The 144,179-nt window shown below is 41.0% G+C and overlaps 3 protein-coding genes across 4 annotated transcripts in view; 2 read left to right on the plus strand and 1 right to left on the minus strand.

The window, feature by feature from the left end:
- Positions 1 to 2,175: 2,175 nt before the first annotated feature.
- shtn1 (shootin 1) lies at positions 2,176 to 53,794 on the plus strand. Its single transcript, XM_078273563.1, is given in 17 exon segments — positions 2,176 to 2,433; positions 7,448 to 7,500; positions 10,814 to 10,874; positions 16,751 to 16,845; positions 29,552 to 29,723; positions 31,798 to 31,880; positions 34,843 to 34,924; positions 35,377 to 35,471; positions 35,610 to 35,756; positions 40,213 to 40,366; positions 41,877 to 41,926; positions 41,928 to 41,995; positions 43,128 to 43,210; positions 47,922 to 48,025; positions 50,447 to 50,497; positions 51,327 to 51,447; positions 53,092 to 53,794. Coding segments are annotated over 17 exon segments (1,506 nt in total). The 5' UTR covers positions 2,176 to 2,378; the 3' UTR covers positions 53,124 to 53,794.
- Positions 53,795 to 60,269: 6,475 nt separating this feature from the next.
- eno4 (enolase 4) lies at positions 60,270 to 89,393 on the minus strand. Its single transcript, XM_078273215.1, has 13 exons — positions 89,154 to 89,393; positions 87,105 to 87,233; positions 83,940 to 84,124; positions 79,935 to 80,077; positions 75,167 to 75,336; positions 74,952 to 75,080; positions 74,686 to 74,754; positions 74,038 to 74,202; positions 73,227 to 73,352; positions 70,800 to 70,974; positions 65,058 to 65,119; positions 60,977 to 61,094; positions 60,270 to 60,464 (listed from the first exon to the last, which is right to left on the minus strand). The coding sequence occupies exons 1-13, from the start codon at positions 89,391 to 89,393 to the stop codon at positions 60,370 to 60,372; spliced, it is 1,806 nt and encodes a 601-aa protein (XP_078129341.1). The 3' UTR covers positions 60,270 to 60,369.
- Positions 89,394 to 116,137: 26,744 nt separating this feature from the next.
- hspa12a (heat shock protein 12A) overlaps positions 116,138 to 144,179 on the plus strand; it is a 52,240-nt gene continuing 24,198 nt past the window's right edge. For both annotated transcript variants that reach the window (XM_078273138.1, XM_078273139.1), the window contains exons 1-4: positions 116,138 to 116,549; positions 137,069 to 137,145; positions 140,438 to 140,565; positions 143,501 to 143,687. In XM_078273138.1, coding sequence (XP_078129264.1) covers positions 116,507 to 116,549; positions 137,069 to 137,145; positions 140,438 to 140,565; positions 143,501 to 143,687 — 435 coding nt within the window. In that variant the 5' untranslated portion in view covers positions 116,138 to 116,506. The remainder of the gene's footprint in view (positions 116,550 to 137,068; positions 137,146 to 140,437; positions 140,566 to 143,500; positions 143,688 to 144,179) is intronic.

Here is a 144,179-nt window from a genome sequence, read left to right on the forward strand (position 1 = left end):
CTTCAATATTCAATGGAAAATAATCTCAGAATGAAATGGAACAATTTAGTGTCAACATAGAACACTGAGCTCTCAAGCCGGAGAACAGAGTTCACCCAGGAAACGCTCGCTCGTTCCTCGGGAGTGTTTGAACCATGATCTTTTTTCCTAAACTTAACTGTCATCGCCACATGACGCTCACTTTTTCTGGCTTCCTGCTGCAGGTGTCTCCAGGACAGCGTTTTGACTCACACGGTGAAAACTCTACCTGCGTCGCTGTCGCACCTGGTAGAAATGTAAAATGTCTACAGTCATTTTAAAGGAATTGAATATCCATATGAATACATAGTTATTCAATCGAGCTTTATATTGACAGATTCCGAGAGTGTTGGGCCAAGTGTTTTCACATTATCTGCTGATTAATGTTGGAACTGCAGAAAAGGTGCGTCTGGTGTTACTAGGCAATTACTTTTTTGTATATTTTGCTAAAAAAGTGTAAAAGTTTGTGCTGGTCACAGCTACAATAAGCAGCTCAGAAAGTCTGATACAAAACTTTTTTTTTTAACATTATTTGCTAGAATAGTTCATGTTAATTATTCATTTAAAGTCAGTAAAATGTCTTGTTTTTTCCAAAAGAAATGTCATTGGTCCCTTCAAGAGCTGCTATCTTTAAATAATGTTTTTTTGTTTCTGAGGTTTTAACACCCTGGTATGAGTAGGAGTGAATATGTTGTTCTGTTCAGTTTTTGGAATGATCCACCTTAATGGCAGAAGGATGACTAGAGCTCTACAGAAACATAATGGTTACAGATACCATTATCAGCTTCTGTTATCTGTGAAGCTGAAGTTCCAATCAGCAGTGTTTGATACCAGACTGAAATCTATCCTGTGTTGAATGTGTGGTTAACAGTTGACAGCAGTGTGTTAGCATTTGAACAAAGTGCTGTAAATCCACAGTGTTGTACAGCAGGCACGTGCACACATAGACAACAAAGGGGGCTTGAGCATCTGCCCTTTTTCATCTTTATTTTAATTTTTTTTAAATAAATTAATATATATATTCCTGTTTGCGCACAGCTTTCCTGTCAAAATGAATAAAAAATTGAAATATCCGGTCGGGAGATTAGACTTTGTTGACTTCCAATTAAAATAGATCAGTAAGGAAGTCAAACAGGCCGAGCAAAACAGCAGCAGCAAGAAATCTGCACAGGACACACCATCTGTAGCCATCATTAGGAATGTCCTGTACATTAATAACGCTTCATTCATTTATTCTATAATAGTTGCACTTCTCCATGTTTGGCAAGAGCATTGATCCATTCAAAGATGCATGCTGCCGACTGTCTGTCATCGACCATTAGAAGAGTTGTGTTAATATATTTAATGTTTTTTTTAAATAAATAATTATGAGATTTGCAATTTTTTCACAAAATGTCTTTTCACGTCCCTGTTGTGCAGGTTGTGTAAAGCCATGGGCCTGGTGGCTGTTTTGTATTGCAATCTTCACATTCTTGATATAGTCTGACTGATTATTTGATATCCATAATGTATCTCACTCCTCATAGATTCTCCCTGTGTCTCTGATGTTAAACTATTTTTTGTAAGCTTACATTAGAAGCATGTATTGATTATTTCTTTCAAAACTCTACAGTAGGCTACCTAAATGTGTCACATGATCACATGACAAATGATCATGCTAATAGCCTAGTATTACTGCCTCTAGTAGGCTACCAAAGTGGGCTATTTATTATTATTATTTTTTGTATGTATGTATTATCATTTACCTACCGTGGTAGGCCTATATACACGATGACATTTCACCTTAAATTATAATTTATATAAACTTTAGTAGAAGCTTTCTGATGGTGAATGTACTACTGTACTACTCTGTGTGTGGCTCGATGATGATGAAGGTGAACGTGCTCTGTTACTACTGTACTACTCTATGTGTGGCTCGATGATGATGATGATGAAGGTGAACGTGCTCTGTTACTACTGTACTACTCTATCCTGCTGGAGGCTATGCGTGTGGCTCGATGATGATGAAGGTGAACGTGCTCTGTTACTACTGTACTACTCTATGTGTGGCTCGATGATGATGAAGGTGAACGTGCTCTGTTACTACTGTACTACTCTATCCTGCTGGAGGCTATGCGTGTGGCTCGATGATGATGATGATGAAGGTGAACGTGCTCTGTTACTACTGTACTACTCTATGTGTGGCTCGATGATGATGATGATGATGATGATGATGATGATGATGAAGGTGAACGTGCTCTGTTACTACTGTACTACTCTATCCTGCTGGAGGCTATGCGTGTGGCTGTATGCTATCTTCCAGGTGTGTCGCGAGGCGAGCCAGCACTTCCTGTTGAAGTCCGGTTAAAGGTTGTCTCGCTATGGCTGCCGAAGAGCTCCATAAAATACATGTCATTGAAAAGTTGTCAAACCAAGGTAAGTCCCATGTTACTACGTAGTGGCACTCCGTACAGCAGCGGGCACCTCTGGGACACTCACTGAGGAACTCGCGCTTTAACTCAAACTAACCAGAGATTGTTGAGCATGACGTGTAGTTGCTAGGTGGTAAAGGTAGGCTACACAGCTCGTGGAGCAGTTGTTTTGAACGGATGTTTGATTCTGAAAATAAATGACAAAGCAGGATCAGTGTTTGGTGTCAGGTGTATCATATGATTTAGAAGCAGTGTTGATAATGTTGTTAACTGTCGGCTGGGGAGAACTTTGACTGAGACTCGCTACTACAATGTGTCCTGGTTGATCAATCACTTCACGGCTGTTTGTATTCATGGCCAAAGTCCATGTCCAGTAGGAGGACTGGGCTCCACTCCTCCTACAGCAGGACTGGCTGGAAACTGCTATGGGGTCCCCTCTCGTCCCATGCTATGTCAACACTAGTCCTCTGTTGAGGTCAAACATGGCCTACAGTTTGCTGTGTGGTCATTTGATGAAACACAATAGAACTTGTGTGGCAGGGGGGTGCAGTCCTTACTGTAGTGACATTACTTACTGTGTGTAATAGGGCTGCCGATACATGGGCTGCCCATTGGATTTGTATTGTGATTCTAGAAGTATTGTGAGTTGATAGTATTGAGTATTGTGATTTTCTTTTCTTTCTTTAACAAAAACGAAAGTTGAATAATCCACTTCTAGAGAAAATATATTATGAGACATTTCTAAAAACTGACAGTTTTCTAAGAAGGATGACATCACATGTCAGTCAGTCAGTCTGACATTTATTTACTTCGTAAAGAAGAACATAAGATGGACTTTCTGCATTTTCTGCTTTGGCTCTGTTTTGAATAAATAGAATAATAAAAGATTAAAAAAGATTCTAGTGAGAAGAATCCATTTTAAAGCTCCATTATGTAATTTTTTGAGTTGATTCTTAGCAAAAAACCCTTTGTTCTTTCACAAGTATGTACTCATTCATGTGTAATTACTTCCACCAACTAATCAAAGTATTCTCGTAAGTGTAGAATCTGTCATTCAGAATCATTCAGAATACATAAGAGCAGGGCCTGAAATCAACACCCGCCCACCCGACAAATGCGGGTGAATTTTGCAATTGGCGGGTAACACTGTCAATCTCCCTGCCACATTGGCAGGTAGCCAATGAGAATTGAGTGATTCAGACGCATAACTATCAGTTAGCAGGGTACGCAGTTGCTTACGGGCCTGGACCAATCAGGGGCCCGCATCACTGGAAGACATTGATTGACAGCCGGGGCCCCCTATCACATTTTCATTATTCGCGACAATCCCAGCAGTCCCACGTGCAGCCACTGACCAAGCGGGAGTGAGAACGGGTTGATCATTTCCTCGTTTCTGATATGAAGACGAGACGTGTGTGACTCCAACATCTCACATTTACCAACCAAACGTTCAGCTAAACACAGTGCAGAACATTTCAGACCGTCCTGCCAACATGTAGACATTTTAACATCAATGGACGCTGGAACGATTTTTCACTCTAAAGTCGCTGAAAGCTGTTTACATCTGTCGGCTCTCTGCAGCGGGCGGGGCTGCTGCTCAGTTCCCCCCGCGACTGACGCGCGCACACACACACACACGCACGCATGCACGCACACACACACACACACAGTTTTTTCATGTGTTATGGTGCACATTCACCAGTGTTGTTGTTGTTGTGGTGGCGTAGGCTACATCTCTTATATTCAGTGGCGTAACGAGCCAACACCAGGCCGCTATGCAGGATTATCAAGGTGGGCCCCCTACTACAGCACGTGATGACGGCGCAATGTCCACGAGTAGGCTACCATCAATAGGACAGGATAGGATCATAGAGACACAGCAATTCCTGTTTTTAACCTTTATGTGGCAAAAAAAAAACTGGCTGGTAAAAAGTCACTGTGGCAGGTGGTTGAAGAAGTTAACTTCAGGCCCTGCATACGAGTGAGTTGCTCGAATGACAGCCGCCATGTTGCACCTCCATCTTTAAAGTACAGTTTAGCCAAAGAGGGACATACCTCCATCTTTAAAGTACAGTTTAGCCAAAGAGGGACATACCTCCATCTTTATAATACATTAACCAAAGAGGGACATACCTCCATCTTTAAAATACATTAGCCAAAGAGGGACATACCTCCACCTTTAAAATACATTAGCCAAAGAGGGACATACCTCCATCTTTAAAATACATTAGCCAAAGAGAGACATACCTCCATCTTTAAAATACATTAGCCAAAGAGGGACATACCTCCATCTTTAAAATACATTAGCCAAAGAGAGACATACCTCCACCTTTAAAATACATTAACCAAAGAGAGACATACCTCCACCTTTAAAATACATTAACCAAAGAGAGACATACCTCCACCTTTAAAATACATTAACCAAAGAGAGACATACCTCCATCTTTAAAATACATTAGCCAAAGAGGGACATACCTCCACCTTTAAAATACATTAGCCAAAGAGGGACATACCTCCACCTTTAAAATACATTAACCAAAGAGAGACATACCTCCACCTTTAAAATACATTAGCCAAAGAGGGACATACCTCCACCTTTAAAATACATTAACCAAAGAGGGCCATACCTCCACCTTTAAAATACATTAGCCAAAGAGGGACATACCTCCATCTTTAAAATACATTAGCCAAAGAGGGACATACCTCCACCTTTAAAATATATTAGCCAAAGAGAGACATACCTCCACCTTTAAAATACATTAGCCAAAGAGAGACATACCTCCATCTTTAAAATACATTAACCAAAGAGGGACATACCTCCATCTTTATAATACATTAGCCAAAGAGAGACATACCTCCACCTTTAAAATACATTAACCAAAGAGGGCCATACCTCCACCTTTAAAATACATTAGCCAAAGAGAGACATACCTCCACCTTTAAAATACATTAGCCAAAGAGGGACATACCTCCATCTTTATAATACATTAGCCAAAGAGAGACCGCCACCTTTCGCGCTTTTACACTCAGTGGCACCGTGACGAATGCCAGGGAGGTGGAGAAGATAACGGAGTCACCAAGGAAGTTAAAAGAGAATTAAAACAACAACACGACAGGCAAAGCTACAAGACCAAAGTTAATATTGGAGTGGCTTTTCCAAGATGGAAAGAGCTCATAAGGAGCAAGGATTTTAAAAGGGACACTGAAGTTTCCTGCTTTCTTCTCCAGAGGTAATTCTGCCTATTTGTGTAAATTCAAAGTTTTATAGTTGCTACTTGCTTGGCTAACTATAGCATGGTTGTTCATAACGCTAGAACGACGTCTAGGATACTTTTCCTGGCGTCAATGATGAAAAAGCATTGTCTACCTTGTAACATAAAGGTAATCATATGTCGTGATTTCCCTGGCAGACAACTCATGTAATGCAGTTGTAACACAGACTAGCTACAGCTAGAACAGCTGCGTGGAAACGACAGAGATACTAAGAGCTCATTTCAGTTTCATTAACATATTGTTCATACTGCTCACAGAAATATATTTAAAACACAAACCTCCGTTGCTTCTCTCCTACGCTGTAAACATTACCATACACTATTAATCTCGTACAATATACAGAATAACGATAGCACTGATACTTTACATATGTTTGGGAACCTGATAGCTGATGTTAGCAATGAAATGGTACCAAAATAACGTAAAACTATTATTACAGACGAAGTCGTACTTCTTGGAATAATACGGCCACTGTAGGAGTTAGAACACGCTCGGAATGGGGGGGGTTAGAAAGTCAGTTGGTTGTCATATTCAAATTTAACCGCTAGATGGGAGAAATTCTTACACAATGTAGCTTTAAAAATCATCACAAAACAAATCCCGATACATATGATTTTGGATTATTTTTCCAACCCCTAGTAGGTTATAATCGTTAACGAAAATAAACGATATAACGAAAAAACATTGTTAACTGAAATTAAAATAAAAACGAGGCATTACAAAAAAAAATAACTAACTAAAACTGTACTGTCTAACAAGCATACTGTATATCCCAAAATGTCAGACTGTTCCTTTAAAAAGCCATTGATTCAGAGCTCAGTATACCTTAACTGCAGGAAAATATCATCCTTAGTCAGCTTCCTGTTCTGTAGTTCCTGAATGTCTCGAGGAGCAGTACAGGGTGAATTTGGTTACTGATTAACACGTTGTTCCATGGGTTAAAAATAACGTAGCTCTTTACAGACGTCTGTTCTCACTGCATTGTACAGTATGCATCATGACACATTCAACACAGCGCTGCGGAGGACACACAGCATTCCTGGATCGGAGAAAAACGTGCTCTGGTTTATTGGCATTTACTTTAAACCAATCACAATCGTGTTGGGCGGTGCTAAGCTCCGGACGGAGCCACGGTGCCTCTGTTAAATAGCTTCAGGAAGGAACTTGTTTTGGTGGAACATGTGGACGTTCAAAAGTAGTTTTAGTCGTACAACAGAAAACTCAGATTGGACAGATAGTCTAGCTAGCTGTCTGGATTTACCCTGCAGAGATCTGAGGAGCAGTTAACCATAGTCCTCACAAATCCACCAGAGGTTAGAACGCCAACACAGAGACAGAGGAAGGTATGGACATCCGGCCGAAATGAGTGAAATCCGGCGGACTTTCCAGCGGCACCGGAGTAATCCCGGAAGTGAAACTTCGTGGATATAGACTTGGCAGTGACCATCCAGAATATCTGTTAGTATAAATGTATGACAGATGGCAGTTCCCCTTACTATTGTAGCTACACCCAAGGCAAATATTCAGTCAACCAGAGTGTTACTATATTCATCATCCCCTGCTGTAATAGTCAGGTGACACAGGCTGCACTAGTCACTGAATGATGAGTTATCACATGCTGGAGAAGTTCCCACTTGTTGACTTATTTTGAACAGGATAATGTGAGTTCTGTTGTCTTGGCTGACATTTGCTGTATGGTGATGTACTGATGAACATGGCTTACTGGTATCCTTTGCTCCCTACAGCCCTGCAGGAGTATGAGGGCCTGCAGAAGAGGCACGAGACAGCAGCCATGGAGGTAAGGGTTAATATCAGTCAGGGAAAATATATAGACCTGATCCCTGGTTCTGTTTTGACCATCTCTGTTAGTAGAGCTGCACCATATTGGAAAGAATGATATTGCTGTATTTATTTTTTTCTGCAATATAGGCTGGTATACTGTATATTGCAATGTGAAAAGATAAACTAGATGACTAGATGACTTAAATAGCTCGATTTGAAATGAATGAATCATTCTAGAAATATTGGGGTGATTTTGCATGGGAGTGCGCATTCATAGAAAATAATAATCCAATTTGCAAATAGCAAAGTAGTTAACATCTTTTAAAAAATAGAAACAAAAGAGCAGCTATACATCAGCAGCTGAAATTGAACTTGTAATAAATAACAAATAACACAGGACCGTTTTGTTTCACAAACTTTTTCAAATCAACTTTCCTTGGCAGCAGTAAAGTAAAACTAAGTGTCGGTCCTCATCATCCTGCCTAAAGGATATTTACAGCAGACACTGAAAGAAAGAGACTCAGAGAATCATTAAAGATCCAAAGCCTCCAGGTAACAGTCTTGTGTCCCTGCTGGGGTCGGGAGGCAGGTCCTGGATCCACCAGGCAGCACTGAGAGGCTCAGGAGGACACCAGGATAGAAGGGCCAGTTAGTTCAAATCAAGTTGATTGATTGATCATGGCTAAACAAGCAAAGATTATGTTTTGATTGTATAAAATCTGTTTTACCTAGCAGATACACAAATCACAAATCTTAACATTTCTTCAACTGCTGCTTAGTTAAATATAATTCTTACATTTTGTAAGCCTCTGTGAGCATTGCTCAGTCAAGCTTAAAGGTTTTTGGCCAAGAATTACCAGTCTGACCCCTAGAGGTGGGAAAGAAAATCATAGAAGCAGCTGTATTAACGAAGGAGCCAAAGGTCTTTCTTTTTTGTGAACTAGTTTTTGATTAGACTTTTGAAATAACGAGCATGTAACAAAATGTGTGAGGCGTGCGTGCGTGCATGTGTGCGTGCGTTTGGACTGAAAAAGGTGGTAAATGATCTTGGTAAGCAATTTGACAACATTGTAGTAAATATTTTCAAATAGCGTGCTCGTTAAGATACCAGCAGACAAGTTAATCCAGCACAAATTAGTGCATAAAATGTCTCCAGAATGAAGTATGTCAACCTCATAATTAAATACAAAATGAGAAAGAAATTGCAAAAAGGTCCACTTTTTGAAAAAGAGAGCGACTAGGTTGGCTATGGGCCTGGAGCAGCAGAGGCGGCTAGAGCACAAATAGTGTAAGGGCGCTGACACACCAATCTGATTATCAGCCGGTGGACAGTCTGGTGAGGTCGGTGACTCGAGTCTGTTCGGTGTGTTCCGTGCCGTCGTCCGTTGGAGGAGCTGTCGACCTTCATTTTGGCCAACCTGACATGTTCAGTCAGAGACAGGGCAGTCGGGACTCACCTGGAAATGACGAGCGGGATGAGCCTCTCAAAATCTGACTAAAATCTTTTAAACTGACCTTTGTTGATCTGAAATGAAGACAGATTCAGCAGCTGCACGGCCTATTTCTCTCTTACAGTGTTTTCAGAAACATGTTTCGGTGAACTATTTTAGTCCAATATGAGATCATATTCTGAATGAGCTGCCATGACAGTCTGGCTTTGACTTTCCGGAGAAAAAAGACCCACGTGACGCGTTCGTCCAATCAGCTGCCGGTTTTCATTTTCTGGGAAACAATCCAGATTAGCGCCGCCTGCTGCTATGGAGACATATTACGTGCAGAGCGTACGCTCAAGTCGGTGCCGCCTCAGTGTGTTTTGAGGCATTTTTTTGGACCTCGGGGACCCGACTGATCAGTCCGACTGGCTTTACTGCCGACGGTCGGCCGCCTGGTTGGTGTGTAACAGCTTTAAGAAGTGGTAGTAGCTTCCTGAGGCTTCTATGAAAGAGACCGTCCACTAGAAAAATAACAGCATTTATTTTTAGTTTGTTCAAAACCAAGCTACTGTATGCCTCCATGACCCTGACATGGACCTGTGGCGGCTGACGCTGTAACTAAGGTAAATGGAGTGTCACACTGTTGCTACAGTGCAGGGAGGGGGTTGGGCAGTATGGCTCCACGTAATGACTTTGACATGGGAGCCTGCTGTTTGCTTCTCCTACCAATAGTCAGTTGTCGTTTTTTGTGCTAATGTAGGAGCCAAAACAGCAGTTTTTGTTTATATTTAAAGAACACTAGTTATTATTTCAAGACTTCCCATATTTTGGTTATAGTTCTGATCCACTGATTTTGATTGACAGCTAGGCCACTGATAGGCAAATCGGCCACACCACAGTACTTGTGGGTGTGGTATTATTAATAAAGGGAAGTTGGAAACACGAGTGGAAATGTTTTGGAGTCCTATGAGACCAAACTGTTTGTTAACCATCTAGTCATACTGTTCTGTCTTATTTGATGGAATTTAAGAATCCATCAGTATTATTTATTTCCCCTACTTCACACCCATGCTACATTAGCCTCAAACGTTTTAGTAGGATCATAAAGGTGTATTTCTATAGGTAGGATATTTGAGTATTTTTATTATTTTCAGGCAACAAGTGCAGTGCTTGGATCGACAACATCGACAAGGAGCTTGCTAGGACAGTGGCTATCAATAGCCTCTACAGTACACCAAACAACACCTAACCATAGGTGTGGCAGATCAGAAAACAGCCTTTTACCTATTGTGGAGTGGACTTCCTGAGAAATGTTTCTAACTCTGAAAAGACCAGACTTTTTAAAGGTGTAGAAGATGTCAGATGTGTACTCTTATTTACTTACTCTTTGATTAAATATTTGCTCATTTAAATCATCCTTTTGGACTGTATTTCAATTAGGTACATTTCTTTTGGTAAATAGAGAAAAGGTTTTGTAGAAAAACAAGTTTATATTCTTTGAAAAATGTTCATAGTCTTATGGGTCGGTGGGCACTGGTTTTTCAAACAACAAAATATATATACAGTATATATATATATATATATGCCTGTAATAAAAGTTGACAATTACATAATTTAATTGCTAACATTAGCTAAGGTCTTAAGGCGTATGACTGGTAATCATTGATTTTGTTTAGATATGCCAAATTGTAATTATATAAGTGATTATTGGTCGGACTATATATGTTTTATTATTATTTCAATTGTTAGTTGTTGGCACTTGACCCTATACACATTCATAGCAACAAAAATGACAAGGGGGTATGCAAAATATGGACATTTTCTCTCTCTCTCTATATTTATATATATATCTCTAAAAGTGTGTTAAAGTTTCTCTGTCTGTCTCTCTTACATAAGTGCAAGAGGCTGGAGGAGGAGAGAGACGAGGCCATCAAGAAGCTCAATGAGTTCCAGCAAGGTCAGTTTATCTCTGCTGTTCAGGAAGTGAGATCGAGGCAGACATGTTTTTTATTCTACAAACAAGCTTTAACTCTTGAATGTATTCATATAAATGGATTAGGGCTGTCAAAATAAACACGATAATAACGAGTTAACGCAAATTCCTTTTCTCATTGTCTTGACTCACAATTAACCCACACGCGTTCTGTTCGGGCCGCTCCGTAGTTTGAGAAATCAGGAAGCGATGCAGCAGTAACGTTGTGGATGGCTAGCAGAAACAAAGCTCTGTGAGCAGAAACAGATAAAGAAAAGGGTCATTTCAATGGCAAGTTAAGTTTCACAGCCCTTCCCTATGGTTCTCTCAACAAGACTAAAATGATGTGCACATACTGTCGATGTGAATTGAGTTTCAAGTCTGTAATACCACTGGCTGAACAGTTGCAGCATTGACTTTGCACGTCCTGTGATGTGACTACTGTATATTTTGCAAAAGGACATATCTACAAAAAATCATCTAAATGTAATGTCTATGGGATTAACACTGGAGAGGCCGTGGATAGGGACAATAGGCGAGATTAGGTGCACACCGCAATGTCCATGCTGAAACGATATATTGTGCAGCCCTAATCTCTGGTATCTTGGTGATCTTCCTTTCGCACGCACGCATGCACACACACACACACACACACACACACACACACACACACATAAATAAATTCAGCTGTGTGAGGGACTTGGCCAGCAGTTTTTTTTATTTGTTCTTGCCCTCTTGTAACATAATCAAAATTAGAATAATTAGCAGATTATGTGTTTTCAAGCAATGAACAATTTCCATGTGAAGTGAATCAACCTTTGATGCCAACACAAGGACACTGAGACATTTTATGAAGGAACATACAGCACATTCTCAGAAAGGTGTATCAGATTTAACACATGTGCCTACCAATACCTATGTGATCTCATTTGTGGCAGCATCTGGATTGGTAAGAGAACCTGTGTTCTGTTGCAACAAACGTTTGTTCTTTTGAAAATGATCACAGCTGTACAAATATGTGAACCAGCACACAGATGATGGCATAGGAATATGTCTTGGCTTCAGCTTTCATCACGAGTGTCATTCCAAACGCTACAAATTTAAAATGTTTTGGCCCATCTTCAATTTTTTTAAATGATTTTCCTTACAGTTGAATGCTTTGTTATGACCACTTTAGTGAAGACAGAATTTAAAATAGGGCTCCACATGTCAAAAGCAATAGTTTGTCTTTGTAACGGTGACAGTTGTGTGGATTTTCATCTGAATAAATCTGGCCCGTGCTCGTGTATTCAGCGGTTCTCCAGCCAAAACACATATTGTGTTTGACTTTGTCGTTAATAGAGGCTGCCTCACTGTGCCAAGCAGCTGCATATTAGGACCTATTACGTGATTTCATAGCTCTTAGAAAATTGCTCCTATTCACAATGAAACGGCTGGGGGTGGGGCAGCAGGGTTGGTGGGGGGGTAGTGGGAGGATGGGAGGAAAAAGCCCCCAACACACAATCATGCCTTTTCAATTGCCGATGGCAAGGTTGATGACAACATGACCATTGTGTTATAATGATAACACCACAAAGGCATCTGCCCCCCTCATCAAAGCTTCACAGAGGCTGCAGATACAATTTAATTCACTGCTCCGTTGGCGGCGCTGATAACATTATGCAGCTCGTCGGCACAGGGGTAATCACTGTCTTTCCTGAGAGGAGGATGAAAAAAAGCAGGCACAAAAAAGAGGGCAGAAAAAAGATGGAGTGGTGATGATGGGGAGGCCGAAACTTACAATTAAGACTGCCAATTCTGACGTGTCAGAGCCCCCCATCGACTGGTGCTCATACACTTTCAACACTTCCACCGCTGTTTATTTACCATGGCTACCAGTAATTATAATTAACATGTCATTTAGTTCAAGGCATCCTTTCGTAGGTTGCTTAGTGTGGCCACGGCATTATGGAGACAGGCAGAGAGGAACGGAGAAGAGGCCGAGGAGGAAAACTGTCAGCTAAGTGCTATTGACTGACTGATGTGGAGGGCGCCGGAGGAACGTGAATATCGCCCGCCGCTGGCGTTCATCAACTTCCTAATTAGGTGTCACTGGGGGAAGGAATTGCCCACAGCAATGCCACTAATGCTTAATTTCTTCCTCGCTCAACCACAATGTTTAATTAGCTAAGTGGTAGGGCATTTTTCAGGGGCGTTCTTTTGGTACTGAGGTGTGATTGCAGCTTAAACAACATTACGGTTTGTGATTTGGAATTTTACCTGATTCTTTTCAACTACCCAGGTTTAGTTAAAGCTGCAATAATCAATATTTTTTTTATATCAACAATAAATCAAATGACTGTGTAACGTGAAAGGTGTCACTCACCAACCCTGCAGTTCACCTAAGCTCTACCAAGCTTTTTAGCCTCTTCAGTTCAGTGTTTGTTCATTGTTTCGATTCGATTTGATTATGATTATCCTGTCAACGATTCAAAATGCGTCACCTCCTCAATATTATTATATATTGCTACACATGGTTTTCATCAACAAATATAGATCTGATATAGTCAGATATACAGTATATGAACTCCCCTTTTTATTGTATCTGCTCTTAAAACACCTGGAGACACCTCCTGAATGTAGCGGAGTCTGAACACAACAGACAAAAGGCAAAAACATCAGTAGGCAATAATCGATTATGGTCTGTCACTGCATCGCTGCAGAAACGTTTAGGTTCGCATCGTGATGCATCGATGCAATGATTCATTTCAACGCCCCTATCTCACACCGCCTACAAGTGCCTACATACATTCTAAACTATTATTTATAATCACATTTTCTAAAGTTGTTTTCTGCATGTACCCTATTTAGTCTATAGTCAATACACATTGGTGCTGACTGATGGAAATGAAAAGGTAGGGGAACTTATCTGAATAAAAGATTTTGTTCACTTTCTTTTTAATTCAAATCATAATGATGTACATAGGTCACTCACTATCGAGGCTACTCAGATGGCAGCCACACAAAGCATTCATATACAATATACTTCAGTGTCAAGTGTTGTGCCACTCTTACTGTATCTCAATTAACTGCACAATGAAATGATAAATCACTCATTTACGAAATCCTAAATGGAGTGGCAATGAGATGACTTTTTTAGTTTATATTGACATGAATGCAGCCATACAGTAACTTTGTATTGCTGCTTTTCATATTTCATTGACTTTGTCACATCAACCAAGGCTACTGACTTAGCCTTAACCTTTTTTAACCTAACTTTTCTTTGACCTTAGCAAGGACAACATTGTAAGATCAGCGTCATTTTCTTGTGTCTGTGTATGTTTGCCAAACTGACCATGGATTGATTTCAAAATGTTAATGTGTTGCTTTGTCCATTGGTTAACAGTGTTTTGATTGGCCAAATGTGAAACTAACTTAATGGGTACGTTTGTTACTGGTTGGGCAGAAAGGCTTCTGTGCTTAAAGTTAATGTCCATAAGATTTTCACAATCTTCAAGTACACAAAGTACTTATCTATCAAACAGTAAAACAATAGTGATCGAGCATATGACCCACTGCTGAAAGTGCTTGTATTTGCTGCTTTGTCAAGTAATAGGATCTGAGTGTCTTTGGCGACTTTCCCGCCCTAAATTTAAATGGAGTGCACAGTTAGAAGGGTTGGGTACCAAAACCCGGTGCTAAATGGCACCGGTGCCTAACAACCGGTATCTACCGGACCAAATAGCAATGCAGATTTAGGTGCCTCATTTCGGTACCACTTTAATGTCTGCGCTGCTCTTCAAAGCTCCGAAACAGATGTTAGAGGCAACAGAAACATTGCTGTGTGTGACGCTAGTTAACAGTACACTTGACAGCAGGTAACGTTAGCCTACCGTTAGCTAGCAGCTGGATTAAACACGGTTAAAATGCTGACAGCTAACCGCTGTAAAGTGTGACAGTATTTCACTGTAGAGGATTCCAACACCGGGACGGTAACAGTCTGTAGCTGTCGTTGTCGGAAAAACAACACAGATGATGCGTTTACTTCAAACTGGTAGCCTAAGTCTCGTGGTGCATTCAGAGTTATTGTAAAATACCCTTTTCCCATCTGGTGGTTGTTTTTGTCGTTAAACAGCAATATACTGGTGAAATAAGTTATTGTTATATGTTATTGTTATTACATTATTAATAAATCATTTAATTTGGACCATATGGCCTGAGTCATAAACATACAACATAATGTCGTTCTGTGCTCTTTTTTTTCCTTCTTTCGGTTCAGGCTCCGTTTCACTCCCATCTCGTAAAATATGGACGCATGGTCAGTGTCTCTCAGCGTCAGATAGCAACACAAAAATCCCCCTTCAGCGTCTGTATGGAACGCACTGGGCAGAGCAGCAGCTCCGCGGCGCTGTAAGATGACGTAGTATTTATAGCGACAGCAAGTAGGCGAAAGCGTGGAATTCCGCATAGAGAGGTTGGTTGGGGGGGGTTGGATGAGTCAAACAACACAGGACTATCACCCAGGAGACCGGGGTTCATGTCCTGTCGTCCCGCGTGTCACGGAAAAATACATTTAATAACCCCACCCACCATCTTTTCCAGAACCTAACTGTCCCGTTCTTGTCCTGCATGTCAGTTACACGTACGTCCTGACCCAGAGCGTCAAAAGTCTGCAAATAGTCCCGACCAAGCGCGTTTAGATAAAGCGCGTTTAGATATGACACTAAAGGAGACTTTTAGCGTCAATAACAACGCCAAAGGCACCTGACCAAATGTCCGTATTTCATGCTATTTGAGTGAGAATGTGTTGCCAGATCACACAATAACAGCCGTTACAGCTGAAAAGAACCTCTGAACTTGCTTTTTGGTGAATGATGAAGGTAATTTCACAGAATAACACAGATTGTAAATTTGTAAATGTAAACGTAAGGTTATTTAGTGATGGAACATTCTGTTTGCACCTAATTCTATGTTGAAAATGAATGTTTCTGATATCCAAATATGATTTTGAAAACACACACACACACACACACACATCACATGTCAGTCAGTCAGTCTGACATGTATTTCATTTGTAAAGAAGAACATAACATGGATTTATTGCATTTTCTGCTTTTACTCTGTTTTGCTGGAAACGTATATGATGTAGTCGTCGTCGGCGTTACAGTATAAACAGAAAATATTTAGCTCAATCATTGGTAAAGAAAATGTTATGGGAAATAATCGATTTTAAAAATTGTCACACAAAAAATCCCAAGGCATACAGTTTTTGATTTTTTAATTAACCACGTAATATTACCTATGTATTTGTATCAGTTCCCTGACAAAGGAAATAAGTAGCCTACGAGAGTTCACCCGTTTCCAGCGTTGTTAAGGTAATAAGCTTGATGTTAGGCTGGCTCTATTGAGATTGTAGTTTCATTTCACAACAGTGACAGACAATGCTGAGGCTTCCAACGGGCGCAGCTGCGGCAGATTCATGGCCACTCTCGACAATCTTTGTGATTTCACAGATGTGCCGCAGCGCGTTTCAGAAGCAGCTCCGCTCTGCACCTGGGGGAAAACTTACCTGCCGGCTGTCACTAATGGAGGCCGGTCAGGGCGCTCCATTTGCGGAACTGTGGTGGCTGTGAGAGGCTCAAATTCTGTCTCGCAAAATCACAACTCAAATGCAGTTGTTGAGCATTACAGCATGCTTCTAATTGAGAATTGATGTCATGGGCCAAATAAAAAAACTAACCTAAATATAAAATTAGAAATAGAACGAAAGAGGCCAAAGGGGCAGGTGCTTGAGCAGTAGCTGGGCTTTATCTGTCCACGTGCCTGAATATGGTTAGGGTATGGTGTATTTTCCTTTGTCTTTAATTCTCTTTTTTTCTTAGTTTCTCAGATGGTAATTGAAGAGGTCAGTGCCATTCAGGAGGACCTGGTGATCGAGAGGACATGTAGAGAGAGTGCTGAAGCCCTGGCCACCAAGGTACACTTCATATTCATACAAATACTTCCGACAATACTGCTCAAAGACAATGAACCAGGGGTCCGTCATACCATGTGTGTCATTTCTGTGATTCTATAAAACACGCTCACAACCAAGAAAATGTTACCAATAAATTAAGGCTACATCTCCAGCGCTACGTTTTGGTTTTTAAGTGTTTGAGTTTTGAGCCAAAAGTGATCTCGGTGCACCGAGTGTTTTTATCTCCAGTAGAAGAACTAATCTCTGTTTAAACTAACACGCCCAAACCTCATATCTCATCAACATTCTGGTATATTGGACATAAACAGGAGGCAGCGGGGAGACTGCGCCCGCTGCTGGTAGTTGTCATGGTAACGTTAGTAGCAGAGATGGGAGTAAGTCACACATGGGCAAGTCTCAAGCAAGTTCTAGTCATTTTTTGTGACAATTAAGCAAGTCAAGTTTCCATTTTTAAAGAAGCTAAAGACAGTGGTTATGAACTGCTGGAGTTTCATTTGCATTTTTTCCTACTCAATATTCAAAAGACACATACATCTCAACACATACATCTGAACAGTTTACATTTATACAGATTAAAGCATAGCCTAAAACTGATATTAACAATAACTCAACAATAAATCAACATACATATTTGTTCAATATGCCTCAAACATGACATCAAATCATGAAATCCATTCAAACAATTCAAGTATAATGGTTTCTAGTCAAATAATATTCTTCAAACATGCCTCACTTTTATGGGACAGAAACACATCCTTTAACCTTTCCTTCTCTTAAAGAGTTTAAGAGGCGCTGAATCCCACCCCCTCTGTGTAATTTGGAGAGCATATGTTAATATTTGTCAGTGTATTTGTGAGTGAATGTGTGCGTGTGTGAGAGAGTGAGTGAGTGAAAAGTTATTACTATTGGTGAGTGAATGTGTGCATGTGCGTGTGTGTGTGTGTGTGTGTGTGAGAGTGCAGAGTGTGTTGTGTGTGTATGCGTGCCTAGCTTTATTCACATACTTACGTCTGCGTGTGTGTGTGTGTGTGTGTGTGTGTGTGGGTGTGGGTGTGTGTGTGTGTGTGTGTGTGTGAGAGAGAGAGAGAGAGAGAGAGTGACGTTTGTCAGTTACTGTAACTGTTGTTAGCTAAAAAGATTAGGCTGACTTCATAACTTACCTTTCCTTGTGGGTTTGAAGTGTCTGATGAAATCCGACGTGGTGGTGGTTGTGGGGGAGATGTTTGCACTGCAGACCTTGCAAACTGCCGTTCGTTTCTTCTTTGCCTGGTCAGTGGTGTAATCCTTATAGCCAAACTTTATTATTTTCGGTGCAGAGGGATCCATGCCGTTAAGTTACTACTCGTTTACTGCAGGTCTGCCGCGTCACTTTGTAATATTATCAACGGGTTCCTGGCCGCGCATGCAACAGCACCCAATCAGATCACCTAATCAGATTTTCTAAAATCGTAGTTAACTCCTCCTCAAAATCAGAAATAAACAGAAAGTCAAGTCATTTGACTCAAGTCTAAGTCAAGTCTCAAGTCATGAATATCAAGTCAAAGTCAAGTCGAGTCTTTTATGAATGTTTATCAAGCAAGTCTCAAGTCCTAAAATTTGTGACTCGAGTCCCCCATGTCTGGTTAGTAGCTTTAGTCTCAGAGAACGAGACGTCGTGACTGATAAGACCCAATCAGGAGGAGAAACGTTGGAGAAAGTGTCAGTGTTGCCAAAGGTCTCAGTTTGCGGCCGTTGAGACTGAAACACAACCCCGCAGACTCCAAACCAAAACAGGTCAGAAGTGTTTCCTAATGTCTCCGGTTTAGGGGCTCGGAAACGCCAGAGCAGGGGGAATGAGAGGGGGAAACACCAGAGCAGGGGGAATGAGAGGGGAAACGCCAGAGCAGGGGGAATGAGAGAGGGAAACACCAGAGCAGGGGGAATGAGAGGGGGAAACACCAGAGCAGGAGGAATGAGATGTGAAACGCCAGAGCAGGGGGAATGAGAGAGGGAAACGCCAGAGCAGGGGGAATGAGAGGGGGAAACACCAGAGCAGGAGGAATGAGATGTGAAACGCCAGAGCAGGGGGAATGAGAGGGGAAACGCCAGAGCAGGGGGAATGAGAGGGGGAAACGCCAGAGCAGGGGGAATGAGAGGGGGAAACACCAGAGCAGGAGGAATGAGATGTGAAACGCCAGAGCAGGGGGAATGAGAGGGGGAAACACCAGAGCAGGGGGAATGAGAGGGGGAAACACCTGAGCAGGGGGAATGAGAGGGGGAAACACCTGAGCAGGGGGAATGAGAGGGGAAACACCTGAGCAGGGGGAATGAGAGGGGGGAACACCTGAGCAGGGGGAATGAGGGGAAACACCAGAGCAGGGGGAATGAGAGAGGGGGAACACCAGAGCAGGGGGAATGAGGGGGGGAAACGCCTGAGCAGGGGGAATGAGAGAGGGGAAACATAGCAGAAGATATTCCTTTTTAAACCAAAACATAGCAGGGTAAATGTAGCCTAAAACAAGAGAACATTAATGTGATCAGAATTGTAGGGTATGTTGATTAGGAACAAATTTGACTAAATAAATATTACAGCATCACATTAGCTGTGAAGACACTCTGTTCAGTGTATTCCAGTAACCGTCACTTTGACCTGTTCAATTTGTATGTTGCAATCAAAAGCACTCTTCCAGTTCTGCTGCTGTCCCCATATCTTAGTGTTCAAAATGGCATTGAATTCTTTTGATTCAGAGCCCAATTTGCTGGATTCCTTGCTAAAATGTGAGTTGTGATTGGGAGTGGGGGAGCCTGGCACATAGTGATTTTGCAGACCACTGGTGTTGAGCTTATCACTGTAATCATTTCTCATTCAATTTCTGGACAAAAGCCCTCACATTGCACCTGGTTGGACCATGTTTTGGGCAGTGGGAGGCTGAGGGATTATTATGGTGAAGGTCGACTTTCAGGCCTTTTTTCCCACCGCTCCTTGTCCTTCAGTCCTCCTTTCCTTTGGGTTGTTTGTCGTCCTCATCTTAACAGGGGTGACAAGTAAGATTTTTACTGCCACAAATGACCACAGCGTATCTGGGTGAGTTGACTTGTTGATCAATGCTATTGGATCGATGCGTACTTTGCTTGTTGCTGCGATTTTATGCATTGCAAAACTATATCTTTTGACTCTCAAGACACTACCAACAGCCGTCGCTCATCTACTGACCTTAGGGACGGAATGGTAAAAAAGTAAAAAATCCCAAACATTCAGTCCCCTAGTCACAGTTCGGGGTATGTATGTATTGTTCGGTTCATTTTAGTCTCGCAGATTTCAGTCAGAAAGGCAGTACAATTATCACATTAGGAGGCAGAGGAATAGCTAAACATTTGACATGCTGATCAACAGAATTTGGAGAGTGAAAGAGAGAAGCCATCGCTAACTGCTAAACTAAAGTAGCTAACAGAGCTAACAGCGTGTAAACAACTGTGGGATTATCGAGAAAGTCGCTGAAAGAAGGAGAGCTACGAGTGCTTCAGTGAACTAGTGTAGGTTTAAAGAGCCCCTATTATGCATTTTTGGATTCTTCCCATCTTTTAGTGTGTTATATTGTTTTTTTGTGTAATAGATGTATGTTTTTCTCCAAATGGAGCTTTCTCTCCCACAGACAGCACTTGTTCTCAACTGCCTGAAAACAGCTCGCCCACATTCCTGTTTGAAATTCCTCCATTAGTGATGTCGCTGATTGAGAAAGCCAGCCCAGTTTTTCATATGTGCTGCCCATAGGTGCTGCCTGAGCAAGCACAGCCTGCCCAGTGGTTGGTTTGATTTTGGTTGACCAATCACAAACAGAGTGGGCCAGCCGACCAATCAGAGCAGACTGTGCTTTTCAGGAAGGCGGGCCAAGAGCTCAGAGTGTTTCAGGTGGAGGAGCTGCAGCGATGGGCAGTATGAAAAACATCATATGTTTTTATGTTTGTGTTTAATATGTTTGATTAAAGTGGAAGCCGTTCCGCATATGCATAATATGTTATGTCCAATTACGTATTCAATGTTGCCAGACTGGCGATCAGATCGCATAAGTAACCACGATTGGATGATGTGAAAATATAAGCGACCACCCAGGCCTACTGCATGTTTGGGTTATGCTGCACTTAATGTGTTTCATTTTTTAATAACACAGTGGCACTTATAGGCTACTGTCATTTTAAAAAAAACATCTACTGCTGATTGAACTTATATGCTTCACTTGATGGCCTTACATAAAAAATAACAAAGCTGCGCTTTCTTTTTGCATTAATTAGAAAACCCATTCTCTGAATAACAATTTGACAATGTTTATGGTTTATGTTCTTAGTCGGAATTTTGTTAAGGCAAACTTTTTTGCCATATAAATAAATGAAAAATCATTTTGAATAGAGATGTTCCGATACCGATACCAGTATCGGCTCCGATACTGCCTAAAACGCTGGTATCGGTATTGGGAAGTACTGGAGTTTATGCACCGATCCGATACCACGTAATAAAGCCCTAAAGAAAATCTACGTTAAAGTAGTTTATTTATGTTCTTTTTCCGTTATAACTGACTGTCAAACTGGAGAATAACAGAAAGTTCTGGGGCATTCATGTTTCACAAAGTGTTTAACCTGAGCCAGACTGACAACAAAGATAGAAATCATATCACAGCCATACAGGGATAGTAGTATACAGCTGTTATACATCATATCATCTATACAGAGATAGTAGTATACAGCTGTTATACATCATATCATCTATACAGGGATAGTAGTATACAGCTGTTATACATCATATCATCTATACAGAGATAGTAGTATACAGCTGTTATACATCATATCATCTATACAGAGATAGTAGTATACAGCTGTTATACATCATATTATCTATACAGAGATAGTAGTATACAGCTGTTATACATCATATCATCTATACAGAGATAGTAGTATACAGCTGTTATACATCATATCATCCATACAGAGATAGTAGTATACAGCTGTTATACATCATATCATCTATACAGGGATAGTAGTATACAGCTGTTATACATCATATCATCTATACAGAGATAGTAGTATACAGCTGTTATACATCATATCATCTATACAGAGATAGTAGTATACAGCTGTTATACATCATATCATCTATACAGAGATAGTAGTATACAGCTGTTATACATCATATCATCTATACAGGGATAGTAGTATACAGCTGTTATACATCATATCATCTATACAGAGATAGTAGTATACAGCTGTTATACATCATATCATCTATACAGAGATAGTAGTATACAGCTGTTATACATCATATCATCTATACAGAGATAGTAGTATACAGCTGTTATACATCATATCATCTATACAGAGGTAGTAGTATACAGCTGTTATACATCATATCATCTATACAGAGATAGTAGTATACAGCTGTTATACATCATATCATCTATACAGGGATAGTAGTATACAGCTGTTATACATCATATCATCTATACAGGGATAGTAGTATACAGCTGTTAAAACATAATAAAATATATGACACACTGGCATCAGATCAGTACTCGGTATCGGCCGATACGCAAGTTCAGGAATCAGAATCGGTATCGGGAAGTAAAAAATGGTATCAGACCATCTCTAATTTTGAAACAGGTAATGCCCCTCCTCTGTGCCAAAAACATTCTGAACCAAACCAGGAACTTTGTGAACCCTTTCACCCCTAAATACCATTGTCTACTGCTCATTGCAATCCATGTGACATTTTAGGTAGGGATGTCCTGATCAGCTTTTTTGACTCCCGATCCGATCCCGATTTTTTAAAATATTGAATATCTGCCGATACCGAGTCCCGATCCAATTCTTGAATTTGCTCAGATAATAGAGCTGCACGCCATTTTTTTGTTTTACAAAAATAACGAAGTAAACAAAGTAACTAAATATATGTCTTAAGCTTAATACATTTAACTTACTGCAGCAAATGAGTCTCTCTTTAGGATCCCAGCAAAGCCCCAACCAAAGAACAAACAAGTTCCCCGCTGAACAACGAAAACTAAACTTAGTGACCCCTCTTGTGCTTAATAGTCAATCCTTGATTTTCTTCTCATGTTTACTGACGTTGGCTCCAGGGAATAACAGCCTGTAATTGGAGTAATCCACTTCTGTAAAAAACGGGTGACTAATAAACACAAACTTTATTACTTGTTGCCAAAGGCTGGCAAGCTACGAGACACTCTGGACAGACACTGGTGAGTTGCTGTGCGCCATGTTGGTTAGAAAGTGGCGGCATCTAGGCGGTCTGGCAGTGTGTCTGTGGCGCACTGTGTGTATGATTAAAGGCAGCGATCAATACAAGCTGATGTACATGATCGGAGATAGGTAGTTAATTAACAGTAACAGTTAAAAAATGCCAAAATGGGCTCTGATCCCATACTGTAATCGGGACATCCCTAATTTTAGGTTAGAAGCTTAACCTTTAAACTAACAAATAACAAATGACAGCACTTTCAATATGGTGCTATTCAAGATGTGCCTGTTGAACCTCTGCTGTAGTTTGTTATCTGCATTAAAGAAATGTAAATGTAAATAGACTGCACTTTTCAAATCTTAATGAGTACTCAAAGCACTTTTACATAGTACTAACCATTCACACATTTATACACTGGTGGCTGAGGTTGCCATACAAGGTGCCACCTGCTCATCAGATAAACATTCATACACATTTACACTCCGATGGCTCAGCATCGGGAGCAATTCAGAGTTTAATGTCTTGTCCAAGGACATTTCGACATATAGACTGCAGGGGCAAGGGGATTGAACCACCGTCCTTCTGATTGGTAGATGACCGCTCTACCACCTGAGCCACAGCCTTCATTTGTTTAGTATCATTTACAGACTACTGTTAATGAACCATTACCATCACCTAATAATGGCACACACAGACCCACACACACACACACACACACACACACACACACACACACACACACACACACACACACACACACACACACACACACACCATGATTTCCTGTGGTGTTAAGCTGTGTGCGAGGATACAGGGCTTTAGGCTTATACATTTTTATGTTGTCATATTGACCAAAATTAATTTGATTCCTAACTGGTCTAGATTGCGAGGCTATATGACTGCCAGAAACAAAAACTTTAAAATGATTGCAATATTATAAGAGTACATTACAGGCATATAACATCTCCTTTGGGCTGGAGTCCCAAATATATTCCTGACAAATCGCAAACAACACTTTAAAAATACTTTATTATTTCTTCTTGCCTTTGAAACATGACTATTGAAATTATTGTTGCAACCACTGACTTGAGTCACACAAAAGAATATTAGAGGTTGGCCCAGCAGCCAACCTACTGTATGTCTGAAAAAGAACAGAAAATATAATGGCATTGATGGATGCTAATGTATGTATTTGGAAATATAATACTAATAATAACAGACATGAGTTATAAGTATAAACTATGGTTTAAACACCTGCCATACCATCCCCATCCGACCACATATCCAAGAGCAGCTGCACTTATACTGTTGTTGTAAAGACTAGAGGTAACTAATCATGGATGTATGAAGAGAACTGGATACAGTGTTTGGCACAAAGCCCCGTTCATTCCAATGAGAGTTGCTCAAAAGGGCAGAAAGCATAAAGCAGTCATGGAGCTCGAAAAATACCCAGATCTTCCGCGTTGATATAATGTATAATAAGATAATACACATGATGAATTACAGCTGTATAGCCATTATTACAGCTATATGAATTTAGGAGAACCCTCATATGAGCCTTCAGTACAGGGCGACGTGGGCGCAGTACCGTGGGTTTGCTCGCATTCATTATGTCTGCTCATCATGCCTAGTTAAATAATTCTGGATTTGGCGATTAGTGCATGTTAAACATTTTTAAACATGACGGTTTAAACAAGGACCATTTAAATGTATGGACTGGTAAGTTGATTTACCCCAAAAAAAGATTGCCACTGAAATATAGAAGTTTCTTTCGCCATGCAAAGTCTATGGGCAGTTCCACCGCTGGCCGCTAAGCCCATGGTCGCTTTCAGACATGGCGCTGTTCCTGGGGGCTTGTAACTAACAAACTGATTTGGTTTTAGTTGACTTCCTTCTCGCTCTCTTTCTTTCTTCTAACATTTAATTTCTGTTGCTCCCTTATTGCTGCAGAAGGTAGGGTGCAAAAAGACGCCAGAATTTGAAGTAGTGAGACCTCTTCCTGCCAATAGGAACGCCCTCTCTCTCTGAAATGACCTGTGATTGGCCAACGTCTCCCGTCACGGCTAGATAATTTAAAACCTAAAAAAAACTGATCGAAGAGAAGGTGCAGAAGTCGAGTTTTCTCTCAGAAGACTTGAATTACAATATGCTGAAAGATTATTATGGAATGTTTGCCCAACGACGCAAAAAATAAAGTGCCTACCGCAGCTTTAAATCCAGTCCAGTTTGGACCAAGTTAAACACAATGATTGCCTTGCAGTATGATGTTACCAAGATCAAGATCTCACTGCCAATATCATGTCTGAAGCATTTATTTGCGATAACATTAACTTACTATAGGAGAGAAATAAAACTTCCCTTAGGAAGCCAGTCTGGTAGAATACTTTGACTCTCATTGAAATATTCAATACAGTCATTCTTTTGTCAATAACTCGTGACTCCGAGGAGATCAAGTTATATGGGTATGACAGTTTATTAACATATCCATTCCAGAAACTTGGATAAGGTTTATGCCTCAGTATCCTAGTTTCTCCAACCAAACCCAGGTAAGGCATGCAGAAATGATGTTTGCACCTCCTGCTTCACCTGAATGGTTAATCTATCGGACTCATCTTGTACGTGCTGCATTTGTGGCCATTGTTCCAAAAATAAATATTCCAAGAATGAACATAAACACAGACCTTGTTTTTCAAGAAAGCCCACCAAATATGCAACACATTTTTGTCATTGTACTATATGGATGCAAATATGCAGGTTTGGAAGTTTCAGGGTTTGCAAAGTGAATATTTAGCAACTGATGACAACGAATCAAATGTGATGAATTGCCATTGCCTTGAAATGTGGGACAGATACTATTTTGTGTCACTTTTCTTTTCCTACTGAAAAGACATAATGTATGAGGCTATGTCCACTGGGCAGGGCGGCTTAGAGGCAGCAATAAACTAGCCCACTCCTGGTCTTACAGCAGGAATTAATCTATTTGTTCGTAAGAATATACTGGCTAAAAGCTTGCTTCGGGGCAGTCTAAGTGACTACTCTCTTTCAAGCTTTATTTGATTTCTTTGGTCTCTTCTTTATGTGCTCATTGCTTCTTTTCTCCTCTTCCTTCTTGATTTAAAACATTGTCCATACCTAGTCACTCCCTGTACCTGCCTTGCTAATACAGCAGGGTGTCACTGTGGGGGGGGCGGCACCCAGACTGATAGTCCTTGAGTAGCCATATTCAAGAATTATCCATACATCAACTGTTCAACACTTACTTTAGTTGAAAGCAACACATTCATTCGCCATGAATGAATAAGGCTGGAGTAAGTGACATTACCTTTTGAACAGTGTTGACCTTTCAATAGCATTTCAGCAATATTGTAAAGCAACAATTCCTGCACTCTGAGGATGTTAACATCACTTTGTTACTCATTTACTATTTCAACCAGGAGAGACTTCGTTGCAGATATGCAAAGATTTATACATATGTACATATGCATGATTTGAAATGTACCGTCTTTGGAGATTAGACTCCATCGTTATTTAAAAAATCTACATTTTTTAAAGGGGTAGAAAGCCGAAAGTTAATCCCCTGATGGAGTCTAGACACTGATGGCGCGAGGAACCTGGAAACCAAAACCGAAGAGCCGTCGGTAGTGGCCTGCCGGATGAGGACCCAGGAGCCGTGGGTGATGAAGACCGGAGGAGCAAGGGGAGGAGGAGGGTTGTGCTCTTATCCTGAAATGACAACTGAGCAGCAGAGAGAGACAGGGATGTCATGCAGTGATTGGCCCGTGATTTTCATGGCCGCTTCTGATTGGTTAAGATAAAAGTGAAGACGTCTACAGCTGATCCGTTTAGAGGAGAGAGAAAGTGATTATGTTTTAGAAGTCTTCCTGAAAGAATTTGCGCTGAGCTCCATAAAATCAAACCCAAAATACATAAGGAAGTGTTCCCAGCGGAGGACAGACAGATTGAAGTCTGTATTCATTTCTTTGTACCTAATGATGGTAATTTTGCATACCAAACATTCCCAAGCCCACTCTGAAAGAAGCTAAATTTCAGGGCAATTCAAACCTCATCAAACATTTTGAATTAAAAAGGCATTTTACCACCAGTCAAATCCAAACATGTTTTTGATGCTTTAAGTTTTTGTGTTGATGCTAGCCTGATGCTAAATCAGCCTTGATTTATCTATGTCATTTTATATGTACTTCTCTTGTGAATTGTAGATTATTATCAGAAGAATGAGATTGCATGTTATGTATTGTTGATTGCATTTCAGAAAAAAAAGTAGAAGCAGTCTGAAGGGCATCATCAAAAGATGGAAATGCTGAAATCTGCTCCCACCAGGATGCCATTAAACATGTTTATTTCATGGCTTGCTTTTTCTGATTCTCTGCTTTTCTCAGGACATTTTTTCTTCCTTCAGATGCCATCAAGAAACATGCATAATTGGCATCCATCTCCTTCCCATAGGCTTCATTCACGTGTTACTTAATGACGGTCTCCTTATTTTCTGTTAGAAATGGATTGGCCATAGTGGCAGTTTAGTATGTATGCTTCATGTAGAACTGATCAATTTGCAAATAATTTCAAAAGGAAATGCCACATAAGAATACACATTAGAAGTTATAATCACACAGAAAAACACGATGCACAGAAATGCAAGATGCAAATACACGTCACATCAAAAACCTGTGATTACATCTAAAAGGAGAGATATTCACTGCCTTTTCCCGGCCTGCCTGTGCTTCTCTAACGATGTGTGTTTTTTCACACCTTATCATTGCCTTTGCATGCGTCCTGCTATTATGACTGATTGCAGAGCCAAAGAAAAGAGGAAATCAACAACATCTCATCTGCCCTGTCTGTCGCTCAGCTACCTCATTTCTTTGCCTGTTTTCCACTAGCTTAATACATAGCACGCTTGTCAATCTATGCAGATATGAGAATGAAGGCGCTGCAGGATGCAGGCTCTGTCAGTTTTTGTTAGATTCATGACATCTTTTAGGGAATAGGTGCTGAATATGCCATACATTGTGCATGCAGAGTTTGTTCATGTGGCTGCACAATGCAATCTGGTATTGAGGTATGGTGAGTGTATTCATCCTCTTAAGTGAAACTAATTATACTAAAGTGTTATTTCCGTGGCCGTGTTGTTGAAAAACTAGCTACAGTTGAACAAGTTATTTTCCATTTTATGGAGTTTATAATTTAAAAAGTTGAATGTTGCTGCTTTTCTGTACCACCTTTGCTGCTTTATCATGTCCAACAGATTTTAGATGGCAGGTATAGCAGAAGAAAGCTGTTGTTCCCTGTTTTTAAGTGATTCATTCAAACCATCGTTTTTTTTCATATCACCTCCATGTCATTTCAAGATTCAAAATGTCTGATCCAACCTACAGTGTATTAAATACTATATTTTAAATATATACAATACAAAAGTGACGCTTGGTCAGGTGCCTTTGGTGTTTGTTATTGACACAAAAAGTCTCCTTTAGTGTCATATTTAGACGCGCTTGGTCGGAACTCTTGGCGTTTCTTTTAGACGCTCTGGGTCAGGACGATGTTATGAGGCACAAGAACGGGACAGTTAGGTTTAGGAATAGATGGTGGGTGGGGTTACAAAATGTAGGTTTCAGTGACACGCTGACAATAACGGGACATGAACCCCGGTCTCCTGGGTGAAGGTCATGTGTTGTTGACCCATCCAGCCCCCCCCCCCAACCAACCAATTTTTTTTTTTTTGCACAGCAGCACATTTGTGCACATTTGTTTGAGCAGGAACACAACCCTGTGTACTTGCATGTATTAGAAAGTGGCAGTACTCAGTTGGACAGAATTGCATGTGCACATGCTGTGTACTCGAGCTCTTAAAAATATTTTAAGGGGGATGCCTTCTTTTTGTCCGGTCATAATTGTAAGATGATTGTGGGGCCAATGGCCAGGATATAGAAGTTACTTATACTTAAATATTAGCATATTTAAGTTTACATTTATAACTATTTAGATAGAGTTCATTCTGTCTAAAGTACTTAATGCCACAATTGAACACCTTTATTTGATTATGTTTGTATAATTAAACTTAGAAATGAATGGGATCGTTGCCCCAAAATTAGATTGTCAGAGCCAATTTAGACATAACATAAAGTCTGCTGGACAAAAGATTAAACATTTTATTTTGCAGGTAATGTGCACAGTGCAAAGAACACTAGAAAAAGTGTCTTTATTCTATATTATATAATATCTTCATATTCCGTCTTTTATTTCACAAATCAATGCTAGTGGTCACCCTTTACAGCTGTCTGTGGGTTTTACTAATATTTAAATAATGAAATGCTAAATTAGCCTTTTTTTATATTTCCTAAAAAACAGTTTTAGGCTTTAGGAAGGTTTTCAACCAGCAGGGACGATTTTCATCATATTGTTGAATATATTCAGCATCGACAGTCACATGTGCTTATACGGTATGTTTGTGGCTGTGCCTCCTCGCTGTAGTTGAACCGTCAGAACCGCTCTCTGAAGAGGAAGAGCATGATGCTGCTGCCCCTCCTCGGCCCAGAGGCCATCACTGAGATCAGCCTGGACGATGAAGAGGAGAACGAGAGTGAAGAGCTACATGCAGCTAGCATGGTCTGCCTCTCTGCCCAGTGCCAGACCACCATCTCAGGTGTGTAAAGTGCCAAAAAGTGTAAACTAGTCATTTGTTAATCTCGCATTGCCAGAGCTTCCTCCACTGCGCTGCGGAGGAGGGTCTGGCTAGTCCACAGAGCATTCCTGGATGGGAGTGCTCTGGTTTATTGGCATTTCTTTAAACCAATCACAATCGTCGAACATGTGTACGAGAAAACTCCGATTGGACAGATAGTCTAGCTAGCTGTCTGGATTTACCCTGCAGAGATCTGAGGAGCAGTTAACCATAGTCCTCACAAATCCACCAGAGGTTAGAACGCCAACACAGAGACAGAGGAAGGGGACGGACATCCGGGGGAAAAGAGTATGATCCGGCGGAATTTCCAGCGGCAGAAGTGGAATGTCGTGGATATAGACTAGTCATTTGTTAAGTGCTAAACTGAGCATTGCATATTCATGAAGTAACAATAACTACATACACTATGTTCAGTGAGTGAGGCTGGTGAAGCAGCACTCATTCACCTACTTCCCTACCAATCCAGCTGTCTCTGGGAAACGTCATGGTCACTTCCTTAAGTCAGTAGGTAATTATAGCTGAGGTGATAATGGATGATGCTTTTCCCATCATGTTGTTGAAGGCTGTTGGCATTATAAGGGACAGACAATCATACCATTTGGAAATGATACACTCTGATGCAGAAGATGATTGAATACATTAATAAGTTGACTTGCTCAAAGATTATGGGCTTATTTTGTTACATAATTGCACGTTAATGGACAGTGCCAGGGTTGGGCAATATGTTAAAATTGTCGACATATTGTCAGTCCAACCCCCCTTAATTCACACAGGGTTAAAAGTGAAAATATGCTGGCTCTGCACGCTGTCTCTCTCTGCCGTTGCTGAGTGTGTCGCTGAGTAGTCTTGCATAGCCAGACACACACTGTTTTAGAGCTGTGCAGCGGCTCTGACTCGTTCTGCGAGACCATTAAATTAGCAAAATAAAATGACAAAAATCGGCCAAAACAACAAGCGGTGATGTACTCAGCCAACGGGCCAGTAGCCGATATGTTCTTCCAATCGTCCAATCCCAATGGGCAGCTAGTCAAAGCACTTCCTGCCAGGGAACACATCATTTTCATTTAATGTGAGAGTTTTATCCATCAGAATACTTGTCCTACTTAACAAAGGGCATTCCACCCCTCCCCAAAAACAATTCAAGGAGTTGGCGACCTTTTTCTGCTTAAGGACCCTCATAAATGTCTCAGCCTGGTCCTGCTGTGAGCTGCGTTGTAGTAACAGGTGTAATCTCTGTGTCATTTCAAAGATTTCAGAACTAAAGTGTTCCTTGAATTTCCTTGGCAAACAAATTTGAACAATTTATACAGTTTACACATAAAGCAGATGACTGACGTTCCCACAAAAACAATAGTCTGTTGGTGCTGCTATTGTTTTTTATTAAATGCCACACTATATTCTTTTGCATTATATTTATTTCTATCACATAAAGTATAACAAAGAAATAAATGAATGGTGGGTGCAGTATATTCTCCCGTGTTCTCAGCTTTTCACTACTGCTCCGGGGTAAACATATACTAAATATTCAATATTCATATCTAAAAGCAACACAAATCTTGTATTTGATCACATGCTGTGTACTGTGATATTAGTATATAGGTCAGTCACACTAACCTTGGCTGTAGCAACAGATTCATACAGCCAAGGGTTACCGTTAACTTTGATGGATTTGGTCAGGTGACAACAATGTCACCCAAACTCTGTCACCCGAGTTTTTATTTAGTATTTTTAAGTATTTATTTATTCTCAGGTATGATTATTATTGGCTATGGACTGTTGTATGTTGTGTCTAAATGTGCCTGACCACAAATGAAATTCTTTTGATATATACATATAAATATATATATATATATATATATATATATATATATATATATTTTTTTTTTTCAAACATCCAAGGTGACAAAAACAATCACAAAGAACGACTCCTCTACCAAGAGACTATAATGCATTCACCCAATATGAGCAACTAATGGCCATTGACGTGTGTAGAAAAGAACACTGTTTAAAACGGCTTTGATTTGCTTTGTTTCAGAGCTACAAAATAAGTTGGAGAAACATCCAGCTGTCACTGATCTTGAAGCAGTGAGACAACAACTGAGGGAAACCAGGAAAGAAGTGAGTGCACTGTTTCTGTCACTTGGATTCTATACACAATACATGTTTGCTCATAATAAATCTATGTCAACGGCAAGGCTACCAAATTGTTGAGAGCTTGTGACTAAGAGGAGCTCTCTCCTCTTCCTTTGTTGTTGGAAGTCGTGCACCCAGCTGGGCTTGGATGTGTACACTGTCCACCTGTTTTACTGAACCAGCAGCAAAATTCAGATTAATTGCAATTATTGCTGGTAAATGTAACGTTTCTATCACTCGACACATGATTTTAGCCTTGCATCACTGTGACTCATCAGCAACAACAACAGAGTTACATGTAAGTAACAAATAAGCTAACAGTCTCCGTTAGAGGATGTTTATCTGGGTCGCATCAATTTAGCGCTGGCTAAATGTTGTGTTGTGTTGTGTCTATCCTGTTGCTAAACCAAAATCAGTGTGCTGCCAATTAAGATCTGGATCCAAGGATATCACGAAACATGTATCTTTGTCATGGCTGTTGATATGTGTAATTGTTGTCTAGCTCTGTGTGTACTTTTCTTTTTATTTCTTCTTTTGAGCGGAGCTGCTCGGGAACACAAAATGAATTTCAATGTTAACTGACAATAAAGTTGTATTGTATCGTATTTGCCAACAGTAGCTAGCATACCCAGCTGCTGATTCTGAGAAGAATCCACTTTCTGGACACGACTTTGGCATGGTGTAAGAGGGCAATGGGTGCAGTGCACACGTGTGCTTTGTTTCCAAATTGTTGTCAGTGTTCAGCTCTGTGTCTCGCATCTTGGATGAGAAGAGAAATAGACTGAGCTGCAACAAGTCAGAGATGCTTATCTTTGTGAAGAGAAACATAAGCAGAAGTAGTAGGCTGTGAGGTGATTTTCTTTTCCTTTTATCATTAATATTCAGTAGAGGAGGCCCACTATATGGGAAGGCTTTTTACCTAAGTAGAGAGACCCATGTTCCAGCCGACTGTTAGTTTGTGCTTAATGGAAACACAAAGGGTGAAAGATATTTATATTTGATTTATTAATTATTTTTTAATATATATATATATATATATATATATATATGTATATCTTTTTTAATTGCTTTACATTTAATTGAATGACCTAAAAACAATTCAAGTTATTGTTTTATAATGATGGCACAAAAGGGGGAATAAATACCAAAAAAGGTTGTTATTTTAAACATCGGTATCGGCCCAACATTTCACAATCATCCCTACTTTTTGTGCTATTTTCCTCACTTTAGCTAGCAGTATCTGGCTCTGTTAATGCTAGTTTTGCCACAGAAAGGTCGCAATGGAGAAAGGATTTGTTGTAAGGTCTCTGGGAGTTAATTAACACAAAGCCGTGCAGCTGTACCAGCCACTAAAAGGCCACAACATATAATATACATAACCAAAAAAGGATGTAGGCCTACCTGAAGCCCAGTGAACTTTTGGTGGTGCTTCTCTCGGCTCCTGCACTGTCCACTCACTACGTGGTTATCTGGTCTAGTTTCCCTTTTGCGTCGCCAACCGCTCACCGACGGCTCACAGCTCTGCGTTGCTTTCAGTTCATGTAGGTTAACAAATAGATGGAGACAGAGACTAAACCAAACTACTCTTTCTCACATTTCCTTTCTCCTCTCTCTCTCGTCCTCCTCTCACTTCCTTCTTGACATTAGCAACCAATCAGAAAGACAAAAGACCATGGTAGTTTTCTCTCTGAAGAGGTTTGTCTGGACTCTGCACTTCATTGCCAGACTGTCAGTATGTTAGGATGGATCAGCACCACTAATGTGTGACAGTGGATTCTTCCTAATCTCTCCCGGTTTCCATGTGCTGCCTCAACAAGGCTGCATTTCAGATGCTATTCGCCCAGCTTTTTAAACGACCATACCAGTTAGATATCATTTTTTTTCTTCCCAATACTGATTCCAATACCTGAACTTGCATATCAGCCAATACTGAGTACCGATCCGATACCAGTGTGTTAAAAAAACATATATTTTATCATGTTTTAACAGCTGTACTATCCCTGTATGGATGTGATAGGATTGCTAGCATTGTTGAACAGTCTGGCTCAGGTTAAACTTTTTGTGAAACATCAACAAACACAAACAATGAATGCCATAGAACCTTCTTTTTGTTGTTCTTCGTTTGACAGTAAGTCATGACGGAGGCATATCCGAACATCTCTAATACCAGTCTCCTTAAAATTAAGTAATAATACTGTAGAGAAATACATTTAAAAACAATGGCTGCCTGGAGTGTCTTTAGTTGCCAGTAATGTCTGTTTTCCATGACACATTTTGGGCCAGTTGCCTCAGATATCTGGTATAAGAAAAGTCTTGCTCTTTGGTTGCACTTAGTGACAAGAGTGACTGTAAATGGATGTAAAAATCGTCGGTAACACTTTAGGTAACACTTTACAATAAGGTACACAAAATGTAGGTAGTTACTGAGGAACGAATGAGGAATGAATGAGGTACGAATGGTTAGTTAATGAGTAGTTACTGATTGACTGTGATTCAAGCACTAATGATTAGTTACTGGTAAACCGACTGGTAGCTACTGTTAAATCAACGAGTATTGAATGGTTAGCTAATGTTAACTAGTGCTTGAATCAATCAGTAACTACTCATTAACTAGCCATTCGTTACTCATTCATTTAACAGTAGCTACCAGTCTGTTTACCAGTAACTAATCATTAGTACATGAATTGAACAATGCCAACTTTGCATTAAAAGTGTCATAATTTACTGAATGACATCTAATAATGACAACAGTCAGAAACCTTCATAAAGACCTTTTAATGACGTGTCATGTCATGGTTATGACGGTGTCATGTCAGTCTTATGCACACCCCTTCAAATAAAGTGTTACCAAATTGTCTTTGTCATCTCCATTTTAACAATGTCAGTGATTACTATAAAACAGAACTGGTAACATTATCTGTATTGTTTCTCTACTTTACATTTGCAGCTGCTGAAAGAGAAACACGATAACACTGTTTTAATTGCTGAGACGGTGCGGCAAAAGAAGCTCCTGGGGAAATATAACAGAGGTTGGTGGGGGGGTCTTCATATTTTAGAAACACTATCACCAATATAATGTAAAAAACATGGATACTTCTCATGATCATGGTGCAGCTGTGGCTCAGGTGGTAGAGCGGTCACATACCAATCGGAAGGTTTGTCCTTGGGCAAGGCACTGAACCCTGAATTGCTCCCGAGGCTGCGCCATCAGAGTGTAAATGTGTATGAATGTTTATCTGATGAGCAGGTGGCACCTTGTATGGCAGCCTCAGCCACCAGTTTATGAATGTGTGTGAATGGTGAATGGTTCATAGACTATGTGAAAGCGCTTTGAGTAGTCGTTAAGACTAGAAAAGCGCTATATTAATACAATCTATCTTATTTCCTTATACCAGGGTATCACATTCATTGATTGTTAGATTTCATGTTGCATTTTTCTGGTAAAAATCATGAAAGACCCAACGTGGAAATCTTTGTCCAGTGTCTCAGTTTGCTGTGGAGGAATATGAGGCCTTACAGGACACCTTGAACCTGGAGAGGGACCTGAGGACAGAGGCAGAGAGCTTTGCCAGAGAGGTAAGTAAGCCCTGCATGTTCCTCTTTTATTCCCTGTATGATGATTTCCATTATGCTGTTTTGTCCCTTGCAACAATGTGTCCTGACTGTCTTCCATAAGGGGAAATAACCCTTTTTTTCTTGTGGTCCTTTCTTCAGATGGTGGTCGAGCAAACAAAGCTGAAGAGACAGAGTCAGATCCTGATGCAAAGCTCCTCGCCTAGTCAAGCTCTACAGGAAGCCCTCAGCCAGGTCACCGGACTGACCCAAGAACTGGAGGCACAGAGGCTGAAGCACCAGAGCCAGGTCCGTGTACACAACCATGCACAAACTAGACTAATGTATGGATGTCACATCACACAAATAGTTGCGGTTCTTAAGTTCTTGGTTGGGTATGATGGACATGGGCGAGTGAGGAAATAAAACTGTACAGAATGCAAGCTCTTCAAGCATGTGGAAGTTAGGCCTCACGATGGGACGTCCACATTTGTCTCCTCATAAAAATCTCATAAGCATTTCTATTTTGGGGACTTTTCCTTTTTCATTTCAATTACATTCTCAATGTGCAGTTCTAAAAACAACACACAAACCCAAATTTGAGGCAGTGGAGGAGCCAAACAGTTCTTGTTAGGAAAATTGAAAACAACGTCGTGGTGTGGCCCAACAGGCCAAAATGTCCGGTCTCTGGGTCGTTCACCACTTACTGCTGAATAAGCACCAAGCTTACAAGTACGACAGGCACTTCATTCAGAATCATACATAGTGGGCATTTGGTCTTTATGAAACAATTTCTGATAGTGTTCTTAAAGTTATCAATCAGCAGAATTTAGGGGATGGTTGCTTGTTACTAATATGTGGCCATATAATCTAAAATAAGCCTCTAATGGTCTTGTGAGAAGAAATGCTGTTCATGAATTTCCCTGTTTAAAACAAACTTGGAATAGAAAAGCAACAGGGAACAGCAAATTAAAATACTACTACTAACATTAATAGTAGTGTATTCTAGCATGTGCAAAAACAAGTAGTGGAACAAAAAGGTCAGGCTTTAGTCTGTGACCATGATTTTAGCCATCTCAGTTTGGATATTTTGGTGTTGTTCTCAACTGGTAAAACGAATCAATGTGAGGAAGAAAACTCACCAGTTCAGAGGAAACTGTTCAGGACAATCTTTTAGTGAAAACATGTTGAGACTCTGGATCACACAACGTCTTCATGACTTCTGAGTCATTCTGCAGTTCAAACATGTCTGACGAGATGTGTAAGAAGAGTATACATTTTTTCGTCTTTTGAACTGGAAATAACACATATGCAAAACAAACATACACAGAATAAAAGAAGTTGGAAGTTGCTAAGTCTTACTGAGGTTTCCTGAAGATATCTTGGTTAAAGACCCAGGATCTGGTAACATGACAAACTTCAGCACCAGATTACGGTGACAGTAAATGACGAAATCAGTTGTTGTTATTCATTAATGCTTAACTCAATACAACACAAAAACAAAAGCTATTACATATATTATTACATATATTACCCATTCCTGTGCTATATACGTGTATTAGGGGTGTGCGTACCTCTGCACCTCACAATTCGATTCCGATTCCGAGGGTTGTGATGCAACTATAAAATGATTATCAATGCATCTTCATGCATCAATATTTTTGATTTCTATAAATGATTTATTTTTTCTCACGGTGTGACTCCTTGCTACTTTAAAAACATGGCGTATTTGTAATGATCCATGAATAAAATAAACAGGTGAATTTACTGCTAAAACTACTTATCTTTTATTAATACAATAGTAGTAACAAATGGAAGAGATGGTTACATTTGCCAACATATTTTCCAGCATTGCAAAGCACCAACAAGAAAAGAAACAAACGTTCCCCAGAGGATTTATTCCAGAAGTGTTACAACGCCCCCCCAATAATCTAAACTGGCCAGTGTAACCCCCCCCAAAAACCTATTATAATTTCCATTTCATAAATAAAGACATTTTCATCATAAATTGATGCAGAAAAGGCACACATTTTTGCAGAAAAAAATCACCAGAATGCAGAAAATGAAGTGTTTGACATTAAAAATTTTAATTTTGCTCAAACCCCCCTCCCCCTCCCCTCCCAATGTTGAAGCCAAAGTTACGCCCTTGGATACATTGGTTGCCCACGCTCAGGCATTCTCACCAAAACTCAAGAAGTAGCCTAGCTTAGAACGTTAACATGTTGATGTTCCTTAGGTTTCGCCGTACAGTTGGTTCAGCCGTAAGGAATGTACAGCCCGGGATAACAAAATCGTTGCAAGAGATTATAATTTTGAGAATTGGGTTTTACATTTCCAATTATTTACTTTTCCACATCAAGACATAATCTTTTAAGAGAGAATCAATGCCTCTAAGAAATGGATCATAAAGATGTCATAAAGTTTGATTTCACTCTCAAATGCTTTTATAACGGTGTCATAGTGGACACATTTGGAATTATCATTAAGATGTCCAGTTTGACCAGTGTGGCGACAGTGAATGCAGTGCCGAGGTGATTCACGGAGTTTTGGACAGATAACGTTAGCTTTAGGCTAACGTTACTTGTTTCTAAAGAAACCGCTAACTGTGGTCAGCTGCAATTAGCTAGTTAGCTCGGTTAGCAGTAGAGCTGACTCAGCCACGGGGAGCAGGAGCCAAACCTGGAAAGAAAACCATCTCGGTAGTGTCTTAAACCTGGCTCCAGCTCCACGGTAAGTCTCGGAGGCTGTGTTTGGTCCCGGTCCGGCGACTTCGACCGTGTTGACTGGAAGCTCCCAGTCCCGGCAGCGAAATTACGAATCCCACTATGGCCACGCCCAGACCCACCCTACGAAGCAGGTCGATTGGTTGGGGTTAGGCATTTCACCACGAGTGATTAAGGTTAGGATAGCCGATTGGTCAGGGGATAGGACCTGTACAAATGGGGTTACGTTACCTTGCATTCTCATGGATGCCAATATATGGTATTGAAGGGCGGGTCTTGGCGTGGCCATAGTGGGATTCGTAATACCGCAACCCGGCAGAGTCAGCTAACCTACTAGCATGGTGGCTCAATGCAGCGCAATGGGCTACTGTAAATGCTAATCAATATCCGCTTTGGGTGTCAGAATATAATCCAATAATTAACTTTTCCACATCAAGACACATACTTTCAAGAGAGAATCTGAATTATTTTTTCCCCACCTCTAACCTGTAGTGCCTCTAATTCATATGCATCAAACGCTAATTATTTAGCTGGTTAATTACACATGGGGGAAATGCCTGCTGAGTTATCACAGGCCATGACAGTAAAATCTAGTGGCCGTGACCTGCCAGATTAATAATTAAAAGCATTGGCGTAGCCTCCAGCTTCCTCCCACCTCCTCTGGCACTGATGGATACAGTTAGAGCTGAGTGGGATCACTGATCTCTCCTGGTGCCGGGGTGGAGGTTAGCCATACCCTTCATTTGAGGAACAATTAAAACCCTGGTTAAGATACTGGGGTTGGGGAGCAGATGACTGAATGTCAATTGGCAGCGACCCAATGCTACTTATCAGAAATCACCACCACAGGAGCTGCTGCTGCCACAGCCAACACAATACTGCAGAGCTTTTTCTGCAACGTTTAGCTTATTATTGTACATGAACATTTATGACATTTTAGCTCCTTATAGTTATATTCCTTTTAATCATATATTCAGGGTGCGATTTTCCTGGGGGGGATGCGTGGGATTTCCCCCTTTCCGGTCTATATATCCCTGCCTCTGCTGAATTATTTTTATCCTCCGCTAGGGACAAAATGTACCCCCCCCCCCTCAAAGTTATCAGTGCTACTTCACCAATACTGTAGACTATATATTATATACCTAAAATAGAAGTATATTAAACTAAGTACAGTGCAATAACATGAACAGTCTATTGTGCCATAGAAGGATCAAAGCTGAGCAGCAGTTGCTGGTTGTATTTAGCTGCTACAGAGCTCCAGGACGCCGGCTACCAGCGGCTGTTGTTTAGCCACCAAAAGGTGACTGTGAGCCGGCTACAGGCACCGTTTTTAGCGTGTTTATCAACGCCGTTCGGCCTCCATTGACTTACATTACCTTGCGATTGCGTGTCATTTTACGCCGTAGCGAGTTGTATGAAAGGCCAAAGATCCGCGTAGGGAGGCTGGTCGGGGGGGTGGATGGGTCAAACAACAGGACTTTCACCCAGGAGACCGGGGATTGTGTCCCGCGTGTCATGTTTCCTAAACCCAACCGTTGCTTTCTTCTTTTCCTAAATCCAACCCGAGCTCCAAATGCAACGTCCCGTTCTTCTGCGTAGACATACACGCGGATAGCTCATAATGCATACAGATAACACGTTCCACTTGGCTTTAGAAAGTGGCGTGTATGTTTACTCAGTCATGATATCACGTTGCATTTTGAGATTATTTTCCATTGGATATTGAAGTTCATACATAATTGTGGCTATATTCAATTAAATTAAATTAAATTTTATTTATAGTATCAAATCATAACAGGAGTTATCTCGAGACACTTTACAGAGAGAGTAGGTCTAGACCACACTCTATAATTTACAAAGACCCAACAATTCCAGCAATTCCCACAAGAGCAAGCATTTAGTGCGACAGTGGCATGTTTTGTTTAGTTGTGCATATATTCATGCTGAGGGGAAGTTTGTTACGTTAACAATAAGCTAGCTGAGGATCCATACGGTACAAGCCATTTGTGGTAAACATTGAGTGTGTGTCCATCCATTGTCAGATGAAGCAGATGGAGGACAGGCTGCGGAGCTGTGAGGCTCAGAGGGAGCTGACGGCATTGAGGCGTAAACTGGAGCTCGTGGAGGAGGAAAAGAGAGAGTACAGTAACAAATGCTCCAAGGCTGAAGTGGAGGTCAAGGATCTGCGGAGTACAGGTGAAGACATGTTTGAAACTGTAAGCATATGACACACTGTGGGATATTACAGAATAGAACCGTATAGGGGAGAGATCTTCAACCTCAGAGTTACTGGAGGGGGGCCCCAAGTTATTGTTTATTCACTTAAAGGTCCCATGGCATGACATTTTCACTTTATGAGGTTTTTTAACATTAATATGAGTTCCCCCAGCCTGCCTATGGCCCCCCAGTGGCTAGAAATGGTGATAGGTGTAAACCGAGCCCTGGGTATCCTGCTCTGCCTTTGAGAAAATGAAAGCTCAGATGGGCCGATCTGGAATCTTCCCTTTATGATGTCATAAGGGGAAAGGTTACCTCCCCTTTCTCTGCTTTGCCCGCCCAGATAATTTAGCCCCCCCATGAGAGAGAGAGACATCATGGCTTTCAAACAAGCAAAGTGGCAGTTGGTCAAGGCCACACCCCCACCCTCCACCTTGCCCCCCCCTCTCTCCTCCTCAATAGCATTTAAAGCTACAGATACAGAAATTGCACATCTTAAGGAAAGCTCATTGTGGGACTGGCTCTAGTGGCTGTAATTCTGGACCAAGGCTGAATTTAGGGAAAGAGACTTCAGATACAGTATTAGGGGACCACTGAGGTCTATATAAAAGAGACTTCAGATACAGTATTAGGGGACCACTAAGGTCTATATAAAAGAGACTTCAGATACAGTATTAGGGGACCACTAAGGCCTATATAAAGAGACTTCAGATACAGTATTAGGGGACCACTAAGGTCTATATAAAAGAGACTTCAGATACAGTATTAGGGGACCACTAAGGCCTATATAAAAGAGACTTCAGATACAGTATTAGGGGACCACTAAGGCCTATATAAAAGAGACTTCAGATACAGTATTAGGGGACCACTAAGGCCTATATAAAAGCATCGAAAGAGCACCATGTTATGGGACCTTTAAAAACAAGTTAAAAAGTTAATGTCTGAGAATATACATAAACATGAGTCTGACATATTATTAGCAAAGATAAATTGGCCTATTTGTGATTTGTTTTTAAATGTACACAACGTTGATGACAGGCTTATCAGCCTGTAGGTAAGGTAGCCACCCACAGATACAGTTAAGCTTAAGGATTCACTGTGCTACATGTATGTTTAACATTAAATCATGATGTATAAATATATGAATGTCAATAAATATTTGAATACCTTTGTGTTGTATGCACCACAAAAAGGCTGCCCTACACGTTACTGTATGCCCAGTTTAATATACAATTCAATTTCATACAATATGTAGTGTGTGTGTGTGTGTGTGTGTGTGTGTGTGTGTGTGGGAGGGGTCCCTGCGCCGTCTCTTTTTCAGCTAAGGGGCCCTTAACCTAAAAAACGTTGAAGACCCCTGGTATGGGGGGGCCCCATTTGGTGTAACGCAAGATTCAGGAAGACCATTGGTTGTTCCTCAGAGTTCCCTTCTCTGTTCTCGGTTCTGTTGTTGTGTGTCTACTGTAACTGGATGGGTTTCCCTGGCCAGTTGAGGAGCTCCAGAAGAAGCTGCAGGCAGCTACCAACCCGCCCCCCAGCTCCAGCACCTCCCCCTCCCCCACCACCTCCACCCCCTCCAGCCCCAGCTCCAGCCTCCAACCCGCTCAGGTTTGATCACACACAATATGCTCTGTACATAACAGTCACAATCAGGAAAGGCTTAATTGCCAAGTTAGTAACACAAGGAATTTGTCTTGGTGGTTGGTACACACATAGACAAACAAGCATATTGAACATTAATATTAAATAAACAACAAATACTGAAAATTCATCAATCAGTCAACTACATCATCAATCAGGGAAATCATTTTTACTTTGATGCATATGTGATGCACCTTTCAAACTACAATATGAGTATAATAAGTAATGTGTGTAAACCAGGGACGCGCCAACTCATACACGCATATGGTACTAATACTACACTGTAAAAAATGGGAGTTCTCTTGAAGTGATGTTAATGTGTAGTGAGCATGGAAATATTGCCAACCCTTGATGAGGAGGAGGTCTTTTTAGTGTCGGGGGGGGGTAGAGTATAAGGCGCACTGGTTCTGAGGCTGTGTTGGAATCTTTTTTTGCTGTTATGATACAAAAGTGAGAAAATAAGTTTGAAATAAGGACATTCTGGTGTGCATGCAATAGGGCTGGGCAATAATTCAATATGATCATGTATCGTCTTTCAATGGAATGATATCATGATGAAATCATATATTGAGATATTGTGACATACAATTACGTTGTCTAAATTGATAAATACAAGCACACATTAACTCAATGTTCTCAGAAAATCTGTTGTCAAACATTTTGAGGGAATATCGTTTGAAGAATTGTGGATTTGTTTTAACATCAGACTATTTTTGTGCATGCATGTCAACATAGTCAGTATATAGCTGTAATATACATAATTTCACTTGAAACTGTTTACCACATTTTGGATGGATATTTAAAATCTCATTGTAAAAAATATTTTGTGAAAGCACCAATGGTCAACCCGACAATATCGTCGCAATATCGATGTATTTGGTCAAAAATATCGTGATATCGTTTCTCCACATAGCCCAGCCCTAGCATGCAAAACAAAAAGCTAATGTATGATTAAAACCTTTATTTGTTGCTGAAAACCTTACAAGAACGTTGGTTAATTACACTGACCAAATCAATACCAGTAAGCACTTTGGGGATCCTGTGACAGCAGCTGCTTAAATATCAACCAAGTGATCTTCATGTGTGCCTCCCCATGCAGCGCGCTGTTGTCATTGATCCGAAAGAGAACAGACATCAGTACTGACATCCCACTGGTGGTCCAGGACTCATCCAAGACACCAGGTACACATCAAGCATCCACAACATGTGCATTATATACTGTATATTATCTGATGCAGGTCTTTGTTTGATGTGCTAAAGTAATGCAGCAGTATAATTACAGTATACACAGTAAAGGCTTTAGCACTGTTGTTTTATAGTCAGTGTTGGGAAGGATACTTTCAAAATGTATTCCGTTACAGAGTACAGAATACATGCCCAAAAATGTAATTTGTAACGTATTCTGTTACGTTACTCAATCTGAGTAACGTATTCTGAATACTTGGATTACTTGAACTGCATGTTATAAGTAGGAATGCGGCCATCACATCCAGCTTACTGAACAGGCCTGTTCTGGTGTGTTCTTCTGTTCCAACTGGCTGAACAAGCAGATAGATTTTTGTATTTGTAGTCCCAAACTGCATACTACAAAAATGTAACCGCAGTCTAAGCTACCACGAGCTAATTTTAGCTAACGTTAGCTAACATGTCAAACGGGGCTAGTCTTTCAACGGCTCTGGGGCTAGTAAATCAGCACGTAGGAGAATGTAAAGTCACACGTCAACTATAAAATAGCAAGGTGAGCAGTAAAACTACAGCAGACGACTGCTCCTGGCTAATTAAATAATAACTTACTTTAAGATGCTTCTTCAGGTTGGAGGTGGAGTCATTTGGACGCTGAAAGGAGGTCGGTTGCTGGCAAGCAGAGGTTGCACTGCACAGTTATATTTCCTTCTCCCTGTTCTTTCTTTAATGTGAAATGCTGTTTGAATTTCCAAGATTGAAACCATTCCTGCCCTGGCTCTGTTGCTCCATCTCTACCTCTATCAGTGATCACGCAAATTTTTTCGTTTTCATATTGGGGCTTCTGGGAAATGCATGGAGTTGCGAGAGTGAATAAACCCGTGAAACGGAGAAGTATCGTCATGTAATCCATTGATTTCAACAATGTAACTGTAATCTAAATACCAACTATTTAAATTTGTATTCTGAATACGTAACGGCGGTACATGTATTCCGTTACTCCCCAACACTGTTTATAGTTTCTACAACTATTTCTACAACAGCACAAACACAAAGCAGATTCTGAAATAACAAAGAAACAAAAATCAATGCTTCATAACCTGTCTGGCAAGTTTTGAACATGATAATGACATTGAGCAAGAAATGGAAGAAAGCAAGAAGTCAAAGGAGAAAGAATTAACAGAAGAAGAGCCCAATAAAATAGAGACCTGCTCAGCTGAAAAAGTGACTCCCCCCCTCGCTGGGAGACTTACATGAAGAAGAAGCAGCGTTCACTTTTTAGTCACCACATATCTTGAACAAACCTTGCTGTACTCTCAGTTCTTTTAAATCAAGGCTGGTGACTTTTCGGGCATTTTTTGGGGCATTTTTGGCCTTTATTTTGATAGGACAGCTGAAGACATGAAAGGGGAAAGAGGGGGGAATGACATGCAGCAAAAGGCCGCAGGTCGGAGTTGAACCTGGGCCACTGCGATGAGGAATAAACCTCTATATATGGGCGCCCGCTCTACTAACTGAGCTATCCGGGCGCCCCTTCATCCCTGTTTTACCTGTTTTTATATTCTCTTTAATGGATGTTTGAACTGCTCTTTAATGTTTTTATGTAATGCATGAATTACCTTGTTGCTGTAATGTGCTATACAAATAAAGCTGCCTTGCCTTGCCAGTGGAGGGCAGGGGGCAGCTCCGGGGCAGCTCCAGGGCAGACCGGAGACCTTCATGTAGTAGCGGGCTGGGGGCTAGCTGTGGCTGTGTCCCCGGGGCTGTTGTCCACTCTCGTCCAGAGAGGCAGGGAATGAGGCTAAGTGTGGCGAGTTTAATCGTGGGTTAGCCCAGTGCTGTTAACCGTGGTCAAAACAATCATACTAAAAAGAACTTTAGGAGCGTGTTGAACGTTGTTGTAACCTTATGACGTTACAGTACGGTTTATCCACCAAGCATTAGCATGCGCCAGCACAAGTGACCTGGATCGGTCAATTAATGAGGTCTCTGCTGTATTATTGTGTTCCAAAATGGCATGTTATTAATGAAAACATAATGTGTGGCAGAAAAAATCTGTTAAACTGTTACTGAGTATAATCTTTTGACATTATATGATTTCCAGTTACTCTCGAACAGATCATCAGATGTTTCCTGTGTTTTGCCAGTTTGTTAGAGCAACTAGAGGAGTCAAAGGTTATATGACACTATTGACAGGCGACCAAACGACACAGCTCATGTCATTCAATCAAAATGACAGTGATGAAAACATTTGGCATATTGTAAGTAAACAACTCAAAATATTTATAATGTAGGTATAGTCGTTGTTAGACTTCTTAATGCAGAAATACTACATATTATATATTTAAGTAAGGTGTAAGAATATCATTAAAAGTATGCAAGAACATCACACAAAACGTAAAATATAGTCATTTGTTTGATGTGTCGTAACAATCATTTTTGGATGATGAGCAACATTTCAATAATGTAACGTTTCTCCAAAAAAACGTACTCTAAAGACTCAATTTACTCAAATTGTAGATACCTGGAACCCTGTCTACTTTACCTGTAGCTGTATTTAACGGGTGGTAACAGTCCTTGGAGACAGCACTGTAGGACCCAGTCACTCCATCACACGCCTGGTACAAGCTGGAACAGCATCACCAAAACCACCCAGCGTATACATGGTGCGTGGCAGGGGTTCTCCAACGTACTACTCAAAGGACTGCATGGGATTCAATAACAAAATAACATATCAACTCAATTATAACTTTTAGGCAACATGCATCCGAGTTAAATACTCGGTTTTCCTGGTCAACTTTTGTACCGATACCAGAACCTGGAACAGTACCATTTCTTTCGGTAGCCTACTTTCCTTTTTGTTATTTTATTTCAGCTGTAAAAATGAGTCCAAACCTATTTATCCTATTTACATTTTGTTATTTATTTAGAACATTTTACACACCAAAAAACATAACTACATAAAACCCCTCCCTCTCCCCTCCCAAACCCATCCCTCCAGCCTGTCAGTCTGTGTGCAGGGCATACTGTACAGACAGCTGTTGTCTCAGAAGTGTAACCACGCCACGGCCGCTTTCTGATCACCATTACCGTATATTATATGGCTGTGAATGTTGTCTGCGTGGCGTTGAAAAGTGTAACCACACTTGCGATCCTGCTTAATCAGCATTGCACTGACTCGCTGTGACTTCAACAAGCAGCGGAGGCGACGTAGATTCGCTCCGGCTCCACCTCAGCTCTGCTGCACCCATTCACACATCACGACAAACCACTACTACTATGACGTGAATTTCACTTTGTGTGTGTAAGACGATGTCAGTCAGTTGCTGTGCAACAAACGTGCTTTCTAAAGGTCACCCTAAGGCACCTTCATTTCTGTGTCAGAAACATTCACTCCTGTTGTTGCCATGATTCACCGTAAAGAACCATTGATAGCAGGCCAGTTTCTTTGCATCAACATTCACGAAGGGCTTTGCATTGACTATTAATGGTTGAATGAGGCTGATCAATATGCGCATATTTCCAGGTGGACTGTGATTGATAAAGGGAACATTGCCTGCAGTTGGTCCATTTTTGGCTTTTGTGCACATGTACACTTTCAGTATGGATTCTACACACTTGAATCCTATTTGTGCCTTTCAGATTTGATCCTTTTGGCTCTTTCCTTTGCAAATCAAAGTCACTTTTGTGTAGAAGGACAAATGTTGAAGCAAGTGGTGCATGAGAAATTCAATCTTAAATCATCATTGGCCTATTAGGTCAAACTGGTGATTTCCTTAATTTGTGCAAACAAAGGGAAGCCTTGACTTGATGGAGCAGGTAAGACATCCATGTTGACTGAACGGGTTGTACTGTGTCATCATTCTGTGAAACAGTTTTTGAATATATGAGGCCTGAATTGTAGGCTACGCACTGGGTATTTGTTGGAATTACATACAGGGCTGAATAGGTACCAGCCAAGGATCCACCACTCTGACACCTGAATAATAGTCTCTTTGGAGGAAAATATTTTACTATTACTTTAACACGAAATAGTTTTTGTGTGACATTTGGAAGACATCTTACTGACAATAGTTCCATTGCGTATGCCATTGAATGTTCTACTTCGGAAATTAAATATTCACATTCTTTGCCAATGGGCTGCATTATTGCCCATCTTTTGTGAACTTGAGAAACACTTATCCTCACAGAATTTTTTGATGAAAAATTGCTGAATAGTCTGTGTTTTTACACAGTGAGTCTAAATTAATTCCAGACTTATTTTGGTAACCTCACACACTACAAAGGCTCTAAACTCTACAGGTGTACCTTATTTACTACAAAATCAGTAACAACGACAATAATTATTCATTTTTCCATGACTACTGCCAAATCCACCCTGAAACAGGCATGTATGCAATTCAGTTAATACTCATGGCATAATTAAAAAGCTGGAGGTTCTCCAACAAAAACTTCATTGATTGGTCCTGGGGGCTGGTGTCATTTTCAAGCTTTTACATCCAAATGAGCTATATTTCAAGTGCAGCGCTAATGATGCCTATGAATTGCACAGTGCCTTGTACTTCTCCAAATCATTTAAACTCACTTTGGTTCTTGGCAGTCTCCCACTGAGGCAGACTCTTGTTTAGTGTTGCAGTGAAGCTGCTAAATACGACATGTCTGTTAAAAAGGACCGTTGTCTCTGTTGCTTGTGTGTTTCCGTCTCTCCCAGAAGTGGACATCAGGCAGCAGGCAGTGGAGGAAATGATGCACAGGATTAAGAAAGGTGTTCAGCTTCGACCTGTCAGCCAGTCACCTAACCGAACCAGGAGACAGGTACCTTCAATAATTGTCTTAAATGATGTAACAATATCTGTGACCTGCTGTGGTTTTGACATTTAAAGCCAGTTCATGAAAGCTTTAACTGTAACCTGTAGTTTGATAGTAAACTGTCAGTAATGGCCAATAACGCTGCAGCGCTGTGTTTGTGTGCACTTTCTCTGGCACACACCTCCGTGCACTGGGTGTGGTGACCTGTGTGTGGTCGTGTTATGAATATTCCACCTACTCTCCACTATGGCTCTCACATTTTCAAAAATCAATGATTATTATGTTTTTTTCTTTGAATTCATGTGAACGCAACCCATGTAGAATAGTCCTAAACTACGTTTATTTATGGTGCCTCACTTGAGTGACAAGCTAATGATACGGTAAGGCTAATCCAACCATCCATCAATCCATCCATGCATCCATCCATCCAGCCATCCATCAATGCATCCATTCATTCATCCATTCATCCATCCAGCCATCCATCTATCGATCCAGCCATCCATCCATGCATCCATTCATCCATTCATCCATCCATCCATCCATCTATCCATCCATCAATGCATCCATTCATTCATCCATTCATCCATCCATCAATGCATCCATTCATTCATCCATTCATCCATCCATCCATCCATTCATTCATCCATCCATCCATCCATCCATCCTTCCATCCATTTTCCACTTATTTGGGGCTGGTTCAGTTCAGAGTTCTTTAGTTTCCTTCAAGGGGAAATTTGATCTGCAGTTGGCGGTACAAAAAAACAACAAAACAATGTAAAAAATAACACTATATGACTCCTTCAGCGTCATATTTAAATGCGCTTGGTCGGGACTATTGTGTCACTTTTGACGCTCTGGGTTCGGGACGTACGTCTAACTGACATGTGGCACCAGAACGGGACAGTTAGGTTTAGGCGTACATTTAATAATATGGGTGGGGTTATTAAATGTACGTTTCCATGACACGCCAGACAAGAACGGGACATGAACCCCGGTCTCCTGGGTGAAAGTCCTGTGTTGTTTGACCCATCCACCCCCCAACCAACCTCCTTACGCGGATTTTCGGTCTTTCATACTACTCTCTACCATTGTTTTTCTTAATACTACGTCATCTTACAGCGCTGTGTAGCTGCTGCTCTGCCCGCTGCGTTCCATACAGACGCTGAAGGAGGATTTTTGCACCGTATCTGATGCTAAGAGACACTCACCAAGTGTCAAGATTTCACAAGTTGGGAGTGAGAACGGGTTGGGGGGGCCGGGATCAAGTTAAGAAAGGGCTAAAATCGCCCCTGACTGTCACCAAAGCAGAATCCCCAGATGACTTGTTTTTTAACAAGATAAACGCTGGAATAAAACTGAGGCATATCAAAACTTTCACAAACTTTAGCTTCTGTGATAAATGTTCTGTTTGACTGTTCAATGTTCCATGCTTGGAAGTTCATATCTACAGTATGTTCTCATCCGTGTATGAGATCATAGAGCACTTTCGATGGTGTCTCATGTTATAATGCTCCATGACATGTTTTATCTGTCACACTGTGAATATTGAAAATTGCAAATTTGAATTGTAATCGCAATATCTGGCCGAAAAATCGCTATTCAATTTTTTTACCCAAATCGTTCAGCCCTACTTTCCATGTCTACTGTTCGAGGCCGCGTCTAAGATGATTTTCTTTCATGACAGACAATAAAGTTTTCTGAATGTGAATCTGCTGCCACCGTCAAACTACCGGCCTTTATGTCGTGTGTCCCACTCACTGCTTGTTTGGACTAAACAGACAAATGTGTCAGTCAGACAAAGAAAAGAGTGCCACCTGCAGAAAGTTGGTAGAAAAGTCCAGTACAAACTGCAGAGACGTCTCACGGTGAATACTAAACATTGAAGACAGAGAGAGAACATATGAAAACATGAAACTGGAGAGTTATTATAGGAAGTGCATGTGTGTGATTTGTTTTGCCGTGATTGTGACAGGAAATGTGTTGTCATCTTTGTTGAAAAATCCCCAAAGGAAAACCAAGTTGTACATTGTTGAGCGTCCATTGTTTAGTGCTCTTAAACCCATCAGCGTGTGGGATTATCTAAGAGCTGCTTGTTTTGATAAAACATGACATGGCCAAGACATCTTTTAGTCTGCGTGTTCCTCTGCCACAACAACTCTGCCAAATTAGATAGCATTAGGACCTGCTCTGTGAGGTAATTATAAATAATGAGGATGGGAAAATTGACATGACTCAAAATGATTGTGTGTTTACACATTTGCTTCTTGTGGAAAGCATACGTCGCCGTGCTTGCCTACAGTGTCTCGTCTTGGTGGTAAGAGGGGCAGTTAAGCCTCTAAGTGCTGAATGTGGAAAAATAAGTATAATGTGTCAGACTGCTGTTTATTTACCAAACCCATCTTTTTCCTCCTATTTTCCTTTTATCAGATGGAGAGGCTGCCCTCCAATTCTGCCATTCAGGAACTTAAAGGAATCATGGTAATGGGACTTTAAAACAACCCAATGTCCTCACAAGACATCTTTCACTGCTTGAACTTTGACTGTTTACACTGTTTACAGGAGGCGAGGCTCTGTTCTCCTCACTGAGCATGCAGGTGTTCACACCACAATTTAACGTTAAAGTATAATCAAATTCAACAAAGGCTGGGAAAGTAGTCAGGTGTTTTACCTAAGAGAAAATGCTACTGCAACATTTAAAGAGCTGCAGACAATATTTCTATACTACACATACAAGATGAAGAAATGAGCACGTTCTTTTTCTGTGGTGCTGTTGATTATGCGTCCCATCCAGCTGAAGTCAGACACGTAGCAGCTCAAACTGCTGGAGTTTCTTTGAGATCAGTTTTGTGTGCAAAGGTTCTCTATGTTTGAAACTGGTAAAGTGAGGACTGATGTAAAATATAGATGTGTTTCAGTTATGGGGGTTAAATTATGGAACGATGAGTAGAAAATAGGTTTGTCTCTGTTGAGTTTCAAAAGCTTTAAAGTCTAAAATAATTAAGGGTTATGAAGTTATTTGATTAAAATGTAAAATGACTACTTTGTTGTCCTCAAGTATTTAGTTTCATTTTGTTGGATTTCTGGGTGATTCTATGGGTATTATGGGATAGGCAATAGCCTGTTCCATTTTCAGTTAGCTATGGTGGCAAATTGTGGGAAATTGTTTATTTCATGTATGTTAACCGAAATAAAATGATTCATCATCATCATCATCATCATCATCATCATCAGAGTAGTTGCAGCTCCGTTGTTACTGAACAGGCTGTCTCTCTGTTTGACTGTGTGTGTTTTTGTTGAAACTGTCAAGGAGAACTTCAGTAGCGCCTCCCCCCAACCGAAGGCAGCGTCTCCGTCAACGAGCGGCGACGAGCAGCTGCAGAGGATCCTGCTGAGACGCCGCGGTGCCCTGGAGTCCCAACACCCTGCCAGTAAGTCCATCCCCTTCACTTTAAACTGTCTGCGGGCCATCATGCATCTACCAGGTCTTCCTGAATCTGTCTGTTTAGTAGGGCTGCACAATTAATCACAAAAGTATTTGTTAAAGGCAAAATATGTGTCAAACCATTCAGAATGAAGTATTGTGGTGCTGCAGAGATGTACACATCCTGTCCTACATACTACAGAAAAAGCAAAACACAATAATTATTTTACATTTTTTTACTGTAATATTTTTCAATGAAAATGAGAAAAATGATACAAAAGTGGTCATTCCCTCCAGTATCGGGAATCATATCACAATATCAGTCAAAATAATCTCAATTGGATGTTTTCTTCATACAGTTTGGTCCTTCAATGGTTTCTGTTGGTATGTGTTGGTTTCATCACCGCTTTCTTAATCTCGTTAGTCCAAAGAAACACATCCAGTACAGAATATGAATCGCTCTGAACAATAGAACTAACAAAAACTAACATACGTTAGAATTGTATTATGGCTTCTCTGTGTTTGCGTGTGATTTTGTGACAGAGGTTAAAGTGAATATAACCAGCTTTGTAGACAGAGTTCACACCGAAGCCAGACTGGGCTTCAGTATGAGCTCATTCTATGGAGTATGGCCCTGTAGACACACAGCATTCCCCTCTGCTTCTACTAGCAACCAGCGCTGGAAGAAGTATTCACATTCTTTACTTCAAGCTTTAGTGTGTTACTTTTTAATAATAATGAACGTCCGTTCCATTCAAGCCATCGCCAAATGAGTTGCTACAAAGCTAATTAAGACTATGAGCTCCACACAACTCTCTCTGGATTTCTCAGTGTGACTATGTTCAGAAGATTGTGGCGTCAGGAGACTTTAGAAGATAATGACCTCTTCTGAAGAGTCCATCATGTTTTTTAATCCTCCGTGTCCTCCTTGGCTACTAGTAACTGGGTGGAGTACAAGTACCTCAACATTTGGACTCAAGTACAGTACTTAGTTACATTCCACCACTGCTGGCAACACATCTAAACTCCCTGTATCAACCTGTGTCCTCTGTGACTAAGTCATCACGTTTATTTGTCACATACACAATCATACACAGTACGTGTAACTGTCAAATAGAAACAGAATAAAATAAGTCAAATATTTTACAAAGAAGTAATCAAACAATATAACAGTATGTTTCAGAAATGAAACTGACTGCTCAAAAACAAAAACTAAAGAATATGGCAGTATCACATGTACAGAGCAATGGCACCTCCAGCAAAGCCACGATATGAATAAATACAAAAATTGCACCTCTGCTATCACCCTCCAAGACACGCCTCAGTCCTTTCCTCTTCTGGGGTTCACCACTTATTTTAATTTAAGGTCTCCTGTCCCGCATCATCCCTCTAGAGAAACTACCCTATGTCTCCTTTTTTATAAACTGGTCAAATGTTTTCCAGATTTTCTCATACTCTTAATTAGTTAATCTCTCTCATGGACATACATTGTGCCACATGAGAGCTATAGTTCTTTTTGCCTGTAGTATAGCAAAATCAATACATTTATATTCTTGGGGTTTCAGATTTACATTTGTTGGATCAGCAGTCATTCTTACAAGGTAAGAAATGACAACAGATTGTTTCAATGAGTGTTTGTCTCTTTGTGCAGGTCTCCATCCCATCCTCTCCCCCGCTGTGTGAAGGGGCCCCAGGCTGAGCTCGGCCTTGACATCAGCATCCACCCATAGAGACATGACACAAGATCAGTGTCTAGCATTTAATTTGACTGTGTGATAAATGATCAAAGTGTATTATGAGGAGTCAGTGATACGGTCAGATGGTCCTGAGGGCATTTCCACATCAGGAAAAAGAAAAATCAGTCGCACCTGAACTAAGATCACAAGTGTGTCAGTGATTTACATTGAAGCCTCTGACGTGTATCTCACATTCAGCTCTCTTTCTAAAACTGAAGGTAAAGTCCACTTTATAGTTTGCACTGTGAGGAACAGGGGAGCGGCTTGTCCCCTCACCCACTCACACCCCCCCAACTTTCTTACCTGGATTTTTGCACCAGGCACGTCTGCGCTGTGTTCCTGCTGCGCTGCGGTTTTGTTCCATCCACATACTCAGCCGCGCGCCATACTCAGCCGCATAACATACTCCGCCGCGCGCCACACTCCGCCGCGCGCCACACTCCGCCGCGCGCCACACTCAGCCGCGCGCCATACTCCGCCGCGCGCCATACTCAGCCACGTAACATACTCCGCCGCGTAACATACTCCGCCGCGTGCCATACTCAGCCGCGCGCCATACTCAGCCGCGTAACATACTCCGCCGCGTGCCATACTCCGCCGCGTAACATACTCAGCCGCGCGGCAGCCATACTCAGCCGCGTAACATACTCCGCTGCGTGCCATACTCAGCCGCGTAACATACTCCGCCGCGTAACATACTCCGCCGCGTGCCATACTCAGCCGCGCGCCATGGCATATCTTTAATGGAGCAGAGAGTTGCTTCACGGATGCTTTTGGGACGCGCCGTGACGCGGCTGGTGGAATATCAAGCATCGACTTGAATGGCTGCGATTGCTCGCGTGGGCCTCGACGCCTCCAGAACGCAGCGCAGACACGCCCGGTGGAGAATAGGTGTTAGGCTACCAGTTCATGTAGGGCACTGCCTCCTCTTTGCTGCAACCAGCCTGCAGTTTGAACTAGCTGCTACACGGACTTAAGAATTTCCAGACACCAAATTGTTTAGGAAAAAGTCAGGAGCAACACAACTCATTTCACATAATTTACGTGAAGAAGATTCGGGAGACCTTGATGACTTCCACAGGAGCATTTAATGGACTCTCAATTGAGGAGAGATTAAGGTAGACAGTATGGTATAACCACAATATGTTATTGTGTCATGTCGTCCCAACTCTCTGAAGTTCCTGTCTTCCTGGAGGTGTATTTAAACTCAGCTGGAGGCGTTACGTTTAGCCTGTCCTTCAATAAAATCAAAGATATCGTGGGCGCCGTAAACACAGATGGCTAAGCCTAGTTTCCACCGACCTCCAAAAGGAGACAGTCCTGAAACAAAACATTCCCTTATCATGCAGCTGTCTAGATTCCCTGAATCTGTAGAGATATACATAATTATACATGGACAGCTTTGGTTATTAGAGACCGGCTGAATATTCTCGTCCCCTGACCTGTGACCTATGAATGACCTGATGTTGTCTAAGTTTTCCCTTTGTCTCATCATACCACAACATGGTGGTTCTGGAACTTCCACCACATAAATCACTGCAAAGTTTTAAACTGTGTTAACTGACAATGGTTTACTGATCCCATGTGGTAATATCCTTTACATAATGCAGTGCCGCCTGAGGGATCGAAGGTCACGGCCATCCAATGTTGGTAAAAAAAGATTTGTAACTAATTAACCTGTTCACCTGTGGAATGTTCCAAACAGGTGTGTTTTGAGCATTCCTCAACTTTCCCAGACTTTTGTTGCCCCTGTCCCAGCTTTTTAGGAATGTGTTGCAGGCATCAGATTCAAAATGCAAAAAAAAAAACATTGACTTAATCAGTTTGAACATTAAATATCTTGTCTTTGTAGTGTATTCAATTATACAGGTTGAAAAGGATTTGCAAATCATTGAGTTCTGTTTTTATTCCTTCATTGGAATTGGGGTTTGTATCTTTACTAATAATATGTTGGACTCATGTAAATGTATATTTTCAGAAATATTAAATGAAAAAATGTAAACCATCAAACAATAATTTGCCCCCCCCCCTCCCCCTGCGACCATGTAAAGGATAAGCGGTTACAGATGACAGATGGATGCTTCTGTTTAGGCAACAGAAAAGCTCTTGGTTAGGATTCAGGAAAGATAACAGTATGTGTTTACTTTATTAATGTTTAAATAAATCCACAATATCTCCCTTACCTTAGCCACATGTCTGTTAGGGTTAGGGTTAGGCCTCACAATGTGGTGTGTCAGATTGTGGCCTCACAACCAGATAATCGGCCGTCTGACAGTCTGGTGAGGTCGGTGACTCGAGTCTGTTCGGTGTGTTCCGTGCCGTCGTCCGTTGGAGGAGCTGTCGACCTTCATTTTGGCTGACCCTGACATGTTCAGTCAGAGACAGGGCAGTCGGGACTCACCTGGAAATGACGAGCGGGATGAGCCTCTCAAAATCTGACTAAAATCTTTTAAACTGACCTTTGTTGATCTGAAATGAAGACAGATTCAGCAACTGCACGGCCTGTTTCTCTCTTCAAATGTTTTCAGAAACACGTTTCGGTGAACTATTTTAGTCCAATATGAGATCGTATTCTGAATGAGCCGCCATGACAGTCTGGTTGTGAATTTCCGGAGAAAAAAGACCCACGTGACGCGTTCGTCCAATCAGCTGCCGGTTTTCATTTTCTGGGAAACAATCCAGATTAGCGCCGCCTGCTGCTATGGAGACGTATTACGTGCAGAGCGTACGCTCAAGTCGGTGCCGCCTCAGTGTGTTTTGAGGCATTTTTTTGGACCTCGGGGACCCGACTGATCAGTCCGACTGGCTTTACTGCCGACGGTCGACCGCCTGGTTGGTGTGTAACAGTAGACCCAAACCCCAGTCTCTGTTGTAGATCCACCCTGACCCCTCCTTGTGTGTGGTAGCACCTCCTAACTCCAAAAATGTTGTGACTGCTTGGAACAAAATCCAAGCAGCAGTTACGTTCCCTTCAAAATGCATTTGGCAAAACAAGCTGGTACAGTATGTCATTTAGTAGAATAGTAGAATAGTGGACAGGGTTGGAATCAGTCACTTTAGACCCAAAGTCTCTGCTTGTCTGTCATTATGGATTGCAGACATATATGTCCAATAGTTGAGTTAGTTTGAATGATTTTGCTCAAAAATGTACCAAACATGTGTCATAGCTGCAATGCATTCTGGTCTACTGAGGCTACTGTTGGTGGAGAAATCTCTATAATAGATTTCTCCCTATATGTGGAGGTTAAACATTTGTTTCATTCTGAGTAAATAATAAAATGTGATTTTAAAACAAATGATAATGATATGATGAGGAAAGTCGCACCAGTGGGCATTTCAATGAGTCCAGAAATGCAAAACACTTCACCCCTAGCTGTTTTGTAACAGTGTTAAAGGGTCTTAGGGTGGATTTCCCCTTTAAGCCTCAGTCAGTGGTGGGTGTTAGTCAGGTATGGAGCAGAGGATCAGCCTGTGCCCTTTGAAAATCACAATGACTGCGCTGCTGATTTAACCACAATGGTGGGCTGCTCGCGTGTTGTTTTGTTTCCCCTCGACACCTGCCCACATTTCCCAGACACTTCCTCGAGCGAGGGATTGAAACGTGAGAGCTGTGAACTGTGGGCGATGTCCGTCACCTATTGTGTTGCGCTGTTAATTAAAGCTCAGGCTTCATTTAGCACTGAGGTGCAATTTCCAGCGTCAACCTCCCCCGACAGAGTGTTGAGGAAATGTCATTGCTGCTCATCTCTAACCAGATTCATCAGCAGCAGGCTTCAAAGACTCCACTCCATCTTCCACACGCTCATTCATCCCTCGCTGCAGGAAGTCACACTCTAATTTTATTTAACAGCTCATTTGGTCACAACAGTGGAGCTGGTAGAAACAGGAAATGGCCTGTGAGGAGATTCTATAAACTAATCAGTTGTGCAGAGAGCATATTTGGTTTTCCCTGCTCTATTTTCTCATGACACAAGCAGCATGAGGATGTGTGAATTATCTTGGAGGACATCTTGGAGGATAGAGTGTCGGAGTAAATGGGAAGGAGAAGGCCTTTGTATTGATTTATGTCCCGTCCTCATATCCTCCCTACCGCGGCGAGGTTCTTCTAGTTTCTGTGTCCCAGCCGCCCCACCAAGAGTCAAGAAGTTTTTCCTCGCCACTGTTGCTCCAAATGCCTGCTCGTGGGAAATTGTTGGGTCTCTGTAAATGATAGTGTGGTCTAGACCTACTCTATCTGTAAAGTGTCCTGAGAGAACTCCTGCTGTGATTTGACACTATAAATAAAATGTCATTGAATTCTAGTGGATGCCGTCTTGGCACATCTCAATAGTACGCCAACATGCACTATAGTCTCTGATTCAGAGAGGATCTGTTGTCTCCGTCTTCCTTCCCTCAGCAGAGACACAGTCAATGACTGTCTCAGTTCTTTACTCCGCCATCTGCTCCAGCCGCCCAACTCGCTGATGTTGATTGACGGACGGTACACACACCGCTGATCGAGGCAAAACATGTAATTACACAAACCATGCTGTGTCCTTTTCTTCTCCCGCAGCCCATTCTCAGCTCTCCGTCTCTTCCCTCGTCATCGGCCGATACAATTTAATGTTTTGTTGTTTTTGTGTTCTTGTCCCTTCAGGGACCAGCAATTAGGGAGGTCCTTTTTAGTGTGTCTGGGAAACACTTAATTTGACCTATTTTGTTAGTCATTTCATTTATTTTCCCAAACATTGTAATTGCCTGCCGGGGAGCTTCAGTGGAGACGCTGCCGTGCGTCCAGCCTCAGTTTGTGTATGCATGTTTCATTGATTAGAGGTTGTCAGTTACAGCTAACCAAGAAACCATATAGAATGAAACTGGAAGAATTATCAGTTTGAGAACATTTATTTCATTTATAGTCATTAAAGTAAAATGGAGCAATTGTATGACCTAGAAAAAACCCAGATGAATTCAGAGAAACTGAAATGTGTCAACTGGACCATACTATCAACATCTCCAGTGGAAATTTTCATTTCCAGCCTTAACAAGTGAAGCAGAACTATGTTAGTGTGAGCAGGGCCATGTCAGCCACACGTTTAATGGAAGAGAGCTGTGAATAAGGGAAAACTCACTTGACAGGCCCATTGATGCAGCTGTATGCGGCTGGTACACAAAGCATTTGTGAAGCTCCTCCATTTCCCACTGTATACAAGCAGCCTTTTTTCATCATTCAATCATTTCCTCCAGGAACTGAGGATCCATGAGAGGGGGCAGCAAGGGTGCTGACCAGTTATGAAGAGGCCTTTACCTCACACGTCCCAAACACACAGGAGGCAGGCTTTGTTGGACAACACTGACACAGTTGTTTGTGTGTGTGTGTGTGTGTGTTCTCTGACAGCTACTTACAGCCTTTTCTTACCCAGCTCTGTTAAAGCACGGACCTTCCACTGGCCAAATGAACACAATGAATCAAGAAGTATTTAGTCTACTCTTGTATCAATTGGCTAATATATTGTTTGAGTATTGGTCTTTATCAGTGTATGATATGAAGCCACAATCATTCAACTGTGAAATAAGGTTAGAGGATTTTATTTATTCACTTATTTCACAATGGTCTATATTAGTCAATATGAATCTATTATTTATTATTTTAATTAGTGTGATCGGTGAGCCTGCCTTTTAAAGCTGCGAATATTGAAATAATTTCATTTGGTGGAGAGTTTTATAGTATTCTAGATTAACGGTTCCCAACATGGGGGGGTCGAGACACACCTAAGAGGTCTCAGGATACATCTGAGGATTCGTGTGATGATTTACAAAATAGGAGAGCACAAAAAAAATTGGGCTCTGCAATTAATCAAATTTTAATCCCAATTTCAATTTTTGGCTCCTAACGATCACAAAAACAATCTAATAGAGAAAAATAGGAACGGGAAAAGTATTAAAGGGAATGTCACAGTTGAAGGTGTTTTCACGGTTTGTTTGTTTTTTTTAATTTAATAAATTCATCATCTTTCCAAAAGTCAATGAGGAATCTTGTTAAATAATCGTGATTTTCAATATTGACCAAAATAATTGTGATTATAAGTTTTTTCATAATGGAGCAGCCCTACAAAAAACCCATTTCTGCTAAACTTAAAAAGGCATTATTCTTGTGACTGAGGTGGATAATATGATTTCTGGTCTTAGTGTAACGGGACGCAGCCTGTTGGCATGTGCTAACTGACAAAGCTTTGTTTTAAAGTGGTGGGAGTCACTGATCTCCATGCTGTTTCAGAGGACTTTTCTTAGTGACACAACGATGAGCGCCAGTGACCAACACACTGTAACATGTTAAAAACATATGTAGTGGATGAATATTAGGGGTGGGCCTGAAATAATACCACGATACCTCAGACTGTATCTGCGATAATGATATTCTTCAGGATAGACAAATAACTCAATATTTTGTAATTTCAAGAACATACAATTGCAACAAAACAGATGTTATAGTTTCTATGTCAGCATAAACGTTAACAGTTGGCCTTCAAATATTAAGTAAAAAACTGAAACAAAAAATGATCTCTCAGCTCTTCAGTTTGCAAACAAAAGATTCTGTATAAAATACAAATAATACAACAAAGGTCACATCTAAACAGTTGCCAAATATTGCCATTATCATGATAGGATTTTTTAAATACTACATTATATTAAAAATGATTACCGATATATGGCACATCCCTAGTTAATATATTGTTTTTCTACCTGAAACTGAATCTCTCTTTTTATACTACAAACCTTATTCATAAGAAATGTACTATAGCAGAAGTGGTCACATGAAATAATGCCCTTCACCAGTGGATCTCTTCTGTTTGCCTTGTATTGTGTACTGATGAGGTCCAGTGAACAGCACCTGCTAATGTGGCGTGTACTGTATACAGTACTGAAGTAGCAACGAGATGTCTGGGGGTTGTATAAACTGTTTTTATTGAAGGTTATGTTCACCCACTTAGCCTCTCTCTGAACATTTTTTCTGTCTTTTTACTGCAGGTTTTAAATAAACCACAACGGTAGATGAATGCACTTAGTTGATAATCAACCCAGCCGGGTTTATAAATGAAATCCTGACATGCAAGTAAGCAATAACAGCAGGATTAAAGTATGAAAGTAAAATATAATGTGGTTGCACTGACACAGATTTTAAATCAGTCCTACTTTCTGGATAAGAACAGAAACTGTTAGCAGGCTGTGTCAGACAGAGTATTCTCTGCAGTAGCGGACTGCTCCTGTGGTTTTTCAGTGAACAATGGAGGGGGGTGCTTCTCTTCGGAGACTGTGGACGAGACAAAATAATGAAATGAAGTGAACAGACAAAAGCTAGACCGCAGATGTCTCAGATAACTGGACTGGAATGGTGTTTCTGCCGCTGCAGCTGAAGCACGCTGAACCTTTCCCTCTGGGCTCCAGCATGCACGATCAACACAAACATTAAACACCAATAAACATGTTAACTCAACTTTGTTTGATGGGAATTGAGTACACACAGACATGTACTCATCTCTCATTAACCCTCCTGTGTCCCTGCATGCTTTTTGGAAATGACTGGGGCTGGGAAAGTATTTGTCCCCGTGTGTAATTAGGGGGCCAATTAACAGGTCTACTCACACACACACACACACACATACACATTTGTATGATCCCTCACACACAGTTTCCTTTCACATCGAACACAGAGAGGGAGCGGTGTGTTCTCAAGCCTAGGGATTCCTACCTCTCTCGCTGGCTTTGTCTGGCCTCCTTTTTCTCTGTCCGGCTAAAGACAAGGGAGGAGTATGAAAAACGTACCTAGGATTCCCTGTTGGGCCAGTTCTTCCTCTATAGAAATCAGCCGGTTGAATTTAGTCATGGTCTCAGCACTCCTTAGACCTCCCAGTTTGATATAGTCCAGGCCCAGGCCCACAGCCTGAGGGAGGAGAAGAAGAGCAACACTCTGTGAGAGACAAACTGGTGCTGAGGAAAGGAGTGCCCTGCCACCAAGGGGAGGATAGTCTCGCATTACCAGACCTTCCTCCACAGCGCTGCTGAGGAAGGTCTGGTCCAAGGAGTCAGTGGAGGTCCAGGGCCTTGTTGGTGAGGTTGACTGCAGAGTCAAGTCAAGTCAAGTGAAGTACTACTTCATTGGCAATAGGGTTGGGTACCTTTCGCATCTGAACCAATACCACTACTGATACCGGTACCTGGAATTCGGTGCCCGGTACTTTCTCTAAATTACAAAAAAAAAAAAAATTCAGTTGTAAAAATAATTCCAAACCTATTTACTTTACATTATGTTATTGATTTAGAATATTTTACACTGACAGAAATTAAACAAAAACAATTATAAAACCCCTGTCACGATTCACAAGGACAGGAACCCAAAAGCAGACAAGGACAAGCTAAGTAGAATGAAAAAAAGGTAAGTATTTATTTGGCTTTGTACATGGAAGCAGGTGAGTCCAGCAAAACGCTCTGTTGCTTGAAGTCAGGGCAGTTAACGGAGCGGCCACCCGACTGTAGTCACGGATGAATCGCCGGTAGAAGTTGGCAAACCCCAGAAATCTCTGGAGCTGTAACCGAGTACCGGGCTGAGGCCAATCAATAACCGCCCTAACCTTCTCTTGATCCATCTTCACTTGACCCTCAGAGATGATGTAACCGAGGAAGGAAGTGGTATGGTGTGAAAGTCACACTTCTCGGCCTGAACAAAACGGCGGTTCTCCAATAGTCATTGTAGGACCTGTTTGACATGCTGGACATGGCTGGAAAGATCCTTGGAAAAAACGAGAATATCATCCAGGTAGACAAACACAAACTGACCGATCATATCTCTCAGAACATCGTTTACCACACTTTGGAATACCGCAGGGGCATTGGTGAGTCCAAAAGGCATGACCAGATACTCAAAATGACCCATGGGGGTATTGAATCACGTCAGCCATTCGTCCCCCTCTCTGATCCGGACGAGATGATACGCATTGCGTAAGTCGAGCTTAGTGAACACAATAGAGCCCTGCAGAGAGTCAAAAGCTCTCAAGTTCATCAAAGGCAGAGGATACTTGTTCTTGATTGTAATATCATTTAACCCACGGTAATCAATACATGGCCAAAGGGACCCGTCTTTCTTACCAACCAAAGAAGAACCCCGCTCCCAGGGGTGAAAAGGAGGGACGAATGAGGCCAGCAGCAAGAGAATCCTTTAAGTAGGACTCCATAGCCTCGCGTTCAGGTCGAGAGATGCTGTAGAGGCGTCCCAGGTTTATGGCACAGTCATATGGTCTGTGAGGGGGAAGGGAAAGAGCCCTTTGCTTGCTGAAGACCTCACCCAGACCGTGATAGACTTCAGGAACTTGGAACAAATCCTGGGGGGCATGGTTAGATACCTGACTGGACACAGAATGGGAACAAGCAGACTTAAGGCAATTAGCATGGCAATCAATACTCCATCTGGTTATCCTTCCTGTCACCCAGTCGAACGTAGGGTTGTGTTCTCTCAACCAGGGATAACCCAGAACCAGTGAAGCGCGAGGAGATGGCAAAATGAAAAAGGACATGACCTCCGAGTGGTTACCAGACAACAGCATCTTCACAGGTTCAGTCCTCATGGTTATACGTGCAAGAAGTCTGCTGTTAAGAGTGGTAGCTTCAATGGCCTCCGGGAGTTGTTCCTTGGAGAGCCCAAGCTGTTCCACCAGGTCAGTATCCATAAAACTGTCATCTGCCCCTGAATCGACCAAAGCATTAATCTCAACAGACTGGTTATTGCTAATGAGTGTGACAGGAAAACTGGGTCTGACAGGATTCTTGGGGGACTGATGTTGGCTCGCTAAGAAGCCTCCCACACTTAGCGAGCCTAGGAGTTTAACGGGCGCTGTGGACATGAGGAGATGTAATGGCCCATTTTACCGCAGTAAAGACAGCTGTTGGACTCACGTCTACGCTGGCGCTCCTCCACAGACAACCCGTAACGTCCCACCTGCATGGGTTCCGGATCAGATGACTGACACTCTCCTTGAATCTCGTGGGATGTCGAACGGCTGGTAAAATCCCATCTGTGTCTGAACCTGGATGGCAACAGAACCGGTGAATGGTAGGCAGAGCCTCCTCGTTTCTCCCTCCTTCTCTCCCGGCATCGGTTATCCACCCGAATGGACAACGCCACCAGTTCGTCAAGGTCCTTAGGCTCGGGATAAGAAATTAGTTCATCCTTGAGTTGTTCAGTTAATCCCTGATGAAAAGCAGCCTTTAATGACTCCTCATTCCACCCACTTTCCACTGCCAATGTCCTGAATTCATCAATACGCTGCGGGCTCTCTGGCGGAGTGAATACAGTCTTTTAGATGCGTCCTTACCTCGGACAGGGTGGTCAAAAAGCTTCCTCATCTCAGCCGTGAATCTCTGGTATGAACAAATGCAGGAATCCTGTCGCTCCCAAAGGGCCGAAGCCCACTCCAGAGCCCTCCCACGCAGCAGTTCAATCACAAAGGCTATCCTAGCCTTGTCTGTGGCATAGGAATTGGGCTGCAAGTCAAAAACCAGTCCACACTGCATGAGGAAATCTCCTTCATACTTATCTGGTGTTGGTACTTTGGGCTCACAGAATGAAACAGGAATAGCAGGCATAGGGAGATCTGCAGGAACCCCGAGCTGAGCCTTCATTTCCGTCAGACAGGCAGATAGGTTACTCTGGTGGAGAGGTGATGATCAGGACCAGGTGTGCAGATTGCAGATGAGACACAGGTGTGGGTGGTTGCAGATTCTCCCGCCTTGCTTCGTCGCCAGGCAACCAGACAGGGTGCGTTCAAGAACTCCCAGAAAACACAGAATCACAGGCGAAAAACAGGAACTGAGGCAGAAAATGAACTCAGGAGGCGGAATTCATGACAACCCCTCCCTCTCTCCTCCCAAACCCGTCCCTACAACCTATTAAATTGAATAATTATTCAACTTTTATTCTTGTATTTGTATATTATTCTTTTTTAGCCTGTTTTATTTTCATCATGACCATTTTTAATTGCTTTTTAATGTTTCATGTAACGCACTTTGAATTGCCTTGCTGCTGAAAGCCGCTGTAGAAATGTTGCCTTACAACCTCAGCCTGTCAGTCAGTCCCCAGGGCATAGAAACCACCATTGTGGCTGCTCGTCTCACAGGAAGTGTAATGTCAACAGCGCAGTGAAAGGTGTCTGCGTTAAGTTTTCAAAAACTGTAACCACACTTGAAACCACTTTATCGGCATTGCCGTGACTCTCTGTGACTTCAACAAAACTTCAGAGCCGACGTAGTTTTTATTCCTCCGTCCGTACCTCTATGTGCGCGTGTGTGTGTGTAGGACCTCTGCTCTCTGTCAACATGCAGAGAGGACAGATAAGCTTGCGCTTACTCTCTTACTTACTTACTTACTCTTACTTTTACGTGAACCAATACTCGGTAGTACCAACGTGATTCGGTCGGTACCGGTAAAAGTACCAGGTTCGGTACCCAACCCTAATTGGCAATACCTCTGTATGTAATGTTCCCATTTGGTGTTTGGTGCGAAAATATTGGGAAATGCCCATCCCAATTTCCCAGAGCCTAAGTTTACATATTCATATTCCCTGATAATCAGTATACAGTAGATATTCAGTTTACTCACTGCCAGACAGGCAGCTTAACTGTAAGCTCCGTATGGAATATTTCATGATATTACACACACACACACATACACACACACACACACACACACACACACACACACACACACACACAGCACATCATTACCGCAGATGGCTGCTGCTTTGGAATGAGGTTTCCTACTCTGAATGTGGAGAAGATATGCAGAACTGTTCTCTGATCAGACCGATGACATGAAGCTGGAAACACTAAATGAAATAGAGGGAATTAGACTCACTATATCTGACAAAGAGTCATCACTGCAGGGCTCACTGTATGTCGTTCCCATTAACACTGAACCTGGTAGAAGGTAAAAAGACACACAGACACACACACACACACACACAAACACACACACACAGACAGACACACACACACACGCACACACACAATTAATTGATATAATTCCACCATAGAAGCAATATTTCACAGATGAAAATTAAGAGGAATTTTGATATAGTACTGACAATAAAGTTTAGCTTCAGCATGCTTGTTTGGCTCAGCTGACTGATTTATCCAGTCATATTCATGCTGGTGTACAGCTCAGCCATTATTACATGACACTTCTCAACTTCTCACTGCAGGTCCCCAACCGCCTCCTTTTTTGCTACTATAGAGAGGCCAAGTAACCCCCCTCTCCGGTGGACCCCATGGGACCTTATTTCAGAAAAAATATGTACAGTAATGGGAAGAGAGAAATGATTTTTATAAAATTATGTTTTGGTCCGGTTTGAATTGAGTCATGAATTACACATATGATGTTGGTCAATTTAACAGATCTAGTAAGCTGGTATGTCACCTTGCTTGGTGCTCAGCTTGCTCGCTAGCTAGCTAGCTTAGCTCATTCCACAACACATGTAACCTACAGTTTGTTTTATGAAGTGTTTTTGTATCAGCGGGGAAGAGAAAGACGTCCATTACGTGTGAGTAACGTTACATCCCGCTACCAAAGACAAAGACATCGTAGCTTCAGCGAGTTGCACTAAGAGACTTTGGCCTGAGTAGTCTTACTAATTATGTATTTTCATAGTCTGATACTTCAACAGTTTAACCACAAACTGAGACTTTCTTGACTTGCAAAATTATCTGTTTAATTAAAGAAGATCATACGTGTAATTCATGGCTCAATTCAAAGAAATAAATAAATAAAAATAATTTGCCTTTCCCCATTCATTACTGTACATATTCTTTCCCAAATAAGGTCCTATGGTGGTCCACCGGAAAGGGTGGGTGTCATTTAGTTATTTTTGATTTAACTAAGATTTATTGTTCATGTATGTTTAGTAAGGTGGGATTAGTTCTCCTAACAGAACACATTATTGTGGCATCTCAGATTCTTTGAGAGCTCCCTCAAACAGCGGAGCCTTTTTTTGTTGCCATGTCTAACTGTACAACCATTTGCTATAAATGGTTTATTCCTTGAGATAAATGTCTTTGACCTGTGTAGAGTAGAAGTCAAACACAACCCACGCTCCTGCTCATGAATTTGGCTGGGTCGTTAGTGAGTACTGGGACAGAAACAAAGTATTAAACAAATTACAGGTCAAAATATGAGTGTACAGCAGAACAGTGTGTTAGGAAATGGAAGTTTTAGTCAGGCGGGGGGCCAGGATAATATTATCCACCCTTAAAAGCCACATTCATTAAGTCTATTGCTTTCATTAGTTTTAGTAGTTTAATGCTGGTATGAAGATAATCAGATAAAGCTTCATACTGGGTTAGATTAAGTTGTGTTTCTAGTTCACCCAAACTACAGAGGGTCCACTCTGCTGTCTATGAACATTGAGCTTGCTGTGTAATCACATACAATCTCCTGACTCTCATCTCATCCCATCAACTGTCCCTCACAAAGCACTTCTCAATGTGAAATCAGCCCTGAGGATATGATGTTTAAAATTCCCGTTCTGATTAGAGATAGAGGTACCAGGGTGTACTCAACTCAGTTTGCACAATTGTCAAACCTAACTGCTGTTCCCTGCCAACAGACAATGTCTAAACTGGACACATTACATTCTCTTAAGTTCTCTTCTGTTGATTTAAAATGTGCGCTATTCAACATTAAATCACTCTGTAGTAAGAGTTTCTACATTAATGATTTTATTTCATTTCTCAGTATGGACTACGGTTCTTATTCCTCACTGAATGTTGGCTCTCACCCAGTGCCTCAGCAACACTAATTGAGGCTTCTCCTTCGGACTACTTCTAATTCCTTGCTAGAGAAGGGAAAAAGGGGGGTGGTGTTGCAACTACACATTCAAACTTGTTCTCCTGAACTAAGTGCACTTTCAGAGATTTCTCCAATTTCAAATACTTAGCCATGGTTATTAAAACTCACAAACCCATTCTTCCAATAACTACCTACAGACCCCCAAAGCACAACTTAGGCTTTTTAACTATTGTCAATTGCTCTTGTAAAATATGATAAAGTCATTTTACTTGGCAATTTCAACCTGCATGTTAAGGACTGTTCAGACACTAGAGCAGTGGCATTTAGGGACCTTGTAACAAGTCTCGAATTTACTCAGTATGTGAAGAGCACCACTCACAAACGTGGAAATACACTGGACCTAATAATTACAAAGAGCATTGATGCTGACATCTTATCTATCATGGAGGTTCCAGTCTCTGACCATTTTTGTGTCTTCTTCAGTGTCTCTCTCTGTACTCAAAGTAATTGTTCAGAGCCTGACACATACACCTATCGCCCTATTGACAGCAACATTAATGGCACTTTTCCAGTACATGGTACCTGCTCGACTCGCTTCGACTCTACTCGCCTTTTTTGGTTTTCCATTACGAAAAAAAGTACCTGGTACCTGCTAACAGGTTCTTTTTTTAGTACCACCTCAGTCGAGGTTCCAAGCGAGCTGAGCCGATACCAAAAGGTGACGTGAAAGCGACAGACGGGGGTGTCCTGAACAAACCCGATTTTTAAATAGTTTAGCCAGCTGTGTTGTTTTTTGCTGCCTCCAGTTTCATTTGAAACAAAATGTGTCTTCTGGCAACAACAACACACCTTCCATGTTCTGTGTGTGTCGCGTTAGGTCACGACAGTTTACTACGGCGCCGCTTGTTTTACAGTCCTGCGGAGGCTCCAGGCAGAGCTTTCGCCGTAGCCTACGTACACACACACATGCCGGCTCGACCCACACACCAGCGCACAAGTATAAACATCAGGCTAGTTACACAGGCTACGGTGAAAGCTCTGCGTGGAGCCTCCACAGAACTGGAAAACAAGCTCAAGTGGCCTGATGTTTATACTTGTGCGCTGGTGTTTGCGTCGAGCCGGCATAGACGACCAGCCACGCTGAGGCGGTACTAAAATCTGCAATGGAAAACGGATGCACAGTGTGTCGAGTCGAGGCGAGGCAAGTAGAGTCGAGGCGAGTCGAGCAGGTACCATGTAATGGAAAAACGCCATTAGTCTACACTGGCTGAGTGCTTACCTGACATACTTGGTTCCTGCAATACTACTTTTGCTTCCCTTCATAATATCACAGACAACCTGAACAGTGCCCTGCTTAACACTCTTGACTGTTGCACCTCTTATGAACAGGAAACGCACTCCGATGGAAATGCCGCCATAGTTCACTGATTACACTTGTGCACTCAAACAGATCTCAACATGCAACTTCTCACGTAGCCTAGACTGACAGTTTTTGGATTTTTGATCCTCACCTGGCATTCCAGTCTCACATTAAGGCTATTACCAAGACAGCATTCTTCTATCGCAGTAACATTTACAAAAATTCTACCCATCTTATCATTTTGTGATGCTGGAACTCCACGCATTTGTGTCTTCCCGACTTGATTACTGCAATGTCCTTTTTCTGGTATTCCAAATTGTGCCACTAGAGGCCTTCAACTTGCTCGGAACACTGCAGCCAGAATCCTGACAAAAACTAGAAAATATGATCACATAACACAACACCCGTTCTGGCCTCTCTTCACTGGCTTCCAGTGCTAGAGCTGATTTTAAGGTTCTTCTTTTAACATATAAGGCCCTGCATAGACTCGCACCACCTTATTTATCTGAGCTTTTCACACCATATACACTGGATCGCTCTCTCCGCTCCCTTGATGCTGGTCTCCTGGTCATTCCCCTAGTAAACTAAAAATCAGTTGGTTACCATCTTTGGAACGGCTTCCCACTACATGTTAAAGAAGCTCACTCAGTTGACATTATTTAATCTAAATTGAAAACCCACCTCTACTCCTTATACTACAGCCAACCATAACACACCGTCCTTTCTGCATCCTTTTTGACTTAGTGTCTTATGTTGCTGGTTTTCTATTGTTTATTAATACTGCTTTAATGCTGTTCAATTGTTGCGGTCTGTTATTTCTGTGTTACCTTAATTGTAAAGTGCACTGAGAAGTTTAATGGTGATTTTACACTACAATAACATTTGATTGATTGATTGTTAGTATCCATAGCCACATTTCAACCAAAACCTTCTAAAGGTACTCATTGCGTTTTGACCGCAGGGACCAGGTTCTAAATTAAGTTTGGGTAATAAATTAAGGAGGGTAGTACTTTCTGAAAGTACAGGAACCTTCCTATCCATTTATTAGCATTTTAGGATGAGGGGCGAACATTTATCTATAACATTAAAAGTAAATTTTGGCTTTTCTGTCGGCTTCTTGACTCATTTTTAAAAAGAGAGACACTGAACTGCCAGCTGCAGACAAGTGTGTCAGACAAGCGAGAGAGGTTTTTTGAAAGTGCCTGCCCTTTCTCAAAATGTTTTCAATGATGGCTTCTCAGATGGTTCTGACTGATGGTTCAAACCGTCTGCCGCGTCAGGTTAGTTTTAAAGCACATTGGGAAAATATATATATATATATATATATATATATATATATATATATATATATATATATATATATATATATATATATGTTGTTGTTTGTTTTTTCAAGTGAAACAGGCAGGCACAGTGAACTGCAGTTTGTTTACCCCTATGACCACCAGAAGCATTCATCTCATCATGTTTCTTTATAGGTCAGAGGACTCCTTTTCTTAGGGGTCTTTAGACTGTGGTGGAAAAACAACAATGGGCTCAAGGAATTTTAGTTCCTTAAAAATAATTCTAGGGACTTGAAAGAGCACAGAACCGTGGGTCAAAATGTGGCTTATTATCCACAAGTGCTTGCAGAATATATGAGGGCTGAGTATACTTAATACAGCTCAGGGTACCATGGCTTCAACAACTGCATTTCTGTCAGGACACTTGCATCATGGTTTTACTATTTCAACAATAACATGGATTTGAGTGTCTTCTCCCAGAACAAATCTATTAAATTGTAACCCAGACCTGTCTCTGAGCTCACGACTCACTCTGCCAGACCATACACAACAGCTGAAATATATTAATTCTTACTGATTTTAAATAGGTGCTGAATGTAGGAGGTGGAGGGGGTTAAATTACTGGAAAGCAGTGGTTGAAGCAGAAAGGTGCCGAGAGTGCTGAGAGTGCAGAAAAATCAGGCACTAAATATGTTAGTATTGACAACCTGGTTGGTCATGGAATGGAAGTGTACAGTATGAAAAAGACTTTTTCCAACACATCTTACAAAGGAAGCATCTAAAGCAATGTGACGTGCATTCAGTATAATCCAAATTTCAATGTCTTTTGAAAGAATGTATCTAGTAACTGTTTTGTATATTCTCCACAAACTGTGAGCACTGGGGGTTGACGTGTTAATGTTCTATTTTACAAACCGTTTCGGAGACATTATCAGACTAATTGGTGCAATTGATTAATAAACTCTTCAAACAGAAAGCTTGAAACAGCAAATATGCTTCTTAAAGTTTCCAAATAGAGTCGGAAAGTCAAAGAATGATGTTCCTATGTTGTATTCCTCCTGTGGAAGTTGAGTTGAATTTTACCAACTAACAACTGAATTGAGCAGTAGTACTGCTATCTTTCCTACCCAGAATTTAATGTTATTGACCCCACCTCAGTGGATGTGTTACCTTGGTGATCTGATGTGATGCAGATCAAATCACTGACTGTTGTCTCATGAATGTGTTTTAAGATGTGACCTCTGACTCCCGGAAGGGGTGGGGCCTTTGACTTGTAGGTGATGTCAGAGAGCAGCGAACATGAGTTTCCAATCACATTGCTCAGCTTCTCCCACTGGTCCATGTCCTTACAGAAGCACAAACACACAATACACAAGACAAGAAGATACACATTTGAGCAAAGAACATGCTGTACAAATGCTCATACATATGCATAAAAACATCTCTCACAAACCCAAATAAACAAAGGTACAACAAGAAATACTACGCAAACCCATACATACAGTAGGTTCTACATGGGCGCCCCGCCCAGGTACATTGAGACCTGCCTAGGTTGATAAAATCTGAATTACATTTAAATAAAGTATGACAACAAGACTATCAATATGGTATCTAATTGTATGGATTTATTGTACACAAGTCCCCGAAAAGAAGCACGGGTTCCAGACTGGATAGAAGATCTTTTGTAAGGGCTACGATCTCCCCGGGGACAGGACAGCATCGGACCAGCACAGCTGTTATCTTTCAGAGGACGACGACGGTAAGGAGCCAGCGTTTACCGATTAGGTTATTAAACCATTAATAAACTGCGCATTTTGTTATCGTATATGACAAGCTCGGTCTCAGAGGGTTTAAGCGTATGCACGTGTATAATAAAGTGACCAGATTTCTGATGATGAAAACCGGGGACAATTAGAGTTTAGCGCCCAATATATCATTAAAAAAGGCCTATCCGATGGTCTTAACTATTAAACAAAAAAAAAGTTGTGTTGTGTTGTATTAAACAGATGTGCAGACATACTGATAAAATTGCTACTAGCCTAACTAATTGTTTTCAGATTTAAATGATTAAACCAAGGCCTAAAAAACAACTTACATTATATAAGAAAGTGACTAGTGTGAAACCATATGCAGCCTAATATTAGACACAGTACTACGCGAAATGAAAAAACAAAGACCATGTTAGTAAAAGCTTTTCTAAAGTAGGCCTACTATTTTACCAAACCCTGTAGAGCAGCACAAAGCAGAATTCCTACAATTAAGCGGAACAGTGAAGTGTTCTCACATATGTGTGTGGGTGATGGACCGTATGAAAAAGGGCGGTCAAAAAAAGAGAGCGAGCGGCAAACAAGCACAACGCGATTGAGACGTCAACTCTGTTACCCAGTTTTTCCATACAACACTTTACTCAAAATAACAAGGGTTGATATGCGTTTTTAACGCACATTTAAAATTTAAAATTTATAATATAACAATAATTTGATTACTAAAAATCCTCAATACAAAATGATTTGCCTCGAAGCTTCATTTAATCAATGTTACAAACGTTGTATCGCTCATGGTGTTTCCGCGCGGATGATTATTACTGTCGCACACCGGGCTGTCGCTGCTGCTAGCGACACATGCCATGAAATCGGCACAGATTACAAAATGAAGAAAGAGCGTAAATAGTGAGGGGCTAAGAGAAGAGACAGGCTGGAGAAAACCACAGAAAGTGTCCAAAGTTTGGAATCACTTCAAACGTAATTAAAACAAAAACTCTGTACAGTGTGTCTACTGAAAAACCAAACTAGCTTACCACAATAATATCACAACGTCAATGCTTCAGCATCTCAACAGAAAACATCCAGTCTAACTTAATCATCCATTCCACAAAGCGGACCGACAAAAGTAAATCACAGAGTCGTGTGGACGATGAAACTACACCAAACACAATAACTAGCAAAAACAAAGACAGGAAAATACGTAGTGGTGACCACAGTCTGATCTAAGGAGACGACTTGTTGACTATCCCTTTGGAAAAACTCGAAAATTAAACCACTCTATTTCATATTATTGCTCTTCAATAAAACAAAAGTATTTCTTATCCGATTACTCGATTAATCGATGGAATAATCGGTAGAATACTTGATTACTAAAATAATCAATAGCTGCAGCCCTACTTGTGACTATTGCCAGACCCACCCGGCGACAAGTTGTTTACAGTAAATCAGGGGTGTACTCCATCGAACAAAATCGGCAACTCCCCATCTGTAAGTACAGCAACTTGTCGTATGTAAGCCTGTCAATAGGCTATCTCAATGTTAACTTCCACAAGCTTTCATGGCTACAGCTGTCAACCATGGGGTTCATCTTTTATTACAAGCTTATGAGCAGAAACATGCCATTCTCTTCAGAGTTCTGTCCCTACAGACCATTATCCATTAAGATTTACATCTTCAGTAGGAACCAAAGGGCTTGGGTCTGAGAGCCATAGAATAAAAGAATGAATAAAAAATATTGTTATGTAAACAATATTGTCTATAACATATAAACAATATTGTGTATATACATGAACTTGAACATATTGACAAAAGATTTTTAATGTTGTGGACTTACCTCTCTCCTAAATGGATCGATTAAGGCCACCACCGCTGGGTATTTGCTGATGAGGGTTTGGTATAAATCAACTAATTCATCTGGAGACTTCAAAACTCCTGTTGCAATTTCATACTTTCCTTTAGACTGAGGGGAAGAGAAGCAGAAACCAAATGTCATTCTCCTTGCTGCTTGTTGTCTCTATCAGCTGTGCCTATACTGTATTTACATGTGAACTGACCTCTTCAGCTATATGCATATAGAATTGATTTATAAGACGACACTCACACAATGACTTCAAACCAGGGGCGATTCTAGGATCAGAGCTTTAGGGGTACCTGGAACCCTTTTAACGTACATTTTTTAAACGTTATTCTACTGTGCTAACTGTACATTTTAACATCATTTTGGACCATCATGGTAGGGGAAACATGGAATTATGTAACTAGAAAACATTTTAAAAGAAAACTTACTTTAATGCTGAGCCATTACTACAAAGGTCAGGTGGTATTACAAATGAAGTTGCATATTTATCCATGGAAAAGCAGACATTTCCAAAATGCAGTATTAATAACTTTTGAAAATTAAAGATGTATGCAATTTTGGCTGACAAGCACTATTTTCAGAAAATGGCTCAGAATTTTTTTCTGAATGATCTCGGCACTAGATTCTGGGTTTAGTTTCACAATGCAGGGATATTCCTAGATTAGAACTCCTTAGCTCACAATAGATTAACAGTTTTTTTTTCAAGTTTCAAGTTAAGGGCTAAAATCACCACTGCTGCAAACACCTTGGGTCACATAAAGCCAGCAACTACCTTTTGTCAACTTACATAGTCCATTAGCTCAGGGGCAGCACAGTGTACTGCTAAATGGATCTCTGTTCCCAGTGCCAGTCCAAAGTTAGTGCAGGCTTCAGTGATTAGATCTAGAGGCTGCTCGGGCCGCTCGTAGTTCACAGCCAGCACTCCACTGTCACACAGCATTGCCTGGGTGGCCTTGGTGCAAAGATAAAGTTTGCCTTGTCAACAACCTCTATGTACTGTGCTTAGCTGATGCAGCATGTGAATGACAAAAGATAAGAATTCATAGGTTTGAATGAGAGGTTGTCATTGCAAGATTATTCGAAGTGTGTGCACTCACCTTCTTCACTGTTCACGTTATGAATGTTAGGGCTACGGGTCAGTGAACAATAAAGAAGACAACTCTGTGTATATACAGTACAAATACTGCATGAACAAAAAGTATTGAATGCTTTAATAAGCATTTCGACATACCTCCAGGCCTGCATACCTGAGTTAATTTGAAGACTAGCCATGAGAATGAAAAACAACTTTCCTTTTTCCTATGTAACATTTAGGAAAGCTCAGTAACATAAAAGGCTTTGAATCCTGCCTTCACCGTCTACATTATGTGCTCTTATAAAACCTGTGTGAACTCAGGTCCTATTTTTACAGTGAATAAATTGTAATGTCCCTCACCCCGGCTTTTGTTGAAGTGTTCACTATTCGCATCATCTCCTTCTGTAACTCAAGGGTCATTGTGATGATCTGTTGAAAAAGTTCACAGTTCATTGCGTTTAACAAACACTACAGGGAAAATGGAAAAAAAGAAGAACTGAGGTGCCTTAGCTTAACTAAGAAAAAAACAAAGGACACTAACTTTATACAGTGAACATATCTAGACCAACTACCAACAGATAGAACATGTAACAGCTACACAGAGATGTTTGAAGAGTGGTGAGTACTTGTTTGACTCGTTGTCCAGCTTTGGGGATCAGGATGACTTCCTCCAGTAAACTCAATTTTCCAGGAGAAGTCTTCCCACAGCTCAGCAAAGTAACCAAAGAGACAGGGATGTGAAACTGTGTCGGAACCTGAAAAAAAGTGTTAAAGACATTTTTACATGTTGCTCCCAGTGTAGTGTTTTTGTGAATATGTGTTTGTACGTGTGTGGTCTAACCTCTCTGTTCTTCAGAGCTGCTATGTATTTGTAGAGAGGGATACCCTGTGTTTTTGCCCCAGTTTTGGCTACAGCCAGAGACACTGAGCCAATAGCCAAGCTCCCAGGCAAAACTGGTTCTGGTGGCTCTGCTGGAGGAAATGACTTTTCTGCAGTGTTGCTCTTTTTGCCTGTGATGTAAGCAAATACAAACAGTTACAAACTAAGACACAGACATTGATGTGACAAAAGCAGTCTAAATGCACATTTTGGGCTTTTTAGGTGATGCTCTTCATAGAGCAACTTAAATGAGCTACAAAAGATAAGACAACATAAGACTCCTACACAGAGAAACTGTCACAGCAGCAAAATGAAGTGTAACAACAAATGCGTAGTATATATCCTACAATCCATCATCAGCTATTAAAGCAATAGCTCAGGACAGGCCGTGGTATGTTGTGAATATATCACAGCTAAGGGACTTATGATATAAGTCCCCTGAAATAAATAAATACGAACGTATGAAATTAAATAAATAGATAAATATAAAACTTATTTATTTACTTTGACTCATATATATATATATATATATATATATATATATATATATATATATATAAATAATTTATTTATTTCAGGATGTATTTCATAGGAATATTTATTTATTTATGTATTTATTTATTATTGAATAAAATGGAAGAGTTGACGTCGTTCATCAATCAACACAACCTAAATGTCAACATGACAACCATAAAATTTGGAATATGCAAACTTAGAATTTTCTATTTCCTCATTTGGAGAATAAAAGTGGTGCAGCGTTGTTCTGGTGTGCTCCGGCAGTCCTACACACCTGGATAGATAGCTCTTGAAGAAAATCCATTCATCCTTTCAACTCAAGCTATCAGCATTGAGGAGCTTAGTCATTATTCATGCTCAAACCTTAATTAGTTCTTTGGTCTCTTTGGCAAGTCTATGAAGGTATGGTATTTGCTATAATAGGAATCTCATGTTGTATGAAACCCAACATTATGTTGTAAGTAGTCTATATCCTTGACGTTCCACTTCTGGGATTGCTTCATTGCCAACAGAAAATCCGCCGGATTTCACTCATTTAGGCCCGATATCTTGGGCTTCCTTTGTTTTGGCATTTTAAACTCCGGTGGATTTGTGAGGACTATGGTTAACTGCTCCTCAGATCTCTGCAGGGGAAATCCAGACAGCTAGCTAGACTAATCTGTCCAATCTGAGTTTTCTGTTGCACGACTAAAACTACTTTTGAACGTCCACATGTTCCACCAAAACAAGTTCCTTCCAGAGGCTATTAGCAGAGGCACCGTCATTGTGTCCGGTGCTTAGCGCCTCCCACAAGACGATTGTGATTGGTTTAAGGAAATGCCAATAAACCAGAGCACGTTTTTCTCCCATCCAGGAATGCTGTGTGGACTAGCCAGACCTTCCTTTGCAGCGCTGTGGAGGAAGGTCTGGCAATGCGAGACTAAATTACTGTTGAAACATGTCCGGTTATGTAGTATTTGGTTCAGAAGCCTTTATCTGCGAAAGTGCTGCTATATTCTATTAGTGTGCACTGCTAGCTATAGTAGCTGAATGCTAACGGCAGGGAAACCTGTAATCTTGGCTGTCAATGTTGTTAATTGCTGGTTGTGTCATATTTGGTTTATAAGCCTTTATTGGCGTTTTTAACGGTACAAAGTCCTGCTGTATACTCAGTTGAAACCAGACACCGACTGTAGGGAGAAAACAACAACATGAGTGAGATACAAGTGCATCTCGCTGCAGCCTGCGGGAAAAATGGCTGACTTGGATGTGGGCGGCACATCCAAGTCAGCCATGTTTCTTTACTTACGTCACTCCCCATACGCTCAAACGGACCAAGACAGCCTGGTAGCATTTTTTACTATGAAGGAAATGATTTGGATAAATGCAATGTTTTCATTTTGAATATTTTAATTTTATTTGGAAAATGTTATATCCATAAATGTAAATGGTCTATATTTCGAAACTTTAAAAGGTAGAAATAAGGACAAATAAGAAAGCCATCCGGACTCTGAACATTTACAATGCCTTACAACCTCTTTAATGTAAATTTCATGCGCCCGTTTCATTTCGTGTATGTATGTATGCATTTCATATTTTCAATGTCTTTATGTATCTGTACTTGAATAATAAAGTTAAAGCTTGATGACAATGTGTTCAAACGGAAAACGAGCCATATTTCATTTAATTTAGCGCTCAAAAGTAGAATGGTGTGTTGTTTCCTTATGGAATGTCATACGGTGAAACTCGAAAAATTTGAATATCGTGCAAAAGTTTATTTATTTCAGTAATTCAATTTAAAAGGTAAAACTAATATAGTATATAGACTTATTACATGCAAAGCGAGATATTTCAAGCCTGTATTTGTTATAATTTTGATGATTATGGCTTACAGTTTATGAAAACCCTCAGAAAATTAGAATATTGTGAAAAGGTTCAATATTGTAGGCTCAAAGTGTCACACTCTAATCAGCTAATTAATCCAAAACACCTGCAAAGGGTTCCTGAGCCTTTAAATGGTCTCTCAGTCTGGTTCAGTAGAACTCACAATCATACGAGATGCTCCTCAGATATTCGGCTTCACTCAATGACCTGCACAGTAACACACCTAATATATAATCTAAATATTTCAAAAGGTGGAACACACATACAGATGTCTAGACAGTAAAATCGCTACGTGATTACCATTATATCCGAGGGTTAAAGTTGCATTTTAACAGGGCAGTGCAAGTTGCGGCTGTGGTTTAGCTAGCTGAAGCTAACGCTGCTTGAGCTTTCACGTTACAATATAAAAGGTGTTGACCGTTGACTTAGCTAGCACGCAAACAGTTAATTTACATGTCTACGAGCATGTTAGCAAACTACACCAAGAGACAAATACCGAGGAATATTGATAGAAAGCAGGGGAACTAGTACTTTCATACTTTTTAGCATTGCCTAATTAGCAACCTACCTGCCATTAGATGTTAGCTTCCGAGCTAGTTAGTAGCTAGTCCCAGAAGCTCATGAAAACAAGGCTTTCACCGGAGCAGTCTTACGTCATTTCCCAACCACTCTTTTCGTTTCAAAATCGGAACTCAAATGAACGAAAAAGTACACCGGCCCAATTATAGTTCACTGTTGTTGCATGAAATGTCGTTTGTGTTTAGCCTACATCAGTTTCTATCATCTAATGTGAAACAAGAGGCTATATCAGCTTCGCTACCAGGCTGTATTGGTCCGTTCGAGCGTATACACGGGTTTCCTGTTTCCAAACATTACAGGGTGCGTGCGCATACCAGGGGCAGAAAGCCAGATTGGTGAGCTGGTCCGCTACTGCAAAGACCTGAAGTATTGAAGCTTTCCTTATTGTTTGTATATAACTGCTGACTCAATAAAACGTGATTTTAGTTGGATCTGTTTGTCTGTCTTTAATTTTGCAGTGTTACTGTGATATATATGTATGGCTATAGATATCATTTTAGGCTAATATAATAGCCAATGTTAGCAGCAGGGTTAGCTACCCCTGAGTGTACCCCTATGGTTGGTTTATGCCTTAAAATAATGGCCAGGATTTCCGGGAAAAGGTACGATATGCGTGTCTCCATTTCAAAACATCACTGCAGGTTGACTGGTTTTAGCAGCAGAGGTTGATTGTGGGCGAGAGGGCGACAACACTGTCGTGGTTAGCTCGCCGAAACTCAACTGCCGCTGTTTCGGCAACATTAGCTAATGTCCGCTAGCATACGTACAGGCTAACTATAGCCAGTTAGCTTTGTGTGTAACGTAATAAAAACCCACCCATTTCGTAGGAGCGAAGCTTAATATTTCATTCAATAAAATGATGTTACAAAAGGAGCACTAACGCCACAGGTCTTATGTTGACAACGTGGATGCAGATATAAGAAACTCTGAAGGCAGTCGTAATATTTACCTAGCAGGCTAGGCCAACGCTTTTGCGCTAATGTTAGCAAAACATCGGCATAGCTTTAGCTAGCAGTCTAAACTTGTCTCGAGTCCGGACCTTTAACTGTCTATGGTCCGGACTCGCGTACTACAGCTCTGACAGGTAGATATCACTTAGCTGAGCAACTGAACAAGCTGCAACTTTTCTGATTGATCCATTGGGAGCCTGACTCTTACATATGACCCCAATCTGCCCTTCTTATGGCTTGAAGCCATAACCTCCGCCGGTTTTTGGCAAAAGCATGCTTCCCCCTAGGTATGTTAAACATCAGGCACCCATCACTGGCTCTGTTTGTACAAATAACCACGCAACAACTCCTTGGCATTTTGACTTACGCTATGCTGCTACTACTACTAGCTACACGAAACACGTCTTCTTTCTGCCCCCCGGTTGTGTGCACAACCAGTGATGACGTTGCCGAGAAATCCATGTATGGGGAGTGACGTAGGCAAAAATATAATGGCTGACTTGGATGTGGGCAGGGCTTGATGTCCTTCCCGCAGGCTGCAGCGAGAGGCTCCTCATGAGATGCGGACTGCTGACCAATCAGAGCAGACTAGGCTTTTTCAGGAGGGGGGGCTTAAAGAGACAGGCGCTCCAACAGAGCGTCTCATACAGAAGGTGAATACAGGAGCAGCAGCCATGGGCAGTAGGAGAAAAATAAGTTTTTTGAACATTCAAGCATGTAAACATGTTCTAGTAAAACACAAAATACAAGTATGAACCTGAAAATGCTATATAATAGATCACCTTTAAGCAATACTGTTGCACGACTAGTTGCTACCCTACCTTTATCAACACTCTTCTTGTCTTTAGTCTGTGCAGATAGTGGAGAAGACCGCACCACCTCAGCCTCACTGGGTGAACGACTCTCCTCCTTCTCCTTGTTCTGGATGTCTTTCTCCTCCAGGTAGCGGGCCATGAAGAAATTGCTACCCAATTACAGAACACAAAATTACAACAAGCTCTAAAGGAAGGCTGATCTGTAAATCAATTTTTTCATGGGGGGGATAAGAAATAAGACACCAAATGTAAGTGTGTAAGTACTGAGCTCTAAAATATTTGTGGCACTTAGGCTAATACATAGCAACACAGGAGATCTGGTCTCAAGTCAACCTTACTCAACAAGGAGATGCCACAAGGATCTGTGCTGAGTCCATTATTATTTAAAATCTACATGAACAATAGTATTGCTCTAGCACAGACTTAATATATCATGTCTATGCTGATAACACAATATTGTATGCATATATTGATCTTCTCCAACTGAAGCCATGTCTACAGTCTGCCTTTAACATACTTCCGCCATTTCTGCATAATCTCAAACCTGTATGAATGCTGATCGAACAAAATGTGTTTTACTCTCAAGAACCCATAATCCTGAATAAGCCTGAAGTGCTGCAAAGCGCAAGGCACAATGATTAAGATGTGCCCTACTATTAATGACAATAGGCTTTTTCTTATTCTTCATCTTCCGAAGGATTTTGGCGGGCTTCTCGTCTCACAACTTTGCCAAGACAGGTACAAAAAATAAATCATTACATGCAGAATGATCGGGAATGGTGTGCTATGACTTTTCTCAAAGATTTGCCTAGCCATATTATGAAAATCGCATAAAAACGCTAAACATTTCCCCATACACAATGAAGGGAAATCGACGCAAACGGAGCTAAAAAAAAAATGTGCGGGTATCGTCGGCCAAAACCTAAAGTCTTGCTCCTATGTATGACTTTAACTTAGGTTTTGGCCATGAATAGTTCCTCCTACATAGGACAAACTGTGTCGTACGTACGGCTAAAATTTTGACTTCTTTATTAGGCTGTTTTGAGGGCGAGAAAGCTGTGCTGAAGCGCTTAGTGCATGATAGAAAGGAAATTAAAAAGTCAGCCAAATGCAGCAACAAAAGATTTTACCTTCTTAGTTAACAACAAATGTCTACTGTATAAAACATATTTGAACTGTGTATAGCGCCAACTTGGGTTAAACAGGTTTCGCTGAATTTTCTGACCGTTTCCAATTTTATAATGGGTGTGTATGGGACACAATGTTCAGAGCTAAAGTGGATGACATCACAACTAGAGTGTGGAGGAGCTGTAAAATCTTCTGGAATTCTGGGCACCTGGGTAGCTCAGTTGGTAGAGCGGACGCCTATACTGTATATAGAGGTTTACTCCTCGACGCAGCTGGTCCAGGTTCGACTCCGACCTGCGGCCCTTTGCTGCATGTCATGCCCCCCCTCTCTCTCCCCTTTCATGTCTTCAGCCTTCCTTTAAAAATAAAGGCCGAAAATGCCCCAAAAAAATTATCTTAAAAAAAAAATCTTCTGGAATTCTTCTCGAAATACTCGCTATCGTTCCCACAATTTTCACCCTTCATACATCATTTTAGGTCAAAATGTGGGAAGATTTGTGCTGGTCACAGAGATGTTACTATGGAATCAAACAAATGTATACATTTCCTTCAAGCGACAGGGATGCCAACCAACTGCCCAACAGACTGCCATAGAGATTTAGTCAAAAAATGTATAGAGGAAAACAGACAATGTCAGTTTTCTAACCTGCTCTCTCTCTCATGTATTTAACACCACAACAGTGCCTGAATTGGACCAAAAAAGGTGCTGGTACACTAATTCAGCAGTTGCATGACATGACCATCACATACTTCTTGGATATATTTATATTTATACACATATCTTGGTATTATATCACTTCAAATGTGTTTGCACATGCATTTCGTTACATACATTAGGGAGTTGACATGAACTTTTTTGCTCACAAGCCACTCTGGTTAGGGGTTTTACAAAGTTAGCCACGCAGCATTTTCACTAGCCACTATTTTGTGGGAAAGTAGTAGCAGTAATAGTAGTACTAGTAGTAGTAGTATAGTTTTATTCTATTATTTACTACATTTAAAACCTTAGACATTAAAAGAGCAGCTTTGTATTGCATAAATGTATCTAAAATATAAAATAATGTATTACAACTAATCTAACTAAACTTGTACTTGTAGTTCCAAATTTGAATCCATTACAAGATAGGCATTGCATATAATATAAATATAGCATTGTCCACCCTAACCACACTGATGATGCCAAGTAACTCAGTACGCCCTTCTGTTGGGTCATGAGACATAATGCAAAATAAACCACAATGAGCAGGTCAGTGCATCATGATAATATGACAGGCTGTGACAATAGGCAAACAAGTGCAAAGCATTAACCTCGCCATGACCCCATTCCAGGAGGTTAATACACTGTAAACTATATGTGACCCTATTGGATCCTCATTTATTCACGTTTGTTTACATGTAGTTTAGGATTAAGGCAATAATGTGTAAAGCTATAATGTGTAGTTTCTGTCTCACCCTTTAGGAATTCTAAATGATGACAACAACACACATGCCATCCGTGATCGCGCACCACCCCCACCCCTCCCCCGCACAGTTGCTTGTAACCAAGGAGGACACAGAAGATTAAAAAAACATAATGGACTCTTCAGAAGAGGTAATTATCTTTACACAAGTTTCCCCGGACTTTTCTTAGTGGTGTGACCACAGAAATAAAATGGATAGAAGGCCATTGAACTGTTTGTCGTGGTAATTTGATTGGTATAAATAAAATGTGTGGATGAAGCATTTGTTAAATTTGACTCATTCTGCGGCTGGCTCTCTCCTTTTGTAACGTTACTACTCCACTGCTCGTTTGTTCGTTACTGTGGCAATGGTACACATAAAAATGGCTGCCACTCTGAACATTCTGCTCGTTTAATTGAAAAGGAATAATCTCGCATTGCCAGACCTTTCTCCACAGAGCTGCGGAGGAGGGTCTGGCTAGTCCACACAGCATTCCAGGATAGGAGAAAAACATGCTCTGGTTTATTGCCATTTCTTTAAACCAATCAGTCGTCTTGGGCGGTGCTAAGTGCCGGACAGAGCCACGGTGCCTCTGCTAAATAGTCTCAGGAAGGAACTTGTTTTGGTGGAACATGTGGACGTTCAGAAGTAGTTTTAGTCGTGCAACAGAAAACTCAGATTGGACAGATAGTCTAGCTAGCTGTCTGGATTTACCCTGCAGAGATCTGAGGAGCAGTTAACCATAGTCCTCACAAATCCACCAGAGGTTAGAACGCCAACACAGAGACAGAGGAAGGTGTGGGACAGCTGGCCGAAAAGAGAGACATCTGGCGGAATTTCCGGCAGAATGAGAGCAATCCCGGAAGTGGAACGTTGTGGATATAGACTAGAAAAGGAATGGCCTTTCTATTCATTTTATTTGTATGAGTGTGACACTGCTATGCTCAGGAATGGAAACTCAAAAGTTTCATCCTGGAACAGTCCTGGAACCAGGGAAGTACTGCACACATTTTTTTTCTTTTTTTTGTACTGCAATGCTCAATCAGTAAACCACAAACACATGAAATTCGACCATTTTTAGAAAAAAGGAAGGAATGCAAGTATTTTGTTTCTACCTGAATGCATTCTTGTCACAATAAAAAAGCTTCTCAGCAGAATTTATTACAAAACACACAAAAATGTTCCACTGAAATTGAATTATTTAAGTCTAGTACCTTTTGAAAGCAGGCTGACCACCACAATTAATGTGGTGCAAACTGCCCTAGATAAATAGAATTTTACAATAAAGTATAGGTGAATATGAAGTGTACAATAATTATTATGACAAAAAACTGCGCAAAACTCTCAATTTCATTAGTGGGGTATCTGGAAATGGATGATCAATTCAATATCTCTCCAGACATGAAACCCTCCACAGTCATTTGAAAAACATTTGAACACTACCTGAGTATATGGTCAACATCTGATTGGTCACAGGGGTTTTGGCCCTTCAGCATGTTGTTAAGAGGTTCATTGATCCACTGGGCAGCAGTCATCACATGGTCAGCCCTCTCCTGACACTTTGCTTTCCAGTCCAGCGATGTCTCATTAGGACCAAAGTGGCTGGAGATGGCAGCTGAGGACATGCTCTAAACACCAAGACAGGAAAAAAGTTTTTCAAAATTATTTTACTACTATAAAGGCATGCACTACACGGCCTAGCACCAGACTACATCTCACATAGGCTTTTTTTATGAACAAGGAAGGCCCCTCAGATCCCCCAACTCTTCTCTTTTAGAATAAAAACTTATGGTGATGCTGCGTTTAGCTACTATGCACCGAGATGCCTGAGGATCTGAGAGGAGCTGGAAATATAAATACCTTTAAACTGAGACTAAAAACCTATTTCTTCAGTCTGGCTTTCATGTTGTGTCTTAAAATTACAATTGTATTATCTTTTTACTATTTTATTGCTGAAGTGTTTATATTTATTTTAACATGTTATAAATTTTGTCAGTTATTGTCTTAATTATTTTTATAACGATTCTTATGGTTTTATATTATGATTGATATTGTTTTAAACATTTCATAGTTTTTTTTGGTTTTGTATTTTAAATATATTTGATTCATTTTGCATTGGTCTCTAAATCCATTTATATATATATATATATATATATATATATATATATATGTTTCTCTTATTATTCCTTTTTCTTGTCTGATGTTTTTCAGTCACTGTTCAGCACTTTGAATTGCATTTTGTCATGTTTGAAAGGTTCTATATAAATACAGATTGATTGAAGTGGCAAGTGTCTTTTTTTTCGACAAGGACCCGACTGGGCCAGTCACAAATGATGACACCATTATGTAGAGCCCAATAGTTTCTGTGATAACAGAATCATGGATGGCATTGTGAAATTTAGAATTTAGAAAGGCTATAAAACAGATTCCACAGGGCCCTACACATTAGTCAGTGCTAAAAGCTAAATGGAGATTTGAAAATATGACCACGTCTAAGTTTCCAACCAAGCCCGCTGTAAAACTGTAGTTTAAAAAACGTCTTAAAAATACGTGATGTGTTTCGTTAAAAAAAATGCAATTTCCCCATACATTTTGTGTCTCTTTGTGGGATTTTGTCTCTTTTGTCTCTCTTGTGGGGGTTGAGTCTCTTTGTAGTCAGTTTGTGTCTTTTTGTGGTAGTTTTGCATCTCTTTTTCACATGATTTTGGACCGTTACTATTACCATATCTGTCTAAAATGTTGGAAAAGCTAGAACAGATAATAAATAAATAACACTCAAAAACCATCATTAGATCTGAGAAAAGTCTTTTAGTTTCATCCATTCAGCTTAGGTGGTGCTCAAAATGGCTCAGATGCTGCCCCTAAACCTTATAATAAACACCAAAAATGACCTTCGACTAATTCTTTCCGAAATTGAAATCCAAGAGAAATACTATATTCTCTATTTAGACAATCTGCTTAAAATGGGCAATACATCAGGGAGGATGACATCGAATTTCAGCATCAAAAGCATCATTTGTAGACTTTTACCATCATTTAGTTTGTCTTTGACAGTTTACAATGGAGCATGACAGGAACATTTGGGAGCTAAATGAGCAGTTATGTAACAAAGGACCTAGGTTGCAGGTTAATATTCAGTGTACTTTTTTACGGTTGGCCACAGAGATGACTGAACTGATAAGATTTATACATGAAACTCTATCTTCAAAAGCAGCATGTCACTGATAAGCTGCTCCATCAAAACCACCATATCACCTACAATTGTTATGGAGGATCTACTTGTCCTTTGATTCTATTAATATTATGCAACTGAGCAAACTACATGTCTCCCTCACAGTTCTTAAAACTTCCTTTAAATAAACTCACATTAACAGAAGTTCTTATCATCAAAATCTGCAGTCAAATTCCCTTATGCTAAGGTTCCTTGTCTTCCAACACCAAACTGCATTGCAAAAACCGCAGTGTCATGCTGATGACGAGCTTAATTCAATCTTTGTGTGAGTACTGTTGTCCAATCCTGCTTCTTACATCTAATGTATCTATGTAATCCTTTTATTTTTTAACTACAAAGCAAAACTGCAACCAATGCTTTTATTACATCTGAATTAGATTCCTGCAGCTCTCTATATTCCTGTCAATACAACCTATCCAAGTTTCTACTGGTTCAGAATACTCACAATATCCAACAGAAGAATGCATATAACTCATCACTACATTGGTTGCCTGTGTGTTTTAGACTAGGTTTCAGGATTAATGCTGATCAACTTTAAGGTATACAGTACATATGGGATTTGCTACTGACTATATCTCTGTATCTCTATATCTCACTAGCTCATCTTTGTTTAAATAAACCTCACCTGTAAACGCTTTATTTTAGAATAGCTTTCTCTGAAATCATTTTAATGCTGTGCTTTTATGTTGTTTTAAATCTTATTTATTTATATTTTAATATACTAAACCATGCATATGTTAAATAGACAAGGACAGAGGGTGCCATATGGTCTGCAGATTGTAAAGCCTCTTGAGCCAAAACTGTGATATTGGGCTATATCATTAAAATTGACTTGACTAAGTTATTATTATCACCGAGGAAGTGGCCTCCACCGCCTTACAATGAGGTTATAGCACTAAGTAATACTGTTGAGTAAAAGCGTTTATACATGCCTATTGGCTGGACCCTAGTTGTGTGCCCTTGTGACCCTAGAGTGACCTGGGTTCATGGTGTCACATCTCATCTTTCTGGCTCATGTGATACTGTAAGAACTGAAATGGCAAGGGTCAAGGGTCACGGTCTGTTTTCTGATTGTTAACGTCTTTGCTCGCGTCTCGCCTCCAGCTGCCTCTTCACATCAGAGTTTGAAGAGGCCCCCTTGCTGTCATTTCAAACCATCAGCACATCACTAATGAATCACATCGCCTTTGTTAAACCTTTATTTGTTCAATCTTTACGCTTAATGCATATTCTGAGCTGAATATCCAGAATCTGCCACATGAGCAATCGTCAGCCATCGTCCAAGAAGAACAGTTGATCTGTTGAAATTATATTGCACCAGTGCTGATTCTCACAAGGAAAGGCCAGAAAGGCAAAATGTAAATCATGAGTTTTACCTTTTCCTTGTTGCAGATGATGCAGAAGACCTCTGCCTCAATGGCTAATTGTCCTCTTGCATCATGAACCTCCCTTCCCTTCAGTCTGCTGATCCTTGGTGGTGCACTTAGGTTTGTAAAGTAATTTGCCTGGAGTGACAGGTAATGGTTAAATAAATTAGGTACATTAGAAAGCCAGAGTGAGATGCATGTTTAGATGCATCACATGGAGATGTGTTTAAACCTGCGACACATTTCATACTAACTTTTACCTTACAAATATAAACATATTCAGCTCAAATACGTTTCACTATTACATGCAGGGACAACATTCAAAAACTGAATTATTTCACTCCTCATTCACAAAGGATGTAGCCTAACACACACACACACACACACACACACACACACACACACACACACACACACAGTAGTAACTCTGTTTTTCTAGACCTATCATTATTTTTCATGTGCAATGTAAAAATATGTCTACATCTGAAACTAATTGCTGCAGGGTGTGTTGCATTTGAAGCAAACAGCCCAAAACAAAGTTTGAATGTCCTTCAAAAAAATTTAGGAAAGTGTTACAAGAGGTCAAACATTTTAATAAAATGAGATTTCTTTTCAATTTTTCTCATAATTCTGAACCGTTAAAATGTTTCATACAAATCAGCAGGAAATGTTAATACTTGGTGAGATGATTAGAAGTCATTTTTGCAATTTCTACAGATTTTAAAGTAACAGAGAGACTCAATTCTAGTTTTCCTCAAGACCTGAATATCCCATTACAGAAACGTTGGTATCATAGAATGGCTGCCTCTTCTATAAACGATGTGCTCTTGAGGCAAACGTGTGTAGGTTCTGACCTTGCAGGTTCACTCATTCGCTTTCCCTGGGTATGTAATGTTTCCCTTAAAAACGTCCTCCTGCCATTGCCTTCCCTTCCTTGTCATGTCCTTTCTGACCAAGAAACTGGTTTTAGTGCCACCATCTTGCCAGCCATTAAGCAGCTTTTAATCAATAAACGTCCAAGAAACAAGAAACAAGAGATTGCTATCAGGAAGTATTCTTATCCATCAATCAGTGGCGGTTCTAGACATTTTCAAATGGAGGAGCCAGGCTGGGGCCAAATGTGATTTTAGGGCTACCAAATATATTAAGCACAGGTGTTACATACCACCAACCCTCCATAGGTTTGGTTCTACAAAAAAACAACGATACACATATAACAATAAACAGGAACATTTAGTGTTAACCTACATTTTATGTATCACTGCACATGAATAATATCCCCTCTTTAATATAAAGCTGGGGTTCAAAATGTATGAAAATATTTTCCATAGTTAGGGTGGGTCAAGGCTTAATATTAAGGAGGCACTGGCCACCCTTGTCCCACAGCTAGAACTGCCACTGCCATCAATACCTAGGTGGAATCCTGTTAAGCTACACACTGATTAGCAACAGCCATGGCTGACATGTGGAAGGACGTTTCTTAATTGTACTTCACTTCTCTCCCTTCATTTGCTCACCTCCTCCAAGCTAGCCTCTTTCTAATAGATAAAGTGTGATGGATAGAGGAGAGCAGAAGAAACGGAATACACCCCCCTTATCGATGGAATTGCATGACGTTAACCTAGCTAGTTAAGATAAGGTAACTTAGCTAGCTAGTTAAATGCACCGGTGTAGTAGCTCCAGGTTGAGGTAACGTTAGGCTGGGAAATATAATATGTGACCATGACGGTAGTATAGAGAAAACAATATTTTTTTTAAAGTAGAAAGCCACTTTGCCAATTTGTTTTATTGCATTTTATTAATAAAAAAATACATTCTTGAAGCACTTGAATGCAGCACTGAAGACTAGCTAGCCTACTGGTAGAGCAAGTAAACCAGGTAGGTAGGCTAACTTTAGCCTACCGTAAGTGCAGTAGCTAAAGTTAGCCAGCTAACAAACATAACCGGTTGTTAACTGTTGCTGTCGGTGCATTTAGCTAACGCTGACATTAACATAACTTTACTGCTCGGGCTGTGCAATGTGTTTAAGCAGGGAAACACGGTTGACGTTGACATTACCAGATAACCGTGAACGTCTTCTGGCTTGTTGAAGAAGAGCTCGTTCAGAGCTCTCTCTATCTCCTCGGGGACTCTGTTCACCCGGTAAAACTCTGCCGCTTCAATTTTAATGTCGTAGAGCTCCTGCGCCTCCGTAGAAACATGGCTCATAAACCCTTGGTAAGACATTATTGCCCAGGTGCCTTCACTGTCACTGCCCCTGCAGTCTTTGTGTTGTCTGTTACCATGGAAACAACCCATTCAAGTGACAGCGGGAGCCCAGGAAATCCGAGTGACGTCGCGCGCTGTCTCCGTCTTTCGTTTATGCCTGTGTAACGTTTTGTAACGTTTTGTGTAGTTTTATATCTATCATGTGTAGGCGATTTGCCATCTCATAGCCTAAATACAAGTTATATGGATAATGACTTTTAATTCCATGTATTTATTGATCATGACAGGGAAGTTGTGGAATGTTTGCTGCCATGTCCTGTAGGCTTCTGTGACCCACAGCTTTGTAAAGCAATGCAAAAATAAAAAAATTAAAAAAATAGTCTATTTATGGAAATATAAATGGCAGCCTAACTGCCCTTTGTCAACAGTCAATTATGATTTATAACAAACTGTATGTTTGTGGGTGTGATGATTGAAACAAGTGGCTGCCTGGAAGGAAGAAACTAAGTAGGCTATCCTATACAGTAGAAAATAAAAATAAATAAAGAGAAAACACACATACACACACACACACACACACACATACACACATGTTATTCTAGTGAGGTCAAAGCAAATGATACATTAATACAAACATGGCTTAAGTTTTAAGAGTGTTGCTCTCTGCAGTGATGTAGCCTACAGTAAATGTGAGTAGCTTAAACATGCAAAAACTGTTGTATGGTCCTTAAACACATGGACATTAATTGTATAGCATATTCTTTAGTGGACTTCCATAATATGCTATTTGTGATGCAATAAACAAGATCTGAGGGCATAAATATTAACCTTAACAACCACACTACAAACATGTGCATACGTGTTGGCCTTTACTTCTCCCCAGAAGCTTTGACAAATGGCATGCAGCAGATCCCTATACTTTGCAGACAATGTTACTGGCACGTTTGCATGGTTTGGGCCCTCCCACATGTTTCTGGGGCCTGTTGATGAGACTGGTCTCTGTATCACAAGCAGCGCTATACTTCAGTTAAACATCAGCTGCAGTTGTCTTCCTCTAGGTGGTCTTACTGCTGCCAAGAGGACGGTGTTCTGCCGCAGGACACCAGCACACTCTTTAACAATAAAAGAATGGCTCTTGGCATACTAGGAGATATCTCTCAGCTATACAGCTCTCAAGGTGAAATGCAACAAAACAAGTTGTTGGATGGATGTTGAGTTCCTGGAAAAAGTGTATGAAGTTACTAAAAATACAGTGTATGAAATATGTAGTGTACCTATCCTATATAAGATCCAGGTATATGCTTAGAAATCTCTGCCTATGGGATATATAAGGATTTTACTGGGGGGTTTTTTCTGAATCTGTCCTACTTTTTTGTTGCTCTTTGTTTGTTTGAATATACAATAAATAATTGATTTAAAATGAATTAACACTGTAAAAAACAACAACTGTGAATTGTGTAACTCTTAGGTTGGGAGCATTATCAGGCTGATAATGGGCCAGTAGGCCTATTTGGCCTGTTATTGACCAGTGTTTCCAAATATCGTGGAAGATTTCCTCTACAGCAGGACACAGATGTTATAAAGCACATGTGTACCTATTAATGATTGTTCAATTGTTTTGAATTGAATATTCCTTCGGAATACTGCCTAGGTTTCTCCTGACACTAAATGGGTCCAGTTACATGATTGTTCAAATTCAAATCATTCATTTCCCTGGACATCGTTACTGTCACGTGATGGTGCAGCCAATTGGGCTACAGCAGCCGTTTAACCCGAATACAAACAGTAGCCTAACACACAATATAACACTTAGCTACTTCGGGAAAATAGCAATACATGTAATGACAATCAAAGCCTACTGATTGCCCACGAACAGGCCTCCACTACGGCACGCACGCGCGCGCACCGTGCTCCCGCCCTCGGAGGTTGCATTTACTGTATGATGGAAGCTATATACCGTCTATGTGTGGAAGATCCTAACCCCCGGCGCGTTTCATTACGTCGAGTGTCAAGTTATTACCAGGCTGTGAATGGACTCACAAACATTCAATCTCACCACTGATACCCACAAGGCCATGCGCGCTCGGCTGAATTCCTAACTGTAAAAGGATTTGTCAACCATAATAGGCATAACAAACGGAAGAACATGTCGGCCTGCACAATGAAAAGGCTGCTGCTGGGAAAATATCTTCTTCCCTTTGAAATTCAAGGCGATGTTCTTTATTTTCAAAGGACAGGCACTATACTACCAATAATAATGGCCTAATACTACTACTCCTACTACTACTACTACTACTACTACTACTAATAATAATAATAATAATAATAATAATAATAATAATAATAATAATAGTAATAATAATAATAATAATAATGTTGGCCCCAGCAGAAGGTTTCCAAGCCAAAGAAAAGGAAATGCGGGACAGCGCAACCCAAACATTGAACGTATCGTTTGAATTGGTATCTAATAGCGTCCGGTCATTTCCTCCGTGCATGTGTGCGTGGTTCACCAACACTTCCTGAGAAAACCCCCGCGCTGAACCCTTGAACTGTCTGTGACCTTAAAGGGAGCCTGTCACACGGCCCCCATCAACTCCTGACTTTCAAATCCTATTAGAGAGATAATGGACAATTCTCTCTCTCTCTCTCTCTCTCTCTCTCTCTCTCTCTCTCTCTCTCACACACACACACACACACACACACACACACACACACACACACACACACACACACACACACACACTCTCCCTCCTATTTAAGGCACAACCACCATGAGAGCAGCTTATTGTTTGTTATTGTTTTTTATTCAGAATAGGCCCCTATGCCTAAAAATTCAATTAGGACTATTAGCCGATATTTATTTATTAATAAGCCCAGCTTAGCCTACCAACATCGCCTATAGGCCTACTCGTGCCTGCAGAAAGCCTTTCTTTTTAATTCAATTCAATTGTATTTTTATTGACACATGTGCAGGCACACACACACACAGACACACACACGCACACACACACACACACACACACACACACACACACACACACACACACACACACACACACGCACACACACGGAACGTAGGTCAGTAGAGCAGTAGGTCACAGTAGATAAAAACACACACACAATATTACATTATCAACATCAACTCAGACTACAGACTCCAGGAGACAGGACAGCAAACTTAATTTAAGTTCATTTAGTTTATAGGTTTTATTGATCCCAGCGGGACTATATAAACACCTACAATGACATTATATTATAAATATGTGCAAATGTAGTACATAGGCTACTTGTGCAAATGGCCTAGTAAATAGAAGTAGCCTATAGAAGAATAAACTTTTTCGTTTTGGTAAAAATGTCAATTAGCCTATTTTGGATTGGCTTCTGTTTATTTTTTCACTGACTGTGATTTATGATATTTATTCACCCTTTTAATTTGTTAAAGCGAAGCCTGGACACGCACGTGTAGCACAGATACATAGATAGGCCTATGTATAGATAGCTGCATGCGGAGGTGTGTGTGCCGCTCGGCAGCGTGTGTGCAGCGGCGCGGCCGCAGAGCAGCGCGGATCCTCCCCGCAGATCCCGGAGCATCGGTGGGACAGTCAGGGCTCCTTCATGGAGACAGAATGCGGGTTCTGGTGGTCTGTCTCTGGGACACCAGCGCTGTGTCCCTCTCTCACCTCCAAGTCCTCGGATTTAATAGCTATCTGGCGTGTCCTGCGAGTCCACTTTTATGTATTTGTTAGTGTAGCCTATTCTAATTTCCCTATTCTTGAAATAAGTCGAATCACCTTGGGCCTATAGACAATTAGGCTACTTAAAAAATAGGTTATGTTCCTTGAAATACGTTTAATTATATAAAGAAAAAAAGAATAATGAATAGAAATGTTTTTGAATGTGATTTCAAGAAGCGTTGGAATTGTTTTAGGCTACCATGTGTGTATATTTGTCAGACATAGGCCTACATGAATTAAATAATTCATTCACTAATAACTGATAAGGATTTCTGGCGTTTTAGGCTTCGGTCTAGTGTGTGTAATAAGTGTCCCTAATTATTCGTCTATTATTCATTCATTATGTTTAAAAAAACGCGTGTTTCTATATTCCCTTACACAGCGCATCTCATTCAGAAATTTTAAATTGAATTAAAAATCGGAAATGAATAGCCTACAAAAAAGTATAAGGAGGGGGGGATAAAATGGAGCGCGCGCATCAAGCAAAGCATCACTTAAAACAAGTCGTTCTATATTTTCTATATTAAAATATGCCTGGTCAAATAATATGAGAGCTTTTCATTTGTCATGTCTGTCTGCGCTCTGCCCCCCCCTTCCCCGCCCCCCACCAACCGCAGGGCCGCGAGGCTCCAGACAGGGCGACACCGCGGCCCGGCAGCATTAATATCCTCTATTAATAACCATGTCTGATGTCACCACACAGTAACCTGCCCATCCTCAGCGGAAATCACTTCCTGTCAAAGGCCAGTCCAAAGCCATTTCCCTCCAAAAATGTCAAATCTGCGCATATAAACATGATCACACATTTCTGTTGACAAAGTGCTGCACACTTGAGGATGGACACGAAACTACTGAGGCAACTCAGACTGATCAACTAGTAGTTTAAACTGTTTTTGAACAATAGTAAAGTAAAATAGTAAAGGTAAAGGACCACCATGTATTTGACACCCACTCACAAGGTCTGTGTAATCTTTTAGAGGGTTGAATTGGTTCCATTTGTAGTAAACAAGTGTGGGTACTTAAAGGGTTGAGAACTCAAGTTCAAAAAACTCAGCGACCTATAGGTGCTGAAGCCTCCCCTACTGTATCACCAAAACAGCTCCTTCATATGCAACATGCCAGACACAGCCGACAGACTGATACCCTCTCAAAACATTCTCAGTCCTTGCTCTCAAAACTCCACTACGCAATTATTAAATGAAGTTCCTGAGAGATACATGATAAGCCTTGACCTTGATAAGCACGCTTCATAAATATAGGCCTAAATATGTCTGCTGGTCTGGACAAATAGGCAAACATACAAAAGACATCAATGATGACAGAAAATGTTTTCTGTTTTTTTTTCATTTGAGTACATGTATTCCATCATCATATGTTTTAAACATGCTTTAACAAGCAATCTTGTGTTTCCATCTGCATTACCATTACTGTATGTAGGTCAGGTCAGGTCACGCTCTCACAGTACTGCCGCCACCGCTTGGTACAGAGGAGCAGAACCGCCCCTTTGTTACCTGGATCTTCTGTCTGTTGGCTAAATCCAGTGCATGTTCACCTTCAGAAACTCAGAAACTCTTTTCACACAGAAAATACAACATTTAAAACAACTATATTCCCATGAGTCCTAGAGGGTGCAGGCCTTACCTACCAGAGCAGGGAGAGCCGGCCTGGAGCCACAGTTTGAGTCCAAGCCTTAAAGCAACATATTCAAAGAAGGTAAACCCCATTCAGAGCTGTCAAAAGGGACACATTCTAAGACGCTAAATCCTAAAAAGGTTCAGCTTTCAGCCAATGAAGCTGAGCCCCAGCCTCCTCCTGGACACTCTCCTCTCACATCGGAGGCTATAATAGGACCATCATGCCATTCTTTTTGTTGTTTTTTTCCTCCAGAGGATGGTAGGCTACAACAGCAGGGTGCCTTCAGGCTGCCGCAGCTGCCAAGAAAATGATTCATGTGTGATGGCCAGTTTGGTCTAATTGACACAAATGGCATATGAAATTGGGCTGTATGAAAAGTGTTGATAGCTAATTTGTGACAGGAAGAAGAACTCTGAATGCCTTTTTTTTTTTTAAAGTGCTGTCCATTGTGGGGGTCCTTTTGGAGTCCTTCAGGGGGGTTCTGGAGGTCCACAGAGGGGCTTCGTTGGATCCCCCAGCTTGAACTTTTGCAAATCCCTCTACATTTTTGTACATCCTGCATACTATATACTATACTATACAGCCTATACAGCCAGGTTTTCCTTCTTAATGTTAAATAGTTATATGTATGTACTGTATGTGTTATTTGTTTCTGTGTTTATTGTTTGTTTATTTTGTATTATTGTTTTTATGTATGCACCGTCAACCCAAAGCAAGTTCCTAGTAAGTGCTACTTACCTGGCAATAAATCTATTTCTGATTCTGATTCTGAAAATAAGGAATAGATTACATGACGATGATATAGTTTTTTCCCAAGAAGTTTGAACAGAGAATGCAAGTTTTGGCTTCCTAAAAATTCTACATATATTTTATATTCTATAAAATAACGTAAAATACTCACATACCCGCAGCTGTGCGCAATCCCATGTAAAGGAATACGTAACAGAACAATTCCTATCGAAGTGGCTCATTGGCTTATTAATAATGTATACAGGGACTCTACTGTTGGTCACCTATTGCTGTGTGTTCATTCACACAGGGCATTCAAGGCTCATAGATAACTCGTCCTACTGCAGTGAATGGAATGGTGTCTGTTTATGTCAACATGCACGGCTCATTCAAATGGATTCCCGTTCCAATTGTCAGGCCGCTGACGTTAAACAGCTTGCACGGGGTCTCCACAGGTCACATGAATAAAAGTAGCCTCGGGCCTAATTAGACCATCTTTTTTTCTCCAGTCTAAAAAAAGCAGGGGGCGCATCCAGCTCTCCGCATGGTCGCCACCTCTAATTGCTTCTAATTAAAATCCCCTAGTCATGTTTTCAAACTTGGCCAGGTGTGGTTTGAATGGGTACATCGGTTGGCTTTAAGTTTGGTTTCAGACTGGTATCTGGAGAAGAATCGCTGTGATGGTGATACACAGAGCTGAGGGATTGTTAGCAACTTCTGTTTGTTACTGCAGCGTGTGTGTGTGTGTGTGTGTGTGTGTGTGTGTGTGTGTGTGTGTGTGTGTGTGTGTGTGTGTGTGTGTGTGTGTGTGTGTGGGTGTGTGTGTGATGTGGTGTGTGTGTGCGTGTGTGTGTGGGTGTGTGAGTGATTGTGTGTGTGTGTGTGTGTGTGTGTGTGTGTGTGTGTGTGTGTGTGTGTGTGTGTGTGTGTGTGTGTGTGTGTGTGTGTGTGTGTGTGTGTGTGTGGGTGTGTGTGTGTGTGTGTGTGTGTGTGTGTGTGTGTGTGTGTGTGTGTGTGTGTGTGTGTGTGTGTGTGTGTGTGTGTGTGTGTGTGTGTGTGTGTGTGTGTGTGTGTGTGTGTGTGTGTGTGTGTGTGTGTGTGTGTGTGTGTGTGTGTGTGTGTGTGTGTGTGTGTGTGTGTGTGTGTGTGTGTGTGTGTGTGTGTGTGTGTGTGTGTGTGTGTGTGTGTGTGTGTGTGTGTGTGTGTGTGTGTGTGTGTGTGTGTGTGTGTGTGTGTGTGTGTGTGCTTGTGTGTGTGATGTACTTGTGAATAAAAAGGAGAAAAAAACAAGACTAAGTTTTATCTTTACTCAAAAGTATGCTTATGATTTGGATGACTTAAAGATGTTCTCCTTGCCATCCTCATCGGTCTGATGCTACTCACTGTTGTGTGCACTTTGATCTTACATACCATTTATTTCCTGTGAGAACCATGTTCATCCAAAATGCCAACTTGTCATCAGCTGTTGTTAACTTTGTGACAATGTATTTTTCTGATAATCCAATGGCTTTTTAAAATGCTTAAAAAAAGAGGAAAAATGAACCATCAGTACCACCTAGATGAATAAGTTGTGTATCTCTCAAAAGTCCATGTCCTATTATTCATGTGTCATTGTTTGAACATGGGTCAGTATTTTTGTATGTTGTTTAGCCAAAGAAACGCACCTTTGCTTTGATTTGATTTGATTCCATGTGCTTGAGCTGCAACAAAACCCCCCCTAACTGAGGACATCAATGGAATTATCAGTCTAAATCTATAACACACATCTGGGTGACACTGCTTAGCGATATGAGGATGCTTAATTGTTGAGTCATACAGATTCATATCAAGTCTAAAATGATGACAGATTTCTACAGAATCCAATTTAAAAACAGTATGTTACTTAGTCAACAGTAGTTTACTGGTGAAGCCGTTGCCAGTATATTACTGTAATTTCATATACCACAGTAGGTAACTGTATACCTGTTTACAGTTAAATACCATCATTTTAAAATACTGTATGCTTACTGTAAATAAACAGTAGTTTACTGGCGAAGCTGCTGCCACTATATTACTGTAGATTTACGGTAAAAAGTTTTAGAGTGGGGTGATCTTTCGTTGTTTTGACATCAGAAGAAAAGAAAAGGCTTGTGCTGTTACGTTATTGCAGTGTTAGGTGCAGAAGCAGCTGAGGGCAGGACAGATGTTCAGCACAGATGTGCAGGTAGCTCAGCAGTGTGTTGAGTCACACACGGCTCTTTGTTTAAGCCTAAGAAGTGTCCCGTCTCTCGGTGAACCCTTTCCCAGCATGCTTAGGAGGATGATTTAGTGTGGGTTTAGAAAAACGTTTTTATTTTGTCTTGTGTGCAGCTGTAGTGTACAGATATCAGCAGGCTGAGTGACACGTACTCACTGCAACCTTTCTCTGGACATACAGTGGTACACTTGAATTCATATTCTTGTAAACAACAAACTGTTTGTGTCAGATGAAATATTCCATATAGTCTGTTATGACCTCATTTAGAAAATATTGTTACATTGCTTCAATAAAAGATATGCCGTTGTTTCTGGATGAAACGGCAAAACGGCGCTTAACATAAAGTTATTAAAATGAAATGTCAGGACAAATGTCAGACTGCATACACGTAGTGACCAGCATTCATCTTCTCAAAAGGCCACAGATTTTGTGGGATTTAATATTATAATATTTAAATACAGTTCATATTATCCATTTTAAATTAGTAATTGTGTGCAGTCCCCACAATTACACATATTCTGTTTCAAAGAAGCTAAAACCATCAGGGATGAACACTTACCAGTAGCCCATATCAACAATGCAAATATGAAGATTGCAGTTGCACATAGATTCTTATTTTTGACTATTTCAGTTTAATTAGTAGTCTAAACAGCCCACTAGGCAATTCATTCAGCCTTTCGGGATGTCTTTGTCCAAACCGTAATCTAATACCTCCGTGATGGAAACCTGCAGGTCTGCAGTCTGCTTCCAGTTTCCACACTTGTACTACCCTCTAGTGATGCATACTGAGTACTGCAGCTTCATTTCAAATCACATAACATATACACCAGGGGTGTCAAACTCACCTTCACTGAGGGCCCCAGTGGAATCACACCCAGGGCCAGACATGTAGAGTTTAATGACATGCATACATCGAAAAAGTAAAATATCTTTGACTGTATTACTGCATGTCGCTTTGTTGACATTTTTGTAGCTTTTTTTCGTCATTTTGTTGCCTTTTCCGACTGTTTTGTGGCTTTCTCAGACGTTTTTGTCGCTTTTTAAAAAATGTGTCGGTTTTTGCAAAAACATTTTTTGCTTTTTTGTCACTGTTTTCAACTTTTGTCGCCTTTTGTGGCATTTCGGTCGACATCCAGCCCTATATAAGTCAGCAAAAAGTTCCTTTGCCATCATAGAATTAAGCAAATCAAGCAAAACAATGATGACAACCTGTTTCACAGCCTGAATATAAAAACTCTCTGGTTCTGTGGGAATTCTGAGTCTCAAAGTCAGTAAATCTGCCAATTTCTGCTCTGAGTGTTAACGTAATTGGAGTCAATAAACCTGCAAACTTCTACTTGTAACTGCTTTACATGATTGTACTTTCTTTTGCATTGTTATTATCCTAATTTATTTATCAAATCATTTTTCCAATTCAGAAATTTTTCTTTTCTTTTTATCTTTGTTATGATGGTGTCGCTTCTTTTCGCTGTTGTTTTGTTTTTGTCTCTGTAATTACTCAATGTCGTAAATGAGGGCTGCCCCTCAATGATTTCTCGAGTAGAAGTAAAGGTTGAATGAATGAATGAATGAGTGAACATCCCTACAACTTCTAAACTGATCTTCATGTGTACAAATTGGTAGAGGCGTTCTTTAAATCAGACACGTTCATGACAAGCTTGATAGGTGTTAAAAATCTGTTCCACTTCTATTAGTCAACTTATCCTTAAATGAGCTTTCAAGCTAACACAGAGTATAGCAGTCTTACATTGCCAGATCTTCCTCCACAGCGCTGCAAAGGAAGGTCTGGCTAGTCCAGGTCTGGCATTTCTTTAAACCAATCACAATCGTCTTGGGCGCCGCCAAGCGCCGGACGGAGCCACGGTGCCTCTGCTAAATAGTCTCAGGAAGGAACTTGTTTTGGTGGAACATGTGGACGTTCTAAAGTAGTTTTAGTCGTGCAACAGAAAACTCAGATTGGACAGATAGTCTAGCTAGCTGTCTGGATTTACCCTGCAGAGATCTGAGGAGCAGTTAACCATAGTCCTCACAAATCCAGCCGGAGGTTAGAACGCCAACACAGAGACAGAGGAAGGGGAGGGACATCCGTGCCGCTGGCACCTGAGCAATGAAGTGGAACGTCGAGGCTATAGACCTCTTAATACATCCATGATATGGGTTAAGAGTACAGTGACATCTGCAGCAGACATACTAATGACATACTCTACCCTCTCCTGGCAACAAAGTGTACGCAAACCGCTCTTGCACTGTAACTTTTTTTTTTTTTCTCGTATTTTATCTGTTTTTAATTTTTTAATCTGTTTTCATGTAAAGCACTTTGAATTGCCCTGTTGCTGAAATGTGCTCTACAAATAAAGCTGCCTTGCCTTGATACTTATTTAACTAATATGTAAACACAGAAAATATCTGAAAAGCTTTGTGTGCATCTGTGTGCACATTGTCCCAAATTAATTAATTTTAAATAAATAATTTGTATGATATATCAAACACATCTGAGTCTAGTGCATGGAACACCATCAACAAATGATTGAGTATAAAAATGAAAGACACATGCTCATGTTCAAACATTTGAATCACCAAAACTACACAGAGCACAATCAAATGATTAGTCTGGTGTCAGTGAACTCACTACAGTTTGACGACTTAAGATTTGAATCATTAAAGTTTACCCAAATCAAAAAAAAGGAAGAAAATGGAGCAAACTCCTTGAGAACAGTAGAACAGTTCTCGCTACATTGATGAGAGGCAGCAGTATGGATATACTGGCTATCTATTGGATCATTCCTCTTGCACTACTGTACATATTGTATAATCGCTGTACATATTGTATAAGCCCTCCAATACTCACAGTTTGCACCACTGAACATACTGTATAGTTATTTATTCTGTATTACCATAGCCATAGTCATAGCCTTTACATAGGTACATATCTATATATTTATATATATAGCATTTCATGCCTTGCACTCTGTATATACTGTAGCATGTTATTTAATCCCTCTGGTTAGACGCTAACCACATTTCGTTGCTATGTACTTCTGTGACATGTGCAATGACAATAAAGTGGAATCTAATCTAACCCTAACCCTAATTAAGTAAACCACGCTTATCATAAAACATATTTTATAAGTCTATCCCCCCTTGTCATTTTTGTTGCTGTGAAATAATAATAAAAATATAGTAGTAGTCTGACTATATATATATATATATATATATATACACACAACTACTACCAGTCAAACACTTTAAGACCTTAGCTAATGTTAGCAATTAAGTACAGTTAAACAAAGAAACGCGATTATTTAAATAAAATCTAAAAAGAAAATGTTCCAGGCCTACCACTAGATGGGGTAGGATGCTGAGAGACCCAACATGACCTACACCCTCTGGGCCTCCTCTGCAGACACTCAGCTGTAACTGAGTCTGAAACTGTCAGCCAGAGGGCATCTTCTTCCTTCACCAGTTTCATTATATTGTTCATGCAATGGTTTACTGTCAGTGGTTACCATGGCAACTTAAAAGAAAAGCCTGAATAAGATGCTTCTATGCAGGGATTGACAGCTCACTTTAAGGGACTATATGTCACTTTTAAATGTTTCTGAAACTAATGATGATCATAAATGACCTGTAACGGCAAACGAGACTAACAGTGAAAAAAGAACACTATTTGCCCGGGTCTGATTTTCAGCAGTCACAGAATGAGTTACAGCATCACACATTCTGACGGGTCACAGATTTTGAGTATTCAGCCAGGTAAAAGGTAGCAGGAGATTTCTTTATATAGGCATAATTGTATTTTAATGTTATTTTAGAAGTGATTTGTTATAGTTATGGCTGATACTGGGGCAGGACCATCACAGGAAAGAAGGAAATTAAACCAAGAACAACTGAAAGCTAAAAGGGAAAGAGAAAGAGGGTCAGGCTTTCACCAGATGGAGACAATTACGGGATTGTAAATGATTAAAAAACGTCCCGAATTGGCCCTCAGGTATGAAATATGTCTATTTCATTCATAAAATAACTTTAGAGTTAGATGTGGTTGTAGTCAGTAGCCGACATTAAATGACATCCCTCTTTCATTTAGCGCCTGGTTTTTATTTATATTCAGTCCATGTTTGTGTTGGCCTACTATTATACTATATTACTATATATATATATATATATAGTATAATATACTATATATATTATACATACTTGTGTAAACCGCCCTTGGGTTTAATGAAATGAGCTATATTAATCTCATTTATTATTATGTTGGTTGCTTCAACAATCTCTTAATGCTTTGGCTCGTAACACAGTGACAGTGATAGCTGTTTAGGTCATGAGACATCCAAAGTAGGCTAAGTTACCGTAGCAACACTTGAAATGCAACGATGCATCTGTAACATATTCTCTTATTGTAAATGAATGATTTTCTGTCTGAGCAAAACATTCATCACGACTACATGATCCCCCCGTAACACTAACTCCGTCATCTCCAGTGGGTTACACAGCACCGTAAAGAAAAGAGCTTCATGACAGCAGGTGTGGTAAAAACACTACCACTTTAGTCCAAAGGTAGAATCAACACCAACTGAAAGTTACATATAGACACTTTAAAGGTGCCCTGCCACACATATTTCATGACTTTGTGGTAATGTCTGAAGTTCTACCATGGACTCTGTAACATTTTTTGTGGTAAAAATACCTTGGTTACCTTGTTTCAAGCCATTCTAGCGTGGTATAGAAAGCCTGCAGGAAGACTCAGCTCGATTTGTGCCAGTTCTCATTAATATTCAACAAGCTAAGCTGCTTGACTCTGATTGGCTAACAGCTAGCCAATGAGAGCCTGGCTATCGGCATCCTTTACCCAGCACAACTGGGCGAGCTCATGAATAGTAATGAGCTCAGGTAACATGATGTCAGACTGACCAGCTTTTGTAATTGGCCTGATTTCTCCTCTTATTTCTGTTCAGTGGCTAGAGCTGACAGAGGAGGTAGCAGTTCATTTTCACATTCACCACATAACACAAACACATATGGACCTAACAGATTTCAACAAATACCAGTAAAAACGGTTTTGTGTGGCAGGGCACCTTTAAAGTTACTATGTGTAAAATTTTGTAATTTTCCATCTAATGATCATAGATGACCTGTAACAGTAAAACGTGTCACCCATTTGTATACTATTTTGCTATTGTGCTTTCTAACATGATGTCATTGTGCTAACCAAGAACTGTTAGCCTTTACAACAGAGCCGCTTCACTACACTTGCTGATAATGTTTCATTACAGAGTCCTCTGTTGATTTTAGTTTGTCGCTGTGTGTTCGTGGTGGAAAATGCAATGCACCTTGACGTAGGTCCCCTCAAGGCCAGGCTAATGTTAGAAGTCCCTCTAGTGGACAGAATGTGTAACGACAACCACATGCTTATAGTGGCATTGACAATGCATAAGCCTGAGTGGTGTAGTACATATTAATAACAGGCTGCATTTGAGCATTACATATTCAAATATTATTTAAATATTAAAAACAACAACAAACAAATGAAATTGGAATGGTTTTATACAGGAAGATTGGCAGCTCTAGAGAGAACCACCTCAACCACTTCCTTTAATCGGTACGGGTGTAACCTCTGCCTTTTTCTTTCTAAAATCCACAATAAGCTCCTTAGTCTTATCTACATTAAGAATCAGCTGGGCTTCCTTACACCATCTGAAAAATCTGCCCACTTCCTCCTGGTTATCTGAGTTGTCGCCGTTAGAAATGTAGCCAACTAGGGCAGAGTCGTCAGAGAATTGTGTAAGTGGCATGATGCATTGCTATGCCTGAAATGAAGATAAAACTGTACCGCCACATACTGAGGTCTACATGTGAGCTAGGCCTAATCCAAGACCCATACAACTGTGGAACTATTTAGTTTAAGATCAAGGAGTTTGTTGGCTAAAATATGTGGCTGTATTGTATGAAAAGTGCTAGACAATCTAAACAACATTATTCTGACAGATGCACCGGTTAACTCAACATGGCTGTAGATTCTATGTAACAGAAAAAGGAGGGCATCATCCACTTTTACCCCTTTCCTGTATGCAAATTGAAGCGGGTCCTGGAAGGCACAGACCAGCCTACTCAGATTCACCACGACAAACCTTTCAAAACATTTCATAATATGTGAAGTGAGAGCAATAGGCCTAAGGTCTTGACATGCCCCTGATGTCTTCCACATAGCTGGAATCTTGTATTGGGACAAAGACAAAGAGAATATATAGTCAAGCAGCTTGCATAGCTGATCTGCACACACTTTAAGAGCACTTGGAAGGACCCCATCCGGCCGGGGACTGTATTTGCATTAAGCCTTCTTAACTGGGGGCTTATCAATTGTACTACTACAGACCCGTCGCTCTGACCTCTGTGGTTATGAAGTCTTTTGAGCGCCTAGTTTTGTCTAACCTCAAAACTCTCACCGACCCACTCCTGGGTCCCCTGCTATTTGCTACAGAGCCAACATGTCTTTAGACGACGCAGTTAACATGGCTCTTCATTTAATCGTCCAGCACTTAGACTCCTCAGGAACCTACGCCAGGATCCTATTTGTGGACTGCAGGCTTTTCTCCCTGTACACCAAAAGCTGCACCTCCGATCACCAGTCCATCAAACTCCTGAAGTCCGCAGATGACACCACCCTCATTGGACTCTGGTGGGGATGAGTGCGCCTACAGGTGGGAGATTGACCACATGGTGACCTGCTGCAGTCAGAACAACTTGGAGCTAAACGCTCTGAAGACAGTGGAGATGGTTGTGGACTTTAGGAAGGACACAGCCCCACCCGCTCCCATCAACCTGGGCGACTCTACAGTCAACATTGTGGAGTCCTTTGGGCTGCATCATCTTCCAGGACCTCAAGTGGGAGCTGAACATCAGCGCCCTCAACAAAAAAGCCAATCAGAGGATGTACTTCCTGCGTCAGCTGAAGAAGTTCAAAGACTATGATGGTGCACTTCACCACTGCCATCATTGAGTCCTTCCTCACCTGCTCCATCACCATCTGGTACGCTGCTGCCTCTGCTAAGGACAAGGGCAGACTGCAGCGTATCATCTGCTCTGCTGAGAAGGTGATTGGCTGTAATCTGCCGTCTCACCAGGACCTGTACGCCTCCAGAACCTTGAGGTGGGCAGGGCAGATTTTAGCTGATTCCTCTCACACTCTCCTTTGGCAAAAGGCTGAGGTCCATCAGGACCAAAACCTCACACCTCAAAAACTTTTTCCTGACTACAGTGGGCCTCATCAAGACATAGGACCCACTTGACACAGATTCTTACACCCTGTATTATTATAAAAACAGTATGGCTACGTTCAGACTGCATGCAAATCTGATTTGTTTCCTTAAATCGGATCTTTAAAGTTGTAGTCTGTAAGATTTGAGTTAGGTTGATTTCTAGCGGCAGCTTTGGCATCAAAATGTAATTGCAGGCGGGCCTCTGGGACCTCGTCTCCCTTTCGAAAATGAACAGTGTCGACGTGAGTAGATTGGAAGCTTTCACCAGTGCGATGCAGAATGATGCCTTCACATACTCCCACTCACACTGATAGTAGTTTAGTCTAAGATGAGCTAAGAGCTAATACAGCCATGAAGACGAGAGCTGTGTGGGAACACGCGCAGCCGTGGAGATGATAGAGCTGGAAGCTATCTGGTTCTAGCTGGTTAACATCTAAACCAACCTGAGCATTAGAATGTGCAGGGAAGAAAAACTCAGAGGCCATACAAAATGTACGCCCTTTATAAGGGGGTTGTTGGTGGTGCTGCCTTCTCCCGAAGGTAGTGGTACGAGCCTGGCCGAGGTGGGAGTAATGTTAGGTGAGCAGATCCGGGATGGCAAGTGACGGTGGCAGGCCTATCCCCGGAGCTCTCTGCGGGGTAGGGGGGCTGCCGAACCCGCTGACGGCGCGCTGACTGCTGATGCGTGCAGAGATGAGATCCCAGCTGCCCTTAGGCTTTACGGGTGGCATCCAGAACAGGCTATCATTTCCTGAATGTTAGTCTCGAAAAGCAACACAGTGGAGAGAGGTGGTTCATTACAGGGAGGACAGACCGGAGTTCAGTTTGTTGTTTATTTTTCTTTGGACTGGAAATTGAACTGTCCTTTTTCTCTGTCTCTCTTCTCTGCACCATTGTGAGTCAGCAGTAATGAAATATAGGTGCCCGGATGAGTAACGTACCCTTTCTTTACATCTTTCCTTGTCGGAAGTTCCCAATTAGTACAATGGAACGCAGCATATTCAACAGTGAGAAGCTCTACCTAGGCAGACCATGGGGCAGATGGGGAGACCAACCCCTGCTGAATGACGTAAAAAGCGTCACTAACTGTGCGCTCCATTTGAATTTAGGACAGGAAAGTCGCCCCCAGACACTCAGATTGGATTACTTGACAAAGCAGCAAATGCAAGCACTTTCATCAGTTGGTCATATGTATCATAATGTTTTAACTCACTTTTTGATAGATAGGTACTTTGTAGACAATTAACTGTATACAACTTTAAGACAGACTGTCTCCACTGTTATTTGCATGTGATCAGATCAGATTTGTGTGTCCAGACATCAGCAACCTATCTGCTTGGGTTGCTGTGGTAACACCAAAGACGTCAGAGTAGCTACGCTGGCTTTTTAACGCGGAAGCATGAGAAATAGACCATCATTTCACCCTCCAAACAATCACGCTGTCAAGTCGTGGTGCAGAACCCTCCACATTGGTCTGCTAGTACTGTAGCAGTATACATTCTGCTCAGCACTTCTGTCACTTTGGATTTTACATCCTCGTGTGTTTTTTTTTGTTTTTTTTGAACAATGTGTTTATTGTTTTGATTATATAAGACAGGTAACAGAAAAAACACTTTTCCATTTCATCAGTCATTTCCCACCCCAACAAGAGAACACATCACTCTCCTCTCCCATATAGAAATACTCAGAAGTCTCAGAGGAGAATCAATCTAAATACAAAATAGATATTGCAAGGTACCCAAAAACCAAATATACATTACTGTACTTTACACATAAAAGTTACATTTTCCAGCAAGACACTCTATAATTTTTTTTTTTTAAAACAAAGAAAAAACAAACACTAATACATAGTTACACCTCCTGTAAGAAATGACCAATGTTGTTAATGTAGTAATTAAATGGCTTCCATATTTCTTCATATACATCCAATTTGTTTTTAATAAAATATGTTATTTTTTCCAGGGCCATACACTGTGCCATGGCGTTAATCCAAGCTCCAATAACTGGTGGATCAGACCATCCAGCCATCCTTGAGCTCTCTGCATTTAAAGCATGTATCAGGGATATTTTTATTAAACCTATTTAGTTTGACAGGAGTTATCAACCAGTTATATTGGAGTAGTCTTAAGCTAACGTTACCTAACTGGTTCTGAGAGTTTTTACAGACTTGTCTCCATTCATCCTCGGATATATCCTCACTCAATCCCACCTTCCAAAATTCAAGTTTCGAGGTTGTTGATTCAGTAGACCCTGATGCAAGCCAATTGTAAAAAACTGATATTAATCCTTTATTATTGCAGTTCTTGGTAATGAATTCCTCCAAAGAAGAAAGTTCTGGCAGTAGTAGTAGATATCTGCTCAAACGACATCAATGTTCCCTCCTCAAAAAGATCACTAATTTTGCTTAATCCTTTTTCAGCCCACAGCCGGACTCCGGAGTCCTTCGTGCCTGGTTTGAATGATGTGTTGCCCCAAATGGGGCTAAACTGGGATAAAGAGTCAGTTATTTTCATATACTCTCTAACTTCATACCATACTCTAATCATATTACAAACAATGGGGTGCGTGGTGACTGTTTTCAAATGCTTAAACTTATCTGAGTATAAATACAAGTTTAATGGTAACTCAAAACCACATGACTCCATATCCACCCAGGATGGTTTGTTTCCAGAGGAAAAACAAAACATTATTATTCTTAATTGTGCAGCTAAATAATACCAGTACAGGTTGGGACATTTTAACCCTCCAGTGTCAAATGGAAGATAAAGAAGAGAAAGACGAACTCGAGGGCATTTCTTGTTCCAAATAAATTTCCTGAATAATGAGTTAATCTTTGAGAATACTCCAGCTGGTGGCGCCAAGGGGATATTTTGAAATAAATACATGAATTTAGGCAAAATATTCATCTTCAATATATTTATCCTTCCTATCAATGAAATTGGTAAAGATAACTATCGCTCTAGATCTTTAGATGTTGATTCCATTATAGCATTATAATTTGCAGACATTATATTTTCTAATTGGGGAACAATTTTGATACCCAAATATGTAAAGCTGGGTGATATTTTCAAGGTGAATAGATGTGATGTATTTGGACAGCTATCTTTATTAAGCAATATTAACGATGACTTTGATGTGTTCACTTTATATCCAGATATATTTCCGAATCGATTGATCAGATCCAAAAGTGCTGGTAGAGAGGCGTTTAATTGTTTTATGAATAGCACTATATCGTCAGCGAATAAAGCTACTTTATGTTCCTTGACACCCATTGTAATCCCTTGTATGTGATTGCTAGATCTTACGGCTATTGCTCGCGGTTCGATAGCCAAGATGAATAATAGTGGGGACAATGGTGAGCCTTGAGGGCAACCTCTTGTAATATTAAATGGCTCAGAAATCACCTCATTGGTTAAAACTTCAGCCATTGGATTGGAATGTAATAATTTCATCCAATGTAGAAAGGAGCTTCCAAATCCGAATTTTACGATAACGTCAAAGAGATAAGTCCATTCGATTCTATCGAAAGCCTTTTCCGCGTCGAGCGAAAGGAGAGCAGTATCCTTTTCCTCTTTTTGGCTATGCAAAATATTTAAAACACGTCTTACGTTATGAAATCCCTGTCTGTTCTTAATGAACCCATTTTGATAATCACCCACGATGCCCGGAAGCACAGTCTCTAACCTTTTTGCCAAGATTTTACATATTATTTTGGTATCGGTGTTTATTAGGCTTATAGGTCGCATATTACCACACTTTGTGTTCGGTTTTCCTGGTTTTGGTAAAAGAATGATCAAAGCCTCTCTCATAGAAGTGGGAAGACATTCACTATTATAACATTCTATATACATATCATGGAGTGGCCTAACCAATTTATCACCGAAATATTTATATAGGTCAATGGGCAGGCCATCGGGTCCTGCTGTTTTACCACCTTTTAGTGTATTTATAGCCTTCATGATTTCAGCTGCAGTGGGTATCAGTCGTGGCCTTATATTCAGAACAATATAGCTTTTCTTAGAAATTTCTAAACGCTTTATTCATTTCCATCGGATCTACAATCATATTTCCATTTTCATCCTCAATATTAGTAATTGCTCTTTCCGATTCTTGTTGTTTTATACGCCAAGCAAAAAGTCTGCCTGGTTTTTCTCCCTGATTGTAAAATTGCTGCTTCAATCTTAATAAATTGGCCGCTGCTTTTTCATGTGATATTTCATTATACTGGGTTCTTACCAATAGTAATTCTTTTGAAACATTGTCAGTATTTTGGCCTGATTGTAAACTTTTTTCCTCAAGTAAACAAATTTTTGTTTCAAGTGTTTTAATTTTCTCCTGTTTCTCTTTCATCTTCCTACTCGTATAGCTTATAATTTGTCCTCGTATAAAGGCCTTGAAGGCTTCCCATCTGATTATAGCTGATGTTTGGGTGGTGTTATCTCCATAATAGTAATCAATTTGTTCCCCTAAGAACTCAAGAAATTTTTTGTCTTGCATCCAGTGCATTTGAAATCTCCATTTAGCACGATTATGAATAAACTTTGGTTCAACATATGTCAAAGATACAAGAGAATGATCTGATATAAGAATACTACTGTATTGACAATTTCTGATACATGAAATTAGTTCAGCTAATATCAGAAAGTAGTCTATTCTTGAGTATCCTTTAGAAGTACTCAACCAGCATGAATATTCCCTTTTTATTGGGTTTTGAGCCCTCCATATATCCACCAGGTTGAGTTCTTTTATAAAATGTTGTAAAACTTTCCTAGACCTTACATGAGTGTTATCGATACCAGATGACCGATCCTTACTGGGCTGCAAAACACAATTGAAATCACCTGCCACAATGTGTTTTCCGGGCATTGTGGAGATTCTCAAAAATAAATCATTATAAAAATCTGCGTTATCATCGTTAGGTCCATATACATTTACCAGATTAATCCGAGTCGATAGGATATATCCCTGTATCAAAAATCTACCTTTGGGGTCTTTAGTTATTTTATCAATGCGCAAAGGAATAGACCTATGTATCATAGTTATAACTCCTCTGAAGTTAGAATAGTAAGCTGCAGACAGTACCTGACCTGGCCATCTACGCTTAATTTTGATTATCTCCTGATCTAGCATGTGTGTTTCCTGTAGAAACACAATTTTGGCTCTTAGCTGTTTTGTTCTACATATTCCTTGTTTTATTTTAGTAAGTTTACGTAGACCTCTACAATTCCAAGATACACATTCAATCAAAACGTCTGTCATTTGTTATAATGTCATGGTTAACAAAAAGAGAGGTAAATTACCTTAGTGCAAGAATAGCAATAAGAACCTATATAGGGTACTGTTTGGAATAAAACCCGAAAAGAAAAGAAAGAGAGCGACCCACCCACAACCCAGGCCTGACTCACTAGAACATACAGGCTCCCCCAAACCCCTAAATAACTTCCCTCCATTATCGGGAATAGGTCCACGCTATACTGAGGAACTATTCTCCTGTAAACCAAAACTCAGCTCAATTGCTTGTCTATGTACAAAACCTAATCCAGATAGTCTAGTTTATCTATCCACTGAAAATAAAATGGGCACCACGCTACATACACATATTCTCACTATCAGCACTCACTTAAGAAGCACCTAATTGCACTTTAAAAAGAAACTAGAAGAAAAAACAAAATAAAATATATCTTTAAACAGGGCTTATTAATATTTTATACTAGTATTTTAAGAGAACCAAGTCTGTAAGTAGTACGATGTCAAGTTTCCAGCAGAATTAGGCCCTACATACCTCTTAGTTTCCAGCGGCCACATCTAAAGAGATTATAAGTTCAAGAAGAGTTCTCATCAAGACATCCTCAGTTATTGGCTCCAGTTTCTTGATGTACTTGTTCACGTCCGCTGGTGTGTTGAAGACGACAGTGTGTTCATCGTTGGTCAACAGGAGCCGTGCGGTGTATATTACCTGCTGTTTGTCCAGACCGAGTTCCTGCAGCCGCTTCCTCGCGCCGTCGTAGCTCCTCTGTTGCTTATACACCTCCATTGGCAGGTCAGGAAGAAATCTTATTTTGTTGTTTTGGTACATCACCTCTTTCTGTATCCACGCAGCTTTCAAGATATTTTCTCTGTCCTTGTAGTTTAAACACTTGATGATGATGATGGTTCTCGGATACGTGGTGGAGCTTTGGCTCGCTGTTATCCGGTACGCTTTCTCCAAAACCGGTGGCGTTATCTTCAGAATATCCGCTATCCACTTTTCCATAAAGGAGCAGGTGTCATTGCCTTCTACTTTCTCGGGTATGCCCAGTACGCGCAGGTTATTACGTCTACTCCTCCCTCCCTGTCTTCGACTTTGTTAGTGAGGTTTTATGTCTTGCTCTCAAGTTTTTCGAGTTTCTTTCAGGGTTTGTATCTCGTCTTCTGCCGTCGATATCCGCATTTCGGCCTCCATGATATGCCCACTAAAGTCTTTAATGTCCGTTTGGTCAATTGTTATTTCCGTTAGTACACTGCCAATTTTTGTGTTAAAGTCTTGTTTGAATGAGGTTGTGGCAAGCATGAGGTCCTTTGTTGAAGGATTGTCCATATTTATAACTTGTTCGGCGTCTGCGGAAACAGCAGCGTGTGCCTGCTCCGGTGAGCATGGCTCCCCTTCAGCTAGCTCCTGGCCTGCATCCTCACAGCTCTCCATCGTTTTCTTCTCCTTAGCCGCTTTTTTTGGCATGTTTGAAGTAGTTTACTCTTACGCTTACAGTTTTGTCTCTTTATATGACCACTCTCTGGAATATTATGCAGGATTTATTGAAAAGCAACTGAGCACGAGGAAAACGCGTCTGCTCACCGTGCCGCCATAACCCGAAGTCCTCGTTGTGTGTTTTGTTGAGTTGTCTCTTTAGTGAAATGCTCGGAGTGCCATTGACAACATGGAAGTAAATAAAAACTGCCTTGGTTCACGCTGGTTTGGACTACAGAGCGTCTGCTTTTTTATTTTTTTACGTGCATAAGTATAGGCACAATTCATAGCCCTGGGTTACACGAGTGACCCAAAAGACACGTCAAAATCAGATTAGAATCGCATTTCAAAGATTTGCATTTCATTTTCACATTCATACAATCTGGATATGCCAAAAAGCGGATTTGGGATGGCAGTCTGTACAAGGCCTTTGATGGTTTTACATGGAATAATAATGTCAACTAAGAAGTTTACATACTCAGTAATATGGCCACTTTATCAACCCCACTGTTATTGTTCTCTTCATAAAATACAGACCAGTCCGTGCATTCCAAACAACCCTTAGCTCCTGGCGTGCCTCCTCAGATATCACACGCACAGATTTAGTGGAGAGGGGCGTGTATTTGGTAGTGAACAGCACCAGGTTATTGTTTGAGCTTCCAAGGGGTGGAAGAGCAATGCAAGAGTAACTGTCCTTTACATTAGCATAAACAAGTGAATAGTTCTGTTACTCCACATTGGGCATGGAGCAGACTGCCTAAAAAAAGGCAATGAAGGGAAGAGGGTGCAGTGGTTAAAATCACAATTGATGATCATAAGAGCATCTGTGAGTGACTTTGAAGGTTGTGAGCAACTCTGGCTAATGTGTCTTTGACTAATTTGGTATTATCATATGGTGGGACATATGCCACCATAGTCTGGCTTTGCCAGACCTTCCTCCACAGCGCTGCAAAGGAAGGTCTGGCTAGTCCACACAGCATTCCTGGATGGGAGAAAAACGTGCTCTGGTTTATTGGCATTTCTTTAAACCAATCACAATCATCTTGGGCGGAGCTTGATGAGCTTGGGGATAAATGACATGGTATCGGATTGGTGCAGTACTCGCCGATACCAGCATTTTAGTCAGTTTTGGAGGCTTTTCCGATACTGGTATCGGAACATCTCTAATCATTCGTGCAAACGTGCTCTGGTTTATTGGCATTTTTTTAAAACAATGACAATAATCTTGGGCAGCACTAAGCTCTGGACAGAGCCACGGTGCCTCTGTTAAATAGTCTCAGGAAGGAACTTGTTTTGGTGGAACATGTGTACATTCAAAAGTAGTTTTAGTCGTGCAACAGAAAACTCAGATTGGACAGATAGTCTAGCTAGCTGTCTGGATTTACCCTGCAGAGATCTGAGGAGCAGTTAACCATAGTCCTCAGAAATCCACCAGAGGTTAGAACACCAACACAGAGACAGAGGAAGGGGACGGACATGTGGAGCAGAAGTGGAACGTCGTGGATTTTTATGACATGGCTCAAAGGTATAACAAAATGTGGGAACATGTTTGCTCAATTAAATTAAATTATTTAAAATAAATAAAGTTAAACATGCTGTCAGTTTATCAGTAATGTGTGTAGTGTATGGATGTGTGAAGGTGTAGTGATGTAAGAAAGCAAAAGTAACACAACCAAAGTCCAAACACACCAACAAGTTTTTACGACAGCGTTGCCAAATATCTATTCCAAAGCTGTAGGGGGAGCTCTATAGAGAAACCTGAGAGCAAAAAGCCAGAAAACAGTAAAGAAATTGCCAAAGTGCCCCCTTTAAGGCATAGGAGCCTTCACAGGATATAGACTAATGAACCATAACAGTGACGTTAGAAAACTCACAAGGAAGATAGATCAAGCAACTCCCCGCCAGCCAGGGGCGTTTCTAGGACTTGAGGAGGTTCGGGTCTTAGCCCGGCTCATTTAAATAAACTGAATGCTATGCAAAACGGCGATTTGTTTGCACAGCTTGTTACAGTATTAGCCAGTGTATGTGTTCATTTCAGCTGCCCAGTTTGCAGATGTTAGTTAGAGGGCACAAACATTTGGCCTAATCACCAGACACGCGGTAAGTCATTTTCGGCAGGGGGTGCTGGCAGGGGGGGGGGGTTGCAGACCACTCTACCTCTGTCTCTCCCCTCCCTTCCATGAAGTACAGCTGAGCTGACGGTGCGTACTGCACAGCGAACTCAGAACAACGAACAGCCAAGTATGTGACAAATTCTAAAAAGTTACAACAGCAGTTCGTGAAATGGTGACGTTATTTTGATCTATTGATTCGTGTACAGGGAAATGATTTTCTACTTTATTTCGTGCTAAATTGGAACATTACTATGTCACGAACTGCCATGACACTGGACTGCAGCCTGCTCTGGGGGAGATGGTGACAACACGATCCGTGGTCTCTGGGGGACACAACAACGGGGAAATTAAACGCCGCACGCCGCGACAATAACGCTGACAACAACGGGACGGTTGTGGTTAGGAAAAGAAAGACGGGGAAAGGTTGTGGTTAGGAGAAGAAGAACGCGGAAAGGAACTACCACATGCGGGACGCGACCCTCGGTCTTCTGGGTGAATGTCCTGTGTTGTTTGATCCATCCACCATCCCAACCAACCTCCTTACGCGGATTTTCGGCTTTTCAATACTACTCGCTATCATAATCGTGCTGTTATCACGTAATATGCTTCCCATTCATATACATTAGTTTAAAATTCGTGCTCACCAACACGATAAAAACCAGAAAAACGTGTCCCTGTACACGAATCAATAGATTAAATAACGTCACCATTTCACGAACTGCCATGAGACTGGGCTGAAAGTTACAGACTATTTGTTTCTTAATAGGCATACATAAATCACAATCATACTAAGCTAAATATAGGCTACCGTCTGGGCTTGCATGGCGGCAGGAAGAAGACGCAGAGATTAAATACCGTGTCTGATGATTTCGGTACACCAAACGTAGAATTGTGCTCTGGAGTTGGGCTGATAAACTCTGCCATGAGACCCTGAATATCAGATCATCCAAAATGTCTTTGTGGACGTGAAGCAGTGCAATATGTGAGCATCTACTCTGAGTGATAGTGCTACGGAGCCAGGTTTTCAGGCGGCGAAGAGCTGAGAAAGACCTTTCGGAGCCAGCAGTAGACACTGGTAAACAGAGGCACAAGTGGATCAGCTGTTCCACCTCGGTGAACAGATCAGCTGTTCCACCCCGGTGAAAAGCCCTCTTGTTACTTAAATGATCCCTCTCTTCATCCCACACCCCAAACATGACATACAAAATGTTAGTTTGCTAACAGGGGGGTGCTGCAGCACCAACAGGGGGTGTGGCAGCACCTCCAGCAACCCTACTTCCCGCGCCCCTGATAATCCCAGCTGGCCTGGCAACCCAAAGCCATGGGTGTTGTTGACAGATCTGTGGGGTGACATACGATGTGGGGGGTCTGGGGGTCCTCCTCCAGAAAATGTTGACCATTAAACACTCAATTTCCTGCATTCTGGTGACTGTTTATTTAAGTTTTTGTAAAGGGTAACATAGATGACAATTTGAGATGTAAAAACATAATATGATGCAGTAAGGCTCTCAGACATTCTGTATTGCTTTCAAGTAGGCCTTTATTATTTCATACAGCAGAACAGGAACCTGCTGAAAACCAGTTTGAACTGAGTCATGCCAGTTTAAATGTAACACATATAATGTATACTTTTAATCTTTTACTGTATAATAATATAAATTCAATTAAATGAAAACATTCAGCAGCTATCAGGGAGGTCGGCAGCTGCAGCCATCATTCAAGTAGGTTGTACAATATATGATGATTCTCTGTTTCACTCAGACATCAGGTGTGAACCCTCCCTTCCCTCCATTGGACAATCACAGCCCTTTGGTCTGTCATTGGTCTTAGAATATGACTTGCATAAGTAAAAGCTGTTCTGGGAGCACTGAAAAAAAGTCATTTGAGGTCTTACCCAATATAATAGATATAATCCACAGCAAGCCTCTCTTTCAATTGGCTGATCAAATACCTACCAGCCACAAAAAGAAACAAATAAATAAAAAAGCTATTAAAAAGATGAATTCTAGAAATAAATAAATACAATGCCAATTAAAAAAATGGCCAAACAAATATCCCACTTGGGAAACCCAAATGAGACTTAAACCCTTGGCCCAGTAGGTTCCTGCTGAATCCATATCCATATTTTACATGTTCTCTATATGAAAACCTGTCCCTGTCCTGCATTTAGCTAACATGGTTTAGTTCATTAACTTTCACTTATTTACCAGACTCCCCCACTATGATATACCCCCCCCCCCCCCCCCCCCAAAAAGGCAGATTCTGGCCAATATATACAGTACACAGTAAACCCACTACAATACATTCGACTACACCACTGTATGTATTGATAAAGTTTGTCTGATGTGTGGCTGGTGGAGGCACAGCATCTAGGCTGTGTTGAGCAGAGCTGCTGCAGACCAGACTCAGGGATCAGCAGCAGCAGCAGGATTCCTGGCCAGGACAGTCGTGAATGTGGTGGGAGGGGCGGACGGAGTGCAGCAGTGGCAGTCTGGGGTCCAACATCCTCTCTGCGAAGTCTCACTGACCCCCCCCCCCTACTTCAAACCCCCCCAGAACCCAAATCTACTCCATGTGCTTTTTTTTTTTTAAACGGCCTTTCACATAGACCAAAAGCGGAAAGACGAAGTGGAATCGAAGGGTACATCGAATTAGCAGCGTGGAGGCTGGTTTTGCTGAAGTTTTCTCTCCTTCGCCCCGGTACAGTAAAGCAGGAAAATTGCTTGGTGTAGCTGTATTGGTGAGAAGGCTCGGGAGGAGGTCAAACTGCGGGAAATGATGACTGAAAAAGAAACGGCGACAGAGAAGATAATAACAGGTAAATACGCAATGATAATAGCAAATAAGCTAATGTAGGGTCCAAACTGTTTTTTGTTTGTTTTGTAGTTTTCTAACAATGGTCATCCCTGATACGAGATAGCAATAATTGCGCTCGCGCACGTAACGTTAACGTTACAGTATGCAGTTTGTGCTTCGGTGTGGTCGTTTGTCTGTGGGACGCGTTCACATGCACTCGGGTGGGATTTCTGATGTTGGTGAAGGTTGTTAACACAGAAAATGGTTGAATTACGTTGTTATTCAAAAAGTCTTTATGACACCTCCCCACCATGAGTGATGAAGCACGGACTTGGCTTCCCAAGGGCAGCCGCAGTGTAGCATACAGGAGCCCGCCTACTGGCCGGCACAGGGCAGCACTCTCCTGGAAAACATGGCGATATTACGGTTATTACTCTGCCGTGTGTTTTTCCGACTGCGAGGTTGAGCTCGGTGTTTCAGGGTGTTCCCCGTTTGCTGGAGAACAGATGCAGATCAGTTTGGTTCTTCATAACGGTGCAGAGTTTGGTCACATGACCCGTCCCACCGGAGTTGTGACTCAATGCAGCAAAATAGTCTGCAGCAGCATGTCCTCAGGTAACGCAGTGTTCACCCCCCCCCGTCCAGACTGGGCTGTGTGTGGGACCATGCAGGGTCTGGACCGGTCTGGACACAGTGCACCGAGGTGCGTTAAAAACCAGTGTAATACATGGTTTTACAAGTCAAACATGTTTAGTCTGCTCGATGGATAGATGGAAGATAGGTTTGCCCCCGATATCACTTTCTTCATTCTTTAGGCGATCTTCATTGGAATATCTCTCATTTTTTGCCTGAAAGCACACACGTATAGTAATTCATAATCTTTATGTAAGATCCATTGCAAATATTCATATCGTAAGATTCGGCAGGCACTCAATGCACCAAGCAGAGTTTGGTAACAATATTTTTAAATTATAGTTTTCTCCCATAGACTGTAAAAACTGCTTACTCCATGATTTCACATCCACTACCGCCCTGGTAGCAGTGAGCAGTGTGCGCCATTCTCACAAAGTATCGAGTTTAAAGTGGTGCCAGGGGATTCACTTAGTATCCTACCTATGCTGATAGTTTCAGTTTTTAGTCATTTGTATGACATCATACGTCTGTTTAAGGTTTAAGGAACAAACTTTCAATTAGGAAAAAAGTAAATGGGGTAAGGTTGGTTTGAAGTTCTTTCCTCTGAATACACATTTGAGGACTAACCTTTCCGGGGGCTTGGCAACGCTCCAGTGTTATGTAATGGAACAGAATGAGTGCCATGGAGAATGCACCCTGATGATGTCCTGCAGGGATCTGAGCTAAATACCAGGCTTTTGTGTAACTTCAACTCCTAAAGCAAATGGTTGCTTGTGCTGTTGAAAGGTAAACGTTAATTGTGGGTTAATAAAGTCATGCTGGAAAGATGGCAGATAGGCTACCAGCTCTGGATTCTGTTGTCAGTAGGGCTGGGGATCGTTCAAAAAGATTCGGTACCGGTACCAATACCGTGACTTCGATACGGGTTATTTTTCAGCTCCTACTACGTGAGTAGTGCATTATGTAGAGTCTCTACAGTCTCTATGACGTGTAACCTCAGACAGCCAATCACAGACATTATTAGATCTTGGTAGAAGCATGCTGATTGGAGATTTAAGATTTACTCCTTAGGTATTGAATGACGAGGCATTTTTTGATACTCAATACTAAGGAGGCAATTCGGTCTGTGCCTAAACAGTATTGAATTCTGTACCCAGCCCTATTTGTCAGCCACAAGGACACGCTGTTACCTGGATGTTATTATCACTTGTAGTGATACGAGTTGTGAAGGCAGGGCTTTATACATGGTGTAAGAGATGATCACACTGCAGGTGCCATGTGTATGTGTGTGTAGGTCTGATAAAATAAGTTGATTGTAGCACCCTATATAGTCTGAAGATAATTGGATGTTGCTTAGTGGCTTTTTAAAACTATAGATGAAGTTTTTCCCCAAAATGTTGTGTGGTTTGGTCCTGCCTCTGTCTGTTCTTCACCCCTCTTCTTTTAGAATGCAAACATAGTTTGTGTAACGATAAAAAGAAAGCCAAGGTAGTTTATGCCTTCTTAAGAGTTGAAACTCTTGCATGATGCAATTTCTTTGAGTGATTGGGATTATTCCCATGCAGCATGAATGCAGCATCACTCTGCCATCCCGCTGTAGCCAGACTCCCTGCAGTGACACCCAGCTGCATTGACTTGCATATAAATGACAACACTCACAGCCAGATGTCACATATGCCATTGGATGTGACACTGATCACATTAGGCTTAACATCTCTAAAGCCAGTATGGCTAAGTTTCCGTGTCTAATGTCATTTACTTTGTTAGTGTTAGTGTTTGTCTTGTACTTTCACAGCAGCACTTGGAGGATGAAAGAGGCCCTGTGTTTATGATTCCTTCATATTGATATGCTGGCTGAACTTTGTGTGGGCCAGTTCAGACTTAAGATAAGACAAGTAGCCTGTGTTTTTAGATGCCAAACATTCTAAAGATAAGATAAGATAAGACGCCTTTATTGTCATTATTACTGTAATGAATACAACAAAATGGCGAGTGCCCCTCCCAGCAGTGCTTCAAAGAAGCACACATCCTACTACGACTGCACGATTATGGCCAACATGATAATCACGATTATTTTGATCAATATATTGATCACGATTAATTATCACGATTATTTGTTGATTTTAACCAAAACAAATGTTATTGTCACATAGGCTAATTATAACTGCTTTAACACCCATATTGTGCTACATTCCTCCTTTGTTGAAGGATACTATGAAGGAGCCATTTCAGCTGTTGTGCGACCGCTTTTCACACATGCGCGTTTGCTGTGAAAAGATACAGGGAACGCAATTTTCTGTTCACGTTAACGGCGCATGTTAAAATCCGGTGCCAACAGGGCACCGGTGCCCGGTATCTACCGGACGAAATAGCAACGCGGATTACGGTGCCACTTAAAATATCTGCGTTGCGCTCTGATGCTCCAAAAAAAACGTTACAGGCAACAGAAACATCGCTGCATGTCACGCTAGTAAAAACTAATAACACGTTACACAGCAGCTAACGTTAGCTACAGTAAACACCAATAACACGTTACACAGCAGCTAACGTTAGCCTACCGTTAGCTACAGTAAACACTAATAACACGTTACACAGCAGCTAACGTTAGCCTACCGTTAGCTACAGTAGTAACCGGATTAAACACGGCTAAAATGCTGACAGCTAAACGGTGCAGTGTGACTGTATTTCACTGTAGAGGATTCCAACAGCGGGACGTACAACAGTCTGCTGCTAAAGCTATGAGCTAACAGACTCAAACTAGCTCTACGGTCACTGCTGTTGTCTGAAAAACAACACAGACGGGACTAAATGTTGCGTTTACTGGTAAACTGGTAAACCTCGGGACGACTTATGACCGACTGCTATCTGTTGTCCTCACGTTACTCTGTCCTCTGTGACTGTCTACATCTAAACTAAGCTTGAACATGGACTGGAGTATAAAAGGCACCACTGAAAGAAAGAATGACAGTTTCAATTTAAAGTGCCGTTTTCTACTGATAAAATTTTTTTCACGATATGTCGAAGCCTTTTCGCGATATTTGTATTGCACCAATTGATATTGTGATGACATAATAAAAACAATATATTGTGCAGCCCTGGTGCATACATATACAAACAAACACATTAAACATTAATAAGAATAAACAATAAATGCAAGAAACAGAAACAAATATATACACAAAATAGTTGTTTAAATATATTGCACAGATCAGTAAAATGAATTGTAAAAAACACCTTAAATGGTTTAAATACAAGTGTTTTGTGTGTACTTGTCCACTGACCCAGATGTCTGTAGTCTGTAGGTGACAGTAGATCAAAGTTCAGAGCTCGCTGGCAGTGCTGTCCATAGTCATTGGTCAATCAATGTGTAGTCTATGTCCACGACGTTCCACTTCCAGGATTGCACCGTTGCCACCGGAAATTCCGCCATATTTCCCTCTTTTGGCCGGATGTCCGTCCCCTTCCTCTGTCTCTGTGTTGGTGTTCTAACCTCTGGTGGATTTGTGAGGACTATGGTTAACTGCTCCTCAGATCTCTGCAGGGTAAATCCAGACAGCTAGCTAGACTATCTGTCCAATCGGAGTTTTCTGTTGCACGACTAAAACTACTTTTGAACGTACACGTTCCACCAAAACAAGTTCCTTCCTGAGACTATTTAACAGAGGCACCGTGGCTCCGTCCGGAGCTTAGCGCCGCCCAAGATTATTGTCATTGGTTTAAAAAAATGCCAATAAACCAGAGCATGTTTGCACGAATGATTAGAGATGTTCCGATACTAGTATCGGAAAAGCCTCCAAAACTGACTAAAATGCTGGTATCGGCGAGTACTGCACCAATCCGATACCATGTCATTTATCCCCAAAGAAAATCTACTTTAAAGTACTTAATTTATGTTCTTATTCTGTCAAACTGGATAATAAAAGAAAGTTCTGTGGCGTTCATTCTCTGTTAAAAACATAATAAATACAATATATCACCCACTGGAATCGGATCAGTACTCGTTATCGGCTGATACGCAAGTTCAGGTATCAGAATCGGTATCAGGAAGCAAAAAAAGGTATCGGACCATCTGTTGAGTGATGGAGATCAATCAAGGTCATTTTGTATTGTCCCACACAGTCCTGAGTCAGGTCTCCTGTAGGTGTATGGAGGCTTTAACTGTTTTATATCTCCTCCTTTACTGAGCTCATTTATTCTGTAAAAGAAAAGGACTGGTCTTAGTGCAGTGGGTGACTTGAACTCAACACATTCTGCAGTGGTCTCTTGGTAGAAATAATTCTCATGATTTCAGCTGAATAAAATGTTGCAGGACATACATTTCAGTGTCGTGTAGAATTAATTCATTTAATGTATAATGCAAGGACTGTTTCTCAGTGCTTGTTGCCATAGTAATACAACTCCAACACCTTACTTCCAGGTTAATAAATGAAGATGACAGAAAAGTAAGAGAAATTATAATCACTTATACGACTCATGCAAAGAGATATGACATTCCAGATGTTCATTTTATGATAATCAATGAGTGGGAGGTCAGAGTTAAATGTGACTCTGCTGAGTCATGTCTTTTGACTTTCTACTAACTGCACTGAAGGCAGAGTCAAATTGCCATATCTGCTTTTTAGACAACTGTCCGGAGTGTCCAGTGACTAAGCATACAATTTGCTTTAGATAATAGCCGTCCAAGCCAGGGATAGCTGAGCTCCTAAATTCCTTAGTTTCCAAAGGTTGTCTCATTTCATCACTGGTCTCAGTGCAGTGTAAGGTCTGGCTCTTAGCTGAGAAAGCATTTCCCCCTTAACGTCACTAGTCCCCAGATTATTGATAGGTCTTCTGATCCCTCTGGGCACTGCAATAAAGAGCAGTGCAGCGAGAAAAACACGGCAAATTGACATCAATTGGAACACCACTCAGCTGATTACCTAGACCATAAAGAAGATTTCTCAACACGAGGTAATTATTGGCTAATCAAGTGTGTTATCCTGTGTGCTGGTTCAGTGTATCAGGCATTTAAAAAAATTGATTTACACACACTCAAATACAGCACTGCTGAAACTGCAGACTGTAAAAACTATGCATACTTTATTTCAAAATCAAGGCAGAATGCTGGAGTATGTCAATATCAGGCCAGACAAGAACACCTCACTACAAGAGGAACTAAAGGAGATGTCTGATAGAAAAACACAGGAGGATGGGAGGAGGTGATGGGGTGGTAGGATAACTCAAATGTTCCCTTTTCTTTTCTTTTTTTTTAAAGGTGGACAGTTCTGGGCATGCTTGCTGAACAGTGGTCCAAGGTGTTCACCATGGAACAAGGGAATCTTGGGTTCAATTTGTCATTGCATAATGACGTTTTTAACTTTAAAATGATACAGAAAAGTGCACTGATTTATGATATTATATACGTTTTTTGTGCCGAACATTCAGATTATCCCTGTAGAACAAATCCTTCCGTCACAGGTCACCCTGCATCCAAGATCTGGGTGATGAGCTTGTTATTCCATGGATCCTAACCAATTCATGTTCATGTTTCCACTGCATTAAAACGTGTGGTGCTTCAGGCACCAGTGAGAAGATGAAATATGGAAAGCTGGTTTGAATAATAGATCCATGAGGTTGGAGGCTTATCAGAAGATTAGCACTGCATAGAGGTTTATAATACTCTGAGACAGGATTTTACAGCTTAGCAAAGTTAACATGTTGACAATCATTTTATTCACGTATCATGTTTGTCGTTCAGATTACAAAGTGGTCTACCAGAACGTTTGCATGCATGTATTAGATCGGCCAATGCAGAGTGTTATGGACAAAGTTGCTATGTGTTGGAGCAAACTTTGGTCTAGCTTCACCTTATTTACCAGATGACCCTGTGCTTTATTTTGCCAGAGCCCTCTGAAGAACAGTCAAGATGATATTAGCACTATTGAAGCCATTAGTGGGGTGGAGATGGAGCCATGTTTCTTTCTAAGAATGTTGTAAATTGTGTTGCTGAAAAGTTCTATTTAGAAGATCCAAATTCTGAAGCAGACAGTGGATGTGGTTCTGTACATATTTAGTCGGGTGTCTCTGCATATTTGGACACGTTCCACATGTTCCACAATGTTCATTTGATGCACTTGTAGCGCAGTCAACTGAAAAGAGTTGAAGCTCTCAGCTGGATAGAAAACCAAAAGGTACTTCATTTACATAACTGTTTGGTAAATGAAGTGGCTTCTGCATGTTGTTGACATCTGTCTGTGAATTGTGTGGGGGGAAGGGGAGGGTGTCAGACAGGGGGTTTGTTGGTGGTGGGTGTTAAGGGGGTTGGGTGATTTAACACCCTAGTCATTACCTTCTCCAAGATCAGCTCATACCACTTTCAGACTTCAGTATTCAGACAGTTTTCTTTAGGCTCTGATTTGAAATTAAACAAAGGGGCCATCCACATGGAGACGCTTCGTTCGTTTGGGCCGATTGTCCAAATGAATCCTGTTAACACACCTGTTAACAGGATGAAACCTGGTCCCAGCGTGAAAAAAATCGAAAACGGCTCCCTTTTGGCTTCGTTTGGATGGCGAAGCCACATACGTGCATATCGATGATGTCATTGCCACACCTCTCGACCTCTAACGTTATGTAGCTAACGTTAAACATCGCTAAAGTAGCTGACGCTCCAGCAGGGACGTAACGTTAACGTTAGCTGCTATGGTTAGCTGTTTATAAAGTGGAAGTAGACAACTTATCAACTAGCTAGCTAATCTGTCTACTTATCAACTCCTTGAACGGATTATGGTAACGTTTAGCACGGTTTATTGTAGAAAGGCTACCGCAAGAAAAACGTGTAGATTATCAAAAAGACATTGGTTCATTGATGTTTGTTTGACTGCCGATGTTACACAAACACAATCTGCAATCATCAACATTTTGTCTTTAGTGCTCCTTTTTAAAAAATATGAATTTTTGCATGCCTGCTCTTACGTGGAGCTGCCTTGTGTTCTTTTGTTTTGCATATTCTGATTGCTGTATGATGGTATTTATCCATTTTAGCAGGGCTAACGTTAGCGCGCTAACGTTAGCTCTGCTAGCTAGCACGCTGCAATCATGTCCGATTGCAGACAGAATTGCAAAATAAAAAGCAATCCAACAGCACATTACACAATGTAAACAAAGACACGTTTTCCTGCGGCGGCCTTTATAAAATGAGCAGTGGTGAAAGTTATTATAGTCTATCATGTTATGATCGGGAGTGACTGAAGACTATGCTCTTCTTCTCCGTTTTTGGTGAATTTCTGTAGCAGAAACAGCGCCTCCTATAAGCATGGAATATGAAGTAGCGTGTTGAGTCTTTTACAAATGGATCCGTTTGGACGCACATTTCTTTTGACACGGTTGCAGGGAAGACAGGGGAAAAAAGATGGTTTGGTACGTGTGGACGTGGCCAAAGACTGCAGCAACATGACTAATATTGCCTTTAAAGGGGTGGTTCAGAATTTTGGATATAGGACCTCATTTCTAAGTTAGCCAGTGTGTTATTTATCAATGGAGATCGTTTTCAACACTTTTCATGCAGAGTTAGCTGGTGCTAGGCTAGTGCAAGTCAACAGTATCTGCTAGCCTGCCACTAAAAACAGTCTTACCCACTCCACAGTACACCCGAGGCAAATAAATTATAACACCAGATTATCAATGTAAATGTCTGTTGATAGAATAATGTTAGAAATAAAACTACCCTTGCATCTCAACGATCACATTACATTTTGAGGGACTAGTTTCTCAGCAGCGGCAGAATTTTACTTTGCTCCAGTTAGTAGTACTATGCCGAAAAGTAAACAGAGAAGCGCACTCCAGTCGGGACACCTCGTAGTAGCCTAGTACAGTGGTATTGAAGCATTGGATTGGAAACTAAGGACTAGGCAACATGGTGATTCAGTGTGCATGTAGAAATTGTAAAAATAAACCAAACAGATGGGCACCACAAAGTTTCCACAAATTTCCATTGGGAGATCCATAAAGGAACCAACTGTGGCTTGTTGCTGCTGGCTTGGACATCAAGACACCGGCCGAGACTCTACTCAAGTTGCGAATGTGTAGTGATCATTTTAGACCAGACGACTTTGAAAAACCCCGCAATCTAAAGGACCACAAGTCACTGACCATGAATGCGGTTCCATCCGTCTTTCCAGATGCACCAACAGCTACTGATGAACAGGTAATAACTTTTGGTAGGCTACTCAAGCTAATAAAGCTAGCCCTTTTCATAATGTTAGCCTAGCTGCTACTGAAAGATTGAGACTGACAACGTTAGTGGAGATAACGTTACAGTTCAATGCATTGTGGAGAGTGACAACGTCAGCTAACGGTCTTGGTAGATACCTGGCTGGGCTAACCGCTAACTTTAGGTAATTGCTGACAGAAAAGTCATGTGAGCTCGGACAGTTTACATGCAAATTGCAGCGGCAGGTAAATAAACTTGTGTGATTGTCATGGAAACCGGCTTTCTCAGTAGCCTAGGTAATGTCACTCCGCCGCTGCTGTAGCCTATGCTACCAACTACAGGGAACAAAGTATAACTATTACAATGCGATGCAAGGGTAGTTTTATTTCTAACATTATTCTATCAACACAGACATTTCCATCGAGAGTCTGGCGTTATAATGTATTTGCTTCGGGTGTACTGTGGAGTGGGTAAGACTGTTTTTAGTGGCAGGCTAGCAGATACTGTTGACTTGCGTTAGCCTAGCATCAGCGAACTCTGCAACTGGAAGGACTGGATGAAAAGTGTTGAAAACGGTCTCCACTGATAAATAACACACTGGCTAACCTGGAAATGAGCTCCTATGTCCAAAATTCTGAACCACCCCTTTAAAACCCAGTTTCCACCTGGTTTTAAAATCCGCCTGAGTAACCACTTGTGATCAGATCTCACTTCCCCGCTCTATATGCAAATAAACACATCATTTCCGTTTACATTTAGGCATGTTGTATGTGTTTATAAATGTCAGTTGTTACTCTCACATTAGTATATATAGACGATGTTTCATCTACAGGATTGCTAACCTCTGGTGGATTTGTGAGGACTATGGTTAACTGCTCCTCAGATCTCTGCAGGGTAAATCCAGACAGCTAGCTAGACTATCTGTCCAATCTGAGTTTTCTGTTGCCTCCTTCCTGAGGCTATTTAGCAGAGGCACCGTGGCTCCGTCCGGAGCTTAGCCCCGCCCAAGACGATTGTGATTGGTTTAAAGAAATGCCAATAAACCAGAGCATGTTGTTTTCCCATCCAGGAATGCTGTGTAGAGAGAGCTGCTTCCTGCTTTTCTTTGTGCCAATCCACAATGCTCACCCACAATGCAGTATGTCAAAATGTAATGAGCTATGAGAGGCTTTTGGTAACTTCATGGAAATTTGAGCATAAACTCATAAATAAACATTTACATAAAAAAACACCAGAACACCACCTATGCCACATGTGTCATACTCAAGGCCCTCGAAAAGAGCGACAAAAAAGCAACACATTTCATAAAAAACGACAAAAACGTCTGAGAAAGCCACAAAAAGTCGGAAAAGGCAACAAAAAGGACGAAAAAAAATGTCAACAAAACGCCATGCACTAATACAGTCAAAGATATTTTACTTTTTCGATGTATGCATGTCATTAAACTCTACATGTCTGGCCCTGGGTGTGATTCTCATTTCCATTGGGGCCCTCAGTGAAGGTGAGTTTGACACCCCTGACCTAGTATGCTTTCATATAAAAGATAATATGACATGATGGACCTAATCATTGGCCTGAGCTGAACCTGAACAGAATAATGATAATAATGCCGTGGTTCAGTTTGTTGAGGGGAAATGGGAACAGGCTGTTTTCAGCATTGTGTCATGTCTCAGACATGAGCCATCTGGGGGAGGAGATGGTGATCTGTGGAGGGAGGAACAGGATGGGGGAGGTACTACTCACATGCCATCAGATATGAGCTGGTAAAGAAGGAGGGAGGAAACCACTTATTTGTAAAACAAAAACAATGTTAATAAGTCTGTACTGTGGACAAATCTAAATATTCTCTCTGCACAAATTGTGGACAAGTCTCTCTTTCTGTGGATTCATTTAAACACTGTCTTATTACAAACTATACAAGTTTAGATCTTCCATTAGCACCAAGAGTTCAAAAGCAATATGCTGCGTCCTCAGTGAGATGGTAAATGGTTTCATATGTTGCTGTGGCATGTCAAGCAAGTGTTTGCTTCATAGTTAAAAAAAAAAAAAAACTAATTTGTGCATTCCCATTGCTGCTGTGAAGCTTTTCCACATGCCATTGATACATTTCTTGTGTCATTTCTTAAGCATGGGTTTGTTGAAAGTGGACAGTCTTTAGTTGCTAACGCCCCATTTTATTATGTCAGTAATGAATATTTTACTCTGAAAAAGTGAAAGAAAAAAGTAGAGTCCAAATACTGTATGATTGCTCCCAAAAAATACTTAGTAGACTGAAAAAGGCAACACTTCAACCTTACTGAGTCTTCATCAGGCTAATGACCAATGTGACCAAGAGTAAGGTACTCAGGTTTCACAGATGTCTACTGTCCAGAATGAAAAAAGATTTGCCCGTGGCAAAAACAATAAGGCCAATAGTTTGGCAGATTTCCCCTGACAGCCATAGTTAGCCTGCAGAGTGGAAGATCAGAGTGGAGCGGCATAGTCTGTGGATTTATCAACATTTTAATCATTACAGACAGTAGATATGTATAGGATCACAACATACCTTTGAATATGGAAACCACTGCTGGATTCAGGTGAAAATGTTTATATTGTCAACTAATATAAAAGCTATGTGAGCGAATCACAGAGTAACCTACAGAGTGCTGAGGTCAGAAATGGGGCTGGAGTTCCTACAGATCTGATAGATGTGTTGTCAAGTCAGTAAACTTCATTATCCCCGACTGGGGCAATTCTTTCTACAGCCAGCAGAGAATAAAAGACAGCAGTTCATACACAACATAACATAGATGTGTTGTGCTCTGTGCTGTACACTTCATCATGGCTTGGTCTTGACTCTATTGAATCTATTTTGACTAATAAGGGACTATACATATTCTATCCTGATAAACATTACATAGGGGTACTGAAATTTGGGCAAAACCATCACCAGTCTATCTCAGAGCTAGAGGTTGACCCATAAATTAATATTTTTGACCAATATTAGCTTATCACAGATACTGTATATTGTTTTCAACATGTCAAGCCAAAAAGTTACATCAAATTGCAGTTCAGAAATGCCAAAGATATGTTTGTGGTAATTTAGAAACAGTTTTGTTCACAAGAGAGCATTTTTGAATTTATTTTCTTACTGTGAAGTGTCCCGCTTATGTTATATACGTTTCAGCCAACAGATTTGTTCTCTCTCAAATATAGATATTGGTATCGGCGAAAGGGTTGGACCACTCAGGGCTAACACTCTTGTAGACACACTATCTACAGCTAATTTAGAATATCCAGTCCCTCTGACCTACATTTCTTTGGGCTATGGGATCAAATCCATGCACAGGGAAACAGCTAAATGCATCTCTAACTAATACACACCAATATGAAGCAGGTCAATGTATCCCTTTCTTTTGAAATTGAGAAACATTCTCCCTGCCTGTGGCAGTCCTGACTACAGCCGTGCCACTACAATACCTCTGCAGAATCGGTAGTTAATATCTGTTGATCTGCTGTTCACAGCACAGGACAGAAAAGCAACCTGATGAGTTATTAGTGAATATGAAACAGAATTAAATAGTAAATGCTTTTTTTTGTTATCTGCTGCCTTTCAGCTTGGACAAATATATGTAACCTTAAAATGGGAAGCTGCACTGCTTGGTTGTGAATACATCCTCACTGCTGAATAATTCATAGGCTCTTAAAATATGCACACACCCCAGGAAACGCATGGCTGCAGAATCAGATCTGAAACATGAAGGTATGTGATACAATAAGAGAACACTGGACAAACCAATACCAAAAATCAGTGACAGTTAACCATACATGTGTGTTGGCAAAGACTACTGCAGATAATGATGTGTTGCCTTGGATGTCAGCACAATAGTGATCTATTTTTGTCTAGTTTGGGTTAAGAGAATTGTCTTCAAATCAAATCTTTTGCTATTATCAGTTTCTCCATTTCAGATAGGCAGGAAGGAAAGCCATTGTTCAGCAGAGAGTTTTAAAGCATTTCCTTAAAGCTGAGCCCCCCCTGAAACCGAAGTTGAGGTAACTCTCGAGATACAGCCTTACTTTCTTTTATTGATACAGAGGAGTTATCAGCACTTTTACGTTTCTCCGACATGTTTCATCCATAAAATAGTGATGCTGTGGCGGCAGGACAAACGAGGATGCTAGCAGCTAGCAGCTGACCTGATGACAGCAGGGGTCCCAGGTTAAGAGGTCCCAGAGGTTTGTCTTTGTTGTAATAAACAATGCACCACTTTGGGTCTTTTGAACATCTGTTTCACTAGAAGTAGCCCAACACTCTGTCTGGCTACTTTGATGTGGAAATGTGAAGCGAATATGAAGGTAGTTGGTATGCAGTCTTGGGAAGGATACTTTCAAAATGTATTCCGTTACAGAATACAGAATACATGCCCAAAAATGTAATTTGTAACGTATTCTGTTACGTTACTCAATCTGAGTAACGTATTCTGAATACTTGGATTACTTCCACATTGAACTGCATGTTATAAGTAGGAATGCGGCCATCACATCCAGCTTACTAAACAGGCCTGTTCTGGTGTGTTCTTCTGTTCCAACTGGCTGAACAAGCAGATAGATTTTTGTATTTGTAGTCCCAAACTGCATACTACAAAAATGTAACCGCAGTCTAAGCTACCACGAGCTAATTTTAGCTAACGTTAGCTAACATGTCAAACGGGGCTAGTCAGTCTTTCAACGGCTCTGGGGCTAGTAAATCAGCACGTAGGAGAATGTAAAGTCACACGTCAACTATAAAATAGCAAGGTGAGCAGTAAAACTACAGCAGACGACTGCTCCTGGCTAATTAAATAATAACTTACTTTAAGATGCTTCTTCAGGTTGGAGGTGGAGGAATCTGGACACTGAAAGGAAGTTGGTTGCTGGCTAGCAGAGGTTGCACTGCACAGTTATATTTCCTTCTCCCTGTTCTTTCTTTAATGTGAAATGCTGTTTGAATTTCCAAGATAGAAACCATTCCTGCCCTGGCTCTGTTGTGCCGGTTCCGGCTCCATCTCTACCTCTATGAGTGATCACGCAAATTTTTTCGTTTTCATATTGGGGCTTCTGAAAAATGCATGGAGTTGCGAGAATGAATAAACCCGTGAAACGGAGAAGTATCGTCATGTAACTGTAATCTAAATACCAACTATTTAAATTTGTATTCTGAATATGTAACGGCGGTACATGTATTCCGTTACTCCCCAACACTGTTGGTATGATAAAATTAATGGTTAAAAAGTCTGATAGGCAGTCATGAATCAAACTATTGGTCTGTCTTAAAGGAGAAATTCCCGTGGATTCCAACCCGTAGCTCTGTTGGTTGTAAATGTGGAGTACTGTCAGTAGCGAGAAAAACGAAACCAATCGGTGCTGCCTACACCGTGTGATCCTCCTGCTAGAGTTAGCACCCAACAGGCTTAAACAGGGCAAGTTTTAAACGTGTTTTTAGCCTCTAAACATGCTGGAGATGTCATTCCAAGAGCCTACCCATGTGAAGTGATTCCTTCTGAGGGAACACAGTGAATCTGACTGCAGTAGATGTGACATCTAGAAAGACATAAAAGTCGTGCTAATTCAGCCCTGTTTAGTTCTGGTGTTGAGACGGCAAGACGAATGCTTAGGGACCGTCTACAAACTACAACACCGAAAAGAGATACACCAATATTTATTAATTTAATGATTAAATAAGGTAGTGTCTCCAAACCAATTCAGTGCAAATATAAGAGTTGCTTCACAATGTAGATTTATTAGAACAGTTACCTTTTATACAACAACACAATGATGTTCAACAATATCAGAATCTATTTTCTGTGCAGATAAGTGTTCACAGATATACAAACCTTGAAATGAAATAAAAGAATAAATACAAATTTGAATAATATTTCATATTACTTTCATCCTATTCCCTTTCATTACTTTTACATACACTTTTGATGATAAAAGGAAAGTCACTAGTAACATTTGGGCTGAGAAAGTGGTTATATTTTTTAACTAAAAAACAAATAAATAAAAAGAGTGGGCTGCGAGTCCAGGCAGCCTAGGGACAGCATCCATGATATATTTCAACTATGATTTCAACCCAGTACCATGACTAAACACCGCCGCGACCAAAAACCAGACTGGCCCACCCGGAATTCTCCCGGTGCTCCCGATTAGCCAATCCGGGCCTCAATGTGTAAATAATGTTTAAGTGGGTAAAGGCAAATAATAGAACAGCTAGAACAGTCTTGTACGTTCAGAAAAATCACTTTACTGTAATGCAGCGTTTAAAACCAGGGAAAGACAACACTTGTAAGACGATATCTAGTCTCATATCATGATACAGATATAATATCGATATATTGCCTAGCCCCAGTGTGAGAACATTTCGTTAGTATGGCACAGCACTTTCGGCATGGGTTTAAGTATCAGTGTTTCAGAGGCTTTATCTACCATGTCAACAATTAAGAATAAATGGATAAAAATGATTAGATGTAAGTATTGAGTATCTGCAAGCTCTTGGCAGCTTTATTCTAAAAATATGTTGTCATTCGTCCTCAAAAAGCCATTTGTGCAGATCTGTGTGTAGATGTGACAGTGCATGCAGATTTGTATGTGTGTGTAGTGGCTGCAGCTGTTGTCAGGCTGTTTCTCTGCACTGTGTCTGGGCTGATGGCCAAGTGGATGCAGTTAGGCGGGGACAGAGGAGTTTGTGTGTGTGTGTGTGTGTGTGTGTGTGTGTGTGTGTGTGTGTGTCTGTGTCGTAGGAGGGGGGGGGTAGGATCTCTCTCTGCATAGCATGAATGAATGAGACCTCACATGGGAAGAAGAAACAGCACATTCTCTTCCCAAACTCCTTTTGCCCTCGCCCTTATGAATGTGGCTCTTTGATGGTGTATTGTGTTGTGTTTATGCCTCTCAGTTTGCTGCAGTGAATTTAATGAGGCTCTTCTTCTGCTATTGTAGGTAACAGTCGGTGCTTTGCTTTGTATCTGTCTCTGTGTTCATCACAGTCTTAGACACCACTGTCTTCTCAAACAGGCTTCCATTGTCTATCAAGATTACCCAAGATTCTCTGTGCCTTTATTAACAAGTTTATGCACATTTTGAATATTTAACTAGACTAGTGCAGTGCTCAAATCATGCCTGTGCAGAACAAGCCGTTTGCTTGGCCTGTGGTATTGCTGCTTGCTTTTGAGAACCGCTCATCTCATCACAGCTCATCATCTCGCTCTGCTCATCTTGTACTGAGCTTCCTTAGGTCCTGAGCAGTTCACCTGCAATGACATAGTTGCGCCATATATCCAAGTCCCAGTGGTTCAAGGGAAAAAAACACCAAGAGCAGACTTTATAAAGGCATGTAGGCAACTGCCTGGGGGCCCGAGGTAAAAGGGCTCCAAACAGCTATAGATTCATTATAATGTTTAGATATGAAAAGTATTAAAATTTTACTATTCTAACTCGTTGAAATACGACCCCCAAAAGCATGTAAAATATGTGCAAGCCAACTGTATACTACTGACTTACTGTGTAAAAGCGGAAACACACTGCACGTGGACGCGCCACGAATAGCCTGATCGCGAGCCCGGTTCATACCAGAAGCGCATTCTTCCGTGGCGGTCTCTCTCTCAGTGTGCCTGATCCTGTGTCTCGTTGTAGACACAGCTGAGAAGTCAGGACCAAAAATCACCATAAACCTGGGTGTTTTATTTTGAAATTTGTTTTATTTTGTAAAGTATCCAGCTGCACTGTGGCCTTCCCGTATGTGATTACCTGCCTTGCTTGACACATTCGCTCGCGGCTCACGGAAGAAATAGAGGAGACGCTGAAACAATCGCTGCAGCGCGCGGGCCGGCCGCTCCACGCCTGATCGCAGCCGGTGTGGCGGGACAGATTGGACATGGCTGCCAAAATGAAAATAGCTCTGCTTTGTGGCTATTTACAGCGCTTCAGTGTTTCCGGCGTAATTCTACACAGTAAATACTGAAACCAACCTAGCAGGAGGCTTTTATTGTGAAGCAGTTACAGGAAATACAACAAATGTACAGTGCTTTGAATAAATACTGGTCTACACAACAAGATATGGACATATTTTAACGACATCCTCTTGCTGACATTTTTGAAACTACCTTCAAACTTGCACATTTTAATAAGATAAGATAATATAGACTTTATTAATCCCACACTGGGGATATTGCTGTGCTACAGCAGCTCAAAAGAAAAATGTACAAAAAGGCTCAGAGCTGCTGCAACAGGCTACCACTCACGTGGTGCCATCTAATGGAAACATAGGCTACAGTAAATAATCAGATCAGATATTGAGAGGGGATAGTTGGCTTTGTCATTTAAGTTCTAAGGTGTACAGTGGTTTTTACCGGACTGCTATCTATTCTGGTGGTTTGACGCCTGCTGTCTGGGTAATGGTTACTAAAATGTTGCTGGTGACTTACTTTCTCCCTTGGGTGCAGGCTAAAAGCATGTATTGGATTAGCTGCTCTTTTCATCAGGCAGACCCTTGGTAATGTGACCTTAGTCCAACAAAGGACGCAACAATGTCATCAGAAAACTGAAGACTGACCTTTACTGATGTGAGCCTTTTAAACTCCAAGGAACCTGTTTCCAGTTGTACTTAGACTGATTGATTTTTTTTAGTTAAGTGCCTGATCATTTTACTAACATGCTCTCGTGGCTCAGGCCTCTGAGCTACAGTCGTTTGGGGAATAGATGGAATGTGAGGCAACAGGAAGTCAATGCTCCTGCTGAGAAGAGAGAAAATAAGAGTCTTCACATCCTTTTCAGCTGCACAGACAGTGCTGCAATATCAACATGAGTTCAGCAGGCTTTCAAAGGAATACAACATTTCCAGTTTAATTTGACTCATGCCTCTCCAACGTGTGGAACAGGGACAGGACCCGGGATGCCCTCATCTGTGCTGCTAAGGGTAGGTTAGGTTAAGCAATGCTGTTATGCAGTCAACTTGCAAGTATCAAATGTTGAGGATTAGACCATTTCAAATACTGCTATTATATTTTAGACGTATTTGCCTTTACAAAATAGCAGAGAGACAGAGAAGAAACACAGGTAGATATGCATACTGCTGACGTATGCAGTATGCAGTAGGTACTACATACTGCGTCCGTCTGTAGTATGTAGTTGGCAGTTCTGAATACAGCCACAGAAAAATAGAAATGCATTGCAAAAATAGCATATTGTCAGTATAACAGACCCCCCCCCCAAAAAAAAAAAAATGTAACAAATCATGTTTTTAGGGGTCTCATTAAAGGGTAACTTTGTTTTTCTTTTCATCCTGGAACATATTTTTCTATGTTTTTGTGTCTAAGTGACTGCTGGGAACAACAATCTTTGACATTGGTCAGTATTTATGTTTATTTGGTTTACAGCTGACTGTTTTGTTGGTATTTTGGTGCGTTGTCTTGAATATTATGGTTGTTATGACGAGTGGGGCGGGGGGGTGTTCATGTTGTGAGCTCAATGCATTCTCATGAACAGGTTTGTATGATATTGTACAAAAGGTTATGCACACTAAAACCTATGATATCCTACGAAAACTAGGAGACCCCTGGATGGTCACGTGACATCGGCTACAGAGCTCTGTGCTACAGAGCGACAGTCACTAGCTGTTTAAGGGGACGACAAGTAGCGACGATGCGTGACACACAGCGAAAACTAGCTCACCACCTGGACCGATGGCCGACTTGTTTGTCAGCACCTTTAGCCAGACATAAAAGGGTAAATGCTCGATCGGATCCGCTAGACGCGTCGACGTCAAAGACATGCCTGGTGCCCTGCCTTATTCTGCCTCTGATTGGCTTAATCTGGTATCAGCGTACCCCAACCAATCCCCTCTCCCCATGTCTAATCCTAACTAGGTTGACCATTCTAGCAGATCCAATTTAGGATCTACCACAAAAAAGCCAGGTTTGACTTCCCAACAAATTAGATCAGAACGAAGCAGGGACCAAATTTATTCTACTATATTTTTGTGGATTGTTCAATAATTTTAAGGTTTTACAGCCTTAAATAAGTGGCTGTACACACTATTGATTGGTATGACTTTATCTCCCATTCCTTTTTGTATTGAATTAAAAGTAGGATTGAAAGACTCAAAGTAGTAGATAAGCAGTTGCCTTACAATGCACAGCTGCCTGTTCAGAAACTCTGTAATGACATGGCTTTTTCCATGGAGGTAAACATATTGAGCTAGCACAATTACAAAGAACGCCTCAGCCAAACCTCAGTAATACAGCACTTGAGATATTATTCACTACAAGAGCAATCACTTTCCTTCTTTAATCAGGATTTTATTTTTATGGCAATTGTTGGGAATAAAAACTCAAGGTTGTAGAGGTGGTTTTGGGAGTGGGCTGCTGGATGGTGGCTAGATGGATTGTAGCCACAGGTGGTCTGTAATTCTGCACCGTAATTGCCCGGCAAAGTGTATTATGGGTCTTCAGACCACTCATCCACTCCGTAGGGGGGTGGACAAGAGAAAAGGGTGAGCGAGGCGGAAAAATAGGATGGATAACGTGCTGTCCCGTCGTGAGACGATTCTGCCAGACACTTACAATACGTCGAGGGAGTATTATTATTGTGTGTGTTCAAAGAACACTTTCTGTGAAGGCTATTAAGGCAGACTAATGAAAATGATGGTAGCAAATGGGGAGAGAATCTCCAATTCAATTCAAATGTCATTGTGTTTTAAAGACAGGTGCAACGGATGTTTTCTGCTTTTGAATGGAGTAAATGTTGTCAGTCTGCAGCTCTGCACCAGGAAATGAGCTTTCACTTCTCAGACATTTACAGCCTGAGACTTTCCAGATTTCAAGCTCCCCAGCTGGGCCGAGCCTCTGTGTTTCTGGGCCTCCTCAGTCACCATGACTGTTTGATGGAAAAGGCTCCTGGCAGCTACAGGGATCAAACCAAAAACATTTTAGCCAACTTACTAATCAGCCTTGATAGCAACTTGTTTGGCTCTGTTTCATTCGCATTTCTACTAAGTGTGTTTATAGCATTGTGCTCAAAGTCATGAGCTGATTTCAGTCACTGCTTTAGCTAAATTGTTCCTGGTAAGCTTGAAATGATAATTATGCTATTTGAATTAGGGTACCACTAAATAGCTGTTCTGATAGGACTGAAAGTTCAGGAGTTGATCCTCTGTTCTCCAGGAGGATTAAGGTGACACCAGATCACCTCAAAGGTTAAATTACTCCAGTCACTCTGGACTAGACCTGGAATGATTCGTCAATTCATTTATCATCGATCAAACTACAGCTATTTATGAAGAATGGCAATATTCACTGGTTTGAGTTTCTCAGAAAAGATGATTTGCTGTCATATATGACAGCAAACTGAATATGTTGGGGTTTGGGATTCATGGTCCAGTCAAAAAAGGAATTTAAAGAAAAATGATGAGGCCTTTCAATGAAAATAAACACACACACACACACACACACACACACACACACACACAAACAGGGATGCTCTCCATTTAAAAAGAACATCTGAGTTTGTGAACACGTAATTGACTAGTCATCGACATAAAAGGACCCACACTTTTTCGAACATAAGTTCCAGAAGGAAATATTGTCTTATCATAGTATAGTATAAGTAAGCATCCAAATAAATAACTGAATAATGGAACATGCAAGATGAAAAAGGTACAGTGTGTGATTGTGACATGAATATCTTTCTGTCTTCCTCTACAGATGCGATGGCTAATCCTTCTCCAGCAAAGAGCATGGGAGACCCTGGAATCACCCCGCTGTCTCCTTCACATACTCAGGTGGCTTAATTCTCTTATGGACCTACTGTTACTATGTACCCCCTGTGCTTTCTTTGTGTGTAATAAAGTGAATGTGAAGCAAATGCAGAAGCTAGTCAAAGCTGCATTCTATCTAATTTCCAGCAGGGGACACCTCCACTGGCTCCAAAAAGAAGTCTGTTTCTATAGAAAAATTACCCTACTTTTCACTTGATTATTACCTCAATAAACATTTTAATAATCAGTTTATGGTCTCAACCGCTAGTTTCAAGTCTTCTTCAATACAGCATGACATTCATTTTGTAATGAATGGCCCCATTTATTCTACAATAGAGGATAAAGCGGGGGATGCGCTAGAACCTGCCAATCAAGACAGAGGCTTAGCAATGCTAACCATGCTAACACTGTGGACATTAAAATAAACCTGCACTTGTTTTTGGGTGTTGTCCGTGTTTTCATCTTAAACTCTGACCCTCTCACTGTGTGTTCTCACTTCAGCAAAGTTAACTGGAACATTTTGGTCGCCTAAAAATGTCCTGTTCAGCGTTCTACCAGAGCCCGTCTACGGAGAGCCTGTTCACTCCCTATTCAGCCCCATTGTACCGAATTTGGTTGCAGTTCCACCAGAGTACCACTGGGGGTGATCACGGCCCAGTGCAAAATGAATGGGACTCCATGGAGCTAGAAGGCTAAATGAAGGGACTCTATGGAGCTAGACGGCTAAATGTGTCTCTTTCGCCTGATTGTCGTTGAGAAATCTCAGATTTGATTGTAGTTTTTGCAAGTTCAACATGGATTATAGGTACACAGGTATACAGGTTGAGTCGTTGTTGCCCATAACACGCTAGCATTCTGCTAATGAATGCTGATTGGTCAGTGAAGGACTGATTACGATCGGAGATCCCGCTTGACGGCATCCGAAGCAGAACCAGAATGTCAGAGTGAATATTTCGGCGTGGTCTTTAACACATTAGCAAATCTCTTTCTAGCACGTGTATTGATAGGGAGAGTCTAACCTGTCAGCTGTGTTGTACTAACAGGGAGAGACTAACCTGTCAGCCGTGTTGTATTAACAGAGAGAGTCTAACCTGTCAGCTGTGTTGTACTAACAGAGAGAGTCTAACCAGTCAGCTGTGTTGTATTAACAGGGAGAGTCTAACCTGTCAGCTGTGTTGTACTAACAGGGAGAGTCTAACCTGTCAGCTGTGTTGTATTAACAGGGAGAGTCTAACCTGTCAGCTGTGTTGTATTAACAGGGAGAGTCTAACCTGTCAGCTGTGTTGTATTAACAGAGAGAGTCTAACCTGTCAGCTGTGTTGTAGTAACAGAGAGAGTCTAACCTGTCAGCTGTGTTGTAGTAACAGAGAGAGCCTAACCTGTCAGCTGTGTTGTATTAACAGGGAGAGTCTAACCTGTCAGCTGTGTTGTATTAACAGGGAGAGTCTAACCTGTCAGCTGTGTTGTATTAACAGAGAGAGTCTAACCTGTCAGCTGTGTTGTATTAACAGAGAGTCTAACCTGTCAGCTGTGTTGTATTGACAGGGAGAGCCTAACCTGTCAGCTGTGTTGTATTAACAGAGAGTCTAACCTGTCAGCTGTGTTGTATTAACAGGGAGAGTCTAACCTGTCAGCTGTGTTGTATTAACAGGGAGAGTCTAACCTGTCAGCTGTGTTGTATTAACAGAGAGAGTCTAACCTGTCAGCTGTGTTGTATTAACAGAGAGTCTAACCTGTCAGCTGTGTTGTATTAACAGGGAGAGTCTAACCTGTCAGCTGTGTTGTATTAACAGGGAGAGTCTAACCTGTCAGCTGTGTTGTATTAACAGGGAGAGTCTAACCTGTCAGCTGTGTTGTATTAACAGAGAGTCTAACCTGTCAGCTGTGTTGTATTGACAGGGAGAGCCTAACCTGTCAGCTGTGTTGTCGATGCCTCAAGAGAACAAAGGAAGTGACTCAGAGCTTGCCGTAAAGCAGTATCTCTGGCCGTATATGTGTATGACGTCATTGACATTTTAAAAGGCTTTTTAGAACAAAAAAGCCACTTTAAAAAAATCTAACACCCAGCAGTGTGTATTTTCTTAGCCTCCCCTTTCAAATGCAACATTCAAATTACTAGACAAAAACTGATATCCTGAGAAAAGTGGATTTTGAGGGGTATAGCTCCATAGACCTCCATTAATTCCACACTCGCCTGTGAGCGCCCTCATATGGAACCAGAGTGGAACTGCAACCAGTTCAGAAGCCAGAAGTAACGAGAGAGTGGAACTTCTTCCCTTATTAGAAATTCTCTGCTTCTACCAACCAAGCTAGCAAGCTACAACTTGCGTTGGTTAGCTGGTAACTTGAGGGAAAGCTTGTACTTTCTGTCGTACATGCTGATGTATGGCGCCAGTACCTGGAGGTCAGTGTTCCATCACAAATGCAAGACCCTTTACAGCCCTACAGTAGACAGTCCCTCAGCACAGGTTTCTCACAGTCTTCTTTGATTTGAATCTGTTCATCTTTTGACAAAACATTTTTTCTTCAGGTACCGTTTGACAACTACAATGTCTGATCTATTGCATAACAATATGAGAGGAGCACAGCAGGAGGGCCAGATGGGGTCACTGCAGCAACAAACCGTGATAGGACACAGGCCACAAAATACAGAACCAGGGACTCTAGACATGCAGGAATGAGTTGTAAATATGTTAGTGCTGCTGCATGTGTTCATGTCCGTGTTAAGAAGTGATGCTACTTTTGTTATTTTGAAATGTTTGATGTTATTGATCTGGATCAATTGTTGCTCTTCATTGATTGCTTTTAAAATCTTGTTGTTGATGGCTGCATTTGTTACAGCCTAAATGTGTGTGTGTGTGTGTGTGTGTGTGTGTGTGTGTGTGTGTAATGTTTTTGTGGTAGACACTCAGCTTGTCTCATCACATTCTCGTGACAAATGCAGTATCCCCCACAGTTGTCACAGACCCAGCATAGTGCATAATGTTTATAACCTGTATATATATTTACTTCTACTCATTCTCCTCCTGGTTTACAGTAGTACTCATACTCCAGTTGCAGTATTCATAATGTGTTGTATGTTTTGCACTCTTGTATAGTGTATAGAGTTTTTTTGTCTTATTATATTTGAATTTATTTACCTTGTATAATCTTTTTCTTAGTCGGTGTGCTTTTCTTTGCCCTTAACTCTTTTTTACTTGACTCAAAGAGCCTGCACAGGAATTCCTCTGTGCCTGTACTGTTTGCACAAATGGCAAATAAAAATCTTGAATTGTGACTCTAACCCTGTCAAACTCTCTATCTTCTCTCTGTACAGCAAAACGACACAGACCAGGTCCCATCAGGGCCGTCCTTCGTGGTGGTGGTTGCCATTGACTTTGGCACCACGTCCAGCGGTTATGCTTACGCCTTCACTAAGGAGCCCGAGTGCATTCACACTATGAGGTAGGCCAGCACTGCAATGCAGACACTCACAGGGAAGGAGTGTGGGGATGGGCCGGAGCTGCAGCAACATATGGACTTTGCTGATAGTGGTCTATCTTGCCTGAATACAATTAAGAAAAATGATAATAGTTTGCAACTGAAATGACGTTTTTGCATCGCTTTTTTTTAATGGACTGGTCATATCAACAGATTTTAAAAGACCCTAAAAAAAGGCATTTTCTCAATCAGTTTCTGACTGTGAAGGACTGGAGTCCGACATGAACACATACAGTAACTTTCTGCCAGAGTTAGATCCATTTTGTCTTATTTCATTTCTGTATTCTTTTATTTCTTTGGCACTGGGGTTTTCGCTAGATGAATTTGAGTTGCTACAGTTGATACTGAATGTCTACTCTCCTCCTGATGAAGTCATTCAATTCAGTTCAATTTTATTTATAGTGTCAAATCATAACAAGAGTTATCTCAAGACACTTTACAGACCAGGCCTGTACTATGAAGCAAGATTTGGTGTTACTGCTTGGGAGCATTATGGTTATGTTGGAGATTAGAGATCAACCGGTGTTAAAGCACCGCCTACTGACCAATCAACACTCGGTTGATAACGGCGTCACCGTTCTTAGAAGATAAGTGGACCTCGGTTAGAGAGCGACAACCCCGTTAACATTCCCTGATGGGTATCTTTATGAAAGATATAGATTTTCAGCAGCATATTACATATAGGCTATTTGTTGGCTTGTTGAGCCGTGTGTTGCCAATGAGACACATCAGTTTGAATTATGTTTTTATATATTTTATTTGCTCTCACATCGCTCCCACTAACAGGGTTGAGACTGAAATTAAAGGCTAAAGCAACGACAGTTTATGGAAAGCACAAGTGTAATTATGATCAGATCTTGGTCCTGACTGATGGGGAAGTGATATTAATACGCGTCGTGGTTCGAGGTGGAGGTACCGTGGGGTGCACTAGCTAGCTGGCCTAATTCATGTCTCATTTGTTGTCTTATAAACAGTACATCTATCAAATGTAGTGCCCTATATTGCTATTTTCTAAGCTACTGTAGCTGTCATATTTTGCGGGACCCACTTGATCGTGGTTTCCATGGGAACGCAGCCAGTGACGCTGCATCTAGAATTTTGTCATACAGAAGTGAGCGTGGTTTAATCTAAATTAAGCTTAGTGTTAGTTCTTGCATCTACGCCATATGCCCGCTGATTGAATTATCATTCCTATCAGACACACACCAATCACAGCCATCCTCACATCAAGGTGGTCCTTTTAAATGGGACTCCCTCCTCACGGTCCCTGCTACACTGACGCTGCTTCACTCACTGCTGCTGGCAAAAGCTTTGCCTCCACCACCCCAGCCTCCACCTTCCTAGTTCAGAGTCCTTATACCCAATGGTGTTTCTGCATGGTGCTCCCTGTTTAAGCTTAGCATGCTGCTTGGCTGGTCCAGGGAGCATTATCAAGAGCGGAGCAATCAGCGACAAGCATAACTGTATTTCCATATGTTGCAATAAATGGTTAAATCTATGACGAGAGTGTTCCCTAAACTCAGCTCTGAAACAACAGTGTGCAATATCAGTGCAAATGTACATCTGCAAATTTTCAAATATAAGTTTTGCCCTTATTTTCCAAGCTACTGTCACTGTCATATTCCACGGGACCCATGTGAGAGCAGTTTCCATGGAAACGCAGCCGCAAGGCTTTGTGGCTGACACCGGTCATTAACTCTAACCATTAGATAAGATGGAATCAGATATTTTCACTCAGTGCTACTATATTTGCTGTGAAAACAGCTCCAGACCCCCCTGCTTATTTAGTTTGGGTGAGTCCCTCCTCTGCTGGAATCCTTACTCTGTTTGACGGTGGCCGCCTGTGTCGTGTCAATGGGAAGGTTTTTAGTTTCTAGCAAGGAATTTTCGAAAAGCTGTATGAGAGGGGTGGGGAGTGTACTGGTGTGCTACGAGACATTCCTCGCCCTATAGACTGAACATTAGCATTCATCAGCTGTCCTCACTTGTTGTGAGGGAAACAAACGGAGCAGGAACCTGATTTCTGGCATAACAGAAAAACTGTCCGTGGTGCTGACAGCTATTTAGAGATGGAAGCTGGATCCTCATTTCATCACTTCAAATCTTCTTCGCAGAGATGCAAGTTTCCAAATATTAATTGTGAGGGATACATACACATGATGTCAGGCTATGTCTTGGAAATGTACTTCCTTTGATCCAGACTAGCCATCTAATGATACAGTATTTCTAGTATTTTCTTCCTGGAAAAATGTGTCTGGTACAGAACAACATATCCATATTACATGAATACACTTAATAATATGAATAAATAATATAAAAGAATAAATGAAAGAACAGTATAGTCAGCAGTCAAAGAATTAAAGAACACAACAGCATGACAACAGCAGCATAAGGATGTGTTTATTTCAGATAAAATGTAAGCGATATCCCACCAACCCCATACTTTTTGAAAGCTAAAAGCTGTCCCATCCAGTTTTTTCCCAGATCTCACAAATTAGTTTCTCTTCACCTCAGGTGCTCTTAGTGAGATGGCCTCCATAATCCCATCATACACCTCTCCCAAGGAACAGAGATAACACTAATAATAGCTGCCCTCCATTTGTCCAGAAATACTGTGGTTGCTCAATTAGCCCACTTCAATTAGAGAAGTACATTTGGTTTTTCTGATGGAATTTAATGACTGATTTGATGATTTAAACCTCATAATAAATACAAAACTGCATGTGCAATTGATGGAAAGTCTGAAATGTCGGGTTGTTAAATGGGGGGTTTCACCTGCAAAATGATTATTCAGATGACATGTTTAAGGTGCTAACAATTCCAAAAGTTTATATTTGATCAATACAAAAGCAGAAATACAGATGGATGGTACATGTATTGATAACTGACTTCCTTCTAGGCGTTGGGAAGGTGGGGACCCTGGTGTGTCCAATCAGAAGACTCCAACCACGATCCTGCTGACTCCAGACAGGAAGTTCCACAGTTTTGGCTACGCGGCACGGGACTTCTACCATGACCTGGACCCCAGCGAGTCCAAACACTGGCTCTATCTGGAAAAATTCAAAATGAAGCTCCACACCACTGCAGTAAGGATACAAACATACACACCCAGTGAATAAATGCAAAGCGGTTCTCCAGGTTCTCCAGGTTTCTCTTCTCTTCAAGCATGCCAAGCAGCAGGAGAAGCACGCTCCATCCTCATCACTCAGTGTCTCACCGTGTCCGGTGTTATGTATTGTGATGCTGTTTGGGGGGCCTCAGCTGATACAGCACACTGCTTTTCTTGCTACGTGGGAGGCATTTCTGCCAGTGGCTGTTGGCTCACGGTCCTTTACTGCCCATAATTCTCTGCAGGAAATGATCTGGATCATGCTGTTACCCTCATCAGTATGCCTCTGTGTCTCCTGTGGGGTTTTAATAGATAGATAGATAAGTTATTTATCCCTGGGGGAAATCCCAAGTCACAGCAGCAATACACGAACGAACCATACGGTGCAAACAATCGTGCAAAAACCAATACTAGCATAAGTAAATGTAACATACTTTTATGTATGTACATGTACTGTATGTGCATACAA

This window comes from Sander vitreus, chromosome 17, assembly GCF_031162955.1.
Source record: "Sander vitreus isolate 19-12246 chromosome 17, sanVit1, whole genome shotgun sequence".
Taxonomy (NCBI): domain Eukaryota; kingdom Metazoa; phylum Chordata; class Actinopteri; order Perciformes; family Percidae; genus Sander; species Sander vitreus.

Excerpts from the sequence above, each read along its gene's own strand:
- eno4 (XM_078273215.1), bottom strand. The coding sequence starts at position 89,393 with ATGGGTTGTTTCCATGGTAACAGACAACACAAAGACTGCAGGGGCAGT. Across the intron at positions 74,755-74,951 it reads CTGGACAACGAGTCAAACAA|ATCATCACAATGACCCTTGA; the intron begins GTACTCACCACT and ends CTTTTTCAACAG. Across the intron at positions 60,465-60,976 it reads GGCCCAACAGGGAATCCTAG|TCTCCGAAGAGAAGCACCCC; the intron begins GTACGTTTTTCA and ends TCTCGTCCACAG.